Source organism: Hylobates moloch, unplaced genomic scaffold (assembly GCF_009828535.3).
Source record: "Hylobates moloch isolate HMO894 unplaced genomic scaffold, HMol_V3 SCAFFOLD_1, whole genome shotgun sequence".
In the NCBI taxonomy this organism is placed as follows: domain Eukaryota; kingdom Metazoa; phylum Chordata; class Mammalia; order Primates; family Hylobatidae; genus Hylobates; species Hylobates moloch.
The window spans coordinates 22,311,417-22,441,220 of NW_026652276.1; the positions used below are offsets into that span (position 1 = coordinate 22,311,417).

At 56.8% G+C, this 129,804-nt stretch overlaps 7 protein-coding genes across 22 annotated transcripts in view; 2 read left to right on the forward strand and 5 right to left on the reverse strand.

The window, feature by feature from the left end:
• The window catches only part of OBSL1 (obscurin like cytoskeletal adaptor 1), a 23,485-nt gene extending 14,565 nt beyond the window's left edge, over positions 1 to 8,920 (forward strand). The window contains exons 13-21 of one of the 3 annotated variants that reach the window (XM_032754369.2): positions 298 to 567; positions 732 to 1,004; positions 2,292 to 2,558; positions 3,338 to 3,450; positions 4,001 to 4,157; positions 4,328 to 4,489; positions 4,809 to 4,913; positions 5,229 to 5,498; positions 8,084 to 8,920. In XM_032754369.2, the coding sequence (XP_032610260.1) occupies positions 298 to 567; positions 732 to 1,004; positions 2,292 to 2,558; positions 3,338 to 3,450; positions 4,001 to 4,157; positions 4,328 to 4,489; positions 4,809 to 4,913; positions 5,229 to 5,498; positions 8,084 to 8,256 (1,790 nt within the window). In that variant the 3' untranslated portion in view covers positions 8,257 to 8,920. Of the gene's footprint in view, positions 1 to 297; positions 568 to 731; positions 1,005 to 2,291; positions 2,559 to 3,337; positions 3,451 to 4,000; positions 4,158 to 4,327; positions 4,490 to 4,808; positions 4,914 to 5,228; positions 5,499 to 6,185; positions 6,319 to 8,083 lie in introns of those variants that run through there. The other 2 variants (XM_032754372.2, XM_032754373.2) reach the window with 2 other exon arrangements.
• On the reverse strand, positions 6,388 to 13,034 carry TMEM198 (transmembrane protein 198). Of its 2 annotated transcripts, none has more exons than XM_032754381.2 (5): positions 12,657 to 13,034; positions 12,140 to 12,309; positions 8,950 to 9,525; positions 7,682 to 7,884; positions 6,388 to 7,321 (listed from the first exon to the last, which is right to left on the reverse strand). In XM_032754381.2, the coding sequence occupies exons 2-5, from the start codon at positions 12,303 to 12,305 to the stop codon at positions 7,184 to 7,186; spliced, it is 1,083 nt and encodes a 360-aa protein (XP_032610272.1). In that variant the 5' UTR covers positions 12,306 to 12,309; positions 12,657 to 13,034; the 3' UTR covers positions 6,388 to 7,183. The 2 variants fall into 2 exon arrangements, with proteins under 2 accessions (XP_032610272.1, XP_032610271.1); XM_032754380.2 differs by having other exon boundaries at positions 12,140 to 12,344.
• Positions 13,035 to 13,159: 125 nt separating this feature from the next.
• CHPF (chondroitin polymerizing factor) lies at positions 13,160 to 18,088 on the forward strand. The gene is made up of 4 exons (XM_032754377.2): positions 13,160 to 13,810; positions 14,842 to 15,415; positions 15,906 to 16,085; positions 16,400 to 18,088. Exons 1-4 carry the CDS (start codon positions 13,497 to 13,499, stop codon positions 17,657 to 17,659), a joined length of 2,328 nt encoding a protein of 775 aa, XP_032610268.1. The 5' UTR covers positions 13,160 to 13,496; the 3' UTR covers positions 17,660 to 18,088.
• A 181-nt stretch (positions 18,089 to 18,269) lies between these two features.
• Positions 18,270 to 42,414, reverse strand: ASIC4 (acid sensing ion channel subunit family member 4). Its single transcript, XM_032754378.2, has 10 exons — positions 41,451 to 42,414; positions 25,155 to 25,299; positions 24,929 to 25,056; positions 24,580 to 24,742; positions 24,118 to 24,174; positions 21,752 to 21,905; positions 19,919 to 20,010; positions 19,755 to 19,834; positions 19,349 to 19,444; positions 18,270 to 19,107 (listed from the first exon to the last, which is right to left on the reverse strand). The coding sequence occupies exons 1-10, from the start codon at positions 42,411 to 42,413 to the stop codon at positions 18,994 to 18,996; spliced, it is 1,992 nt and encodes a 663-aa protein (XP_032610269.1). The 5' UTR covers position 42,414; the 3' UTR covers positions 18,270 to 18,993.
• A 7,347-nt stretch (positions 42,415 to 49,761) lies between these two features.
• Positions 49,762 to 57,845, reverse strand: GMPPA (GDP-mannose pyrophosphorylase A). Of its 4 annotated transcripts, none has more exons than XM_032754387.2 (13): positions 57,781 to 57,845; positions 56,718 to 56,777; positions 56,518 to 56,615; positions 55,167 to 55,270; positions 54,706 to 54,892; positions 54,301 to 54,360; positions 52,534 to 52,664; positions 51,387 to 51,521; positions 51,194 to 51,291; positions 50,981 to 51,027; positions 50,676 to 50,768; positions 50,326 to 50,494; positions 49,762 to 50,051 (listed from the first exon to the last, which is right to left on the reverse strand). In XM_032754387.2, the coding sequence occupies exons 2-13, from the start codon at positions 56,755 to 56,757 to the stop codon at positions 49,951 to 49,953; spliced, it is 1,263 nt and encodes a 420-aa protein (XP_032610278.1). In that variant the 5' UTR covers positions 56,758 to 56,777; positions 57,781 to 57,845; the 3' UTR covers positions 49,762 to 49,950. The 4 variants fall into 4 exon arrangements, with proteins under 4 accessions (XP_032610278.1, XP_032610279.1, XP_032610283.1 ...); XM_032754388.2 differs by having other exon boundaries at positions 56,718 to 56,772; positions 57,781 to 57,834; XM_032754392.2 differs by having other exon boundaries at positions 56,718 to 56,772; positions 57,466 to 57,828.
• Positions 57,846 to 58,430: 585 nt separating this feature from the next.
• On the reverse strand, positions 58,431 to 60,591 carry SPEGNB (SPEG neighbor). The gene is made up of 5 exons (XM_032754395.2): positions 60,505 to 60,591; positions 60,235 to 60,362; positions 59,602 to 59,909; positions 58,856 to 58,997; positions 58,431 to 58,667 (listed from the first exon to the last, which is right to left on the reverse strand). The coding sequence occupies exons 2-5, from the start codon at positions 60,360 to 60,362 to the stop codon at positions 58,529 to 58,531; spliced, it is 717 nt and encodes a 238-aa protein (XP_032610286.1). The 5' UTR covers positions 60,505 to 60,591; the 3' UTR covers positions 58,431 to 58,528.
• Positions 60,592 to 63,098: 2,507 nt separating this feature from the next.
• SPEG (striated muscle enriched protein kinase) lies at positions 63,099 to 114,554 on the reverse strand. Of its 10 annotated transcripts, none has more exons than XM_032754396.2 (43): positions 114,456 to 114,553; positions 113,411 to 113,453; positions 112,516 to 112,545; positions 111,833 to 111,922; positions 111,414 to 111,750; positions 107,315 to 108,615; positions 105,308 to 105,451; positions 104,784 to 104,966; positions 94,524 to 94,699; positions 94,191 to 94,279; positions 91,990 to 92,165; positions 89,233 to 89,493; positions 87,944 to 88,102; positions 87,632 to 87,821; positions 87,301 to 87,524; positions 84,694 to 84,813; positions 84,350 to 84,454; positions 83,586 to 83,792; positions 83,060 to 83,183; positions 82,784 to 82,959; positions 79,709 to 79,821; positions 79,225 to 79,393; positions 78,885 to 78,981; positions 78,565 to 78,765; positions 77,471 to 77,528; positions 76,806 to 76,883; positions 76,527 to 76,705; positions 75,981 to 76,007; positions 75,223 to 75,375; positions 74,995 to 75,037; positions 73,826 to 73,894; positions 71,612 to 73,586; positions 71,209 to 71,340; positions 68,406 to 68,522; positions 68,052 to 68,219; positions 67,817 to 67,939; positions 67,496 to 67,663; positions 66,778 to 67,381; positions 66,080 to 66,319; positions 65,772 to 65,995; positions 64,859 to 64,934; positions 64,469 to 64,618; positions 63,099 to 64,138 (listed from the first exon to the last, which is right to left on the reverse strand). In XM_032754396.2, the coding sequence occupies exons 1-43, from the start codon at positions 114,486 to 114,488 to the stop codon at positions 63,946 to 63,948; spliced, it is 9,525 nt and encodes a 3,174-aa protein (XP_032610287.1). In that variant the 5' UTR covers positions 114,489 to 114,553; the 3' UTR covers positions 63,099 to 63,945. The 10 variants fall into 10 exon arrangements, 8 of the variants coding, with proteins under 8 accessions (XP_032610287.1, XP_058294119.1, XP_032610289.1 ...); XM_058438136.1 differs by having other exon boundaries at positions 63,406 to 64,138; positions 66,143 to 66,319; positions 114,456 to 114,554; XM_032754398.2 differs by having other exon boundaries at positions 63,406 to 64,138; positions 111,591 to 111,750.
• Between the last annotated feature and the right edge of the window lie 15,250 nt (positions 114,555 to 129,804).

A 129,804-nucleotide genomic window follows, 5' to 3' on the forward strand; every position in this document is an offset into this window, starting at 1 on the left:
CTTTTCTTATAGGCCTGTTGTGACAAGTAAATGCTGTAAATAGGGTCCCTGGTAAATGATATTTATTAGGGTGTCATCGAGGTGGGGTGCTAGGCTAGGATGATGAGGAAATGACTAAAAGGAGTGGCAGGGAGCTGGCTTCTTGTCCTTTGGGCCACCCGTGTGGTCAATACATAGTAGGTCCTCACAGAAGGTTTGTTAAATGACTGGGGATGAGGGCCTGTATTCTGAGGAGGGGATGAAAAGGAGAGAGGAGAAAAGACCCAGCCCAGCTCACTGCCTGACCGTGCCCCTCAGAGCCACTGCCGGTGAAGCTGGTCTCGGAGCTGACACCACTCACTGTCCACGAGGGCGATGATGCTACGTTCCGGTGTGAAGTCTCCCCACCAGATGCCGATGTCACCTGGCTGCACAATGGGGCCGTCATCACTCCAGGGCCCCAGGTGGAGATGGCCCAGAATGGTTCAAGCCACATCTTAACCTTGCGAGGCTGCCAACTGGAGGATGCGGGGACCGTGACTGTGCGGGCAGGGAGCACGGCCACAAGTGCCCGACTCCATGTTCGAGGTTAGGTCCTGATGAGGATGAGATGCTCTGTGTCCCGTGCCTGTACTCCCAACCTGGATCCCAGCAGCCTTGCCTGTCCACCTAGGGACAGACCAGTGGGATGGAGCAAGGGGCCAGCCTCCAACCCCACCAGGCTCCATGGCCTCCTCCTTCTTCCCCACCAGAGACAGAGCTGCTGTTCCTACGGCGGTTGCAGGATGTGCGGGCAGAGGAAGGCCAGGACGTCTGTCTCGAAGTGGAGACAGGCCGAGTGGGTGCAGCAGGGGCCGTGCGCTGGGTGCGAGGTGGGCAGCCCCTGCCCCACGACTCTCGCCTGTCCATGGCCCAGGATAGGCACATCCACCGCCTCTTCATCCATGGTGTCATACTGGCCGACCAGGGCACCTACGGCTGCGAGAGCCACCACGATCGCACCCTGGCCAGGCTCAGCGTGAGGCGTGAGTGCCCTGTCCTCTCATAATGCATTACCCACCCTACAGCACAGCCTTTTCTGGCTGTCCTGGAGTCCCTCAGGCCCCCACCAAAGTGCCCCTCACCGCTGAGAAAAGTCACCCATGGCTGTCCCAGCAGCAGCTTGCCCAAAGCAAAACTTTTCTTTTTCTAATATTTTTTATTTACCTTAGAAGTCCATGTGGATTTTGCATTCCATTGCATATTTCCAAGTTGGCTTTGCTATAAACACAAATATTCTCCAGAAAGACTTGCCATGGGCATCCTTCAGTCATGTATTCTAGGGATACACATACCCACTTAAGTAGCAGGGATGGCTGGCAAACAGCACCCCACACCTCCCACCCAAAGCTGGAGCCCTCTGTTTCCTGTGTGATCTCATGCAAGTTAACCTCTCTGAGCCAAGTCTCCTTAAAAATGGGGCTGAGACCAGGCGCAGTGGCTCACACCTATAATCCTAACACTTTGGGAGGCCAAGGCAGGAGGATCCCTTGAGGCCAGGAGTTCGAGGCCATCCTGGGCAACACAGCAAGAACCCATCTCCACAAAAAACAAACAAACAAACAAAAAACTAGCCAGGCATGGTAGTTACTAGGGAGGCTGAGGCAGAAGGATTGCTTGAACCCAGGAGTTTGAGGCTGTAGTGAGCTATGATCATGTCACGGCATTCCGCCTGGGTGACAGCAAGACCCTGTCTCAAATTTTAAAAATGGGGTTGATCCCCATCTCAAGTGTCTCTGGGAACATTAACTGAGATAACATGAAAATTCTTACACAGAGCTTGGTGAATGGTTGTCATTGGTGACACATCTCTTCTAACTTATTTCATTCAAGAAATCATCACAATAAACCTGTGTCCCAATGTTATTTACCTTGTACAGCTGGAGCAACTGGGGCCCAGAGAGGTCAGGCCATTTGCCAAAGATCACATAGCACACAAACCATGTGGTAGAGCGAGGTTCCATTCCTAGTGTGTCTGACTCCAAATTCTGTGCTCCTTCAAGTGTCACAGCACCCCTCACCCAGACTCCACGACCGCCTAACCACACTTCTCCCCCTTCCTGTGCCCTCATCTCCTAACCCTGATACAGCCCTCCCACCGCCAATCTGTCCACTATGCCCCTTTCTTCCTGAACACTGGTTCTGAACTTTTTTGGTCAGGACCTTAGGTTGGGTGTTGAGGGGTGTAGGCAGGGCCAAGGGATGAGGATCGACTGCAACCCCTGCCCAGAGCTGGAGGCCTCATCCTCCCTCTCTCCATCTCCCCCGGCCAGCGAGGCAGCTGAGGGTGCTGCGGCCTCTGGAGGATGTGACCGTCAGTGAGGGGGGCAGTGCCACCTTCCAGCTGGAGCTGTCCCAGGAAGGTGTGACCGGGGAGTGGGCCCGGGGTGGAGTACGGCTGTATCCAGGACCCAAGTGTCACATCCACTCGGAGGGCCAATGTCACCGACTGGTACTCAACGGCCTGGGCCTGGCCGACTCAGGCTGCGTCTCCTTCACGGCGGATTCCCTGCGCTGCGCAGCCAGACTCGTCGTGAGAGGTGTGGCCTCTAGGACCACAGCCTGCCTGCTGACCTGTGTGGCCCTACTTACCCCAGGCATGAATACTGACCCCCGACTCGTGTGACCCCCACTGACCATGCCTGTCTCAGTGTGGCCCTCATTGACATCCCTGCCAGAGTGTGACCCCCCTGACTCATAGGCCCTGTGTGGCCCCAGAATCCTCTGCCTGAGTGTGGCCCCTGACTGCCCAAGGCTCAGCCAACCACTGACTCTGCTACCGTGAGCATGCCTATGCCATTGTGGTCACTGCTGTCTGCCTGCCTGCACACCACCCCACTGACCACTCTGTGACCCTACTGCCTACACTGCCTGCCATGCCTCCCTCTGCCCACTTAAGTGTGGGCCCTGTGACCACTCCAGTCCCTCGAATCCACTGACTGCCTAAGGGCGACATCACTAGCAACTCTGCTTGAGTGTGCCCCATTTTTACTTCCAGCCCCAGGATGTTCCCACTGACCACTCCACTGGCATCTCTGCTCGTTTCCCCATTGCCCTCTGGCCCCCAGCTTCTCCCCCACTGACCACCTTAAAGTGTGACTCCCAGTTGGCCACTCCTAACCCATTGGCCCTGTGGCCCTCCCCACCTCCCCCCCACCCCCACCACTGACAGATCCTTCTTGGACCACTTGTCCCAGCTCATCCCCCACTCGCTAGTGTCCTCTACTGCCCGCTGTGCCCAAGTGTATGCCCTCCTTGTCCCTGCAAGATGGGTCCCCATCCTGCTCCCCCTGCACTGTCCTCCCTCTCCCACCCCTAGAGGTCCCAGTGACCATCGTGCGGGGGCCACAGGACCTAGAGGTGACCGAGGGCGACACAGCTACGTTCGAGTGCGAGCTTTCCCAAGCTTTGGCTGATGTTACCTGGGAGAAGGTCAGATCCCAGCCCCATCCAAGCCCACTTCAATGTAACACCAACAATAATAATGCCCCAGACAGAAACAACTAATACTCCTTGAGCGGATGTGCCTGGCACTGTTTTAAGATTTGCATTATATTTAATCCCTTACTCCAAGGACAACTCTAGGAGGTAGGTCTTGTCACTGTAATACCTATCAGGAAACTGATGCTCAGTGGGAAAAATTACCTACCCAAGGGCAGACAACAGGTAGAGCCCATATTTGAATCCAGGTTTGCCTAACTCCAGAATCCGTGCCCATGTCCCCTGTGATCGATACCTGGCTCTGGGCTTCCCGAGCACCTTGGCGGCCCTAAGGTCCCCAAAGGGTGACGCTTTTTCAAAGAGGCTCCTGGCACGGCCCCAAAGGCTTGGGGACAGTCCGACCCCAGCCTGGGAACACGAGACACGCATAAACGCGCCTCGAGACCGCTTGGCATCAACAAAGGGTGTCGCCGCCTGCCAGGGCCGGGGTCGCCTGTGCCCAGCCGGGCTCGCCCCGACCCTCTGCAACTTCCGCCCCTAGGACGGGAGCGCGCTCACGTCTAGCCCGAGGCTCCGGCTCCAGGCCCTCGGCACGCGCCGCCTTCTCCAGCTGCGGCGCTGCGGCCTCTCGGACGCCGGGACCTACAGCTGCGCAGTGGGGACGGCCCGCGCCGGACCGGTCCGCCTGACCGTGCGCGGTGGGTATGGGGTGATGCGGTGGCTGGGCACTGCTTTGGGCGCGAGACTTGCGGAGCGGTCTTAACCCGACCCTGCTGACCGCGCGTGCTTCTAGAAAAGGGGCGTGGAGGGGGCGTGACCGGTACCTGCCCTCTGCCCCGCCCCGCTCACGCCCCGGGCTCCGCCCCAGAGCGTACGGTGGCGGTGCTCTCCGAGCTGCGGTCGGTGAGCGCCCGCGAAGGCGACGGCGCCACATTCGAGTGCACCGTGTCGGAGGTCGAGACCACGGGGCGCTGGGAGCTCGGAGGCCGCCCGCTGAGACCCGGAGCCCACGTCCGCATCCGACAGGAAGGTCTGGCCGCCTGGTTACCCTTTCGGGCCCCTCGCTGCCCCGCCCAGGCTCGAACAGATCCCGCGCCACCGGGACAAGCCCCGCCCCTGGCTCGGACGGGCCCCGCCCCACGGCCCTGTGAGCCTCGTCCCCGGTCTTTCCCCCACCCCCAGCCCCGAGTCCCGGACCGCTAGTCTTCCCGCTCCGCATCCCTGTTCCGCCCACCCTAGCATACACTAACGGCGTCCGAACCGACCCAGGGGCCTGCTGCGCCCCCACCTTCGTCCCCAACACTCCTCAGAGGTGGCTCCGGCCTCGCTAGCGACCCCCTCACCCCCAGGGAAGAAACACATTCTGGTGCTTAGCGAGCTGCGCGCCGAGGACGCCGGTGAAGTCCGCTTCCAGGCGGGGCCCGCCCAGTCCTTGGCTCTACTGGAAGTGGAGGGTAAGCACCTGGGGCGGGAGCGACAGAGAGAGTACATCCTGTCTCTCCTGCCATGGGACTGACGGACTTGGGGCTGGCCCCAAGAACGCTGCCGCTCTCTCTTCCCCTCTCCCCGAGGGGCTCTCCTGGGCCAGGTCACAGAGGGCAGCGCGTTTCCCCGGGAAGAGGAGACTTTGGGTCTGAGGTGCAAGGGAACGGACTGGTGGCATAGAGGGCTAAGGCCAGGAGTGGAGGCTTCAGGGAGGGAAGATGCATCTCTTCTCCTGGGGGCCATGCGTGTCCCTATTAACTTAAGCCCCCGCCCCCTACCCCCAGCATTGCCTCTCCAGATGTGCCGCCACCCCCCTCGCGAGAAGACCGTTCTGGTGGGCCGCCGGGCGGTGCTGGAGGTGACTGTGTCCCGCTCGGGGGGCCACGTGTGCTGGCTGCGGGAGGGGGCCGAGCTGTGCCCGGGAGATAAGTATGAGATGCGCAGCCACGGCCCCACCCACAGCCTGGTCATCCATGACGTTCGACCTGAGGACCAAGGCACCTACTGCTGCCAGGCCGGCCAGGACAGCGCCCACACACGGCTGCTGGTAGAGGGTGAGTAAAGCCAACTGGGCAGAGGCAGGATGGTGAGGGCGCCTGGGAGCTGATGGGTTAAGCCACACCTATGGGAGGCTTTCTAGGACTTGGGGTGGCAACGGGTCCTGGGATACGTAGGAGGTGGGGATGGGGGAGGGGAGGGGTAGAGCACACCCCCAGGGCTGGAAAGCCCTGGAACTGCTTGGCTCAGATCAGCTGCTCCTGGTCAGCTGTTCCCACCTTTCTACGCCCCTTCTTGCCAGGCTTCTCCTCTCTCCTGCCACTGGACCATGTTTGTCTCTCTTGAACAGCCCTGTTTCTACCAGTTCCTTTCCTCCCCACTTCACCAACACTGCCTTCCTCCAGCCTGTCCCTCCTCCCTCCTGCCCTCTGCCCAGCTTGCCTCTGTCCATCTCAGCAAGTTCCATGTCAGCCTTGGCAGAAGCCTCTTTCTTTCCTCTTCCACATAGGAGACATGCCACCTTCTATCCCAAATCCCAGCATTCCCTTCAGGTGCTGCGCTGTGCCCCACCCCTAGCTGACCCCCACCTTCCTGCCACCAAGACAGCCCTGACCAAGGCCCAGAAAGGGTAGGGCAGAGCCTGGGGGCCCAGCTCTTCCTGTACTGGTGTCCAGGCTCTGCCAGGGGAGAGGAAGGTGGTACCCACTCTCTCCCCAGCCCCACGTGGAGTCATTCCTCTACAGGTAACTAGGAGGACCTAACCAGGCCAGGCGGGTGCCCTTGGACAGCTTGGAAGGCGTTTGCCCTTACCCTGGGCAGGGGTAGAGAGACAAGGAAACCAGAGGTGTCAGGAAACAATAAAAGTGCTACAGCTCATTTCCTTGCCTCTCTGAGTGATGTGGGAGGGCAGACCTTGCCTGGAGCCCTTGTGCAGTGAACGACACTGGGGACCAAGGGCTGTAGTGCTTGTACCTGGCCTGTGAAAGTGCCAGCCACCAAAGACCACCATTCCTGGCAGAGGCCACGCAGTTTGGCACATTTATAAAAGATGTAAAACAGAGTGGGGTGGGGGAGACAGAAGCATGAGGTGTCCAGGTTGGCATGACAGACACCAGACATGCACCGTGCATTTAAACCCCTCCCCAACTCCCTTCCCAACCCAACCCAGCACCCCCCACCCCCATCTCCTGCCACTGCCCTCAGGCTGGTGGCTTTGCAGAGGCCAGGGGACCAGGGTGAGGGGTGCTACAGTTTGCCCCATAGACAAGGACAAGAACCCTTAGATGAGTCTGGCTGGGAGGCAGGGCGATGGGAAGGAAGGTAGCCCCTCCGCGGAGACATGCAGGAGGTGGCCCATGGGACCCCAGCAGGGGGTGAGGAGGTGGGGCTGAGCCTGGAGAAACCCTACCAGTCAGAAATCTAAGGCAAGGGTCCCAGCGTCCACTCCAAGCCCGCCCACCCCCACACATACACACAGACACACGGGCAACACACTCACAACCCTGAGCACACCCCAGTGGGGTTCACACCCCGAGTTCCTCAGGAGCCTCTTGGGAGCTTGGGAGGGGGCTTTCCTCTCAGGCCAAGACTCGCCTGAGACAATCCTCCCTTCTAGTGACCAGGCCAGCCCTCTCCAGGCTGGGGAGAGGGACAGCCAAAGCCAGGAGGCTGAGTGGCAGCCTAGCAGGCCTCCTCGAGCTGGCAGAGCTGGTGACTGCAGAGTCTAGACAGGCAGATATGGCTATACCCGCACCGGGGGGCCTGAGCAGGCTGTCAGAGGTCCCCGGGACCCATACTCATAGTCCGCATCTGTGGGTGAGGCCATGAAGGAGCTCAGGGAGCTCCCAGTCTGCCGGTCTCGGAAGCTCTGGATATAGCTCTGTGGGGGAGCAAACATAGGTGTGAGTCCCACCGCAGAATCCTGCCCTAAAAGCCACCTCTTCCTGAATTCCCACAAGCCTGACACTTCTCTAGACTGCCATAGACCGAGTCCACAGCCCTGAGACCCCACCACATACCATATCCCACTTAAAACCCATACTCAGGTACCTTCCCCCAATCCCCCCACCAGCTGGACCCGCCAAGCCCCTGGTGCATGGGCTCTGATGCATGGACAAACAGTCCATGGACAAACAGACCTTCTAGATTAGCAACCAGCCAGTGGGGAAAGCCCAGTCCTGTTTGGACAGAGTTTCCACACTTCCTTCTCATTCTGGCAGGATGGGCTCAGGGAGCTCACCGGGGAGAGGACGTCTCCATTGAAGCGTTTGATGGGCACTGGCCTGCGCCGATAAGCAGGGTCTGGTGGCCCAGGCCTGGGAGGAGCCCGGGGACCTCTGGGGGGAGCCCGAGGAGGTCTCTTTTTCCGCCTTTTCTCCTTGCGGTCTTCCTGCTGCCGAATCCGCATCAGTTGCACGCGTCGGCGCTGCCGGCTGATGACCACTGTGGTGGGATGGGTAGAGAAGGAACTCAGAGGACTGTGCGCCTTATTTCCCCTGAGCCCTCCCTCTCTCTTCCCACCTGGGGCTCTAGGCTTCCAGATTCCTCTTGTCCATAACCTCTTACTCCCACCCTGTCACTTCCTTTCCTGGTCTCCTACCTCTCAGAGGGGACTTCCCGCTGTTGTTCTTTTCTTCCATAGGTCTTTATGGAAGATTCCTAGGCTTCCAGGTACTGCCTTCCAGGCTGTCATCCCTCTCCCAGTCACCTAGGCCAGCTGTCATCATCTTTCCACTGGACAATCACAGCTGCTGCTTCACTGGTTTCCCCCACACTTGCTCCCTCCAGTGCTTTCTACACTCGGCAGCAGAATGAGCATCCCAAAAGCTAAATTATATTCTATCCTCCCCTACTTTAAACCCTCCAGTGGTGTCTCACTGCCCTTCTAATAAAATGTGGAGTGCTGCTTATGACCCAGAGGGTCCATGCAATCACTCTGGCTCCCACACCTCACCTCCCATACTCCTGCCCCACTTCCTCAAGCAAGCTGAGCTCATTCCTTCTCAGGGCCCTCGCCCTTGCTGTTCCCTCTTCTCTAGCTCTTTGCATGGCTGGCCCCTTAGCCTTCAAGTGCCTGCTTACATATCACCTCCTTCAAGCAGCCTTCCCTGACCACCCTAACTAATAGCTTCCATAGGTCACTCTTTCACATTATCCTGCACAATGTCTCTGTCGTATCACTCTACACAACTGGAATCATGTTGTTTGTTTGCATCTCTGTTTTCTGTCTCCTGCCTGCCTTGAATGTATACCCGTAAGGACAGGAACCTTGTCTGTGTTATCTCTGCTGTATCCCTGGTACCTGGAATGGGGTGGAGCCCACACTCCATATATTGTTGTGGAATGAATGATGGCACCTGGGTGCTATTCTCCCAGACCCTGAGCAGGTCAGCTGTCTACCGCCATCAAGACCTTCTGCTGCTGTCCCCCACTCCCCAGTCACTTGGCCCCCAACCCATCCCTGACCACCCACTCCTCTCATGTCCACCTTGGCCTGTGCCCGCTTACCTTCCGTGTGGGAGTCTCCCTCAGCTGTCACCCTCCACTGCACCAGAACGCCCATCAGGCTGAGCAGGGGCCAGAGTGCCAGCAGGGCCCAGCTTCGCCAGCAGAGTGGGGGCACAGGAGTGGCCCGGAGTCGCTCCACCACGTAGCGCCCCAGCAGTAGCAGCTCGGCAAAGTAGTCAGCGGCAGTGGCGATGAGTGCAGCACCAGTCACGGCGGTGGCCAGGGTGGTGAGTGGGCGGGGCCAGCGCAGAGTGAGCAGGGCACAGAGCAGGCCGCCCCCCAGCAGCAGCCCCAGTGGACCCCACACAGAGCCTGGCTGGTAGTAGGGTGCGGAGCCCAGCAGGGCAGCAGCTGCGAGCAGCAGGCCGAGCAGCAGCCCCACCAGGAAGAGGCCCACGCTGCGCACTAGCATGGCCACCAGCCCGCAGAGCAGCCCGATGCCCAGAGCGATGCCCGCGCTCGCCCCAGCACTCAGCTGTGTCTCTAGCACCCGCTCTCGGTAGCACAGGAGGAAGATGACCACTGAGCCAAACAGCAACCCAGTGAGGAAGAGCACTGCCTTGAAGCAGCGGTAACCTGGAGGGGAACAGGGGCTAGTGAGGGGCCAAGATGAGGGCACCAGGCTGGAGGGAGCAGGTCTGAGGGGTCAAGGACATGGGATCCCAGGGGAACCAGAGAGAAAGACACTAAGATCAGAGAATTGAGGGTCACTGGGGTCATGAAGGCATCAGTGATGGGGCCATTGAGTTCAGGGGAGGTTAGAGAGATATGGCTGTTGGCGGTCAATGGGAAGGCAAACATAACCATTGAGATCATGAGGGTTGATGTATTTGAGGATCACAGGAGTTAGGATAAATCTTTTGAGTCAAGAGTGAATTCGTGCATTGGTGTCTTTGGGATCATAGGAGTCAGAGAGATAAGTCACTGGGGTCCCAAGGGGATCAGCAAAAGAGTCATTGGGGTCTTTGAGAAGGGATTACTCACAGAGATGAGGTATTTGGAAATCGTAATAAACTCGAGGGCCAGGCGTGGTGGCAGCACTATGGGAGGCCGACGTGGGTGAATCACGAGGTCAGGAGTTTGAGACCAGCCTGACCAACGTGGTGAAACCACGTCTCTACTAAAAATACAAAAAATTAGCTGGGCATGGTGGCGCGCACCTGTAATCCCAGCTACTCAGGAGGCTGCGGCAGGAGAATCGCTTGAACCCAGGAGGCAGAGGTTGCAGTGCACCAAGATCGCACCATTGCATTCCAGCCTGGGTGACAGAGAGAGACTCTGTCTGAAAAAAAAAAAAAAAAAAAAACTTGAGAGGTGAGGGTCACACAGGTTCAGAAAGATGAGTCTTTGGGGGTCACAGGGCTTCAGAGATATGGCACCACTGAAAGGTTACAAAGAGGACAGAGTAGCAGCATTACTGGGGAGTTGTCCCAGAAAATGAGGTATTTGTAGGTTAGGGAGATTGACAGAAATAGAATCATCGAGAGTATAAAACGATTTCCAAGAGAGGAACACCGAGACCAAAACAAGGAATTACTGGGATCACAGTATGGGGAGGGGTGATCAGATGATGAGGTTATAGGAATTAGAAAGGAGTAATCAGGGATCAAAGCTAGGAGTAATAGAGGGGGTCAGAGAGATGGAAGGTAATGACATAACCGGAGGTGAGGGGAGGTGGAGGTCACTAAGGCTTACGTGAGGTCACACGGAATCAAAGAGAAGGAAATAGTGTTTGTGGAGTTTCAGAAATAAGGAGGTTATAGGGCCATTAGGCCCATTAGAGATACCTGAAAGGGTGAGGGAAGTGGAGACTGAATAGTTGGAAAGATGGAAATCAAGAGATGGGGGTCAAGGAGTCAGGGAGAGCCAAAGAGAAAGATAACAGAGGAGAGTCACTTCCAGGAGTCAGGGGGAAGTATGAGAGTCCAGGAGGCTCCATGATCACAGAGAGGAGTAGGGGGTGGACAAGGGCTCAGAGTCCACGAGCCTGGGAGTAGTGACATCCAAGAGGGGTAGGATGTCAGGAAGCCCAGGAGAGGGAATATGAGGCTGCACTGAGCAACATGCAGAGGGAGTGGGTACAGATATGGAGGGGGTGAGGTGATACAGAATCCTCGGAGGCCCAGAACGTGTCCTGAACCCTTGCGGGGGGCACTTCCTCCTGCCTACTCTTCAGTTGTTCAGCCTAGAGTTTGGGGGAGGAATGGGAGGGACCATCTGGCTCCCAACCCTGTCTACCCACCCATTGTAGGGGGAGGCTGCAGAACACAAGTCTTGCACTACCTCTGCCCAACCTGGAACCCCAGCCCCCAAGCCTCATTTGCCCCCACTGGTCCCACTCACCTATAATTCTCCTCCCGGAGGCTTTCCTTGGGCCCCCAGCCTATAGAGCTCACTCTGCTCTCTGAAGTTCTGCAACTCTTGCTCCAGAGCCACTGGTCACTTACTCCCATTACACTGGGCCACTAGCCCATCTGGCACCTTTATGCATATTAGAAAAAGGTGTGCCTTTCTCTAGGCAAAGCAGCTTTGTGCCAAGGCCCAGAGTTTGTCAGGTAGAGCATGAGCTGGACTTTAGCCCCCACTTGCCCACTCAGCTGAGCTCACTTATTTAGTACCCGTCCTGTACAAGTATTCACAGCAGCTCTGATTACCAGAGCCTGCCTTGTAGGCTGGATGGATGTGTGTGACCACCATCCAGCCCACTCTAATATGTATCCCAGGTGTAAATGCTCCAGGGAGTCTCCTCCCTGTCAGACAATACACCCTGTGGTAAGGGACCATGTGTAATAACCCTGCTAAGCGTTTTCAGTGGCTACCTAGCACAGTTACCCAAACACATCCTCACAATAGCTACTATTTATTGAATGCTTACTAATTATAACACTACATGAGACAAATATTGTAATCATTGTTCAGATGAGAAAACTGAGGCTCAGACAGATTAATGTGTCCAAGACATCACAATTAGTAACTGCAAAGCTAAGTAAATTCAAACTCAGGTGTGCTTAATCCAAAAACCTGTGTTTCCTATAATCTAGAGTCTAGACAATCTATAAATGTGTGGGATGAAACAAAAGGAAGAATTATTCATGATGGTAGAGGGATTCAGAGAAGACTTGGGGGGGCCACAAAAAGAACTCGGGGAAACACTGGGGAGCCCAGGTGAGGGATGAGATGGGGATCTCACCGAAGAAGCAGTAGACGACTCCAAACAAACAGCACATGATGCAGACGAGGGCCGGCAGTGCCTGGTACCTGCGCTCCAGGGGCTGTTCACAAGGTGCACCCCAGAAGGCATCATCTGGCTCAGGGGGCAGCAGCTGGAACCGCAGTGTTGCCACAGTCCCCGGCATAGTGCTGGGAATAGAAGGGAGTCACCCTCCCAACTTAACCTGACAGAGGGAAAGTTGGGGTCACGGAGGAGTCCTGGGTCCTCACCAGGATGGGGGTGGGAGAGGGATTGGGAGAACTCAGCAAGGACAGTGGACAAAGGAGTGGTATCCACATTTGTGCAGCTCTGGAAGCATCTCTGGAGTGGGGAGCAAAGACAAAGGGAAACAAAAGTGCCTGGCTAGTGGAGGCTGGGATGAAGTTAAAAGAGGGACGGGAGTCAGGGGGGATGAAGGGAGCGTGCTGCCAGTGAGAAGGAGGCAGCCAAGAGATTCATCTGTGGGCGGCTCAATATGGGATTGTCCAAGATTTACCTGGGCTGGAGGCGACCTGAGCTTCTGAGTGAAAGAGGCTGTGCAGAGGCCCGAGGGGCCGGGGTTGCGGGGCGCCAGAGGCTCCAACTGACTGGGGTCCAGGGAAAGTCCGTCGTGCAAGGAAGGGGGCTGCTGGGCCGGAGAGAATGGTGTCGGCGCGGTGGCGGCGCCGCTCCACCTCCAACACCGGCTGGCACTCCAGTCCCGCTGCGTCCGGGAACTCAGGCTCGGCCTGGGGAAGGAGAAGGCGCAGGAGCCGGGGCTCGGGCCGCCCCAGAACCGCGGCCCCATGCCCTGAGCCCGCCCGCGGCCTTTGGTGCTGATGGACAGCTCCGGCCTCTGCTCCTGACGTCACTCAGGGCGCACCATCCAGGCAGGGGCGGGCTGCTTCTGACGTCACCTGGGACGCACCAACCAAGCCGCGGGAGGCAGGGGACTCCGCCCCCAGCGTCTCCCTCTCCCGCACTGAGGAGGGGGCACTTCCGGGGGCCCTTCCCCTTTAACCTCCCCCTTCTCCTCCCTCTCCGGTAGCGGGAGCCCGAGACCCCACCCCGGGGGCGGGGCCCTTGCAGTGACACGTCGGACAGCTGCGGCCGCGGCTGAGGCTCCAGTGCAGAGCGCAAGAACCCTGCGCAGCCCAGAGCAGCTGCTGGAGGGGAATCGAGGCGCGGCTCCGGGGATTTCGGCTCGGGCCGCTGGCTCTGCTCTGCGGGGAGGGAGCGGGCCCGCCCGCGGGGCCCGAGCCCTCCGGATCCGCCCCCTCCCCGGTCCCGCCCCCTCGGAGCCTCCTCTGGCTGTTCTGGGGCTTCGCCGGGGCCCGGGACCCGCGGTCCGGGCGCCATGCGGGCATCGCTGCTGCTGTCGGTGCTGCGGCCCGCAGGGCCCGTGGCCGTGGGCATCTCCCTGGGCTTCACCCTGAGCCTGCTCAGCGTCACCTGGGTGGAGGAGCCATGCGGCCCAGGCCCGCCCCAACCTGGAGACTCTGAGCTGCCGCCGCGCGGCAACACCAACGCGGCGCGCCGACCCAACTCGGTGCAGCCCGGAGCGGAGCGCGAGAAGCCCGGGGCCGGCGAAGGCGCCGGGGAGAATTGGGAGCCGCGCGTCTTGCCCTACCACCCCGCACAGCCCGGCCAGGCCGCCAAAAAGGCCGTCAGGTAGTGATCGGCTGCGCCCGCTCCACCCCCTGGGCAGCGGCCGGGACGCGCGCGGGGAAGTCGCCCGGGCCCGGGTCGGGCTCCGGAAGGAAGGGGCTGGCGAGCCAGGAAGTCTTTGGGCCCCGATAACTTCCGATGGCCCTGCCTTCCCGAGAGCCGTGGGGCCAGTCCGAGACTTTCTCTGGGCCCTATCCCGGCCTGGGCTGAACTTGCTGGCCTGTGTCCTAAACCGGCTCGACCCGATGGCTCCCCAGAGATCCTACTAGCTCCCTGGCTGAGCTGCTGGTGTTAGAGAAATGACTTGTATATAGGGTGAGTGTATAGAGACAGGGAAAGAGAAAGGCGAGAACTAGGATTTACCTGGATCTCTTGTTCCTGAGTGGGTTACAAGGGCCACCTCAGGGTGAGATGAGGGAGGGAGGAATGTACCCATATCATTAATGTCTCTGCTGATGAGTTGAAATAATTTCTAAGTAACATTGGGATCAAATGCTGGTTCTGCAATTTACCTTCTGCCTTACCAAAGGTAAGTTCCTAGAGCACCTGAGTTCAGTTTGCCCCTCCCCGCAAAAACACTCAGTACACTCCTATGCCAAACGTTCCTTTATATCATTTATGTGCGGCATTTGTGGCATAATGGCATATTTATATAGAAATGAGTAGATACATGGTGTGTCCAGCGTTTGGCTGGGTGCTTTAAACAGATATAATCAGTCCCATTTTACAGATGGCTCAGGTTAAATAACATGCTCAAGGACATAACTACTAAGTAGCGAACCCCGGAGTCAGACCCACAGTATCTCTCTCCAATCTGGGTGGGTATTACCATCTCCCAAATGCAAAGCACTACCTGGGTAAGACCATTTCGTTTAAATCCTCATGACCTCTGGGAGAGAGGGTTTATTCTTAACCTATTCATAGGTGAGAAAACAGATGCAGAGAAGACGCGACGTGCCGAAGTCTGTGCTGACCACCCCCCCACCCCCCGCCCCGTTGTCTTTTTGATAAGCTTGTGCCATCTCCTCCCCTAGGACCCGCTACATCAGCACGGAGCTGGGCATCAGGCAGAGGCTGCTTGTGGCGGTGCTGACCTCTCAGGCCACGCTGCCCACGCTGGGCGTGGCCGTGAACCGCACCCTGGGGCACCGGCTGGAGCGTGTGGTGTTCCTGACGGGCGCACGGGGCCGCCGGGCCCCACCTGGCATGGCGGTGGTGACGCTGGGCGAGGAGCGACCCATCGGGCACCTGCACCTGGCGCTGCGCCACCTGCTGGAGCAGCACGGCGACGACTTTGACTGGTTCTTCCTGGTGCCTGACACCACCTACACCGAGGCGCACGGCCTGGCACGCCTAACTGGCCACCTCAGCCTGGCCTCCGCCGCCCACCTGTACCTGGGCCGGCCCCAGGACTTCATCGGCGGAGAGCCCACCCCCGGCCGCTACTGCCACGGAGGCTTTGGGGTGCTGCTCTCGCGCATGCTGCTGCAGCAACTGCGCCCCCACCTGGAAGGCTGCCGCAACGACATCGTCAGTGCGCGCCCTGACGAGTGGCTGGGTCGCTGCATTCTCGATGCCACTGGGGTGGGCTGCACTGGTGACCACGAGGTGGGATGATAAGCTATCCCACTGATACTTCCTTGTCATGTTCAAATCCCTCTGAGAGGCAAAGGGATGGTGGAGATACAGGTCTGGTTTTCCATGCCAATTCGGACATTTATTTTCTATCCCTGTGACCCCCGGTAAATTACTAAATATCCTGGGCTTCAGTATCTTCCTCTGTGCCAATGGAAATAATTATTGCTCGAGGTTGTTACAGGGATTAGAGAAAATAAGGGAGCCTTGTACATAATAAGCATTTGATGTTAGTTACTCTTTTAGCCCTTGGACAGCTCTGAGACAGGACGCATGCCCATTTCTCAGATGAGCTAGCAGAGGCATGCTGAAGGTCACACAGACTCACAACTGGTCAAGGTAGACTTAAACCCTCAGACTGCAGGTCCACAACAGGTCATAGGCTGAGGAGATGAGACACTCACTATGAGACAATGGAAGACAGTGCCAGCTCATCACAGATCCCTTCCCTTCCTCTCCCCAGGGGGTGCACTATAGCCATCTGGAGCTGAGCCCTGGGGAGCCAGTGCAGGAGGGGGACCCTCGTTTCCGAAGTGCCCTGACAGCCCACCCTGTGCGTGACCCTGTGCACATGTACCAGCTGCACAAGGCTTTCGCCCGAGCTGAACTGGAACGCACGTACCAGGAGATCCAGGAGTTACAGGTATGGTCTAGGTCTGGGGGTGGCAGAGTGAGGGGGACAGGATCTGAGAGGTCACAGAGATCCCAGAGAAATGAGAAGTTATAACTAGAATCACAGAACAAAACTACTTCCCAGCCCTTGCCTGTTTCTACATTCTCTGATGAGCCTCCAGGCTGTCTATGCTGGGGAAATGATAGGCATGGGCCCTGGGTGGGCAGAGGTTGGCAGGGTACGAGGGGCCCATCCTGAGTGGCACCTGCTGCCTACCCAGTCCCCCAGCTGTGTGCTGCTCCCTCTGGTCTGTCCCTTGCTCATGGCCTGTTTCTCGGATCCAGTGGGAGATCCAGAATACCAGCCGTCTGGCCGTTGATGGGGACCGGGCAGCTGCCTGGCCTGTGGGCATTCCAGCACCATCCCGCCCGGCCTCCCGCTTTGAGGTGCTGCGCTGGGACTACTTCACGGAGCAGCATGCTTTCTCCTGCGCTGATGGCTCACCCCGCTGCCCACTGCGTGGGGCTGACCGGGCTGATGTGGCCGATGTTCTGGGGACAGCTCTAGAGGAGCTCAACCGCCGCTACCACCCGGCCTTGCGGCTCCAGAAGCAGCAGCTGGTGAATGGCTACCGACGCTTTGATCCAGCCCGGGGTATGGAATACACGCTGGATTTGCAGCTGGAGGCACTGACCCCCCAGGGAGGCCGCCGGCCCCTCACTCGCCGAGTGCAGCTGCTCCGGCCGCTGAGCCGCGTGGAGATCTTGCCTGTGCCCTATGTCACTGAGGCCTCGCGTCTCACTGTGCTGCTGCCTCTAGCTGCAGCTGAGCGTGACCTGGCCCCTGGCTTCCTGGAGGCCTTTGCCACTGCAGCACTGGAGCCTGGTGATGCTGCGGCAGCCCTGACCCTGCTGCTACTGTATGAGCCGCGCCAGGCCCAGCGCGCAGCCCACGCAGATGTCTTCGCACCTGTCAAGGCCCACGTGGCAGAGCTGGAGCGGCGTTTCCCCAGCGCCCGGGTGCCATGGCTCAGTGTGCAGACAGCCGCACCCTCACCACTGCGCCTCATGGATCTACTCTCCAAGAAGCACCCACTGGACACACTGTTCCTGCTGGCCGGGCCAGACACGGTGCTCACGCCTGACTTCCTGAACCGCTGCCGCATGCATGCCATCTCTGGCTGGCAGGCCTTCTTTCCCATGCACTTCCAAGCCTTCCACCCAGCTGTGGCCCCACCACAAGGGCCTGGGCCCCCAGAGCTGGGCCGTGACACTGGCCGCTTTGATCGCCAGGCAGCCAGCGAGGCCTGCTTCTACAACTCCGATTACGTGGCAGCCCGTGGGCGCCTGGCGGCAGCCTCAGAACAAGAAGAGGAGCTGCTGGAGAGCCTGGACGTTTACGAGCTGTTCCTCCACTTCTCCAGTCTGCATGTGCTGCGGGCGGTGGAGCCGGCGCTGCTGCAGCGCTACCGGGCCCAGACGTGCAGTGCAAGGCTCAGTGAGGACCTGTACCACCGCTGCCGCCAGAGTGTGCTTGAGGGCCTCGGCTCCCGAACCCAGCTGGCCATGCTACTCTTTGAGCAGGAGCAGGGCAACAGCACCTGACCCCACCCTGTCCCCGTGGGCCGTGACATGGCCACACCCCACCCCACTCCTGCCCCAAAACCAGAGCCACCTGCCAGCCTCGCTGGGCAGGGCTGGCCGTAGCCAGACCCCAAGCTGGCCCACTGGTCCCCTCTCTGGCTTTGTGGGTCCCTGGGCTCTGGACAAGCACTGGGGGAGGTACCCCCAGAGCCACCCCCTTCTCGTCCCAAACCCAGTTTCCCTGCCCCCTGACGCTGCTGATTCGGGCTGTGGCCTCCACGTATTTATGCAGTACAGTCTGCCTGACGCCAGCCCTGCCTCTGGGCCCTGGGGGCTGGGCTGTAGATGAGTTGTTGGGGAAGCGGGGAGCTGAGGAGGGGGCATCTCCCAACTTCTCCCTTTTGGACCCTGCCGAAGCTCCCTGCCTTTAATAAACTGGCCAAGTGTGGACTCGTGATTCAGAGGTTTTGAAAGGGTAGGCAGGCGTGGGGGAGGGAGGACTGGCTGAGCACCGCAGGCTCCCCTGCCCCTGCTGGGGCCTGCCTTTCCTTTCACCCGGGACCAAGTCATGCATGTGCCCAGCCTCACCCCAGCCCCCAGTGCGTGCTTGGTCACACATACACACAGAGAATTCTTTATGCCTCTTTATTCCCAATCTCGTCAGCACTTTATAAAATCAGACTGGAGGGAGAGAGGCCTGAGAAGGCTCCCTTCCCACCCTCCAAGCTCAGCCGAAGTCTGGAAGGTCTCCTGCCCCCTCCCTATAGAAGGGACTCAAGGGGTGGGGCTGGTGCAGGGGGAACTGGGAGCTGGGCCAGGCCTGCTGGGCCATCCTCTCCCCCTGCCAAGAGGGGAGCTGGGCCTGGAGAGGGGCAGGAAGTAGGACCAGCCCAGCACTCCTGAGTCCTGGGGCTCTCCCTGTCCTGCTGACATTGGGGCTGGGACCCTGGCTGTCCCTAAATCACCCACCCCTGTAGCCCTACCCACCTTCTACATCTGTATCCCCCCCACCCGGCTTTCCCTAAATATATACAAATGTACAGAGGGCTCCCCCTCACCGGCTGGGATGGGTTCTATCTTCCCCCTCCCTCTCTCCTTCCTTCCCTTCCTCTCCATGAGGGCCTGTGGCCTGGTCTCCAGCCCTCCCGGGGCACCAGCCTGGGGGTAAGGGGTGTGGACAAGAAGGACCTTTGTGCAAAGCAGCTGACATCAGGGCAGGGGAGGATGAGAGCAGGAACTGAGTCCTGGCCCTCGCAGTGAGCACCGCCCCCAGGCCTTTCCCAGGAGCAGGAGAATGTGCTGGGGATCCCAGGAGGGGTCCCAGACTCCTGGGTCCTTTCAGTCACAGCACCATCCTAGCAAGCGAAATCTTCAAAGAGACCTCCTGGGGGACCGTGGGGGTGGTGGTGGTTGGGGAGCAGACTGCTGGGCCCCCCACCCTCGGCTCGACCCCGGCTCGGGCAGGGACTCTGCAGGAGAAAGAGAAGAGAGAGTGGGACAGGGAGAACTTGTGGGGCCAGGGACTCTGCCAGAGAAAGAGAGAGTGGGACAGGGAGCGCTCAAGTGGTGCCCCCAGGGCTCACACCGCCAGCCTTTCCTTGTCACCTCGGGCAGAGGCTCCAGGGCCCCCTCCACAGGCTGGTTCAGAAACCATGGACGTATTCAGTCCTGGGGAGGTGTGGCTGCATGCTCTGTAGAGCTTGTCCTCACCTGTTCCTGAAGCCCCAAAGTGGAGATGCCCCCAGTGGAGGTCCGCAGGGGGGTCTTGGGACGCCTCCATACCCGCTTCAGTCGATCCCAGGACACCTTGGGGTTCAGGGTGGGGGACAGCAGTGGGCTCAGGAAATTTGGATGAGAAGAAGCATGAGCCTTACCATGCCCAGCTGCCCATAGGACTTACTGCCACAGCAAACTCCCAGTAGGACACCCTCCTCCTCCTCACCCATCCCCTTCTCCTGACTCTGAGCCCTCAGGCCTGCCAGCCAGTCAGGGGACCCTGGCAGAGAACCCTGAACCTGACTTTCCAGCCAGGCCAGCTCCACCAGGCACCCCGCACTGCCCCCTTCTGCTTTGCCCACAGCCCCCACTCCCACCCTGCCTTCCCCGGGGCCCTTGCCTCATAGATGTAGTCGAGGATCTCCAGCAATGTGAGGATGCTGGCCCCAATGAACAGGCCCATCTGTCCCCCGAGGTCTCCTGGGAAGCAGGAGAGCAGTGTCAGAGGGAGCAGCTGGGCCGATCCACCCCCACACAAGCTGGGGGCAGGGACACCAGTCTCACCCAGCAGGGCTGACAGGCCATAGGCTGCTCGCTGCTCCATAGCTTCAGACGTCAGGGCCTCAAAGAAGACGTCTAGGACCAGGAAGTTCTCCCTGTGGAGACAGGAAGCAGGGTATCCGTGTGGGCCTCTCTTCCTGAGAAGGCTGACAGGGGCATCCCGGATCCAGCAAATCCTGATCAGAGACCACCACATGGGGAAGTCAGTGACTACCCCCTGGACTCCCCAAGGCTGTGAGGGGAGGCAGTCCCAGATGTGTGTTAGCTTCATCTTTTGAGGGGTAGCAAAGGGCCTGGGAGAGCAAAACACAACTCCTGGACCTGAAGGAAACCCTCATCCCTCCTCTAAAGCAGCCAGTGGTGTTGCCTTTGCCTCCACCTTACGCCTCTGCGGACCCTTCAGTGACCCCTGTTGCCTGTCAGTCCACTCCACAATGCCCCTTCTCGGTGTCCTGGGCAGCTGGTGGCCTGTCCCCGGCACCTTCTTCCCCAGCCACCGTCTTTTCTGCTTCCTCCACACAGCTGCCTATGGCTCAGGCTCCACACCACACCACACCACCGCCCCGTGCCACACCACCCCACCGCCCCACGTCCTCTCACTGGACGCCTCCCTATCGCCTCCTCTCGCAGACCCAAACCCAGGGCCCTCAGAGGCCAGCTCACGCCTCCCCAGCATCCCTCCCCGACTGGGGCCTGAGAATCAGTCCTACGTGATCAAACGTGGGCTCACTGACAAATTGTGGCATGGGTTTTGTGTTGTAATCATCTGTCCCCACGGAACCCAGCACTGAGCCTGGCACCCAGACCATGCTCCACAAGTGTAGACTGGCTGGAGGGGACCAGACCCAAGGCTCAGGGCAGTCCCTCCTGCCTCCCCCTGCAGGGTACTGTGTTCCTCTCCTGTCTCATCCTGTCCCTCTCCCTCAGTGCAGGGAAGAAAGACGCATAAGCAAAGCACTCTGAAATGTGGCATATGTGTAATGATGGAGATCTGTACAGGTGCTGGGAGCTCAGATGAAAGGCGTTTGGACATGGAAGGGCTTCCCTGGAGGTGGAGACACTGAATGTGACTTGAGCAATGAGTGGGGCTGCTTAGAAGAAAAGGGCTGTGGCCAGGCAAGGTGGCTTACACCTGTAACCCCAGCACTTTGGGAGGCCAAGGACAGCAGATCACTTGAGGTCAGGAGTTCAAGACCAGCCTGGCCAACATGGTGAAACCCCATCTCTACTAAAAAGACAAAAATTAGCTCGGTATGGTTGTGGGTGCCTATAATCCCAGCTACTTGGGAGGCTGAGGGAGGAGAATCACTTGAACCTGGGAGGTAGAGGTTGCAGTGAGCCAAGATTGTGCCACTGCACTCTAGCCTGGGCGACAGAGCAAGACTCTGTCTCAAAAAAAAAAAAAAAAAGAAGAAGAAGAATAGAGCTATGAAAAGCATTCGTGGTAGAAGACTCATCACAGAGATGCAGCCCGCTCCCCACCTCCACCATGCCCAGCACCTGCTGAGGGCAGCCTCCACCACACACACACACACACATACAGACCCACACAGACACACACATTCTCTCACACACATACCCATTCACAGATACACACACGCATAAGTGTGCGTGCACACACACATCACACACTCACATACACATACACTCACCCACAAGAAACACATACACACCCCCCACACAGATACCAACATGCGTGCACACACATGTACACACCCACATACACACCCACACCCACAAACACATACACACATACACTCACAAACACGTACACGCACACAGTCACACAGCCACCCCCCCCCCCCCCCACACACACACACACACACACACACATACCGTATGTAGGTCTCGTTGCGGTTGTACTTCCTCGCCAGGTACCGGGCTGAGCCCCTGTTGGGGATCCTGACCATGGAGATCTCTTTCCCGTAGCGCGTCAGGTTGCAGGGGGTGGGGCAGAAGCACGGGCCCTCGGGGCCCCCACCCAGGGAGTCTGCAACACAGAGGTAGCAGCTACAGTGGGAGTTGGAGAAGGGTGGTCCAGTGGCCCACCAACTGCAGAGAGGAGGCCCAGGGGCCGTCCTGAGGCAGGCACACCCACACTGAGGGCCTTTACTGGCCAGCCCCAGTGCTTCCTAGAGGGGACTGGCTGCAGGTCCCCACCTGAACCAGCTTCAGACTGCTCCGGAGAGCAAGTGTAAGCAGAACCCCCCAGCACCCTCCCAACCCCCTGGGACTGGGGAGGTCCTCATGGCCCAGAGGGAGAACAGAGCCCATCCACCAGAGCTAATCAACTATGTGAGGCCTCAGACACACAAGGAGGTGTGGAGAGGATGCTGGGATGCATGCATGGATGGATGGATGGATGGATGGATGGATGGATGGATGGCAGATGGCCAGATCGAAGGATGGGCAAACACAAGAACAAATAGACCGACAAGCTTCCCAGGATCAATGTGCTGGGCTTTCTCTGCCTGGCCCTTCAGATCCACTCTCCACTCTTCCACCTTGTTCTGCACCCTATGAGGCTGATCTCCACCAAATGCATCACCTAAACTCCCTTGTCCTCTGGCTTTGGGTTGGGTTTGGCCAACAGGAGGCCCCAGCAGAAACAGAAGGTGAGAGGGAAGAGATGCCAGGGTATTTCTCCCGCCTGGCTTCCTCACTGCCAGGCCGTAGGTGGCAGAGGCTGTGCTCCTCCAGCCATGCTGCTGTCAGTCAGCCCTCTCGGACAGCCACAGGTCTCTCTCCTCCTGCAGGCCTGGTGGGAATGAAGGCTCCCCATGTTGCTAGTTCTGTGGTCTTCCACTGTGCCTTGCAGGCTCCTTACTCCTGATCACACGTCTGTTCCTTCACTAAACACCTCCAATCACCCCTGTGACAGATGCAGGTGGTGTGGGGGACAGAGAAGGGCTGGATATGTGTGTGGCTGCCCAGTGTCTCAAACCCAGCCCCAAGGCCCCAGGTGTCTGGATTACTGCAGCCAGCTCTGCCAGTCCCTGGCTTTGAGTCTCCTCCCCTCCTATCTCATTGGACTCACCTGGCATTCCTGCCTTGCCAGAGGCCTTTGTTGACTTCCTAGAGCCTCCCTCCTCTTTTTTTTTTTTTTTTTTGAGACAGAGTAACTCTGTAGCTCAGACTAGAGTGCAATGGTGTGATCCCAGCTCACTGCAGCCTCGACCTCCCAGGCTCAAGCCTATCCTCTTGCCTCAGCCTCCCGAATAGGTGGGACTATAGATGTGCACCACCACACCCAGTTCACTTTTTTATTTTTTGCAGAGACAGGGTCTCACCATGTTGCCCAGTCTGGTCTTGAACTACTGGGCTCAAGTGATCCACAGACCCTGGCCTCCCAAAGTGCTGGGTCTACACTTGTGAGCCACTGTGCCTGGCCTCCCTCCTCCACTCTTTCTACTCCCTCCCCTGTTCTCTGCCCTGCAGCCACACAGATCTTTCAGTGCCCTGGACACAGCATGCTCTTTCTGGCCACAGGTCTTTAGTGTATGTGCCCCTTTGCACCTGACTCTTATACACCCATCAAGCCTCAGCTAATGTGTCCCTTCCTCTAGGAATCCTCCCTACCTTCCCAGGCTAGGGCTGCACACCCCTCCTTGGGGCCTTGCCGCACACCCGAGGCTCCCCTCTCCAGGAGTTGACAAGCTGTGTGGGAATGGCTGTCCACAGCCCTGCCGGGGTGTAAGCTCTCCAAGGGCAGGGCTGTCGCCCCCACTCTCACCTCCAGTACCCAGCACAGGCTGTAAAGGTCTGGAGAATGCGCGAATCGATGAATGGATGGATAGATGGATGAACTGCAGATCAGGCAAGATCTGTGGACAGATGGGGTTTGCCTTACCCACACCGATAGCCAGCAATGCATTTTTCCTGAGACCAAGAGAGAAGTCATTTCACTTTCTCAAAGTGGGTGAGCTCATTGGCTGAACCAAGATGCGAAGCCCAGACCTTCACTCCCAGTACTGGCTTCTCTGCAACCCCCCACCCTGCTGCCTCCACTTACCCAAGTGTCTGTACCTGCAGAGGTCTGCAGACCTCTCCCCGACCCCACTGAAGTATGGGCTAAGGCTCAACCCCCAGGAAGAACCCTCCAGGAAGAGATTGAGAGGGGAGGAGCCAAGACAGTGAGGAGAAGAGTGGACAGAGACATGAAGAGGCTGATGGAGAGGTAGGAAAGGGTAGGCAGCACGGACCCAGTGTGTGGTCGGCACACTCGATGTAGATATTTGGTGGGCAGATGGTCTCATTGCCTGAAAGGAGAGAAGATTATTCCTGGAATCCACGATCATTTCCCCTGTCCCCCACACACCCAAATGTAAGCACATACATGCATGCACACACATATGCACACATTTGCATAAATGTGCTTGAACACCACACACACAACCCCCACAAATACACAACCACGGATATAGATGAGCATGCGCGTACGCAAATACATATTAACATGCACACAGGCATCTGCATGCTGGCATTCCCACATGCATATGTGAAACCATGTTTAAAAATCCCAAACACTCACACTCACACGAGTACAGAAACACACACATGTTGTATACATGCACCTGCCTGTGCACATGAGCAATGCCTTGCCCCGGGAGGCTCTGGAGCCTAGCAGGGTGGCATGGAGGGCTGGCTGGGGGTGGGGTGCCCACCTGGCATGTGCACCATCCGGCAGTGGCAGCGCTGAAGCACGGCCTCCTTTTCACAGCGCAGCCGGCAGGCAGACACACTGTAGGCCGAGTAGCCCTGAAGCTCAGGCTCCCTGAGCTCACTCTCTGCGCGGCAGTTGCCCCAGGGCTGGGGCAGGTAGGTCAGCTGCAGAGGTGGGGCATGATGAGGTCATGCTCAGGAATCCCACCCGGTCCTCCAGTGCCCACAGCCCCAGCAAAGTCAACACAGCTGGCAGGCTGTGAGCTTCTAGAGGGCAGGTTTGCTCCGCATACCCTCTGAGCCCAAAGGCGAGCCCTGTGCCCAATCCAGGGCCTGGCAGGAGGTGCTCACCCGCTGTTCCTGACAGGACACAAAGGTCTGGAAGCCTGGGGACACCCCGAACCCCAGCTGGTGGATGTAGGGCGGCTCCTCCTGGCTGTGGATCTGCACCCGAATACCTGCCTCAAACGACGTCTCATCTGCACAGCAGAGATGGGGACCTTTGGAAACCCATCCCAGGCAGAGGGCCCATGCCCCAGTCCCCAAGGTGGCCCTTGTCCCTTTCCGGCCTGCGTACTTGTCTCCCTCCAGATGGGCAGGTACTCCTCCTGCTGGACGTCCAGCATGATCTCCAGGCCACTGCCCATGCCCCCTGCCCGGCTGGGCAGCGAGCTCCGCGGGTCTGCGTTGAAGGTGTAACACTTCCCATAGCGAGTATAGACCTGGGAGGTGGGTGAGAGAGCAGGAGGGGAGATGAAAGGAGTGGCCAAGGCAACTCCGAAGTTCCCTGCTCCCTGCTGAGGGCCACCAGATCTGCTTGGACACTCCAGTCCCATATCCTAGCAAGCAATGTATAGCCCAGCCTCTCCAATGAGCACCGACTTTTCTACTGATGGTCTCCTTTAGATGATTAAAAGGCATCTCCAACCTAACAGCACATCGACACCTTCCCAAACCCTGCCCGCCCCCTACCATTTTCCTCCTCCTTAGTAAACCACCCCACTATATCCACCCAGTTTCTCAAGTCGGAATTTCTGAAATCTCCCCTTCCATCACTCCTGCATCGAAGCCAACAGCTAGTCCTGGGACACTTCTTTTTCTTCTTCTTCTTTTTTTTTTTTTTTTTTTTTGAGATATGATCTTGCTCTGTTGCCCAGGCTGGCATGCAGTGGCACGATCTCAGCTCACAGCAGCCTCAACCTTCTAGGCTCAAGCCATCCTCCTGCTTCAGCAGCTTGACAAGCAGCTGGGATTATAAGCATATGCCACCAAGCCCAGCTAATTTTTTTTTATTTTTTATTTTGTTTTTGTAGAGACAGGGTCTTGCCATGTTGCCCAGGCTGGTCTTGAACTCCTGGGCCCAAGCAATCCTTCTGCTTTGGCTTCCCAAAGTGCTGGGATTACAAGCATGAGCCACCACATCCAACCTCCAGGCCACTTCTGAAATACATTTAGAATCCATCCACTTTCCTTCCTTCTCCAGTAACCCCCATTTTGCCATCTCCTCCTAACTGCTCTCCCACCTTGGTCCACCCTTGCCCCTCCCTACCGGAAGCCATGGTGCCCAGTCCACAGTGCTCAGATCCAGTGAAACCACTCACTGACTTACCCAACAATAGCTTCCCATTTCCCACATAATGAAGTCATGCTCCTTCCCTAACCCAAAAGTGCCCATGTGATGTGGCCCTTGCCTGCCTCTCCCACCACCTCCCCCACATCTCTGTGACAAGTTCAGACACCTGGACTCCTTTTCTCCTCGGGCTTTTGTTGTTGTTGTCCCCTCTCCTGGAATGCCCCTGCACACACACTCTTGGTATGGCTAGCTGCCCATCGCTGAAGCCTCAGCATGTCACACTCCTACATCACACAGCCACATTCAGTGTCACCGTCCACGCAACCACATGTCTGTTGGTTTGCTCAAGGTACTTATCAAGACCTGAGATGATCTTGTTCACCTACTTGTCTCCTGTCCATTGTCCATCTCTCTCAATGAGCATGTATGCTGCACAGGAGCAGTGAGCCTCTCTGGTGTCCCCAGCCTCTGGCCCAGTGCAGGGCACAAGGGACACTTGAATAAGCAGTCTCTGCAGCACAGAAGCCCGGCTCCCTTTTTCTCTGCGGAGAGTTCTCCTGCATGGACAGCAGATGGCGCTGGCGCCCCGGAGATGGAAGCCCAGGCTCCCGCTGGGGATTTAGCTGCCACCGGGAGCTGCGCAGCGGCAGGGGTGGAGAACAGGCTGAGGGAAAGGCGGTTCTAGTTCCCCTCTGCCAGGCTTCCCCAACAGAGCTGAGCCCCTGGGTCAAACCCATCACAGGCAGCACCTTCCCTGCGGGGAAGGGGTCGGCGCACTCAATCACTCTCTCCCGCTCCCGCTCCCCTCTCCTTGGGAACATTTCCCACTGGTAAAAGCTGGAAGAAACGGCAGGAAGCGGTGTGGAAGGAAAAAGAGATCCTGAATGCCTGGCTTCACAGGGGGAGTGCAGAAGGGAGAGAGGCTGGGTGGAGGGCAGCGAACCAACCGAGAGTCCTCCTGAGACCTCCTGGGGGCAGGGTGACGTCCCCATGCCTGAGAACTAGACCACCCTGCTGCAGTGCTCTGGGAGTCGCAGCCCTGATCCTCCCCTCTCCCACCGTTCTTCTACCACCCAGCCACCCTGCTTCCCGTTCCCGAAACAAAAACGTGTGCACCACAAACAAAGCTCCCTGAGTTTACAGAACATAGTGCCGTCTACCGTTGCACACATCCCCTCAGTACCAGCTAGGTGTAGTTATCCCGACTACTCCAGATGAAGACATCACAGCTCAGAGAAGTGAAGTGACGTCCAAAGTCACACGGCTGGGAAGAAGGAGAGGTGCACCTCATCCAGGGGCGAGGCTCCAGCTGCTCCCGCAAACCATTGCTGGCACCCCCCACCCCAAGCCTACCCTACCTCGGGACCCAGCTCCTGCCCCAGCCCCATCCAGGTAGATGAGACAGGAATGGGCCCCAGTCCCGTCCCCTTCTCTTCTCCCATTCCTCCTTCCCTTCTGCATCGTTCCTCTGTACCTTCCTCACCCTTTCTTCTCCATATCGGCTTCCCTTCAATTCCTTGCCTGTCCCCCAAGTCTTCTCCTTCCCTCAACATCCCCCACACACCTTTACCAGCTCCCAGGTTCAAGTCCTTGACCCCACAGGTATCACCCCTGTCTTCCTCCCTGCTATGTATCCATCTGTGGGGCAGGAGGGGGTGTCATGGACAGCTCAGGAGCACTCAGTATGCCCCATGCACTGTGCTAAACGCTTCACATGCTCTATCTGGATGAATCCTCACAACTACCCTGTGAGGTGGGTACTATTATCTCCCCATTCTACAGAGAAAGAAATGGAGGCTCAGAGAATTCAACTGGTTTCCCAAGATTTTCAAGCCCAGGGCTTAAAAGCTATTGTGCACACGAATCAGGGGGATCTTTTTAAAGTGCAGATTCTGGTAGAACAGATGTGGGGAGGGAGTTGGACAAGGCTGAGAGTCCATGGACCACACTGTGAGTAGAAAGGCACTAGGTGAAGGAGGAGAACCCAGCAAGACAGCCCAACTCTAGACCTGTGCTCTTATGGCAAGTCACTGGAGGTGGAGGAACTCTGAAGTGGGCCTGGTGCAAGATTCCTCTGTCCCATCCAGGTGCAGTGGCTCACACCTGTAATCCCAGCACTTTGGGAGACCGAGGAGGGCAGATCACTTGAGGTCAGGAGTTCGAGACCAGCCTGACCAACATAGTGAAACCACATCTCTACTAAAAATACAAAAATTAGCTGGGTGTCGTGGTGGGCACCTGTAATCCCAACTACTCAGGAGGCTGAGGTAGGAGAATCGCTTGAACTCAGGAGGCGGAGGTTGCAGTGAGCTGAGATCACACCACTGCACTCCAGCCTGGGCAACAGAGTGAGACTCCATCTCAAAAAAAAAAAAAAAAGTCCAGACCCCGGGACTCATGCATGTAATCCCAACACTTTGGGAGGCTGAGGCGGGCGGATCACAAGGTCAGGAGTTCGAGACCAGCCCGGCCAATATGGTGAAACCCCCGTCTCTACTAAAAATACGAAAATTAGCTGGGTGTGGTGGTGGGCGCCTGTAGTCCCAGCTACTCAGGGGGCTGAGATAGGAGAATCACTTGAACCCAGGAGGTGGAGGTTGCAGTGAGCTGAGATCACGCCACTGCACTCCAGCCTGGGTGACAGAGCGAGAAAAAAAAAAAAAATTCCTGGGTCCTGGTGGTGTGGGGGAAATGCAGATGGGAGGCATATATTAGTATTTGTAGAAATCTGAAAGTACTCAACCTCTTCCTATTTCAAACCAAGAAGATGCTAGAATCAGCTCTTGCTGACACAGCCAGTTTTGCATATACGCTCCAGTTGAAAGGCTAAAGAAGGCATGGGCGACGTGGCGTACCCACGTTATGAGCTCCTCACTCGTGTCCCTCAGCATTCAGCACCACCTCAGCAGAGCCCTGACTGCCAGGCACCGTTATGGTCTCTCTGAAGCTCAGCCTCACCCATGGGACCATGAACTCCATGTGACCAGGAGTCCTGTTTCCCTCTTGGCATCCCCAGAGCCCAGCAAGATTTGCAGAAGGAGGTATGAGGTGGGAGGAAGGAAAGCAAACACTATCAAACATCCCGACTTTGTACCAAGTCCTGTGATAGGTGCTTTTGATCTATTTTCTCCTTTGAGTCTCCAAGAAACCCATATGAGCTAAGTATTTTTTCCCCCATTTAATGATTAGGTACCTGAAGCTCAGAGAAGGAAAGTGACTTGGCTAAGGGCACACAGCAAATAAATGACAGCCGAGATTCAAACAGAACTGAACCCCAGGTCAAAGCACAGTAGGTGTTTATAGAACACCTGGTGGGTGTTCAGTGAATGAATGGCTTTTGGAGGCTCCTGACTCTCGGAGGGGCTGGAGCAGCATCCCTACCTGGTACCTCCAACAGACACACACAGACACACGCTACATGGGACCGAGCCCACCCCACACAGGGCAGAACGAATGCCCAGCTGGCGAAGGTGGTGGTTCCTTGGCACACAAACCCTCAAGGTGGCTGTGCAGAGTCGGGGTGACAAAGGGAGATGGGTGGAAGTTGTCTGGGTCTCAGGGATACTCTGCAGGGAATGGACCGGCCAGACTGGCAGGAGGAGGCCACCTGCACAGCCCGGGTCAGTCCTGACTGCTGGTCAAAGCACAGCGTTGCCCAGGAGACAGTCCCTGGGCCAGGCAGGCAGGGGCAGGTGGAGCCATCAGCTCCTAAGTGGCAGAACTCTGGTGGCAGCACAGCCCACAGCTTCTTCCATGGAGACGGCACGGCAGCTCTGCCACAGGGTCCCACAGGTTGTCCACTGCTCCCTCCCCATGGACTGGCCCAGGAAGGGGGGGGCGGTATGCAAAGGAGTTGAGAGTCCAGGGTCCAGTCACAGAAAGGGGAAGGTCGTGGGCCAGGGAGTGTCCTGATGGCAGAGGGGCTATCTCCAGATCACCGGCTCTCAGCCTCTGGGACCTGTCCCCATCTCAGACCCCCACCTCCTCCTTTGGTCTGGCCCTCCCTCTTTCTCTGCCTTAGCTCCAGGCCCATGCTCCTGGCCCTAGCTGGGGCATGTGGCCTCCCAAAGCCCCTCCCAGCCTTGGCTGACAGCTCCTAGACAGGACTATGTCTGTGCTGCACACAGACCCTCGGGTCCCCTCCCCCACCTTCCTTCTGGCCAGCGCCTGCCTGTCCTTCTCTGATCACTTCCCCTTCAGTGTTGGCCTGAACCCCGGCCTGGGTCTGTCTGCCTCGCTAGCCTCTGTTTCCTGATCTCAGTCTGTCTCTCAAGTCCTTTCCTATCTGCCAGGCCCGTCTGTCCCTACCCCTGATCAGTTATCCACTTGGACTCTGTTTCTCTGTCCCTGCCCTCTGTTGACCTGTCCATCCCCTTGGCCTCTTTCTCTACCATTGCCCTGGATGCCCCCTGGCCTTTTTGTCCCTTGCCCACTGCATTCTCTATCCTATTTTCTTTCTTCTCTGTCCATCCCTTAGTCTGGCTGTGGAGTCTCAGCCTCTTGTCTTCCTCCTAGACTTTTCCCTGGGCCTGAGGCTCCCCACCCTGACCCAACATGCCAGGAACCCCTCTCCAGGTGCCCTCCACCTCCTTCTCCCTGGCCCCTCTCTCTCAGGGTCTGCCTGAGACAGTGATGAGGGGTTGGGATAGAGTTGTCCAGAGCTTGCTCCTCATGAGAGCGGTGGCTTCTCTCAGCCCTCGGAGCTCCATCTATTCACAGCTTCCATTTCTCCAGAAAGCTCTCCCTGGCTGGCTTGCTTGCATCCTCCCTCCCTCGCAGAGCCCACAGGGTTAACAGGCAATTAGCGGGGCCAGGGCTCAGAGCTGTGGTGGGGAGAGGGCCCTGGGCCTCCAGGAGATAAGCAGCAGCCAGGAGCTTCCGAGGCCAGGCTAATCCCAGAGCTAATCTTCGGCCTGGGCTTTATCTCCACTGCCTTCTGGGCACCCTGCCTCTGGTCCCGACACTTCCCCTGACATTCTTCCATGGTGTCCCTTCCCCCAAATTCTATCAGCTCTCCCCTTGACGGGGTCCACCCCCATGCCTCTCTCTTAGGTACCCCTGGAATGAACTCCTCTGCCCCTAGGTCCAGAGTGGGCCAGTGGAATGGGGTGCATCTTCATCTGCCCTGGACTGTGACCAGCACCCTGGGGTGGAACAGCTCCCAGGGCCTGGCTTTATTCAGGGGTGGCCCAGTATCCAGGTTCAAAGCCTCTTCCTTCCCTATCCTTTCCAGGGGCAGAGGAAGGAAGATGGCACCAACCAAAATGCCTGAGGTGTCTGCGCTGCTCAGAACTTCGAGGTCACTCAGTCCAGTCACTTATTGTACAAAGGCAGAAACAAGCCTAGAGACGGCAAGGTTCAGATCCAAGGGCATGCAGAAAACAGGGGCAGATTCAGAAGTGGACCCCAGGTTCACCGGCCAACATCACCTCCCTGGGAGTCAGCAGGCCCTGGTTTCAGCTCCAGCTCCACCACTGACAGCCTGTGTGACTTAGGTTAGTAAAGTGATTTATCAACTTCTCTGGGCCTCAGTTTCTTCATGTGTCAAGCAGAGACAGAAATCCCTGCTTATTTCACAGATTAGTTGTACATCTCAAAAGAGAGGAAGTATGTGAAAGGCATTTGCAAAGTGCAGTCATATACGTGCACCGGTAATAAAGGTTTTGTAGAGACCAGCATGAACCAAGCTAGGGCAGAGATGGATCACTATGTGGTGCTGGAAATGGATACACAGGAGGCTCATAACATGGGGAAAGGGGCATATATTTTATAGGCTGACAGAACAGGGTTCAAATCCAACCTCTCCCACCAACTTTGGACAAACAACCTCAGATGTGTGATTGAACCTCTCTGAGCCTCGGTTTGCTCATCTGTAAAAGGGGAATGGTAATTCCTCCTCCTAAAGTTACATGAGAGGATTAGAGATCAATTCAGTGATTCCTGGCAGGTGCTCGAGGGAGGGGTGAGGCCCTTTGGGGAATGGAGCTTCCTGCCAGGATGGTGCAGCCATTTTGGTCTTGGATCCCCACTGGGTGCATCCTCACAGGGCATCAAGCACCTTGCAGGCTCTCTGCAATTTGGGAGCGGCTTAGAGGATGGAGCTCTGTCACAGCGAAACCCCCAGGCTCTGAGATATGGCTCTCCTACCAGATGGAAAGCCCAACCTAGTTTACATCCGGGCCTTGCCCTTAGTTAAGTCTGTGGGATTCAGATTCAATCAATTAACCTCTCTGATCCTCCATTTTTCATCTGTAAAATGGGAGTAACAACAGGCGCCCTTCAAAGGTGTTATGAGGAAAGACAGAATGTATGTAAATCATAGCAACCACTAATATTTATTTAGTGCTTACCTCTGTGCCAGGCACATTTCTAAGCACTTTATATAGATTAACCCCTTAACCCTCACAAAAATCCTATATGGCAGTAGTCCTATCGTTTTCATTTTACAGACAGGGTAACGGAGGTACAGAGAGGATAAGGAAGCTGACGGGACCAAGCAGTGTGGCCTTGGAGTCCACCCATAGCCACTGTGTGACATACACCTGGCACACAGTACCTACAAATAGTAGGCACTCAAGAACTGGTGAATGTTCAAACAACACTTACTTTGTCCAACACTATTCACTGAGCCTGTGCTCAACAGTGTCAGGCACTGTGTGCTTGGTGCTGGACATACAACAGAGAACAAAACAGACAGGCTCTGCCCTCAAGGAGTTTGCTGTCTGGCTGCAGAGACATTCATTCATTCAAAGTACTTATGGGCTAGGCACGGTGGCTCACACTTGTAAATCCTGGCACTTTAGGAGGCCAAGGTGGGAGGATCGATTGAGCCCAAGAATTTGAGACCAATCTAGGCAACATAGCGAGACCTCATCTCTACAAATAATAAATTCGCCAGGCATGGTGGCTCACACATGTAGTCCCAGCTACTCAGGAGGCTGAGGTGGGAGGATCTCTTGAGCCCGGGAGGTTGAGGCTGCAGGAAGCCCCCGTGATGGCATCACTGCACTCCAGCCTGGGCAACAGAGCATCACCCTGTCTCAAAAAAAAAAAAAAAAAGTGCTTATGGGGCACTTACAACATAAACACTTTGAACTGCACCAGGCGTGTTCACAAATCCACCAGTCACACAAATGGATAAATTGTTACTAGTTGTGATCCTTGTAGTGATGGGGTGACCTAGCCAAGGCCACTACGGTGGAACAGGAGCTCAATTTGGCTTGCAGGGTCAGGAAAAACTTCTCTAAACAAGCCACCTGGCTCACCCAGGAGGGGCATCAGACCATGCCACACTCAAGAAAGAGGAAGACACAGCGCCCTCAGCAGGCCTAGTTCTACACGTGCATACAGGGACCCCCCACCTCCCCGCCTCCATCGCCACCCATGAGCTTTTCAGGGCCGCTTCCTCCCTACGGTGGATCTAGGAGGCAATGGCTGCGGGTGTTTGTTCAAATGTAAATGTGTGAGCTGTGGTGGAAGGGACAGGGGAGCCCTAGGAGCCAGGGAGGCTTGGGGGCCGTGGAAGAAGGCTGTGGTCCCCGGCGGGCGCCGCGCTTCCACAGGAGAGGAGAACGGGAGCATGAAGGCCTCCGGGACCCAGGTAAACAGTCAAAACCATTCCCCGGGCAGCGACCGCTTAGGCCTTACACCCTAGAAAGTCAATTTTTAATTGGTGAATTGGTAAGTAAGTCCTTCCCTGACATTCCCGCCCCTCGATGCAAAGTTCCTCGTCGAGAGTTTTGCTTACACAGTGGAGCACACACCCACAGCCAGGCGGGAGTTCAGGAGACAAGACAGAAGGAGGCGACGGGGACGGTGGGTGGGTGGGTGTGCGCCCGCCAGGAGCTCTGGCCCCCCGCCCTCTCCCGCACACACAGCCTGGCCGCCCAGGCCTGGCCCACCCGCACCCAGAGGGCCGCACCCACCGGCTCGCGCGCCTCGCCGCCCTCCGCTTCCTCCCGCGGGCCAGGCATCCATCACGGCTCCCGAGCGCCCTCCCTCCCATCTCCTCCGGGCTCCTCCGCTCTCCTCCCTGGGTCTGCCTCATTTGCATTCCCCCGGCTCCCGGCTCCTCGGCAAAGTGACCTCCGCACACAGCAGCGCCAGAGGCTTCCACCGCGGAGGGAGACACCGCCGCCCGCCCCCGCCGCGGCCGGGGAGGGGGCGACAGGGGCGGGGGTCCTGAGGAGATGGATGCGGAGCCGGGCCTGGCTGGCGGGCCTGAAGCTGCCGAAAGGCCGGAGGCCGGGGGTGGGGCGGGCACTGAGGGACTTGGGTGCTCGGGTGGGATTTGAACCCGCGACCTCAGATCCCCAGCCAGGCGGGAGTGAGACATGGAAATCAGCACGAGGCCCAGGAGGCTGGGCGGAACCCATACTGGGAAACCGGGGCTCCCCAATGTCCCGTTTCCTTCCCCCGTGAGCCCCCACTGGGGAGGGGCCGGCCCCACCGGGCAGTCGCCCAGGGGTTCCCAGCCCTCCCGGGGGCCTGCCCAGCCCCCACCCCACCCCCCGGGCCCGCCGAGCTGCCTCCCCTCCCCCCGTTTGGTATTTACACCTTCCACACATTTGTAAGCTATTATCCTGTCCACGCTTAGTCACCGCTGAGCCAAGCGCCACGGATTTAGCTCCTTTAATCTTTCCTCCTAAATCAATCCTCCATTTCCCCTTAATCATCCCGTGGCTCCTCTCTGAACTCTTGCTGCCGCCTCGGCTGCTGCAGCCCGTGCCTATCTCTCTGGAACTGCTCCCCCTCCAACCCAACACCCACGGGTGTCCCAAGGGCATGGTGAGCATTTGAGGGGTGGGTTGGCTTTCCAGCGCTGCTAGCCCCAGCCTAGGAGCCAGGGGAAGAAGTGCAGACCCCTGCCCACCTCTTCCTGGAAAACACACCACTGAACCTTCCCATCTCCACTCTCAGGGTCTCTGCCCCTGTGTCCTCCTCCTGCCTTCCCACCCTCACTCATCCTTCTGAAGACCCTAAGTTTCCCCCATGATTTGCAAAAAAATCAAAAAACAAAAGTGGCAGATCTTCTCCCCTCGGGCCTCCTGCCCCCAGTGCTGGCAGTTCCCACCTCCTCTTCCCAGCTGCTCAAAGGAGGTGGGCTGCAGGGCCACCCTGGAAGGGCAGGGAACACTTATAACTTATAACCTCTGTCCCCTCTTATAACCTCTGTCCCCTCCTCCAGGGTGGCTGTCCATCTCTCCTGGACCACCTCAGGCTCCACCCCCTTCACTCCCTCCCGCCTGCCCATGGGACCCACTGACGACTCGGGGACTGGGTCTTGGCATTCTAATGCTCCCCGTAGTGCACCCTGGGTACCCCTGCCTCTCCATTCCTGATCCTTCCTGCCCCCTGCCTGGACCTAGCAGAGGCAGCCCTGCCGCCAGCCACAAGAGGGAGCAGATTCCTCCCAAGAAGCAGAAGGGCAGGGGTGGGGGTCCAGGAAGGAGTGCAGGCAGGGGAGACAGAGGGAGGATCAGAGGGGGACAGGACGTGGGGCAATTTCTTCAAACGCTAATCAGCATCTTCCGGCAGTGTCTGAGAAGCTGAGCTGATAATGAGCCCAGCTCGGGGCTGATTCCTGATTAATGAAGAGGCCACAGGGCTGCTGAGTGGGGCTGGGTGGGGCATGTCCCTCACGGCCCTCCCACTGCCCTTGAAGACCAGCCCTCTGAGACAGTAACAGTCCCTGCCCTTCCCTGCCGGGCCACACCACTTACATCCCCTCTACCCACTCCACTGCCCAAGCAGGCAGGCTGACAGCACCCCTCCAGGAGGGTCTGAGCCGCAGCTGGTGTGGGGTGGAAGGTGGTGAGGGTGGGTGCACCTGGTTCTGCAATCTGAGGGGTTGGCAGCCCTCAGTATTTTTTAAATCAGTTACTGTTCTATTAAAATAATCACGATTTGGAGCTGCTTTTGACAAACTGGAAGACCCAGCCATGCTGGGCTCCTCACACAGGGCAACAGTTAGCTGGGGCTGAGGAGCACCTGTGTCCTTCAAGACTAAGTGGTCTTCAGTTCTCCTCAGACCCCACCCTTCCCTACTGTATCCCCCCACCCCAACCTGACCTGCCTGGCTCCTGAGGGCAGGATCAGCCCTGAACCAGATGTTGAACTAAATGTGCTTAAGGCTCATGCCTCAGGAGAAGCTGGGACCACGGGGAACAGAGGGCTGGACAGGCAGGGGGAGTCAGAGGGACGCCTGTGTGGTAGATAAGAGGCTTGGACCCACCTCAGTGGGCACCCTCTCCCTTCCACAGCCAATGGGGTAAGGGGCAGCCCTCGGAACCTCCAACCCGGTGGCAAAGGTGTGGAGTTGGGATGGAGTGTGGGAGGAGCCAAGTGTAGCGGGTGGAGGGCAGAGACTGTCAGTATTGGCCTGACCACACACTGGGAAGAGAAGGGGCTAAGGAAGTCGCTGGGACAGAAGGAGTGGGTGCTGAGGAGCCCGAAAACTGGGTCCTGGGACAGCCAGAGAGAGAGAGAGAGAGAGGGCTTGCATGCTTTCTGTGCCTCAGAGCTGTCCTGGCTGGCGGCTGGGTGGGGCAGGGAGAGGAGAGAGGAGGGCAGGGAGGGGGACTGCCCAGCTGGAAGAGGCCTTGTCTAATTGTGCCTGATTAGTAGAGAGGAAGAGAACAGGGCGAGTGATTAATAGTCACGGCAGTCACCAGCGTGTGGGGAAGGAGGGTCGGGAGGGGGAGGGAGACCAGAGAGCCCATAGGGGATGGAGATAGTGAGGTGCCCACAGGGCCCCAGGCTCCTGGCCCCCCGGGGCTGCCTGGACCCTTGAGGACCCTGAGGAGCCGGGCTGGCTCCTACCCATGCCTCCTCAGGGCTTCTTCACCTCCCCCAGCCTCAATTTTCCAGACAGTAGTGTGGAAAAGACCAAAGTCATGTCCTGCACCTGGGAAGAAAGCACCTTTGCTCACGTGGTGTTTCCAGACACCCCACTGCCCCCAGCCCTCAGACACACGCCCTATCCTCAGCTCCACCTGAGATCGCAGCCCACAGAGTAGATGGCCCGACTTCCAATCACAGCCCGCAGCTACACCTCATATCCTGTGGTCCCAGTTGTAATCCCAGCCCTGCCCTACCCAGACAATCTCATTCCTAGGGCCATCCAGAGCTGTGCTGTCCAACATGGCAGCCTATAGCCGCGTGTGGCTATTTGAATTTAAAATTCATTTTCTTTGTCGCACTAGTCGCATTTCAAGTGCTCAACGGCCACATGTGGCTAGTGACTACCATGTTGGACAAGCACAGGTGCAGAGCGTGTCCATCACCACAGAATGTTCTATTGGCCAGCACTGATCTAGACAGAGTGTGCACACTCCTGCACCTATGCACATGTGCATGCATATTTTGGAGGGCTGGATAGAATGGGAATGCTAGTACAGGGCAGAGGAGGGTGTGGGCCAGAGGGTCAAAAGCAGGCGGATGACTAGGTAATGGTGAGTAACGAAGATGCCAGTACATGGGTCGGAAACCAGTAGGTGGTGCTGAGAACAGTCAGGTTAAAGATAGCCAGGAGTTGGGGTGGCGGCATTTATAACAGCTGACGCTTACACAGAGTATACGATGTGTGTGCCAGGTAGTGTGCTAAGCTCTTAGGAGCATCTCTTTACTCCTCACAACCACCCCCAATTTTTAGGTTCTAATATCCTATTTAAAGAATATACAAACTGATGCTCACAGAAGCTTTTTGGCTTCCCTACGGCCACACAGCTTAACGGGTAGAGCCGAGGTTCGAATCCTGGTGGTCCCCAGGTGAGAGGAGATGCTGAATTTTAGAGCCACCCTTGCATTTTACAGCTCAAGAAATGAAGCCTAGGGAGAAAGAGTGATTTCTGCCTTTTAGTAAGAGGGCAGGCTGAGAGCAGGCTGCAGTGGGGAAGGTAGAACTGGGGCTTGGAGGAAGGGGGTGTGGGTAGCAGATGGCGGCAGGAATCAGGCAGGAAGGGAGAGCTGTCTACAAGGCTGGGGGTGGGGGACATACAGGTGGTGGAATGGGTGGGAGTGAGATGGTATGAGACTGAGTGAGGAGGGGAGGGAGAAGAAGAGAGGAGCAGAGGTAAACTAGCTGGAGCTAGCCGCCGTGCACAGCAAACATACGGGGCCCACCTCCCAGGGCCCTCTCCTCTCTCCCCTCTTCCCTCTTCTCTCCAAACTGTGCCCAGCCTGCCTCATCCTCTAGGCCCTCCCAGCTCTCCTCCACCCAGAATGGCCTCTCCCTCTCTGAACTCGGCCTCTTACTATCCATGCACCTCGTCGGGCAATTGATCCCGGCACCTTATGACACCACTTGCATGGCTGATTAACTCTTTCATGGTTGCTTAAACTTCTGAGTGTCCCTGTCCCCACTCTACCATGAGACTATAGGCTGCTTGAGGACAGGGACTGGGGACAGGGCTTCCCGTCTTTGCTGTCCTCCACAGCTCTGAGCAAGGAGCCCAACACATAGTAGGCATGCAGAACTCCATGTTGATTGATTGACTGACTGATTGGGAGTGCATGAAGGGATATTAGGGAGCGTGGGGGGAGAGCGATTGCAGTGGTAACAGAAGCAAGAGCAGCAGCAGAGGGGACTGGGGGAGGGCACATTACCCGGAGTAAAAATAGGCTGGAAAATGTGACATTTATTAACTTGGATTCCAGAGGAAAGGTCACAGCAGAGTGGGGAGTGGGAAGGAGGAAACAGGGAAAGCAACAGAAAACACATAACAGCCCCTTGGTGAAGCCTGTCCCTGTCTCTGACCATCTCACCACCCATACCCCGGCAGGCTCCCCACCAACCAGCTTACATACCCATCTCCCCACCATAGACCCCAAATCCCCATCATTGACTCCAGGTCCTCACCACAGAGCTGATTATGGACCTCATGTCCTTTTTGGAGGCCCCATATCTTCATCTCCATGCCCATTCTCCAGTCTTTCTCCTGTAATACACCCCATCTTCCCCACTGCCATGGATCATGAGCCCCCAGCCCAATCTGTAATTCCAGACCCTGGTGAATCTGCAGCAGACTCAGCCCTTGAATGCCAGACCCAAGACAGTTACTCAGCAGACGGGGGATGCAGTGTGTGCAGAAGGGTAGGAGGCTGGGCTGGAGACAGGGGAAATGGAAATCCCAAAGGGGAATTCCTGTCCCCCAATGCTAGCTATGCCCTCTACTCCTCACTGTCCTGCACCAGGGCCAGAACCTCAGCCCACGGACTTCTACCATCCTCCTTTCTCCAGCCCCAGGGTACCAGAGGGCCTGTGGGAAATCCACCCACACTCCGGGCCATCCCCAGGATTCCGGGGACTCACCAGCCTTGATCAGGGGATCCCCGTTCCTGTATCCTCCAGGCACCGCCTCCTAGCCTGGAGACCAAGCAGAACCCTCTGCCTCCCTCCCCTTACTTCCTCACCCCCTCCAGCTCTTCCTCTCCTTTCCTCCCACTGAGGTCTCATCACCCTTCCCCTTTCCTGCCCACCCCCGACTCCCGCTCCGGGACACAAAGATCCCATTGATTTCTGCCCCAACAGCACCTGCTGAGACTGAGCTCTGCCCAGCCCCCAATACAGAGTGGTGAGGATTGAGGACAGCAGAGCCCTATGGATCCCAAAGGCCACACTCACCCTCCATATCCCACCTCCTCCTCGGGGACTCTACCAACCCTTGCTTTGGGGAGCAGTGCTTTTCCCTAGGAGAGGGAGTGTACAGCCAGACAACAGGCCAATGCCCCCGACTCTTCTCCCTGCACAATGTTCCCGCTCCTGTCCCTCTATTTCTACCTAACTCCCCTGCCCAATGGCAGGAGGCCCCAGACACTGCAGGCATGGTGGGGGCCAGGAACCTCGTTGGCTGGAGCATGTTTCCTGGTGATCCTGAGGCAGCGGGTGAGTGAGAACCTGGCGGGGGTCCCTATCACTTGGGCTGGCTGCTGGAGGCTGGGCCGGAGTGGGTACCATGTTGACGCCAAACATTTGCATATGCACTGGGCAGTGGCACAAGGATGAAACATACACACACACACACACACACAACGCTGGGAGCAAACTGTGGACTGGGGACAAGCATCTCGAGCGCCATGAATACTAGATACCCTGTGACTACGGGTGAATGGAGCCCTGACAGACAGGCGGTGTACAAGACACGCCCACCCCCTCACATACTTGACTGTGGGAGGCGTGCATGGGAGAGCAGCCCAAGCTCATACCCCTCTCCCGGAGAGGGTGCGTGTGTTTGTGCTCACACGTAGGTGAGAGATGGCGCCAGCAGTCTCCAAATGGGGAGCAGCGGTTGGGATAGATGGGGGTGGGGGTGTCATGAGAAGGGATGGCATCCACAGTGGGACCCTGTCCTTGGCAGCTAAGCGAGAACTGGGAGCTAGACATGGAGATGAGTAGCTCTCTGGGTGTGGGTGTGCAGGTGTGCATGTGAGTGTAGTGACAGGGACAGTGAGTGTGTGTGAGAGAGGGAGTGTGCAGGAAACTGTGTCCCCCAGCAGTGCGTGTGTGTGTGTGTGTGTGTGTGTGTGCGTGTGCATGTGCGCATGCACCCCTGCTGGGGCAGCAGTGAGGGTGAGTTATGCACATAAGAGTGAACCAGTGATTCCCAGTGTAAGAGCCAGAGCTGGGCATGGGAGCCGCTAGAACAGGAGACAGAGGGGGACCGGCCCCCGGGAGGGCTGGAGGGCAGAATGAAAGAGCGATGTGTGAGCGAGTCTGTGAGGGGGGCATGTGAGAGACACACAGAGATCCAGAAGAGACACTGGCACCCAGTGTCCTGAAGACCAGCTCTCTCCAGCCTGCCCACCAGGCCAGCTCCCCAGGAGGCCGCCCGGGGTCCTTCCCTAGATGGAGCCCCCCAAACCTCCCCTCCCTATCTCCTTCGTTTGGTGGGAAGAATCCAGTAGCCTCAGAAGAAAAAGGGAGCAAGAGAAAAGTGGGAGTCAGTTGGTCTGGCCTTGGGATGGTGCGTGCCTTCCCTGCAAGCCAGCCAGCTCCAGGACACCTGGGCCCATGCCCAGGAACCCCCACCCCAACTCCCAGACCTGGGCACTGCAGCAGCAGCAAAACCAAGCAGAGGAGGAGCAGCAGGCGCCCCAGGGTAAGCCCCTATGAGCGGCCACTGCTCCATGGCTGGGAAGCCAGAGGGCGACGCCAGGCTTGGAGAAACATGAGGCCAGCTTCTGGTGGCGGAAAGAAGGGAAGCCCTGTTGAGGATGCCCCTATACACCACTGCCACCACTCCTCCCCGCTCCCCAGCCTCCGGCCATCCAAGGCCAGGCAGCCCAGCTGGCAGAACTCACCACAGAGAAGTTGCTGGCGGAGCAGTGATGCCCACTGAAGTTGCAGCTCTTGAGCATGTCGGCGAGCTGGTGGCCAGTGCGGTTGAGGATGTCTACCATGTCAGGCTCTGGGTAGCGCAGGCCAGCGGCACGGTGCCCATCCCGGTCTTTGGGGGGCAGCCCTGTCAGATTGGCCAGGTGGAAGATGTCGGCATCGCTGAGTGCCGAATGCCGGAAGCGGTTGATATTGCAGAGGGTGACAGCCGGGAAGCCCGCCACTGGGGCTGGGGCAGCAGGGTCCATTGCCACCAGGTGAGGCCGGGTCAGGTAGCCCCGGGCCAGGCCAGCCGCCTGGTACAGGAAGGCAGCCAGCGAGGTGAGTAGGGCCAGTGCCCACAGGGTTCTGCGCAGTCCGTGGGGGCCTGGGCCACAGGCCCGGCCCAGTCCATGCAGGGTGCTGGTGCTGGCAAAGGTGGCCAGGTCCCGGGGGCCTGCTGCCCCTGGAGCAGCCCCGAGGAGGCTCTGCTCATCCCCTGCCTCCTTCTCCTTGGGTTTCGCATCCTCCTCAGCAAATTTGATTTTGCACACAATCTCGATCGGCATCTGTCCCCGGCTGCTGGGACTGGCCAGAGCCTCCCTGCCCTGTCCCTCCCTAGCCAGCAGCCCTGGTGCCCTCCCGAGTGGCGGTGGTGGCAGCGGCTGCTCTTCTAAACTCAGGGCAAGCGGGAGGAGGACAGGGACAGGGTGGGGGCCCGAGGTGGGGGAGTCACTCCCACTCCCAGCAGCTCCGCAGCCCTGGTGCTGCCTCTGCCGCTGCTGCCTCTGCTGCCGCTTGTCTCTCTCCTCGATCGTCTCCTTGTGGCTTCCCTTATCAGCACCAGCACAGCTGTCAGCCCCTGCGTGTGTCCCTGCGAGCGAGCGAGTGAGCGAGGGAGCGAGCGCTGCTCCGCCACGCCGCGCAGCCCCAGCCGCTCCACTCAGCATGTGCTCGGGAGCCCACCCCGTGCTTAATAATTCAGGACATGTCAACAGCGTTTCACCGGCAGCACGGGCGTCAGGAGCCAGGCCAGGGGAGGGGGCAGTCCCCAGCCCAGGACAGGGATCCCGAGACTGGGGCTATCCCCCAAACTCCTGCTGCACCCTAGCCGCTCACTGGGTCCCCAGATCTCCCCACTCCCTGGCCACCCAGGGAAGGGTGCCATGCCCAGGGTCCTCAGCTCATTCTTTGCCACTTTCCTGGCCCACACCCCATGAAGGGTCAGCCAACTCTATCCCCCCACCTCCTGGCCTCTGAGATTCCTGACTCCAGCACCCAGCCACCACCTGATCCCACTACCCAACTCACAGCAGCTTCCAGAAACTCCTTGAGAGAGCCACTTGTTTGAATGAGGGAGGGAGGGGGGCAGAGAAGGGCAGGCTAGACAGACCAGGGAACAACTGTGACTCCAAGATTCTCAGCTTCCCTGGAGCTTTGCTCCAGACTTCAACACCCACCATGCCCCTGTCCCCTCTGGGAGGCTGGCTGCCCTCACCCTCATTTTGCCCCCAACCCCAATCTCAGTCATTCATATGTCTGGGACAGAGAGCACCCTGGCCAGCTTGCATATCTGTGGCCACTGTTTCCCCAAATGTTCCCCAAATCCCTTGCCACAACCAGGCTCTGGGGGAGGGGTGTTGGGTAAGCAAGCCAGGGAGCAAAGGGGAGGTGTGCTTTGGGGGTGCTCTATATGTAGGGGGACGGGGCATGCAATGGAGGGAGAGGAAGAGCCCCAGTGGGGGCGTGGAAGGGAGCAGGAAGATGTGCTGGGCATCAATGGGAGCGAATGCTCTCCTAAAGAAACGGGTTTGAGGGGTGCCTGGCAGAGTGGGGCAGGAGAGCTGTAAGGGGTCTGCTGTGTTCTTGTGGAGGGGAACAGGCATGTGGGCCATCATCGTAGGTGGGGATGGGAGCCTCAGTTGACTGGCCAGGAGGGGATGCATCTATGCCCCCAGGGTAGGGGTGGCAAGAATCAGTGCTTGTGCTCTGGGGCCCCATGTGAGAGCATGTGCCTTCACGGGGGAGGAAGCCCTTGTCCCTGGGAGGAAAGTGGGGCTGATTAATCGGGGCGCTAATGAGCAGCAGGGAGAGGAAGCGTGGACGGGCGGGGGGAGGTGGCTCCATCGATCCAAGCCGCGGAACCAGCAGCTGAAAAAAAAGTGAGAAGGGAATCGATCTGAGGGAAACAGCAGCTGCTGGGGATTAGAGCCCGAGGTCCACCCGCGGCCCAACAGCCACCCCGCCCCCTGCGTCAGGCCTGGCCCCGCAGCCTCTGCCTGGCCCCAGGGGAGGGGTCCAGGGATGGCTCCCTTGGCAGCTGGAAGCCACTTTGCCCACCCTGGCTGCAAGGCCAGGTCAGGCCCCATCAGGGTCACCCCAGCATGGAGCCTGCCCACACACCCAGCCCTGGCCATGCGTGGTGCCCTGCTTAGGTTGTCCCTGGCCTTTAGGCAAAGTGGCTTCCCCAGGGACCCCACAGCTGGGCTTCCCTACAAGCCTCCAATGAGTCTGGGTCAGCTGGTTCCCCAAGCTGGGAAGATAAGACCCCTGGGGCAGGGTGATGCATCTGGCTGGGACATAGTGTCCCAGAAGGGAAAGTGGGATTGGCATTGGATAAAGCCACTGAGTTAGCACTGAAAGTGGCCAAGTGACCACAGACAGCCCCCTCTCTCTGTCCTATGCCCAGGCAGCCCCATCCTATGCTCTTCCCTCCCTGGTAGACTTCCAGACCTTTCCAGAACTCCCCCCACTGTTCCTCCCCATCCTTCTCTCCCTTCCCCTTTCTCCTAATATTGATTTTTCTTTACTGTTTTTTTTAAAAGGTGATTTAATTGCTTTTTAAGGTTACTTTAGTCTGGGACTCTGCCAAGAAAGCGGGGAACTGCCCCCCAAACTCTCCGCAGCACTCGTTGCTACCCTGGAGTGCATACATATCTCTAAATTCCCCCACTATCCATTGAGATCTTGGGGTCGCACTTCCCCGACAACATACTGGCCTCCATCATGAGACAAATCACATCCTCTTTCCTCCTGAGGGTAGGCAGGACGACTTCAACCTCTATAAGGAAAGAAATTGGGTGGTAACTGGGTATAAGGGGCATGTGGGGGGTGCTGTGAGGGGAGCTCCAGGCTGCCAGGAAGTGGAGCAGCAATTAGCTGCATGCACACCCCCACCACTGCCCCACAGCCAGCTGTCTCCAATTGTCCCCAAGCCCCCAGCCTCCAGTCTCCCAGATCTCCAGGAATCTGGTGATGTTCTGAGGGAGGGCCCCCATCCTTCCAGCTCATCTCTTGACCTTTCCCTCCACTTCTCACCAGGCCCTCTGGCCCCCTCCCTGTCTCTCTATACCCCCTTCGCCTCTGGCCCCGTCCCCTCTCTCCTCCCTCTCCCCGCTTCCCTGCCTGCCTCCCTCTCTGCCCGGCTGCAGTTGGGTGATAATCTCCCTCATTTAGCCTCCCGGCTGCTTCCCCGGCTCATTGCCCAGCTGGTCCCTGGGGCCCGGCCCAGCTTCTTCCCCACCCCCACCCCAGCCCTGCGCCCAAGCTCCCCCACCCCTCCTTGCTTCCCCCACCCACTCCCGGGGGACCAGCTGCCCCTTGCAGTGAGGCATCAGGGACAAGTGTGGCTGGCCAGGCCCTGAGCTGGGTGTGAGCAAAGGGGGCGGGGCTGTTAGGGACCCTGGACTGGGAGTGCGGGGGAGCTGGGTGTTGCGGGGTCAGAATGTGAAGCCTCATCCCAGGTTCCTCTGCTCTCCGGTTGTCCCCATTCCTCAGATTTATTCCCAGTCCAATTCACCCGCCTCCGCCCTCCAGGGGATGAGCTTCCTGACAGTGAGAATGAGTGCTAGATGGACTGGGACGAGGTTTGGTAACAGGGCGGAGTTGGGGGGCGGGTGCATGCAGAGCAGGAGAGAGACAGGGAGAGCAGTGGGTTTCTGGCTCAAGGTTCCTGGGAGGAGGCACGGAGATTTTGTTTGGGCAAAATGCGCCAAAGACAGACCCAGAGACCTCCCAGGATCCAACCTGGGGGGTTCCAAGGGTGCTTTCTCAAAGCACAGGAACCCCCAAGCTGATGCCCAGATTCCTTGCCTGGCTGGCCCCATTCATAAATGCTGTGACCCCCCGAACTCCTAGACAGCATTCTCCAAAAGGTGCCCAGCCTCCCCCTGCGCCCAGAGGACACCCTCCCCAGCCCAGACACCTGGCCCTGGTGCGGACCAAGTGATGAGCCAGTGTGGGACAGATGTGGGCGGGAAGGGACAAGGATGGGGGGGCTGGGGCCGGAGCTGGGCCAGGCCTGGCTGGTGAGCACACAGCAGTGACAAACGGGCTGTGCGGGGGCCGAGGGGCGGGGGGCGGACGGCGGCTGATTTATCTGGGTTATTTATGCCGCGGACGAGGCAGGAGAAGCGGTTAATGAGAGTCCCAGAGAAGGGGGGTGGGGAGGCCCGAACGTGATCTGAGGCGACTGAAGAGGGTTAGCGTCCCACCGCCAGGCCCTGCCCCCACTGTCCGCCAGTACTCCTTGCACCCCCACCCCATCTTTCTAGGGCCAGCCCAGCCCAGCACCTTCTCCCGAGTCTCATACCAACACTTCCTATCTCCTTTCGGGTACTCCCAAGCCAAGGCAACGGGTCCCTGGGACTATAAGGACACCAGGTCCAAGATGGGATGGGGGCATCAGGAGGAAGTGGGGAAGACACCAGGAAAGGGAGGGCAGGAAGATGAAAAATCCTGGCTGGCCAGAAACTAACAAACTCTGTGGGGCCTGCGGGGGAGGGCTGGGATGGACGCAGCCATCGTGGGAGAGGGTGTGCAGCTGACAACCTCGGAGCTGAGGCTGCAGAGAGGGCAAAGGGCATGGAGTACAGAGGCAGTGTCAGCCAACAGCCACAGTGGGGGCCTGAGTGGCAGAGACGGGCTGGCCGGGAGGGGGTGCTGGTCAGAGAGCGGAGAAAGCCGAGGAAGGAGAGGGAGAAGATCCAGGAAGGAGGGGGAGAGGACTTTGCAGCAGCGAAAGCTGCTGGGAGCAGATAAGGCGGCACAGCAGCAGGAGGGATTAGAGCTCCGAGGGGCATGTGGGGAGCGGTGTGGGAATGGGGGGGAGGGGAGCAGGGAGGAGAAGGTTGAGGGCAAGATACTAGGGCCAAGGATATAAGTGGGAAAAGTGAGGGCTATGAAGACGGCAGAGTTTCATCAGGGGCCAAGAGGTGGTCATCGACGGGGAGAGGAGAGAAGGAATTCCTGATCCTTCTCTCCTCTGTCCTGGGAGAAGGGGACTTTTCTGCCATTGACGGAGTCCCCGCCCCCCACACCCCATGCATGTCAGGGGCAGCAGAGGGATGCACTACTGAGGGTCGAGAACGGGCGGATTTTGGGGTGGGGGCAGTGGCAGGGGCCAACCCTAGCAGCTGAGCTGAAGGCTAGACTGAGAACACACAGCACCCCCTTGAGGTGGCCACTGGAGCACAAGGGTGCCGCAGCGATCAGTGCTGGCACCGAGACCTTGTAGTGCCCAGGCTGTGGCAAAGATCAGTTTCAGAGGGGGCTTCTTCATGGGGAGGGGTGTGGGCTTGGAAGGAGGGCAGATGGCTTCCCAGGGATCACCCCTCGAACTCAGACACTCCTCACCACCCCCTGCCCTCCTGCTCTCTGAGCCTCCCAGGATGTACTTGGGGTGGGTGAGGCCCCCCACTCCCTCCAGACCAGAGACCAGGGCAGTTCAGAGGTGGCCCTGGCGGCAGAGGGGAGCCTCGGGGAAGGAAGGGGAGCAGGAGGGGCTGGGGAAGGGGAGCGGGGGTGGCGGGCGGGGCCGGGTAATTGCATGTTTGCCAGTTCTCCCGTCTCTGCACACAAGGGAGCGTGTGTCGGTGGGTGTAGCTTCGCCTCAAGGAGTATGTGTCTGTTGGCAGAGGTGTCAGTGTGTCTGTCTCAGGGGTCTGGGCTCTCCTTGGCTCCCGCCCACCCCTTTCCACCCCCTTTGTGTTTTGGGGAGTGCAGCTCTAGGCACACCCAGCTGTGCTCCGTGCGGATGCAGCAGATGTGGTGGGGCCCCAGCTGTGCCTGCTTCCCAGAGAGGGGGAGGGGGCTGCAATCTGCTCCCCCGATAATGGCTGCTAAGTGCCAGGGGGAGGGGATTGAGATGGAGGTGGGACTGAGCCCCCTGGCAGCCTGGCCTAGGGGACGGGAGGGAGATGAGGGCTCTGCCCCCACCCCACCCTGTCCTGGCCAGCCTCCCCCCAGTCTGTGTTCTTGGCTCAGCCTTTCCCCCTCGGCTGGCTCCTGAAGCCCATCCAAATTTCTCTCCACACTCAGTCCCTGTCCCCGGCTCTCCTCCCCTGTAGCCCCATCCAGCTTGGTGCCAGGGACCCACCCCCCTCCCCGGCCCCCAGCTTGCTCCCCCTCGCTGATTTTACAGAATAATCTTTTTATGGAAACTGAAAGAAGCACTAATGGCAGGAGCGCACCCCTCCCCCGCATCCCTCCCCCGCTCATCCCCCACTTCCCACCCCAGTTCCCTCGTTTCTCCCTTCCCAGACCCTCCCCGGGCTGGCGCCCTCCTACCTCTACACGGCCAATGATCGTTGGGCACAGGGTCCCAGCAGCGGTGGACAAGGGGGCTCCCTGCACCCCGTCCAGGGGCAGGTGCTCCATTTTGGGTCTCTCAGGGATGGATGGGACTTTAGGTCCCTCCCAGCACAGAAGTGGGCTGGGAAGGAGTGGGGGGGCATGTCCTTCTTAGACTCCCCCAACAACGGTGACTCCTTCAATCTGGGGGGCATGTTACAAAGACCTCAGCTTCGCTAGCGGCACCCCCCTTCAAACACTGACCCTTTCCCCTTCCACTGCCTCTCCCCACCATGTCCCCACCCCCACTGGGTCTAGGAGGGGGATCCCGGGGGCCAGGGCCTGACACAGACTTATTGGATTTCACGGTGTTTTGCTGAGAAAATAATTAAATTATCATATTTATGATGGAGCTGCCATGGCCTCTGCCAACCACTCGGAACAGAAGGGTCAGGACTAGGGGGAGGAGAGGGAAGGGACCTAGCCCCTGGTCCTATGGCCCACCCTTTCCCAGCCCCTTCCTTGGGGTGATGACCCCAGCCCAGAGTGGGGACCTGCAGCCCCTCCCACTCTCATGAAGAGAGATAATGAAGGTCTGGGCTGGAGGCCGGGACAGGAGGAACTGAGGAACTAGGGACAGCTTATAGGTCAGGACTGCTAAACCCCACACCGTGTAGATCGTCCCCTACATGTTGGCACACAGCCCATGGGACCTGAGAGGCCTGGGAGGTCACATCTGGCCCAATCCCCAAGTCACCCTCAGTCCAGCTCCTGAGAAAGTGCAGCTTCCTAACTGCCAGGCTATGAACCTATGAAACCCTGGGTTCTGTCCCAGAGCCTGGTGCTGATAACAAGGCCCCAGCACCCTGCTGCCTGCCACCCCTGCCTGCTGCCAGGACCCCTCCTTTCTCCCACCCACGCCCTGCACCCCCTATTCTCTTCGGGTAATTAGATTCCTCTCAATTAGCAGATTACGATCATTACCAGCTCGTCTGGCAACACAGCTCCGCACCCACAGCTGGGGAAGGGGGGCACCGAGAGGAGCACATGGGGGTCATGGGCAAACATGAGAGATGGCTGGGAGAGGAGGGCTGAAACCTCCCAAAGGGCAGGGCCGGGGGACAGGAGGTGGTGAGGGCCTTCCCAGAACAGGGTACCTCCCACTGTGCTTCCGAAGAGAATGGCACCAGCTCAGGCCCACCCAGCCTGCCAGGGGAGTAGAAGACAGAGACATGAGGCCTCCGGCAGAGGTGAAACCCCCACCCTGCCAAAAGCCAAGCTGGCAGCAGATGGAGCTGGCAAAGCGGAAAACCGGCCAGGGCTGGGCTCGGCGGGAACCAAGCAGAGCGGGCGGTGGGGATCAGCCTCTAGGCCTGTGGCCCCGGTTCCTGTGCCCGCTGCCCAACCGAAATCCTTCACCCTTCCCTTCGGAATCCTTGCACATGGGGGCCTGAGCCAGGCCCAGTGAGGAGGAACAGGGATGCAGGGAGGCAGGAAGGCAGGGGTGAAGGGGGGGGCCAGGCAGGCTGGGGAGCCTTGAGGGCCTTCCTCCCGAGCAGCACGAGGCCGAGGCAGTGGGAGGGGGAGATTTACCAGGGCTCCAGATTCATTATTCATGAGCCCACAGCAACGACTCCAATTTAAATGCTAATGTGGGGGGGCCTGACTCAGCTGCCCCGCTTCCGCCCCCACCCCCAGCCCAGACATAAGTACAGTCCGTGCTGGCTCCAAGGTTCACGGGGTTTATTAGGGAGTCGGGAGGGAGAAAACCCAGGAGTCCCCAGGCCACCCACATTGCTACCCGGCGTGTGACAATCCTGCCTGGCTTTCTCTGGTCCTTTCTGGACAGAGGCTGGCCAAGCAGGCGGCAGCCTCAAGGGGAGTGGATAGGAGCTGGGGGCCTTCTGGCAGCCCCACTCAGAGGATGATCTGGTTGGTGAAGCTTCGGCTCAGTTCCTTGTGTGGCAGAACAATCGAGTTCAGGATGAGCACCTCGGCAGGGATCCGGACTCGGCAGCCTGCAGCATGGATGAGAGCACGAGGGGGGTCATGGGAGGGGAGACAGGGGCAGGGAGCTGGGGGCCACTGCCAGCAGGGAGGGACCCCTCCTGCCCATCTGTGCCCCTGGTCTCATGCCCCTGGTGACTCACACAGGGCCTGGCACACAGCAGGCCCTTGGTAACTATTTGCTAAAAGAAGAAACACGTGTGCACACGGAGGAACGAATGCTCCCCGGGGCCACTGGCCATCAGCTGTGGGGTTCCCCCAGCCCTGGCCCCCGGGAAGCCATACCCAGGATGGTGATGGCAGGCAGCAGCTTCCCGTCCTTGAAGAGGCTCTCACTGTCCATGCGGGCTCGGGGATCATTGGGGTTGGGGTCATTGGGGGTACCCTCCACGCGGGCCCAGCGTCCCACGGTGCTCCCCCAGCCCACGATGCTATGCAGAACACACGTGTGCTCCTGCCAAAGAGGATGGTGAAAGGTAAGGGGAAGGGGCAGGAGGCAGCAGGAACCAGAGAGTGTGAGGTGCGTCCAGATGCAGAGCCCATGGCGTTCACCCTTCTCTGTTCTTGGGGGGATGCCTGGGCCCTCCCCGCAGCCTCTTGGGGTGTCACATGCTGCTGTGTATGCTCGTACCTACCTGCAACGTGGCTCCATGGAGGACAATGCTCTCCCGGAGCCGCACACCCTCACCCACGGTCACCCCCTTCCCGATGGAGACATTGGGGCCCAGCTGTGGAGAGAAGCACACACCATAAGCCCTGGAGGGACTTGGAGGATCCCCAAATCCAACTCCCTTCTAGAACAGATAAGGCAGAAGTGACCTGCTCGAGGACACACAATAGGCTGTGACAAAGTGAAGAAACTGGCACCCAGAACTCAGGTAGCATCCTCCATCCATCCGACCACCACCCTTCCCTCCCTGGGGCTGGGACCAGCGCTCACCACAGCCGAGGGGGCCACCTTGGCGGTCGGGTGGATGTACACATTCCCTAGAAGCAGAAGAGAGGCCCTGGGGGCAAATATCCCAAACCAAATTTGATCAGAAGGGGCAGGGATTGAGGCTTTAACTCTGGACTTGAGGTCAAGAATCCTGGTTCAGAGGGCAGAGAGACTAGGGTGGAAGCCAAAGGTTAGGAATTGGGGCAGGCTGGGTACCTCGGATCCATGGGCCCCCTGGGGTGTGCTTGGCCAGCCGTTCTGGGTGAGTGTCCTGGTATCGGCTCAGGTACAGGCGGGAGGCGTAGAGGGCTGAACTGGGGGCCACAAGGGGGGAAGGGGCTCAGGGGTCAGCAGGGCCTGTGCCCACCACCCCAAAGTTTCAATCCCCAGGGGACCCAGCCTTCCATACCCTGCGGACTTGATCTGGCTCCAGATACCATCAGTGAGATGCACGTATATCTGGCCCTGCCCTGCCAGGGCTGAAAACACATCCTGCTCTAGGCGGATGGTACCTGCTCCTGGCCACAAGCCTGGTGAGTCCTCCCTGGCAAAGAGGAAGAATGCTGACATCAGTCCCCCAGCTGAGCCCCGACTGTGGGGCTAACACAGTCTCTCAGGGACAGGAGTGGGAGGATTCCCACCACCTCTCTAAGCCCCTCTCTCCAGGTCTGGTCCGGTCCTCTCCAAAGGGCTGCTCACATCCCAGGAACCTCTCCCACCCAGCCCCCGCTTGGGTGGGTGCTGTCACAAAGGAGCCCCAGGCAGAGGCCTGCTTCCCATCCCTGCCCCATTTCCAGAAGGAGTTCCCCCCATTTTCACATTCTCATCCCCATTCAGCCCTTCACCCCTTCCAAGTTACCCTCCCCCTCATTGGATGGAATGAAACACAGACAGACTCACCCCAGAGCAAGGCAGCTGGTGAGGGCAGAGACAGTCACAGAAAGAGAGGGGGAGAGAGATGGTAGAGATGCCAGCTCAGCAGAGACAGAGACAGACAGGCCAGGAGAGATGGAGAGGGAAGCAGAGACATGGGTGGGAGTGAGAAATGGCTATGAGCAGAGGAGGCCTTAGATGGGGCGATGTGGGGGTAAGGCAAGGATCCCTAGAAGGGAACAGCTTCTAGCCCTAGGAGGGAAGACCCTGGGACTGGCGAGCAGGGCTCTAGGTGCTATGTTCCAAGGGGAGCCTCAGCCTGAGAGTGTGCATGTCTGTCTGTGTGTGCACGTGCACACGTCTGCACCCGAGCGTGTGTGCACCCAACTGTGTGTTGCCGTCTGTTCTGAAAGACGTCTCTGGGACACTCAGGGCTTAGGAGAAATGAACCAGAAGGGGAGTGGGCAGGCAGTGACAGAGGAGGAACTGGGATGGATAAGGAAGAGGGACAGAATGAGGTTAGAAGGGGAGGGACTCAGGAGGCTCTGCTGGAGATGGCAAGTGGAGAAGGGAGAGGGAAGGAGGAAGGTGAGCAAGTTGAGATGGAGCCTGCAGAGACTAGTATGTGTTGGGGTCCGCGACTGGGGGTACTTGGGGTCACAGGGCTATGGGGCCTGCCTCACAATTGCCCATCCTGCTGATTACGCTGGAAGACATCCCGAAGAGGCTTCAGGGCTTCAGGAGAAAAGAGGTAGATGCCGCAGTTGATGATGTCACTGATAAATGTGCTGGGTTTCTCCACATAGTGCAATACCTGAGGACAGAGCAGGCTGGGTTCAGTAGAAGAAGGGACTACCGCCACAGTCCCCTAAGACCTGATTTCCAGACCCTTCCTGCTTCTCCCCGCTGCCAGGGTGGCCTGGCTAAAATGCAGTGCGCGTCCGCATCCTCCTGCTGCCTGGCTTTAAACCCTGAGATGACTGCCCTTCACTTGATTCACCTTCAGATAAATCCAAAGTCCATGGCTTTCCCTGCCTGATCCTCCCCACCGCCTACCTCTCAGATGCATTTCCACCCGACTGCATGCCTGTGCCTGGAATGGCCTTTCTCATCTCTTCATCTGGAAAGCCCACCTTTCCAAACCCAGTTGACACTGTCACTCTTTCTGTGCGTCCTCTCTTGCTGGCCCCAGAGTTAGCTATTCATGCCTGGGCACTCCTGAACTCTGGCCACGCCTCACCCATGGCATTGTGTGATTTGCAAAGGTTGTCTTTTGATTCTGTCACTCCTATTAGACTGACAGTGCCCAAGAGGCAGGGACTGCACCCATTTGGCTCTGTTTCTCTCACACCTACCTGGTGCTGAGCACAAAACTATATGTGTGTAGGTGTGTACATGCATGTGTGTGTGTGTGTTTATATGTATGTTTTATATTAAAGCACAAACAAAAGGGGTATGTGATGCCAGGTATGGTGGTGGCTCATGCCTATAATCCTAGCACTTTGGAAGGCTGAAGTAGGTGGATCACTTGAGCTCAGGAGTTCGAGACCAGCCTGGGCAATATGACGAAAGCCTGTCTCTACTAAAAATACAAAAATTAGCCTGGCACATGACTGTAATTCCAGCTACTCAGGAGGCTAAGGCAGGAGAACGGCTTGAACCCAGGAGGCAGAGGCTGCAGTGAGCCGAGATGGCACCACTGCACTCCAGCCTGGGCAACAGAGTGAGACTCTGTCTCAAAAAAAAAAAAAAAAAAAAAAAATTAGCTGGGCGTGGTGGCTCACGCCTATAGTCCCAGCTACTTGGGGGGCTGAAGTGGGAGGATGGCTTAAACCTGGGAGGTCGAGGATGCAGTGACCCAAGATCGTGCCACTGCACTCCAGCCTGGAAGACAAAGTGAGACCTTGTCTCAAAATAAATAAATAAATAAATAAATAAATAAATAAATAAATAAATAAATGTGAAAGTCGAGGGGCTTAGGAGAAGGGAGTTTCACAAACTAAGACAGAGCCCTGCTGCCTTGCCTATCATGCTCCTGCCTCCGGTATGTTATTTCCTGCTTCCAGGCCTTTACACCTGCCATTCTCTCTGCCTGTAGTACCTTCCTGTCTCCTCTGTCATCTAGACAAATGGGACTCTGCTCAGACCTTGCTTCCTCCAGGAAGCCCTCCCTACTCCCACCCCAGTAAGGCTGGGTTGGGACCCCCTTGGTGTTCCCATCATGCACTGTGCATACATTTATTACAGCACCACTCCCAGGGAAATTATCTATTTCCCCCTCCCCCTGGTCAATCTCTCTTAAAGGGATATAAGATGATTAATCGGGAGTGTCTCACCTGTCTGACAAGACTAGGGCCCACCCCATACTGTGCCAGCATTCTCTAGAGGCCTGAGGTAGAGGGGATGATGACACAGAGTAAGCACCCACCCAGCCCCCTCTCTGCTCTCACCTCGTGTGTCTGTGGATTCTCAACGATGCAGCCGTAGTTGAGGGATTGCGTCCTGTTAGCCTGAAAGACAGACACACCCGAGACAGTGACCTGCCTGCTCCAGGGCAGCCACGTCTGTTTTTTCTTTCTTTCCCTCCCCTACAGCACCTGGCATGCAGCTCTGCCACTGACAGGCCTTCAGCAAGGGTGGAAACTGACAGCTGCCCTCCCCCTCCCTACTTCTGAACAGCCAGAGGGCTCGGGGTCTCCACTAACACCTCCATGCCTGCCAGAGCAGCGCATCTCCCTCCTGACGCCAGCTCCCACACCAACTCCCGGAGCGCCCCTGCCTCCCCAACACCCTGAATTCCGGGAAGCTCTTGGGATCACCTCCTCTACACCCTCCAGCCCTCCTGACCCCCTCACCGTAGTGCCAAGGAGTAAGAAAGGGTGACGCTGGCGTCGGTGGGCTTCCAACATAGCACTCAAGGGGAAGTCGGAGCAGACATCAGCATTGAGCACGAAGAATGCCTCGGGGCTCCCAGCCAGGATCTGGTCTCGAAAATGGTAGAGACCACCCCCTGTGCCTAGGGGGGCAAATTCCTGTAGGTACCTGTCCCCAGGGACCCGAGAGCCAGCTCAGTGGATCTTAGGAAATAGATACCATAAGCCAGGGCACTTGACCCCCACTGCTTGCTCCCAGGAGTACTCCTGCCCAACGCCCACAGAGAAACTCTATATATTCAGGGATTCAGCGATGTCCAAATAAGAATCCTTCTAGTAGGTGAGGATGAACTCTGGCAAATGCTGACTCAACCCACTCCCAAGAACTCAGAGGCCTAGGGCCTCCCCACCGCCCCCCCATATAAAATTGTGTGCACAAACACCTGACTGGAAGGTTAAACTCCTGCTGGGCGGCTTCTAGGAACTGGGTGAGGGGCTCATCAGGTTGGTAGAAGCCAATGAGCAGAATCTCCTGCATCCCAGGGACCTGAGGACAAGGGAAGAGGCTGGGAGGAAGAATATCTAATAGGAGGGGATGTTGGGGAAATCCTTGGTGCTGGTCCAAAGTCCAGAAACCAGTTTCAGTCTCAGCTGTGGGGCCCCAGGGCACTCACCACTCTGGGCTATTTTCTCCTCTGGACAATGAGCAATCTGGAGGAAGTCAGAGGCCTGATCTTTTTTCGTTTTGTTTTATTTTTGTGAAAAAGGGTCTCGCTCTGTTGCCCAGGCTGGAGTGCAATGGCATGATTTTGGCTCACTGCAGCCTCCACCTCCTGGGCTCAAGCGATCCTCCCACCTCAGCCTCCTGAGTATTGAGGACTACAGCCATGTCACCACCTGCGTCAGCCTCTAGAGCAGCTAGGACTACAGCCAGGCCATCACATCTAGCTAGTTTTTAAGCTTTTTGTAGAGAAGGGGTCTCTTGATGTTGCCAAAGCTAGGCTAGAACTTCTGGCCTCAAGCAATCCTCCCAACTTGGCCTCAAAAAGCACTGGGATTACAGACATGAGCTACCATGCCAGGCCTGATCTTTCAATCAATTATTATTACCCCCACCAACCTGAACTGGGACTCATTCTAAGAAAGACTTTGCCTACCAAGCTGCATTAATCCATTCCCCCCACCCCCATTTTTATTATCTATCAGCCTAAGCTTGAGATCAGCATGAAGTAAGGGTACCATTTTCAAGGGTCTGTGTTGTACTAGCCATTTTACAAATATCATTTCTAAGCTTCACCACCCAACAAGGTAGGTCTAATCACCCCCATTTGACACATAAGGAAACTGAGTGTCAGAAAGGGTGTGTTATTTGTTGCAGGCCTCACAGCAGGCAGAGACTGAATTCAAACCAAAACCTTGCCTGGCTCAATACGAAAAGCAATAAAGAAATGAGCATCACAGTGATCAAGGATATGAATTTGTGCTTGGTTATCATTAAGAGTCTCCATGCTACGGCTTTACATTGTCTCCAAGATCCTTGCCTGATCTCACATTCCATATTTTAAAAATAGGAGTGAAATCTGAGCAGGAAGAGGCCAGATGAGAAACTAGATTAGGGGAAGACAGCAGGGCAGCTGCACAGCATAACTTGAGGGGGTGCCATTCACATTGTCATCTGTGAATGATGGTCCTTGGAGTTATGCCTGGTGGGAAGAGATCATGGTTGGGAAAGGGGGAAACACAGCATGAAGATGAACAGGAAGTGAGGTGAGAGAGGGGAGCCCCTGAGGTTACCTGGGCACAGGCTTCAATATGGTGTTGGATCATAGGGACCCCTGCCACAGGAAACAGTGGTTTGGGCACCTCAAAAGACAAAGGTCTGAAGCGAGTTCCTGGGAGAAGAGAGAGAACATTTCGGCCTCCTGCCTTCCTCTGCCCCCATCCCGCCTACCACTCCAGCCCAACATCCTCCCCCCATTCCCCTGGCACCTCACCCTTTTGAGGGCCTCCAATCAGGATCACCGCTTTGAGCATAATGGTGACTGCTACCTAAACTTCAAATTCCAACAGAGAAATCAAGCTCAGATCTCCTACCCCAACCAAGCCCCAAAACCCAAATAGCAACACTTAGCCCTCTCCCAAGATGTAAACCCAAAGCTCAATATAGTCTCTGCCTGGACCCAACACCTCACAAATCCCACACATCTCAAATCCCAGCAGAGAAATCAAGCTCAGATCTCACACCCCAACCAAACCCCAAACCCCAAATAGCAGCACTTAGCCCTCCCCCAAGATGTAAACCCAAAGCTCAATATAGTCCCTGCCTGGACAGAACCTCACAAATCCCACACATCCCAAATCCCAACCCAGATTCCAGTTGGCCTTCAAACCTCACGGTGATTCCCCCCACAATTTGATCTCTAAAAGACTTCCCTCTGGCCATGAACAAATTCTGCAAATTCAGAAACCTGGCAGAGACTCCCTTCTCAGACCCAAACCTCAAAATACCGAAGCCTCAAACCCACTGATTCCCAAAGTCTTGCGTCTTCATTCTAGATATTAAGCCCTGAATCCGAATAGTGAACCCTGAATATTTAACAGCAAACCCCAAGTGAGCCTCAGATATTTAACTTAAATCCTGAACGTAACTCCCAAGTACTGAACTAACACTGATCCGAATTTGATGAGCCCCTAATCCCAGCAAAAATCCTCTATATGCTGAACATGAATCCTAAAACTAACCTCTGTACGTTGAACCCCAAATCAAAAGACAGGTTCCCTTGGCATCTCAAACACTGAACCTACTGACCCCCCTCCAGTCCTAATACGGACGACTGGGTCTAAATCTCTGGATTCGGAGGATTGATTGATTGCTGACCCTCTGAACCCACAACTGACTCTGTCCAATAAACCCTGGCCTCTCATTGCCAGGGATTGTGGGACCAACACAGGCGCGGGCGCACCGAGGGCCAGCCAGGACCTCGGAGCCCGCTCTCCGTCTAGAGGCCGTCCCCTGCCCCTTACCCCTGCCGCCACCCCTCCACCAGCTCCCTTTACCACTAGCTCCCTTTACTCCAGCTCTGCCGCCCGCTACTGCAAGCTCCTTCCGCGCACGTGTCTTCTCGCAAGTCGCGAGAACTCATACGCAGGGTCTGCCGGGAATTGTAGTCTGAACCTTTTCCCGCTTTCTAACTTTATGGGAGAGGAGAGAGGTGCTGAAGTCCGGGGACGTGACCAAGGGATCGCGGGGCGGGGTTAAATGCGAAGAAGGGTGGGGCCTGAGAAGCACAACCTGGAACTTAAGACTGGGACCCCAGCTGTTGGGGAATGGGTCTCGGGGCGGCAGCCGAAGTGAGGAACTGGGTCCCAGAGGAAAACGGGACTAAGGACAGCAGGGGGTTGTGGCCAGCCCTGGAAGGGGCGGAGCCAGGGGCAAACAGCCACGAGGGGCTGGGGCTGGAGGCGCGCAAAAGAGGAGAAGGCGGAGTCCCGGGCCCAGCCGCCGGTACCCCTGGGAAGTCAGGGCGCCTTGGACGGCGAGGGCAACTCTATCAGTTTGACTGTCTGAAATGCAGCACGGCGCTAGGCGCTCTCCGGAACTCCCTGTGACTCCAACAGGCTGTGACCTTGGCGTGGGGGTCTGGAATACGTGTGGGCGCGGGTGCGGGGGAGAGGGAATGGCGACGCGGAAGAGCAGGACAGACGCGGAGGGTCAGAGAGCAGCTTTATTAAGCAAGCTGGAGGAGGGCTGTGGGTCCCACCACCCCCGGGCTCGGCGCCAGGGCGGAAGGTCCGGGGGTGCCGTTCAGGCCACGTCCACGCGAGCGAAGCTCTGGTCCATGCCCAGGCTGTTCTCCACGTACACCTCGTACTTGCCGCTGTCCTGGGGCGTGGCCCGGCGAATGGTCAGCGTCGTGGTGGTGCTGCCGATCTCGAAGAACACCCTGCGGAGGGGCGGCGGGGAGGAGGGCGGAGCCGTGGTCAGTACACGGGCGCACTGGACCGGGCTCCTTAGCCAGCTCTGTTCCTCGCCGCCCAGTCCCCGCCCCGTCACTCCAGCCAGATTTCTGGGCTCAGTCCTAGCCAGGTTCCAACCCCATGCCCTGCCCGTGCCACAGGTCCCGGCCCTCGCCTGTCATCCTCCTCGATGTCCTCCCCGTCCTTGGTCCAGCCCACGTCGGGCGCAGGCTCTCCTAGGATCTCCGCAGTCAGCGTCACGGTGGTGCCTTTGCGCGCCTTAGTGTTGTCGGGTCCCTTTTGAATCTTCGCCGGGACTAGCGGAAGGAAAGGGGAGCGAAACTCCGTGAAGGACCGGGAGATGAGGCAGGGCATCACCTCACCAGCTAATACCCGGCACTAAATACAGATGCGTTTAAACTCGCAGTGTGACGTTGAGCAAATCATTAGCCTCTCTGGTTTCATCTCCTTAGCTGTTAAAGGGACTTATCCCTGCCTCTCCTGCTTCTCGGGGTCGAATAGAGGATCAAGAGAGATAAGGCGGGCGAAAGCCCCTGAATGTTCACACATCTCGCGGTGCCTCAGAGACCGCTCCGGGTAGTGGAAATTGCCCAGAGTTGGGAGCCAGAAGACCCGGGTCCAACCCTGGCTCTGCCTCTGGCTTGCTGTGTGACCTTGGGGACTCGGAGCCGCGTGATGGAAGCCTACAGCTGACTGCTCAGCCCGGGTGGAGCTGGATCCCAAGGTAGGGAAGGACGCACTTGGCTGGCGCGGCGATGCGCCCCAGGCCGTGCCCAGAGCTGGGCTGGCGGGGACCCTGTAGCTAGGCCCAGAGGTAAACACGCGCAGCTGGACAGGGCTGCGGGCTCTGGCTGAGTGGTGCTGGTCTGCGCCCTGGCGCTGAGCCCGGGGCACGCGTACCTTCCACGAGGATGCGGGCCGAGTCAGAGCACTGGCCGAAGGGGTTGGTGACGTTGATGCTGTACTGGCCCAGGTCTGCCAGCTCGCCGTCGCGTACCACCAGTGCCACCACGTCAGGGTCCTCGAAGACATAGCGGTACTTGGGCCCGTCACGTAGCTCCTTGCCGTCCTTACTCCAGCGGATGAATGGGTCCGGGAAAGCCGAAATGCGGCAAGTGAGCTTGGCCGCGCTGCCCTCGATCAGCACCACGTCCTTCAGCGGCTCCAGCACCCGCGGCGGCCCCTTCTCCCGCAGCTCCTTCCGGGACCTACCCGCGGGCCAAGTCAGGGCCCAGAGCTCCCAAGACAGGCCCAGCCACAGCCCTTAGCGAGCGCACCATCTCCTACCTGCCCCCTGGGCCCGCCAGACCCCTAAACGTGTGGCTTGGTAGGGAAGAGGACTGCTCCTTAACTGCTGCCCTGATAGGATGATGCATTCCTGCCGGCCACTCCTCCATACCTCATTAACGACCCTTCCCCTAAGACCACTCATTCTAAAGGCTCCTGACGCTGCTCAGCCCTTACCCAAACCCCATTCAAGAATGCGCTCTCTGCAGCTCCCTTCCTCCACAGGGCTCCGGGGTTCCCTCTCACCTGTGGCCCCGGTAAGAGGCCTGGATGCGAATGGCGGCACTCTGGACCTGTGGGTCATTGATGTCCAGGGTACATCCAGGAGGTGGGGCCGCAGCCACTGGCTTTTTGGCAGGAGCTGCTTTAGACATCTGGGGAGTGGGTGACAAATATGGGGGTCCAGGCTGAGACAGAGGCTCCCACCTTCAGCTCCCACCTTTTCCTCCCTGGTCAGAACATTCAGGGGGGTAGAGGAATGGGGGTGTCTGCGGCTTCTCTGAGGATCGGACTCACCGTGGAGGGGTTGACCTAGGGACTTGAGTCGACTGGCTGGATTGCAGGCAGCACAGAGCCCTTCTGGATGGCACAGCAGGGGTGCAGGCAGGTGCTCAGCCCTGGGCCTGGTTTTATACATCGCTCCCCTCCTTGCCTTGTTTGGCGTGGTTGCCCCAAGCCCCCCGGGACCCCATCCACCTCCCTCTGACTCAGGCAGTTTCTTTATTTAGCCTGCGGATGCCTGGGATGCTGGCTCAGCCGCTGGGCTAGGCCCGTGGGGGGAAACCCGAGCGGCTCTGAGGTGCACCTCCCGTCAGCACCTGGACAGCTGGACAGCTGGATGCTGCCCTGTCCCCTCTCAGGGCAGAGGGTATCCATCCAACTCCCAGGAGGACCAGATTCAGCCCCTAGCTGACAAGAGATCCAGCTTCCTGCTGGGGCAGCTTTTCACTCAGGTTGGGCTCTGGATAGTGAGACAACACACCCTGTTGGTTAAGGGGTTTGAGTGTTTTGGGGGTGTCCCTGAATAAAGCCAGAGTAGCATCGGGCTTGGGCCTCAGGGCCCCTACAGCTAATGGCAACAGGGCCACGTGGCTGTCAAGACCAATCCAGAAGCTCCTTACTCTTCCCTTACCCCCAACCCCAGGAGTCCAGGGTTGTCACTTCCACACTGTGCCCCCTGGCGGTAAACTGAGATAAACCGGGCGGGGATGGGAAAAATTTTTGAGAATAGCAGCCCCTCCATGCCTTCCCCATCCCCACTCACTCCCCTCGATGTCACATGGTAGGGGCTGTTTAGACTGCATTGTCCTTGGAGATTAGCACCACTACTGGCCCCAACCCTAGGTCTGCCCAATGCCTTTTTGGGGGCATAAATTGGTGCATAGGGGCATCAGACCACCTGGGGTGAAGGGGTTCAGTTAACCCCTCTGGGGATTGCCTGGAGGCCAGTCTGCCCAGGCCGGGCACCGGGAAGAAGCATTGCTTCCATTCATTGGAACTACCCGCCCTAGTATGGGGGCACTGTCACCTTTTGATCAGAGCAATTTTGACATAGCTCGGCTGACATAAATTACCTTTGCTCCTCTGGGTTTGGAACAAGCAGTTCACATGCCATTTCCAATGGAGATGGGAAGGGAGCTCAAGATCAGAGGGGGGACGGGAGAGGAATTTTACCATTTATCAAGATATGAGTTCAGGCACCTCATTTTTATACAAAACACTTGCAGTGTGTAGGGGATTGGAGATTCTCACAGGCAAACTGTATATCTTCATCGCTAAAATGACAGGTAGGCAAGGTGTCGTTCTGGTCCCTTCCAGCTGGCTTTAACATCCTGTTATTTTATGATGATGGGGCTTGCCTCTTCCCTGGGGTTCTGAGAAGCTAGAGAAGCTGGGCTGGGCTGGGCAAAAGGGTTGTCTGAGCTGGAGCCAAGGGGCCCTCAACCTCCATCAGAAACACAGCAGTGTCAACTCTCTCTCCCCTGGTCAGAGGCTTTGTTCCTTTTACTTTGCCAAGAACAGAATTTTGAAGGTGGGGATGAGGGGAACATTTCCTCTGGAGGCAAGGAGATCTGGGTCCCTGCCAACCCCCCAACCCCTCGTCCCCAACCTCAGGGCAGGGCAGCTCAGTCCTAGGTCCCAGTGACCATTCTATGGCACTGCAGGGGTGTGGCTAGAATTGAGGTGCTTTAGCACCCAGCAGACCTCCTAACTTGCCATGTGGACAAGAAGGTCCAGGCTGGTGTGTCCCCTCAGCCCTAGGAAAATGTTGGACACAGCAGACCAGAGCACTCCCAGCTGGTGCTCTCCATGTGCTCTGATTTGTGCTGTGACGTGGAGGGCGAGGGGTGTGGGCCTGTCCTAGTGTTTCTTTTTGAGATGGAGTCTCGCTCTGTCACCCAGGCTGGAGTGCAGTGGTGCAATCTTGGCTCATTGCAACCTCCACCTCCCAGGTTTAAGCGATTCTCCTGCCTCAGCCTCCTGAATAGCTGAGATTACAGGTGTGCACCACCACGCCTGGCTAATTTTTGTATTTTTAGTAGAGACAGGGTTTCATCATGTTGGCCAGGCTGGTCTTGAACTCCTGACCTCAGGTGATCCAGCCACCTTAGCCTCCCTGTCCTGGTTTCTTCTGCAGCTCCTCACACTACCTACTCTCGCCAACCATTAGGATGAAACCCACTCTGCTCCAGGGGTCAGGACCAGAGCTCCTGCCTGTCTTCTGGGCAGAGTGAATGAGGCTGAGCCAGGATTGGGGTGAGGGCTGGCCTATTTCAGAGCCCAGCATCCCCTACATTGTGATGAGGGAACATGTGACAAGAGGTGGGGGCTACCAGAGCCTGGTTGCGGGGGTTCAGTGGATCTGCCAGCATTCCGGAAACTGCAAGGGGAGAAGCAGACCACAGTCTCCCCTCCCTCCAGGAATAAGGAGAGGCAAGGGGCCAGGAGGGTCAGGGGAGGGGGTTGGAAGGACCCAAAGTGCTAGCTGGTATATTCCTGAATGTATGTGTTGGGGAATGCCCAGAGAGGGCTAAATGCCCCTGTCCTGGACTCACCCCTCACCAGCCATCTTCCCCTCCAGCCATCCCTCCCAATAGACACAGAGGTTATGCTGCTTGCCATTTTTATTTCTTTGTGACAGACAGACAGACAGCTGGATGGCTGGGAGGGATGGTCAGGACAACATGGGCAGTAGGGATCGGATGGAAGGGGAAACTTCATAAAAGTCAATAAATAAATAAATACGAATGGGAAGAAGGCCAAAGGCCATGGAGGGGCAGTGGGGACATCTTTGGGCCAGCAGAGAGCGCCTGGGGCTGTATCCACTGGACAGGAGGAGAGAGCGAGTGTGAGTGACCGCTGGCCTCCAGCTCTCCACGTTTCTCCTCTGAGGGATGCTCACAGCTGACCCACCCCACCTCCAGCTGAGTCCTCTCTTCTCCCTCCGCCGCCTCACTGCCTTCTCTCACGTCCCGGCCCTGGGCCCCTGCCACTGTATCTGTGTCCTGCCCCCGCTTTGCCACACTGACTCCCAGCCCACTGCCCTGACACCCGGGACTCCTTCCTTTTCCTCCTTTCCAGCCATGCCCACCTTCCTTGGTTCTCCCTGAGATGCACTGACCCCCAGCCCAGAACCTTCCTAGAGCCTCCCCCTTCCTGTACCTCGACTTCTTTTCCTCTCCACTTCCCCATTCCCCTCTTGTCCCTCTGCCTGTTCCCACCCTGCCCAGCCTGGCCAATGGGTCTCCCACTCTGGCTTTGGCCTGGGGTGGCATCAGGTCGAGGCCCTGGGGTCTCTGTCCTTGAAGGTCTATGAGGTAAGAGCCCGGCCAGATGTTGCTGCTGGTGGTAACCAAAGCCCCAGGCCCGCCTGGCTCAGCGTGGGCCCTGGAATGTCCCGTGGCATTGGTGGGAACCCCAGTTGAAGCCCGAGGCCTGGCTGTGGTCCGTGTGCCTCTAGGGGCCGCCAGGGTAGGAGCGCAGCAGCACCTTGTGGCGGGTGGCAGCCTCAGCCCGGCGCCGCCGCTGCTCGCCCAGGAACTCCTTGAGCCGGTTGGTGGTGAAGGTGAGCGTCTGGCGGCGCAGCTTCATCAGGTAGGCGTCCTGCAACCATGGGTGGGCCAGGCAGTCCTGCAGGGAGGGCCGGCTCCTGCCAGGCAGAGCCAGGGATGATGAGCCTGGAAGGAAGCTCTGGGAGCTGCCGGGGCTCTGTCCTCCCGCAGACCCATGTCCCAATCCTGGATCCACCCCTATGTGTGTATCTTGGGCAGCTCAAGAGCTCAATTCCCCAATCTCTGGAATGGGGACAGTGATTCTGCCTTGCACGGGGCTGCCTCGGGCTTTAAATGGTAGTAGTATGACCATTTAGTAGAAGCAGCAGACTTCTTCCTAGGAGCAGGGGAGGAGCTGGGAGACCTCTGGCACAGGCCGGGCCAGGGGCAGGTAACACTGGGGGATGGCAGGTGTGGGGCTCACTCACCAGGGATGTACTGAGAGGACCTTTCGCAAGAAGAGGGTGGCACTCTGGGATGTGTTGGGGTATAGCTGGAAGGCATCAAAGCGGCCACCCACAATCCGAGCCTCCGTTTCCTGGGGGTCTGGCTCATAGAACGGGGAGCGCCCACTGAGCCTGTTGGGGAAGATAGCTTGATTGACATATGCAGACTGGAGGCCAACACCCAGACCCAGAAGGACATTAGTGTTGGGTGCACAGTGCTCAGGGCCGTGCTACTGTGCACCTGAGTGTGAGTGTGCAGTGTGGATATGTGTACAGGGGAGGTGGGGCACGGGGGAGAGGGCGTCAGCAGAAGGTGAGTCCGGAGCTCACTGTGTGGGCAGAGAGGGCTGCGGCGGGGTAGGGGACACTCACATAATGTAAGTGAGCACACCCGCTCCCCAGATGTCCGTGGCAGAGCCGATGGGTTCTCCCTTCACCATCTCTGGAGCTGACAGGAGACAGAGGCCAAGATGACCCAGCTTCCTGGTGGCAGGGAAGTGGGGGCGGGGGAGGTCCCTAGGTGCTTGAGCAGCAGGACAATGTCCAGGTCACCAGACCATGGGAATGACCAGAGTGGCAGGCCCTGAAGGCCAGTAGGCAAGATAGAGGTGGTGACATACCCCAAGAGACATATGGGACACCTGAGGAATTAACCCTGGCACAAAGTGGCAGGGTCCCCAGAACTCCAGAGGGGCTGAGAAGCAGGGTGACAAGCTCCCTTGGATCAGCTCCAAGGTATGGCTCCCATTCACAAAGAGTGTGGCTGACACCAAGATTAAAAGCCTTCAGAATCAGCCTGGCTGGCTCTAATCCCGGACCTGCCCCTTCTAGCTATGGGACCCTGGGCGATTTATTAAACCTGCCTGGCTCTCCATAGCCTCATTCATAAAGTGTGGCCTGTAGAACCACACTAAGGAAGAGAGATCATGAATGTCAAGCATTTAGCAGGTTGCTCGATGGTAGCTGGTTCTCCTTATTTAAATAAAATAATAATTGATTCTCCTGTCTTTTTGGCTGTAGCGAATCCTGCCGCTAGCATTTATAATTGTCTGATTGCACAAATCCTTAACATCAGTACACCTCAGTTTCCTCATCTGTAAAAGGGGGCTAATATTATGCCACACTCCAGGGTTATTGTAAAGATCAATCCACATACTTTGTTCATTGCTTGCATACAGTAATCACTCAATAAGTGGCACATATGTAAGTGAAGTGGGGTGAGCCCTGGCTGCTGCCTCTCTGGCAGTGCCCTGTCCCCACCCTGGCTGGCAGCTGGTCCCCTCACCCATGAACTCCAGCGTGCCCGTGCGGTGGCCAAGGGGCCTAAGGGCCTGGGGGTTGTAGGGCTGGGCACTGCCAAAGTCCACGATCTTGAGGGCGTTGTCAGGGGCCAGCAGCAGGTTGTCTGGCTTGATGTCTAGGTGGAGCACGTGGCGGCCGTGGAGGTAGTCCAGGCCTTGTAGCAGCTGCACCACGTAAGTGGCCACGTCGTCCTCGGAATACCGGAACCTGGGAGGGCAGGGGTGGAGCAGATGATACCCGGCCCAGCCTCCCCTACCTCTTCCTCCCTACTCCCCCAGAACGCCCAGCTACCTGTCACTGAGCCCACAGAGGAGTTCCCGGTTCCCGCAGCTCTCAGCAATGAGCACGAGGTACCGAGGGGTGATGTAGGCCTCATGCAGGGACATGATCCTCTCGTGGTGCAGGGTCCGCAGCACCTCGTACTCCTGCAGGACCCGCCGCTTGCCCTCGGCAGCATAGGGCACAATCTTGGCCACGAACGTTCGCCCCGTGGCGTTCTCCCGGCACGCTCGCACAACACCAAAGCGGCCCCTGTTTGTCGGGGGGAGGGACACCACAGGCTCAGAGGAGAGGAGGGGGACACTTCCATAGTGAGGACTAATGGAGGAGAGCAGGGACCCCTAGGGACAAGAATGCAGTGGTTCCAGTGTGGGCTCCAGAGTTCAATCCTAGAAACCAGGGTTGGAGTCCCAGCTTCGCCACTCACTGGCTCTGTACCTTAGGTAAATCCCATAGCTTCTCTAACCACCTGTGAAATGGGTGATGCTAATAGCGCAGTGTCTCTCAGAGTTGTGAAGATTTGATGAGATCATATGGCTAAAGCACGCAGTGCAGTGTCTGGCATATTTAAACTCAATCATTCTAATAACCCAGGTCTCAGCACCTCCCCCCACCCCAGCCAGGACAGTCTGGTCTTCTCTCCGAAGCCATGTGCTACAGACATTTGGCCCACTCCCCTCTGTCCTCTCCCCTTCCCCAGCCCTGCTTGCCTGGCTTTCTCCTCCAGGAAGGTGTAGGGTTTCTGAGGGGGGCCCTGTCGAAGAGTGGTACCCTCAGGCCTGGGAGAGCTTCGGGGACTGCTCCCAGGGGAACTGACCACCTCCTTGGCTGGGCTGAGGCCCCGCACAGTCACCTTGGTAGGCTCAGGAGGGGGCTCAGGGGCTGGGGGCTCAGGGGCTGGTGGTGCAGACACAAAGGAAGTCACCACATACACAGGAGTAGAGGAAGACACTGGTTTAACCCCTTGAGGAGTGGAGGCTGGGGTCGGGGTCCCAGTATCAAGGACGAAAGACTTGGGCTCACTTGGGGTGACGTGGGTACTGGGTAGGGTGGGCTCTGTTGGCCGGGCAGCCTGCAGGCCCCTGTGTCTTCGTGGAGGGGTTTGGGGTGGTGGACCCACAGCCTTGAGTGAGGACAAGGCCTGGCTGGGGGATGTGGGGGGAGATGAGGGGCTGACAGTGACTGACGGGGGTGGGGGGGCAGCAGGAGCTAGGGGTGGGGCCAGTGAGGTAGGAGAGTCAGGAGGCGGGGCCCTGGCTGGCCCTGAGGTGACAGGGGCTTCTTGGTTGGTAGCAGATGGCACAGCTGAAGAATCTAAGAGAGAGAGAAAATCATTACCGTGGTGCCTTGGGGCAAGGCCATGGTGCTCCACAAGAACCCTAGGCTCAGGGCCCCCTTCCTCCTCCCACCCCACACTATTGCACTGACCTTGAGTACCCCTGACAAAGACCTTCTCAGAAGGGTTGCTGAAGGGCCCCTGCCCAGCACGGTTGGCACAGGCCACACGGAACCTCACAGTCACGCCAACTGGCAGGTGGGTCACGTTGTAGTAACAGTCGGGGATGCCTGAGCTCACAGGGTGCCACACAGACTCCCCTATAGGCAGTATGAGGGAGGGGCTGAGGTCACAGAAGGGGTAGCCCCAGCTCCCACAGTGCTATCTGTGGAGCCTGGGAGGGCACTGGCCTTACCAGACTCCTCTCCCCTCCCCCTGCTGCTCCCTGCACCCTCCAGCTGCCCCATCCTCACCATCCACTCGCCGCTCCAGCGTATACGTGCAAGGTGCCCGGCTGTCTCCTGGCTTCCACAGCACCAGCGCCGTGTCCTGGTAGGTCTGGGGTACCTCTGGAGGAGCTAGCTTTCCTGGGACTCCTGGCAAGAGAAAGAAGAGTCCCAGTGAGCCCCTACTCCCTAGCTAAGAGCCCCTCAAGCCCTGTCCCGCCATCCCCATCACTACCCCCCTGAGGCCCTGCCCCAGGCTCACGGGCCACAGCCACGGTACAGGAGCTGGTGATGCTGCCCAGGACGTTGGTGGCCGAGCACTCATAGAGCCCGGCATGCCACTTGCCCGCCCGGGGGATGCTGAGCAGCTGCCGCCCATCTTTGCAGGACACGATGATCACCGAGGGCTCTGACCTCAAGGACTTCTTGTCTGGGGACAGGGAGGAGCAGGAGGAGCTGCTGAGTGAGGTAGCACATATCCAGGCCCCCTCACTCACTCCCCATTCCAGCATCCCCCCAACTGTGCTCAGTCCCCACCCCGGCCTAGCCCCTCCCATCCCCTGGGCTCGGGGCCACTTGCTGGCCTCCCTCTCTGTGGGAGGCAGAGTCTCCTTACCTTTCATCCAGGAGATGTGCGGTGCAGGGCAGGCCACTGGCAGGCAGAGCAGGGTGGCTGCCTCCCCCTCCAGCAGCACCTGGTCCTTGAGTTTGATGTGGAAGACTGGGGGGAAGTCTGGAGGAAAAGCAGAGACGGCCATCTGTCTGTAGGGACCCTGGCCCACTTACTGCTGAGGGAGGAGTGGAGAAGGCCTGCAAACAGCCATCAGGAAGCAGCGTGAAACTTTGTCTCTTCCCAGGCGGATGTGGAAAGTGGAACCCCACGCCGTGCCTTCGATAGTTTTCTTTGGGGCAAGCATCACTTTCCCCAGGCCCTCACTGTGTGCAGAGAACTGCCTTTTCCTTGCACTGACTATTGACGATGCTACTTATGTCATGGGTTTGTAAATCACTTAGAGCAGGGCCTGGCACTAAGTAGGTGGTCTATAAGCATTTGTTAAATAAAATAAAAGCAAACAAATACTGAAAAACTATAATGGCTAAGATCCTACAAGACCCACCCTCTCTGGGGCACCATAGGGCAAGTGAGAAGATAATTGAGATGAGTTAGTGACCCGAGCTGAGATGGGACCAAATGAAGAACGTTCTATCAGAATGTGCAGTCTCAAAAGAGCTGCAGTCTAGGAAAACTGTGGGCAGACCCTGGAAGCGTGTCGGCCTCCTGGCCCCTCTTCCCACCTGCCATCCGGGGACAGGGTCGTAGGTCTTCTGTATACTACTTCAGGTCAATTAAGTGGTGAGAGCTTTTGAAGAGGCAAGAGACAGTATCTGCCTGACCTTGTGCAAGTCATTTACTCTCTCAGAAGCTCCATTTCTAATCTGTAAATCAAGGAAAATAATACCGCGCCCACAGGATTCTTGCTGTGACAATTACGAGGCATGTAAAGTGTCTGCCATAGAGTAACTGATCATAAATACTAACTTTTCTTGTTGTTATCATTATCTCTATAATATGGCCAGCAGAGAAGCTTGGAGCAGACCCCCAGAGAAAGGCTGTTTCAGCAAAGCAGAGAAGCTGCCTTCACAGCTAGCTGGTGGCTGTGCACACGCAGGGCTAGGGATGCGACCAGTTTTCCTTCCTCCAATGTAGCCAGCCTGTGCCTCCTTAGTGCCCTGAGGATTTGAGTGCATGATCCCTGGGAATGTCCCTTTAGAAGAATCCCAGTTCGGCCATGGGGGTGGTGGGTGAAGGGTGGGGATAGGGGAGGACTTGGAGGTGGATTTTATTCACCTGGGCAGAGAAAGCTGAGGAGACTTGGGAGCCCCAGCTGCTGCCTGTCTGAAGAATTGTGGGGGACTGGGAGTGGGGATGAGCCAGGCAGGAAAGGAGTACTCAGCAGGTGTGGTGATCAGGATGGCAGTGTGCCCCCTTCCCGCTGTACCCCAATGCTCCCCAAGGAGGGGTCCCACACTGAGGCTCCAACAAGGCAATGTGAACACAGTTTCTCAATGGCTGCCTCCAGGCCAAGTGAGGGTACTGGGTAGCAGGGAGAGAGAGAGAGAGGCCACCTCTCTCAGAGGTGAAAGTGATCCGGGCCCAGCCCTGCCAGCCCCGCCAGCCCCACCCCCATTCCTAGGGGCCAGCCCTGGTTGTTAAAGTGGACTGGGACAGCCTTGTTTCTGCAGGCAACAGGGAGAAGATGAGGTAAGGGGACACTGCCTAGGCAGGAAATCAGCTGTATAAGCAAAACTGGGCCGGGAGGGAGGCCCCAGGTGGAAAGGGATCAGCTGTCCCCAGGCCTCTCTGCTGGCTGATCGCTTCCTTTCCCCCTCATTCTCCACCCTCCCTTCCCCACCAGCAGCCCTTCCCTCCTTCCTTTTCTCTCAGTGCAGCCCCCTTTGCCCTGGCCAAGGCTGGACACAATCCCTATAAGCCCAGCTGAGGCAAGACTCCACAGCCACTCTATTCTGAGTTTTACCAGGAAATGGGGGAAGAACAGGACTGGTGGCCTGGCTTCATGGACTCGCTCCTTTCCTGCATGCTGGCCTGGAAACCCCAACCTCCCGAAGCCTTTGCTTGTCATCCTTGAGTAATGCCCCTTTATCGGGGGGATGGGGTAACTCCACGTGGGGAATGCCTCCCTATCTGGAGCTCCAGGACACTCGGGCAGAGAAACAGAAGAGGGCAAAGAGCTAGCAAAGAGCGCGGAAGGCTGCTTTTCTGTGCAGAAGGGTCAGGGAGGAGCAGTCAGGTGTTCGGAGCTGCAGAGCAATGGAGACTTAGGGGGCACAATCCAGGTCGTGTTCCTCTAGGCTGGAGAGAAATTGAGTGTCTTTGGGTACACACCCAAGCACACACACATCTAAAGGGGGACTGTGGGAGCAGGAGGGCCCTATATCTTGAGCTCCTTGAAAAGTACAGCCAGTTACAGAAACATTCTAGGGTCTCCCAGGAGAGAGGAGGCCAGCCCCAGACAGACATAAGTATGGTGTCCTGAAGCTGTTTCAGGGACCTGGCTGCAGAAGGTCACACAGTCCAACTTCAGCTGCTCCACTTACTAGCCCTGCGACTTGGACTGATCCTTAGCATCACTAAGCCCGTTTCCTCACCTGTACAATAGAGACAATGATACTAACATTTCCCAAACAATGCTGCAGGATTGAATGAGGCAGTGCTTGTAAAGTGTTTAATAGAACAGTCAGCTTATCTAATGAATGGCAGCTACTGCTATTGTTATAGTTGTCTGAGCAGACCCCTTCCACTAGGCTTGTCAAGGTGGCCCACCTCTCACCAGCCATGACTGCTTCCTGATGGGGGTACGGGAGTGCAGGAGGGTCCTCACCCAGCAGGCCTCTATTACCTGACTCACTGCGCACGTACTGGTGACCCAACGCCTCCTGGACGCTGGCAGAGAGGTTTGGTGGCGATAACCCCTTGTCCTTCCGCGGCCGAGAGAAACCCCAGCGGAGCCGGCTTCGGCTTTCCCCTGGGGCTGTGAAGACCCAGGCCCGTGAGTATTTGCTGTCAGTACCAGCAAGTTCCCACCTTTCTGCAGCCCTCAGCCCAGAGAACCAGAAGGATCACCTAGCCCACCCAGCCCTGCTGCCATTCCTGCTTTCCTCCCCTCCAGCCCTGTTGATTCCACCCTCGGGGCCTCAGCCTGCCCCTGGTGGGTGTCCCCAGCCCTCTGCTCCTCCCACAGCCTCTCTCCAGCGCACTCCACCCTCCTGGGCACCTGCTGCCCTACTCCTGCCCCTCCTCACCTGAGGAACCCGACGTGGCGCTGGCCTCGGAGCCCAGGGACTCGGCGGAAGGCGTTGTGGCGCCGGCCTGGGCGGCCAACTGGTTGTGCGGAAGGCCAAGGCGCCGCAGACTCTCGCCCTCGGACGTGGCCCTGAGAAGCCGTCCGAACAGCGGCGTGCTGCGGCCCGACGCGCCCCCCGAGTCCTCGCTGCTGCCGCTGCGCTGCAATCGGCTCGACAGCCGCTCCAGGGTGGAGCTCAGCCGCCTGCGCATCGCCAACACCGGGGAGCCCCGCGCCGAGCTCCCGCCCTCCGAGCTCTCTCCGTCCCCGCCGCGGGCCTCCCAGGCCGGGTGGCGCTGCGCGGGAGGGGTCCGCCGCAGCCGCTGGGACAGTGACAGCGAGAGGCGGCGGACGAGGCCCGGCTCCCCGACCGCCCTGAGGTCCTGCACGGAACGCGAGCGCTCAGGCCGTCGCACCAGCTCCAGCGGGGTCCCCGCCGGGCTGGGCCGGTATATGCCATCCTCCTCCTCGGCTCCGCGAAAGGGGCCGCGCTCCTCCGAGCGCGAGCGGCTCAGCAGCCGCAGCCCCAGCGACAGGGGCGACTCGCGGCTGCGCTTGAACTTGGCCTCGAACACGGCCTCCGACTCCAGGTTTTCGATGCTGCTGCTGAGACTGCTGCCTGGCCTGGGGGGCACCGTGGGAACTCGGGCTTTCTCGGCTAGCACCGGAGGACCCCCGGCTGAGGGAACACGCTTCTCGGGGGCTCCCGGAGGTGGGGAGGCCACCCTGGCAAAGACAGCAGCGTGGGGCTTGGGCTCTGAAGGCGGCGCGGCAGGGCCCTGCGGGGGGCCCTGGGCGTGGCCTGACAGCTGGAGGGACTGAATGATCTGGGCATAGGGTGTGAGGGGCAGCGCTAAGGTTTTTAGGGCCTCGGCGGGGGGTGCAGGCTTGGAGGCTTGGACTGGTTCTGGCCTGGGCTCTGAGGCCTTGTCTTGGGCAGGCTGGGGTGCGGGTGGCTGCGGAGCATCACTGGGTGTGGTGGCAGAAGGTTCTGCAGACTTAGGGGCACTGGGTTTGGGGCCGCTGGGCCGTGCAGGGCTGGATGGCTGGGCCTCGCTGAGGGCAGACAGGGAAGGAGACTCCTGTAGCCTACGGGCCCCAAGCCTGGCCACGGGGATCTCGAGGGGCGCCCCCGCTCGGCGGTGCCGGCCCCGGGGCTCCGCCTCACCCTGGGAGAAGCTGCTGCTCTTTTGCAGGCCCCGGTTCTCGAGTGGGGGCTGGTGGTGGGGCGCTGCCTCGCTGGAGGCAGCTCGTGCCATCCGGGGGTCCCGAGCACGGCCCCCCAGGCTCTCCAGCAGGGGACCCCTGAGGCCGCTGACCTTTCCCTCCTCGGGGCCTGCCCGCAGCAGCCGCTGGCGCAGGGCCTGCAGCCTCTGGGCATACTCGCCCTCACCCAGGCCTCCCCGGGCCAGGCGGGTGGCTCCCGGGCTGGGGCTCCGGCGCTGCGGCAGCTCCACAGACGCCGCCTTGTGCAGGCCCCGGCCCGGCTCCCGCGGCCCGGCCCGGGGCAGGGCGCTCTCAGCCGAGCTGCCCCTGCGGAGCTCTCCCCGCCTGGGGCTAGCCCCAGCTGCGGGCTCCTGGCCTGGAGAGGGGAGGGCCTCTGGGCTGGGAGCCTCCTGGTCCTGAGAGGGAGCCCTTCCCTGCTCCTGCCAGTCCATGGGAGTGGCAGCCCCAGTCTCTGGGGTCCCCAGGGCCTCATCCTCAGTGGGAATGTCCGTGAGGGACACCCGCGAGCCGGAGAACTCGGGCTGCAGTGGGCGGGGCACTGAGGGCAGCTCTTCCAGCTCTTCCTCTTCAGAATCCGAGGAGGATGAGAGCCCCCCACTGGGGGGTGGCCTTCTGGGCATGGTCACCCACACCCGCTCTGGGGGGGCCCGCAGCAGCTCGGGGATGGGGCGCAGCACCAGGTGGCATTTGTAGCTGATCTGGGAGCGCTGGAGACAGGGTACTGGAGTCAGACCTGAGGGACCCCTGGGGCAGGATTGTCCCCACCAGGCCCAGCTCAGCCCTGGGGGAGAGGCCTGAGCATGCACAGGGTCAGGGAACAGGCAGGAAGCTGGGCATGGAGCCAGTGAAAGCGAGAAGACAGGAGCAGGAGATGAAGGCCCACAGGAGGGGGAAGGCAGTGCTAGAGAGAAGCTGGAAAGCACAGAGGCTGGCCTGCCACACTCACCTGCCACCTCCGCCGGGAGAGGAATAGCTTCAGGTGATCTGTGCTCACCTCTGCGCCCTTTGCCTGAGTCTGCAAACCCAGGAAAGAGGGCTTGAGGAAAAGCTGTCAACCTAGACCCTCCAGGTTTGGCAACAGAGAGACAAAGTCCATGGGGCAGGGTGGCAGGAGAGAGTGGATCGAGCAGCACTGAGTCTGGGCTCCTGGGGGTCCCCTTCCCCTTGGGTCTGTCAGGACAATGCCTACAGCCAAGGTGCACACCTAAGGACAAATCCCCTGAACCCCCCAGGGGAGAGGCAGGAAGCTGGTGGCTCCCAGAGGGAGGCTTCTGAGCTTCCACGAAGGCTCATGGCCCTGTCCTGGTAAACCAGCTGCCCTGGGAGGCCTGTGCTCTTAGGCCCCTTACCTGGGCCCCGGCTCCCCAGCTCCCCTCTGTCTCCATGTAGGGCCAACACCCCAGACATCTGGAGCCTTGGTGGTCCAGACCAAAACGGATGCTTCCCTCAGCTACCCACCCAGGCTCTCTCTTCTGGAGCTCATTTCCGGTCTGAGAAAGAAGGCTCTTAATTCAACTCCTGATACCAGAATGACCTCAGCCTTCAAGTGACCTGGCACAACCCTCCATGAACAGTTTATTCAGGCGCTCTTTCCAGACTCATTTGCTGAACCCCCCCCGCCAAATCCCCAAGACCCCATCAATGCCTGGCACTGTGCCCTGAGGCACTGGGGTTTGAAGATGAATGAGTGAGAACCGAGAACCTGCCCACATGAAGCTCATAACCAAGGGGCTGAGCTTGCCTGGTCACCTCCAACGCTACTGTATGGGACCAGTGCAGGACAGACATGGACAGACAGAAGTCAGGAAGACCAGCGTCTGGTCTCAAGCATGGGGGAGAACTCCACTGAGGACGCCCAGGATGGAGACGTCCAGATGTATGCCCTGGAGTCCAGTATATATACCCCCAACTCCATCACTGATTTGAGCCTGTTTCCTTGTCAACAAAATGGGACTAATGCCTTCCTTTGCAAAGCTATTGTGAGGCTAATAGGTCATATGTACATACAATGCCTAACGTGGTTACTGCACACAGTAGGTACTCAATAAATAGAGCTGTTAGTAACATTCTCTCTCCCTCCACCTTTTATGCCACCACTTTGCAGACTAGACTCACTTTGAACCAAGGATGTTCTAGGGTCTCCTCTGCGGTAGGTCTCCTGTGAATGAATGAGGATTAAGAAGGGATTTATCATACAGCCATCAGTGAGTCAATAACTGTTTGAGCAAACAAGGCTCCTAAGGAGTTGGGGGCTTGCATGTCGAGGGGCAGGAGTTGGGGAGTAGCAGGCAGGTGGTATGAGGGTGACCCTGCAGGTTGGGGCTCCCAGGGCCTTGTACTCACAGCTGGTCTTGCACCAACACTTTGATGAGGAAGCCCCGGGCCTCCCTGCTCAGGCTCAGGAATGTGGTCTCCTCGAAGGCCACGTTGTAGTTTCGGATGTTCATCAATGTTGTCCGGTCATTTTCCCCAACAAACGGGGAGATTCCTGTTAGACTGCAGGGGTGAAGAGGGCTGTCATGAGGGGCAGGCAGGGACAAAGAGGAATGCCAGTGGGGGCACAGGGCTGGAGACAGATGGAGGCTCTGGGGTTGTGAGGATGACAAAGGCTGGGCAAATCTGGGTAAGAGGTGAGGCTGCAGACTCTCTCCTGCCCTGTCCCCTCCCCAGCCCCCTGATGGGCAGGGAGGTGGTGCTGCCTTGGGGCCTAGTGGCCTGTGCTTTAGAGGACCTGTTCCATCCCTCCTCCAGTGTGGACTCTCCATGAGTGAAGAGTCGGTGCCAAGGGGATGTGCCCACCCTGAGCTCCACTCCCTTCTAGTCCAAGCTTTGGACACTCAGAGCCAAGGAGTTCCCTGCCTCCGTGGCCCTAAGCCTGCGCTGGGCTCTCTCCATCTAGGGTGCTCACCTCTTACGGAGGGGTGTGGGGACAAGCAGAGTGTGGGCATGCAGACAGGGGTGTCCACCTTCATGCACATGAGGCTTCTTGCGGTGCAAGAAGGAGTGGGGGGTGCGGAAGAGAAGTGGGTGGGCTGCAGCCCTGCAAAGGTTAGGGGTGGACCTGCCAGGAGACTGCTGGGACACTGCAGAGGGGTCCTTACCAGAGGAAGGCAACAACACCCACGGGCCTGTAGGGAAAGGACAGTGATGGGTAAGAGGACCACCCCCCCTCCCCGACTGGAAGGGAGCAGTTCTTTGCTACTGCTGACCTGAATGAGCTGTTACCTCCCTGGGAACACTGCCATGGACAACGGGCACAGGAGTGGCTTCTTCAGGGAGGACCCTGAACCCAGGTCCAGATATGCCTGGAGAAGTCCAGGGTCATGGCAGGACTGGCCCAGGAAGCCCAGGGAACCAATGGGACCATGTCTGCCTCACTGGAGGAGGCATGCTGGCTGCTGAGGGGAAGGCCCAGCTTCCAGGGCAGACAAGGAGTCAAGGACTAACAAGGCTGAGGCCTTGAGAGAATGGGGCAGCCCTGACTCACAAGGGGCAAGGAGTAACATGGGCAGGAGACCCTGCAAATGCCTCCAGCCCACCGTCAGAAGGAATCCAGGCTCGGTAAATCTCCCTGCCAGTGAGCGCGTCCCCAGCACAGCCCCAAGGGCAGCTGCCCTGGTCCACCCAGCCTAGCATGCCAGCCTTACCAGATGTCAGTGACTCCAGACACGGGGCTCTGATTGACAATCTCGGGTGCTACAAACTCAGGTGTGCCATACTGGCAGTACTGGGGCTCTCCTGGAGTCAGCTCCTGGGCATTCCCAAAGTCACAGATCCGCACCTGCTCTTCGCCCGCGGCACCATCCCACACCAGCAGGTTCTCAGGCTGGAAGACACAAGGCGAGGTGTGCGGGCCGAATGAACAAGGAAGGACGCTCCACTCCTGGCTCCCACAGGGGTTGTCTGCTCTCCAGTCCCCACCTCACCTTGACATCGAGGTGCAGAACGTGGCTTTGGTGCAAGTAGTGTATTCCCTCTAGCACCTGCCGCATATAGCCCCGGATCTGTGGAAACAGGGGGCCCAGAGTCTGTGGGGGTAGGGTGGTGTATGTCTGAACACCTCCAGGGCGGCAAGCAGTCAGGCTGTGCCTGTGGGGTAGCCTTCAGATGGTTCATGGAAGGGGCTGAAACACAGGTTTGGGGTTGCAAAGATCCAAGGCTACCATATGCACCGGAGGGTACAGCACAATTATAGGGAGGAGCCATTGCATGGTAATAAGTAAAATTGTGCAGTGCACAACATGTACAGCCTGACGTGGCCGGGCTGCAGTGAGATCAATAAAATCTAGGTGGGGCTCCTTCCAGGAGAAATGTTTGGCAGATATTTATGTGATGAAGAGTGGGAAACAACAGTTAGGAGCTGGGGTGGGTTTGCTGAGATTTAGAGAGAACAGCGCAAGCAAGTCCCAGATAGACGGGGGTCTGGTATCATTGGGTGGGGACTCTGCTGCCTGCCTAACAGTGCTCTCCACCTCCACCCCTGGCTTCCTGTGGGCACAGATGGCACACTCAGGACCCATTTGTTGGTTCTCAAAGCTCAGGTGGGTGAAGGCTGGTGCCCAACCTGGCCCCTGCCACCCACTGCCCTCACCTCAGACTCACACACGGTGGGTTTCCTGGCCATTCGCTCCAGCAGCTCCTCTGTGCAGCTACGTCCCAGATCAAGGAGAACAGTGCCCAGTGCCAACTGCCCGGCCCAGCCCAGAGCTCAGGGCAGGTCCCAGTTCAGCGTGGGGTCCTCCTTCCCCTTACAGAAGACTTGATACTAGTCAGAGACTGTCTCTCCCCTCCTCCACGTGTACCCCCTCCCCACCTCTTGTCCTCTGAGGGCACAGGTGGGTCATCCCTGCTTGAACTCCCACTTTCTATGGGATCTCATACAAGTCACTTCACCTCTCCGAGCCTAGGTTCTCCCAGGAGTAACATAGGAATAACATTTCCTCTCCTGCCCACCCTGTAAAGCATTTCTAGGGATCAAATTACAGCAGAATTTTGTTGACTTTGGATGGCACCTCTTGACTCTATTTGAGAATGACCTAGAAGGTCCATGACATGGAATAATTTGTCATTTTGCTGAGGTTTGAATTCAAACAGTGCAGGCAGGAGGCTCATGTGCAGGTTACAGTCACCCTGCTACTGGGGTGATGAGCCAATCACCCAGCATCCTTACCTCAACGTGCCTTTGCTTAACCACAGCCTTCATGAAAGGGTAAAATCTGTTCCTTATGAAAACAGCCTCCAAATAAAGCCAAGTATTGATCTGAAATGGGGTCACTACAAATATGCAGATGCACTGTACTGCATTTCATGATGAAAAGCATAGGCCATGTGCTGGCTCTGTGACCTCAGGCAAGTTATTTAACCTCTCCATGCTTGTCTCTTCATCTGTAAAATGGGGATAATACAAGTTAATAATAAAATTCAAGGACATAGGAATATATGAGGATTAAATAGGTTAATATTTGTAAAACTCTTAGAACACTGCCAGGCACACATTAAGTGCTATGTAAATTTAAGCTAACAATGGGCTTAAAACTATTGATTTTCATAGAAGTCTCCAGATGTATCCCTCCCAATTGTCAATGGGACTACTTTGTAAACTGTAAAACATGTTGCCTATTGGATGTTACAAGGACCAGTCATTTAGGAATGGATCCCCCTAGCCCTTAGCCTGTCTCAGGATACAGCTCGGTGACAATGACCAGTCCCCGGCGCCTCTCGAAGGCCTCATGGAAGTAGAGGACACAGTCATGCTGGAGCCTGGCCAGCAGCCGAGCCTCCCGACGCGCTGATGCCTTTGGCTTGGCCTGGCTGGGGATGAACTTGGCCGCAAACTCCAGGCCGGAGCTACGCTCCACTACGCGCCGCAAGTAGGAGAAAGCACCCCTGGTTGACACAGGGAGGGGGTCAGAGATCAGCCATCACTGTGGCCCTCTCCACCCCTCCCAGCCCTCAGACTCAGCAGCCTCTCCCGGCCCCCACTGGCTTCCCTCCTAGCCCCACACCTGCCGATCTCCTGGTGGATGTCATAAAAGTCGCTGAGTCTCCTTCCTCGATGGTCCTCATCCTCCCCGATCCCCTCGACTTCCATAGCTGTCTGAGCTGGGGCAGAGATGTCATGGTGTTAGGCGGGAGGGGAAGAAAGCCAGCAGGCCAGAGACTGGGACAGGTGGACAGAGGAAGGAGAGAGAAGAGGTGCAAGAATGTGGGGGGCTCAAGGCGGGGTGCTGGGCTGGGGGTGTGGTGGCTCGAGTCCAGGGCTGGCTGCTTCCTGGGCAGAGCATGAGGGGTCACATCAGATTCCAGGGGGTGGGCGCTTTACCTTTCTCCGGAACTCCTGCCCACCTGAATGCACAGCCAACTCTGCTTTGCAGGAGACCTCGCCCGCCAGGTTCCGGGCGGTGCAGGTGTAGACACCTCCATCCTGGGCCCCCGTGCTGAGCACCACCAGGGAGCACTCATTCTCCTCGTACACGAAGCTCACATGGCTGCTCTCGGTCAGCAGCACCTCGTCCTGCAGAGTTGGGTCTCACCTTCAGCCTGGGCCTGGCCTCACCTCTACCTTGGGGCCAGGAGCCGCTGTACCAGGCCCCGCCCTTATCTCCTACTCTGGGCAGCGCATCTCTCGCCAGGAGCCAGAATCAGCTCCTCCCTTATCCCCCACAGAAAGCCCTGCATCCCTCAGCTAGTCAGTCTCCTGCATCCCCTTTCCTCCTCCTAACCACGCCTCTGCCCGGGCTCCGCCCTCCTAAGGCCTCCCAGGACCCTCCCATGCCCCCAGGGAGCCCCCTCCTCCCTCCCCCAGGCTCAGCCAGCAGCACACTCTGACCTTGTACCACATGATGTCCGGCAGTGGTTTTCCCTCGACCACCACGGCAAAGCGAGCAGTTTCCCCAGCCCCCACCTCCACGTCCTCCATGATGGACTCAAACCGAGGGGCCTCTGAAACACATGGGGATAGGGATGGGAAGAGAGGGGCAAAGGGTTGGCTTTACCCTGCCTCCTCAGCCCCTCCCCAGATCCCCCATCAGCGACTGGCTCAATCAGAACGCTAGACCCCCGCCTCCCTGCAAGCCACCACCCCCCATCCCCCACCAACTGGGACAACAGAGTTCCCCGCCTGGACCAAGCTCCGCCCCGCCCGGTAAATCCGAACGTGATGTTCTCCAAATCTCAGGAAACCTGGCACAAGGTGCAGGCTTGCTTTGTTTGACCTTCTGTATTCATTTGGCAGCTTTGAAATTAGGAGATTTTCAAAAGAAATCTGGATTTCCTGCCTCTTGAAAAATCAGGACTGGCCATCCTGAGTCGCTCCCCTCGCTGCATGAATCAGCGGGCGAGGAGCAGCTCAATGCTGCCCCCTGTGGGTGGCCGCCCTTCTTCACAGGGCCACCCGCTGGCTTCTGACTACCTGACTTGGCCCCTGCAGGTGGCTCAGCCTGTGACCCTGAATTAAGCTCATGGATGGCATTGCCTCTATCTTGAAGTTTTTTCACTGAATCTTTGAAAAATGTTTAGAGGGGCTTCTATTAGTAGCATCTGGGAGATGGCAAGATGAACAAACAAGTAACCCCCAAATACTAACCAAACCATCTAGAAATGGAATCTCAGTATCTCCCACATGTGGTTGTGATTTCATTCTCCATACATATCACGTGGTCATATGATTTCCTGGTAAAGCAGCTTCTAATTCTCATGATGGAATTAAATACATATTGCAATGTGCTTTGCAAAGGAGCCTGTGACTTCCAGGTGTCCCCCGCCAGCCCCCACCCCCCACCCCAGCGTGTTTGAGCATCTCAGCTTGAGGAGAAGTAGGATGAGTCAGGCACTTGGGAAGGCAGGGCGGCCGGGTGTGGACCCCCACCCTTCACAGGCACACAGACAACGGGGGAGGCCATCCTGGGGGTGGGGAAGACACTGCAGTGAGGTTGACGTGGAGGAAGGGGGGCCACCACTCCACTTGCCCTGTCTGGGTGTGGTGGGGTGGGGTCTAGTGGAATAGGAGTGTCAGTGCAAGCCCCAGCCCCATCTGAGCCCTGGCTGGCTGGGCTCAAATGGGGCTCCATCGGTCACTGTTCCAGCTAGGCTGTGCTGCAGGGCTCTCAGGGCCAGGGGCTCCCCAAACTTCAGGGCTCCACCTATATCTGGGAAGAAAGGTGAGTCCTGAAGATGAACTGTCAAGAAGTAAAGTGGTGACTGAGTGGAGAGTGCTAGGGACAGGGCAGGCAAGGAAGGAGACACTTAAAAGAGTGCCCAGCACCCCCACCATCTTCAACAGCACGGCCAGAAGAGTTCCCTGTCTCTTTGTTACACACCCTATTGCCACTTATCTTCCACTTCACAGATGCCTCCCCTCCCCTCTAGGAATCCTGTCCCCCATGGGCTGGGAGGTGGTGGGGGCAGTCTGTGAAGGTCAAAGCACCGGAAAGTTTCAAGTGAGCTTCAATGGTTTTTTGAAAGCACCAGAAAATGTCCATTTACCTATGATAAGATTGCCTGTGCTAAGTAAAATGTCACTTTCTTTGCTTTTGGTTGGCATTGTATTTACTCAGCAGGTAACCCTGTTTAGCCCATGTTGATCAGGAGTCCTGAGTGGCGATTACATATGTCTAGAGTTAATTAACAAATTAGAAAACCAAACAGTTACTACCTAATGCATTAGGTAGTAACTAGTTTGAGAGACTACATCTTTAAAGGAGAAATTATAAAAAGAATCCTAAGGCCCGGCGCGGTGGCTCAAACCTATAATCTCAGCCCTTTGGGAAGCCGAGGTGGATGGATTACTTGAGGCCAGGAGTTCCAGACCAGCCTCGCCAACATAGCAAAACCCCATCTCTAATAAAAATACAAAAAATTAGCTGGGCGTGGTTGTGCACACCTGTAGCCCCAGCTACTTGGCAGCCTGAGGCACAAGAATCACTCGAACCTGGGAGGTGGAGGTTGCAGTGAGCCGAGATGGTGTGGGTGACAGAGTGAGACGACTGTCTCAAAAAAAAAAAAAAAAAGAATCCTTGCTGCAAACATTGGGAGGCTCTGTCAAACAGGCTTGTGCCAAAGGGCGGCCAGGATTCTCAGGGCTGGCAGTCCAGTGATAAGATGTGCTCATGAGTTTCTTTAAAAACCAACTTGGTCTTCCCATGTTTGTTATATCTGAGATACTGTTTCCTATTATGTTTAACACAGGACCTAGGAGTCAGGCAGCCACACTTGAACCCAAATCCTGTACTTATTAGGTTCTGTGAACTTGGGCCAGTTCCTCTTAGCCTCAGCCTCAGTTTCCTCATCTGTAAAATGGGGATAATAACCAACCCCATCTCACAAGGCTGATGTAAACATTAAATAAGGCAATACACGTAAAGTGCTTAGTGCTTAGTACTGAGACTGGCACACACTAGGCTCAATACATCTTTTTTTTTTTTTTTTTTGAGACAGAGTTTTGCTCTTGTTGCCCAGGCTGGAGTGCAATGGAGCGATCTCGGCTCACTGCAACCTCTGCTTCCCAGGTTCAAGTGATTCTCCTGCCTCAGCCTCCCAAGTAGCTGGGACTACAGGTGCCTGCCACCATGCCCAGCTAATTTTTGTATTTTTAGTAGAGACGGGGTTTCACCATGTTGGCGAGGCTGGTCACGAACTGCTGACCTCAGGTAATCCACCCGTGTTGGCCTCCCAAAGTGCTGAGATTACAGGTGTGAGCCACCGCGTCTGGCCAATAAATCTCATTAGTATGATTGTTGTCATTATTACTAGTATGGTATTTGTATAGCCATGACATGGACAGGCCTGACCAGAGGACATGGGTTTGGATCTGCAGCAGTGTCAGGTGGGTTGTGTACCTGGCGGGTGTGAAGAGAGAGCTTTGGGCCTTGGAGGGAGGCTAAGAAGAAGGCCCGCTGTCACCCACCTGCCAGCTCCAATGTGACTGAGCAGGTCTGCGTGCCGTGACGGTTTCGCGCGGTGCAGGTGAGGGCCCCCATGTCCCGGCGGCTCACCCGGCAGATCCGAAGACAATACTGGTCATCATCTGGCTGGCTCAGCTCGTACACACCTGCCCGTGCCTCTAGGAGGGCCCCTCGGCAGCTAGGGGACACATGACAGGGAGGTCACCCAGATCTTGCCCCAGGGCATTCTGGCCAGGCTGGGCCAGACCTGGGCTGCCACATGTGGGAAAGGGGCCCACCTCCTCCAGACGACCTGGGCCTCCACATGGTTGAATGTGACGGTGACGCTGGCAGGCTGTCCCTCCACCACATACACGATGTCCGGTTTGTCCAGCACGGCAGGGGCCTCCTCCAGGGGTGGGCCTGGGAGGACAGCGCAGGCTCTGTGCTGGGCTTGACGCCAGGTCCTCAGCACCTGCCACTCCTTTAACACCCCTCATCAACACTTGAGTTCCATTTTTACAGATGGGGAAGCTGAAGCTCAGAGAGGTTTAGCGATTTGTCCAGGGAACACAGCCAGGGAGTGGCAAAGCTGGGCTTGTGGGGTTGGACCCCAGCAGGCCGATCCCAAAGCCTGAGCTTCAGCCACCGTGCCCTGCTGCTTTCAGGAGGGAGAAGGAAGTGTACAGATGGGCCAAGGTCCCACCCAGCCAGGCTGCTCCTGCCAGTTACCATGTCCAGGCCAGCCCTTGAGCCTCCACCACAGGGTCCCATTCCCCATCCCAGCAGCTCCCACCCCCACCCGACAGGAGCACCCAGGCTCACCGTGCTCCAGCAGCTGCACAGGCTCAGAAGGGGGCGAGGGCTTGCTGCTGCTCTTGACAGTGGTGCTGAGGACCCGGAAGATGTGCTGGACCCCCTTACGCAGCCCCGTGGCCGCCCACCCTGGCTCCCGTAGGCCTGTGACCAGTGCCGTCCACTGGTCCGAGCCCAGCACCTGGTGCTGCACTGTGTACGTCAGGGAGTCCGGGTCTGGCGGGAGAGGAGCTACTAGAGCCTGCTGTTGCAGGTGCAGCAACCCCTCCCCATCCAGCTGGCCCATGACCCTGGAACTCATCATTAGTCTGCTCTGAGGACGTTCCTCAGTCTCTGCTGTTGCTTCCTGCCTGTCCCCCCATCTGCTCTTGCCCAGCCACTTCCCTGGGAGGTTTAGAGCCAACAAGGTACCAGTACAGGCACAGATGGGGCAGGAATTGAACTTGATTCCTTGATACCTGAGGTTGGGAAACTGAGGCGGAGTGGGAGGAGGTCCTGGACAAGAGGAGGAGAGGGCATTTGCAAGTCCCGACCCAGGCACCCACTCTGAGGATGGGAAGGGAATGTGGCGGTGCCCTGTGCCTCCTCTCCTGACCCAGAGCAAGAGCCCCATGCAACGTGGAGAGAAGACGGGCAAAGCTGTTCCCGCCAGCATTCCATCAGCTCCTGCCCCTGCCCATCTGCTTCCGGGGCCTGGCCCCCAGGGTGACCTGCCTGAGCCTGCCCTGTCCACACCCTTTCCCCACCCACCACCCTGTGCAGCGCTGACCCACCGATGGCCATGTCCAGACTCCTGGGGGGGTTCCATGTGAGTGTGACCATCCTCCCCGTCACAGCCACCACCTGCGGGGCACCATCTGGAGGGCCTGGGACCACATCTGAAAGCCACAGGTCAAATGTCTGCTGGGTCCAAGGGCCCAACAGCCCCACAAGATCACTGAGCCTCAGGGCAGGAGGCTAGGGCCTGGGGGCTCAGCCACAGGGGCAGGGGCAAGGCAGGAGGGTCCCCAGGGGATGGAGGGGAAGGGAGCTGGGTGAAGGCCCCTTTCCCTGAGCCCCCATGTAGTGCCAGAGGCCAGGTTGTGCGTGCAGCTGACCACGAGGGTGCCTGCCTCACCTGTGACATACAGGTGGGCATAGCAGGCAGCTTTGCCCAGCTTGTTGGCAATGACGCTCTTGTAGACACCGGCGTGCTGAGGCCCCACGGCAGGGAACACCAAGCGATGGACATCCCTGTCTGGTGGGGGAGGGACAGTGACACTGGGCCTGAGCCCGGAGGATACCTTGAGGGGTAGGCCCATGCCATCCCAGGCCTGTTCCCTCACCCCCATCCACTGCAGGGAGGAGGCGAGTGGGGAAGGATGGGGCAAGGATGGGGCAGGCAGCAGGAAGTGCATCCACAGTGCAGCAAACTCTGGGTCCGGGCCCGGGCTGGCTTCCAAGTCTACATCTGCCCTGGCCCCTCTGGTCTGTCCCTCCAGTGTGTCAGGCCAGGCAACTTATCATCTTCTCTTCCTCCTACACTGGGCCACCCTCTGGGGTCCCTGCCTCTGTTGACCGGCCCCTCGTCTTCCCACCTCTGCATGGTCACAACCTCTATGTCAAAACTCGAACAAAGCTTTGTTCCCAAGGCCCCTCCCCTAAGCCCTCTTCTCCATCCCCAAGGCCACTGCCATTCTGTCTCCAGCACAGCTTCAGGGAAGCCCTCCAGGAGGACAGCAAAGCCCTCAACCCAAACTCCCTGCCAGCCACGTCTCTGCTGCTCCTCTGCATCTTGATGCTGGCAAACTATCAGGCCCCTGAACGAGCCACTGAGTTCCATCTCCAGGTCATTGCTCACAACATTCCTCCCTTGTGGAATGCTCTCCTCTTACCTAAGGCTTCCTTGTCCTTCAAGACATAGTTTAAGTGGGTACAGCCCATGAAGCCCCCCTGCCCCTGGCCTACTCTCTACCCCTCATCCTCTGACTCCTCCCAGGACCCCAACCCTCTCGCCAGCACATCGATGGGCACTGGCCCACCCTGCCTTTCATGGGCAGGGGCTCTTCCTCTTGCATCAGTCATAGCTCCTGACCTGGCCTGCAAGCTCCTTAAAGAGAGGGCTGACGTTGTCAGATCTGCTTGTCCCACCAGACCCAGAACCTCACACACAGTAAGTGCCAAATACATTCTATGATATATTACAAGAGTTGCCTGCTCTGTGCCCAGCCTATACCAGGTACCTGACATGCTTTCCCCCCTGCGAATCCTCGCAACAACCCTAAAAAATTATCCCCATTTTACCAATGACGTCAGAGATATTGACTTGTTCAAGGTCACACGGCTAATAAATGATAGCTTGACCTTGGTACCATGTGATTCCAAAGCTCTTTCCCTACTCCCTGCTCCCTGGATGATAAGGAGGCTGTCTCTGGCGAGGACACAGAGAAGAGGCCTGCACTGTCCTCCTTCATGTCAGGGCTGTCCCCAGACACCCCTCCCTTCTCTTTGCAGTTATCTCTGCATAGAACAGTCACCCATTCATTTATCTCTGCTGACACTATTTATAAGAGAAGAGAAGCCAAGGGCTGCCAGTGACCCCAGATACAGGCAGAAGCGGAGACGCCAGTTTAGATCCTGAGACAGACACTCACCCAGGGCCTCAGAGCAGACTGGGAGACAGGGAGGCCTGCTGCTGAGAATGACAGCCATGGGAGGCTGTGGGCAGGGGTCGGAGCCAGGGTGGCATCACTGGAGATGGGCAGGCGGGCAGGCAGGGAGAATGTAGCATGGGTGACAGGGACATCCTGGTTAAGAGCTGGGCACCAGTGTCAGACAGTCCTTTCTTGCCTCTGGGCAGCTTCCTGTATCTCTCTAAGCCTCAGTTTCCCCATCTGTAAATGGGGCTAATAGTACCCACCTTACAGGCCTGTGGCAAGGTAAGATGGTCCTTGTCACACCTTTAGCTCTCAGGGCCTGGCACTTAGAAAGCACTTAATGAAGGTGATCTTTGTCATATTGCAGCCGTAAGAGGAAACCATCGTGGGTCAAAGAGTGGGCACTGTCTTATGGGAGGTGGGCAGACCTTCTCACACAAGACTCAGATTCCTCCAAGGATGGAACTGAGATGCTCCCATAAGAAAGTATCCCAGGCTAAGAGGACACCAACCCAAATACATTCCTCTGTGTCTCCCCTGGCCCCTTCTTCTTTATTTGCTATTTGTTAGCAACCCTGGACACAGCATCCCTTCCATGCTAGACACTGCCCACACCTGCTTTTTCACTGCAATGTCTCCAGGAAGTACCACCGCTGATGATAATGGCTACTAAAACAAGAATAGTGAGACTTTACACCTCCCAACTGCTTGCTAGGTGCCAGGCCCTGCTCTAGGGCTTATATGCATTAACTGATTTAGTCTCGTAACAACCCAATTACAGATGAGAAACTGAGGCACAGAAGGCTTCTGTAACTTGCTCATGGGCCCGATGCGGGTTAGTAGCAGGCTGTACTGCCTGCCCAGTCAGTGCTAACGGGCACTGAGGGGTGACTCAGCAGATGAGTGCTGTGTGGGCTTGCAGGGGAGGCAATGACCTCACTGTCCCTCCGGGTTCCCTTCCCCCAGGCACCCCGTCTATGGTCAGGCTACAAAGGAAAGGCCTGGGGAAAGTTGGGGAGAGGGGCAGGGCATTGCAAGCCAAGAGGGTGCTGCAGGGGACACTCCCGGGGTCCTACCCAGACACGTACACTGTGTCATGCGCCGGTCGTCGCTGCTCTGGATGCGGTGGCCATTGTGGAACCAGCTGATGGTGGGGTAGGGCAGGCCGGTCACCTGGCACTCTAGCATGGCCTCCTTGGCCAGTCCCACCTCCAGGTCCTGCAGTGGCCGCAAGAAGTCGGGAATGGACAGCCGCTCCAGCTCACCCTGCTCTGGCTCCTCGGGAATGGACGGCATCTTCTCCAGCTTCGAGCTGCAAGATCACATGGCTGCCCAGAGGCCCAGGGCCATGCCTCCCACCCCAGGGCTGGGCTGGCCCCTCACAGGCAGCCCCAGCATCGTTTGGGGCCCCGGTGGTACCTGGGGCCTGAGGCGGCTGTCCGGGGCTCTTCTACATACAGCTGGGCTGAGCAGTGGGCCTGGCCATGGGTGTTAACAGCACTGACCGCATAGAGCCCCTCGTCCTCGCTGCCCACATGGGCAATGTGCAGTGAGTGCAGACCCCCATCCTGCCGCAGCCGCAAGTTCTCACTCTCCTCCATGGGGCGGCCTGCAGAAGGGAGGGGTGGGAATGCAGAGCAGGCACAGTGAGGGGGCCCTGCCCTCTGGGTGCACCCCATCCCCACCTGGACCCTTGTGGGGCCCTCAACACCTGCAGCACAGGGGCCGTACCAAAATGAGTCCAGGTAACAAGAGGGGGCGGGGTGCCGCTGATCTTGCAGTCGAAGCGGGCAGCTCGGCCCTCCAACACCTCCACATCTTCCAGCAGCCGTGTGAACAGGGGTGCCAACGAGGGCCGCACGGTCAGCCGGGCACTGCAGGTCAGCTCATCTGCGGGGCAGGGGGCAGCTCAGAGATAGGGAAGGCCAAGGAGGCCCAGGCATCCCAACCCACCACTCCTGACCTAAGGCTGAGCAGGAAGCTGGAGCCTGGACAGAGCCCAGCAAAGGCTCTGGGTACTCAGGGGAGGAAGTGGGTACAGATCCAGAGACTAGAACTCGAGAGGGTGGAGGTCAGCATGGGTGGGTGCAGACTGCCATGGTGGGCTGGGGACTCCATAGGAGCCCAGAGCCTGGCCCCAGCTCCCCCCTCCTCCTCTCACCCTGCCCACCCTGGATGAAGCACAGCCGAGCTCTGAGAGGGTCCTAGAAGCCAAGCCCACCCCTCCTCCATCTCCTTCTCAGAATTCTCCTCTGTGCTGGGGTCATGCCCATGCTCCTAGCCAACTGCCCCAGACCCAGAGCAGATGCCCCTTGGCCCCACTCTACCAACCCCCAAAGAAGCTTCTGGAGGAGATGAGGGTCCCTTATGCTGACCCGATGCACCCTCCTGCTTCTAAAGCCCCTCCAGCTTCCACTTAGGTCTTCATCACCCACAAATAGCGAGGCAGGTGCCATAATCTCTGCCCTTCCATGAGGGCAGGCCCAGGTCAGAGATAGCATCAGTGGTAACAATGGCTGGCACTTATTAGGCAGGTGTGCCATTTGAAACCCATTTCTGGAATGGTCAGTGCCCTACCCTCTCCTGGAAAGGCCCTGTGACAGGCCCTGTGCTTTGTTCTTCACATACACTATCTCATTAATCCTACCAATCCCTCTACAGAGGAGGAATGATCACCATCCCTGTTCTACAGATGAACAGGCTAAAGCTCAGAGAGATGAAGTGACTTGTTCAAAGTTATGTGGCTGGTGACTTGCAGGGCAGGCGTGGGAACCCACGTTCACCTCAGCAGACACACTCCCTCCTAGGAACAGTTAACCCTGTTTCGGCCTTTCCTTTGTGCTACGCACTATTCTAAGTGCACATTTTACTGAGGCCAGGGCAATGTACTAGCTCCCACCCTACCCCCCTTCCCCTAGGGGTTGGAGCTCTGTTTCCCGGGTATCTTACTGTGCACCTCCAGTCCCCTCCCTCCAGCTCTTGGGCACCCATGGCAGCCCAAGGCCTGAGTGGGGAGTTACCTTTGGCCGTGCTGAGCTTGCAGGTGTAGACGCCACTGTCGTCCTCATGTACAGATGTAAGCAGCAGCTTGCATTTGCGGCCATCAAAATGCATCTTGCATTTGAGCAGTGCAGGCTGCAGCAGGCGGCCACGGCACAGCCAATCCACCTCCACGTCAGTGGGCCCCGCCACCAGGCACTCAAACAGCGCCATCTCCCCGGCCCCCACGTCCACGTCCTGCAGGGGGGCCAGCACGGCCAGGGACCGGCTTTCAGGGTGTGCTGAGGGGAAAGCAGCCACGGGGGCCACACACAGAGCAGAGACACACAGGGTGAGGGAGACACACATATGCACGCAGAGAGAGACAGACAGACACAGAGAGAGAGATGCATTTTGTTCTCTGGAGATGGGGAAAGCCCACCCACCTGGCCAGGACAGCAAGGCATGCCCAGACCTGGCTTCGAGATGGCAATCCAAGCGGGGCCAGGGAGGGTGACTCATGGAGGCAAGAGGGAACTGAGGGAGGGGAAACCGAGAGGGCCACGCGGTGGCAGAGACAGCGGCGGGGAAAAAAAAACAACACAACACACCAGCTGGGTACAAACTGGACTTTATTTGAGTTAAGAAATAGGTGTTTCCAAATCTCTCCACGCTCACTACAGTGGCCCCCTGCCCCTGCTCCTGCACCAAACCTGGTTAACTCCCTCATTCCCAGACAGAGCACCCCAGCCCTGACAGGGAAGGAGGGGGCCCCAAAGGGGTCCTAAACCCGCCAGGGCTAGGGCTCAGCCAGGCTGTTCATCAGCACAGAGCCTGGGGCCTCTGGCTTTTGGTCTTTTGTGGAATAGAAAGTGTTATGCCATTCGAAACCCATTTCTAGAATGGTCAGTGTTCTAACCCTTCCTGGTAAGGTCCTTATCAACAGCCCCTGCTCCTTGGGCCCCTCCATGCCATGCCCTAATCTCTCCCACTCTTTCTCACCCCACCTCAGCTCCGAGGCATCCTTCCCTGACTGTCACAGACACACAGACAGACAAACAGATAGACAGGCCTGTAGCAGCAGTAGCACATGCACTCGCCCGGTGCTCCCCTTCAGGGAGAGACTCGGGGGGTTGATACCCCTCGCAGCCGCCCCTTCCCAGCACTCAGTCCATCTGTGGGCCTCCTGGCCTGCACAGCCATGTGTCCACTTGGGGAGGGAGGGTCCACAGGGGCCCATGGGCTATCCCCCTGGGGGCTGCATGGGGTGGGGAGGGGAGGCTGGGACGGGTCCGGGCCGGCGGGCCTGGGTCTGTGGGCAGGAGGCAGTGAAACACAGCGAGGTCCGAGAGGTGCCTGAGACAGGGGCGCGGCTCGGAGGGTAGCGGGGGGAGCGCAGGTGGCCCCCTGAGCTCACTCGCCTGTGTACAGACAAAAACCTCAGTCAGCAAGCGGCAGGTTAGTGCAGCATACACGCACGCGCACACACACACATGCACGCACACATGCACACACACGCACACACGCACGCACACGCACACACATGCATGCACACACATGCATATGCACACATGCACACACACGCACGCACACGCACACATGCACGCACAGGCACGCAGACCTGGCTAGGGCCCTTCTGCATAGAGGGCTGCCTCTCACACTGCCAGGGCAGCACTGCCACTCGGCTCCCCCAAGGTCAGCTCTGGGCTACGAGGGCTGGCAGCTAGCCAGAGACTGGTTCCTTGGGGTTCCTGGGCAGGCAGAGACCCCGGGCAACCAGGCATTCATGGGATCAGGAGCACGCCAAAGCCTCAGGGTGTCCGAAGGAATCCCCAAGAGAAAGAAGCACCGAAGACATGGGTTAATACAGAGAAGCGAGGCAGAGCCAGGCCCTGGAGAGAAAGCAGGCCAGGGAGGAGGGCTGAAGAATCTGGAGACCAAGGAAGTGGCAACTACAGGAACGGCAGGCACAGAGGAGGGGAACTGAGGCAGGGGGGCCAGCAGAGGGACCACGACTGTCAGGGTCTGAGCTCTGAGCCTTGGGGAGGGTCAGGGGCTGGGGGCCGAGTGAGAAGCGAGGAGAGGAAGTGAGGAGCCATTGAGGCGAAGGGTGAGGTGGAAGGCAGGATAAACATTTTTGGCCTTCGGTGAGGAAAACCCACGGCTCTCGAGGGCCCCCTAGCCAGGGCCTGGCATTCCTGCTGCCTGAGAAGGCCCCTGCAAATATGCCCCAGGCTCTGGGAGCCCAGGCCTCTTCACACGTCACAGCTGTGCTCACCCTGGCACCCTAGGGTCCATGTGATGCTCCAAGCCTAAGCCACCCCAAGGGCCCCTCCGAACGGGTCCAGCCACCAGACTCTCCCCACCGCTACCTCACAGTAGCTTCTGCACAGCAATGGGATGGGAGGGTGGGCAAAGGGGCGAGAGGAGATGGGGAGGGAGATGAGGGAGGGTCTCGGGCAGAGCAGGGTGACAAAGGCTCAGAAGAGTGTAGAGACAGCTTGGCCAGTGGCAGATGCAGGGTCTCTGGCTGCCGCCAGGGCTCCATGATGGAGCAACAGGGAAGGTGGTGTTGTGTAGTAAGCTCAGCACGGAACAATGTGCTGTGCAGCTTTGGGCAGGTCACTTCCTGTCTCTGGGCTTTGGTTCACGCAACAATAATATAAGCAGCTGGACTAGGGGTCCCTTAAGGCCCTTTCAGTGGTGGCATCCTCTAACTGAGGCTGTGTGAGAGCAGACAGTGGGGGAAGGAAGGGGCCAGGGCCAGGTGGGCATCCATGGAGAAATCAGGTACTCACCTCGGACCTCCAAGCGGGCCTCGCACTGCCGAGCGCCATACTCATTGACTGCTTTGCAAGTGTAGAAACCAGCATCGCCACGCTCCGCAGCCAGGATCCGCAGCCGGCACAGCCCACCCTCAGCCTCCTCTGCAAAGCGCCGCTGGTCTGGGCGCACGGGCTGGCGGTTTCTCAGCCTGTCAGAGGGGCAAAAACTCAGTCCCAGAGCCCAGGGTCCTGATGTGCGTGCACAGGAACTGGGGCTGCAGCACTGTGCAGGCCTCTCCTTGCCTGTGCAGTTTGCCCAGTCAGTCCCCAGATCTGTCCCACTGACCGTGGGCATCCCTGGTTTCCAGGGCTAGGTTTTTACCCCCACTCTGCCATCCCACCCACCTCTAGGAGCTTCCAGATCACTTCTAACTGCCTGGAGCTCTCCCTTCTCGGAACCCTGCTGCATTCAGAGTGGAGCCATGCTATTTAGCTCTTTTTTCTTTTCTTTCTTTTTTTTTTTAACAGGGTTTCCCTCTGTCACCGAGGCTGGAGTGCAGTGGCACGATCACAGCTCACTGCAACTTCTATCTCCCCAGGCTCAAGCGATCCCCCCACCTCAGCCTCCTGAGTAGCTGGGACTACAGGCACACGCCACTATGCCCAGCTAATTTTTGTATTTTTTGTAGATACAGGGTTTCACCATGTTGTCCACGCTGGTCTTGAACTTCTGGGCTCAAATGATCCTCCTCTCTTGGCTTCCCAAAGTGCTGGGATTACAGACATTGAGTCCTCATGCCTGACCCTATTTAGCTCTTAATAATTCTTAAACTTCCCCATGTCTTATTTTTGTTTATTTATAATGGACAGATAGCTTTCCCACTTCCCAAAAGGGATATGAAAAAACTTACAATGTTAAAAAAAAATCACAGTGGGGGCTGGGCACAGTGGCTCATGCCTGTAATCCCAGCACTTTGGGAGGCCGAGGTGGGTGGATCACCTGAGGTCAGGAGTTCGAGATCAGCCTGACCAGAAATCCTGCCTCTACAAAAAATACAAAATTAGCTGGGTGTGGTGGCACATGCCTGTAATCCCAGCTACTCAGGAGGCTGAGGCAGGACAATCCCTTAAACCCAGGAGGCGGAGGTTGCAGTGAGCCCAGATCGCACCACTGCACTCCAGTCTGGGTGACAAAGAGTGAAACTCCATCTAAAAAAAAAAAATCACAGTGGGGACCAGACAATCAATTAAAAATTAAAAACAGAATTCAAACCAATAAAAAATTAGCAAGCTGAGTAATCCATGTTCCAGGCACCCGGGATGAGCGAGGCCCCTCTGCTTAGACCCACATTTAACTCTGGGCTGCTGGCAGCTCAGAAACAAATTGTTATGCATTTGTTTTTTTTTTTTCAGCAACAGGGTCTCGCTATATTGTCCAGGCTGGAGTGCAGTGGCGTGATCATAGCTCACTGCAACCTGAAACTCCTGGGCTCCAGTGATGCTCCTCCTCACCCTCATAGGTAGGTGGGCCTACAGGCATGTACTACCACGTCCAGCTAATTAAAAAAAATTTTTTTGTAGAGACAGAGTCTCACTATGTTGCCCAGGCTGGTCTTGAACTCCTTGGCTCAAGCAATCCTCCTTCCTTGGCCTCTGAAATGTCTTGCTCCTTGCTAATTTTGGGAGGGGGGTGATTTTGTTTTTGAGACAGGGTCTCACTCTGTCAGCCAGGCTGGAGTGCAATGGTGTGATCTCAGCTCACTACAGCTTCCACCTCCCAGGGTCAAGTGATCCTCTTGCCTCAGCTTCCCAAGTAGCTGGGATTACAGGCTTACACCACCACATCCGGCTAATTTTTTGTATTTTTAGTAGAGACAGGGCTTCGCCATGCTGGCCAGGCTGGTCTCGAACTCCTGGCCTCCAGTGATCCACTCGCCTCACCTCTCAAAATGCTGGGATTACAGGCGTGAGCCACCGCACCCAGCCATTTATCCCAAATGGACAGACATGAGACCCAAACCCCTCCCCAGAAAAGGAAGCCCTAAATAAGCCTGGAACATGGGGCAAGGGACGGGGTGCCGGGGGGAGTACACTGCTGTCCCTGAGATGAGGCCCCTGAGGCAGATCATGGGGAAGCCCACCAAGTTTCCATTTCCTTCCACCCAAAGCCAGACCTCCCAGAGCCAAGCCTGGCATAGAGTCGCTGGTGGGTGGTGGGAAGTGTGGCTACTCACCAGGAGACCACAGGCTTGGGCTCCCCCTGCACGCGGATGCTCATGATGACATCTTGGCCTTCTCTTACTGACTGGTCCATAAGTGAGACCTGAAGGGGGTACCCCAAAGTGTCAGGGGAAGACAGTCGGGGCAGAGCCTTGGGTCCTGAGGGCTGTGGAATCTGAGATGGAGGACTCTTCCACAGCCAGACTGAGACTAGCTCTGGGTAAGAGGGTTTGAATGGGAGCAAAGTTCCAGGTCTTGCTGGTGCCTAAGCATGGCCCCAAGAACAAGGGGGCACCCAAAGGAACAGGGGCACACAGGAGGCTGGGCCCCAGCCTCAGGGGTCTGACCTTGAAGGTGGGGGGTGCCTTGGAGCCAGTGTCAGAAGAACGGCGGTTCTGGCTGGGACTGGGCTTCATGGTGGGGGTTCGGGGCCAGGTCTCCCCAGGCTCTGGGAACTCCTCTGGGGGGCTCAGGTACTCCTCGTCGGAGGTGATGGGGCTGCTAAAAGGGGATGTAGACCCACCTGGAGAGAGACAGAGATAGCTGCCAGGGAGGAAGGCGAGCAGAGAGCCTGGGAGAGCTGGCTGGAATGTCGCCCAGAGCCCAGGAGTTAGGGCAGCTCCCCGAAGGCTGGCCCTGCCCTGACTTCACCCCCAGGCTCCTGCGACCTCGCCCAGCTGCTTCCTCTCCCTGAGCCCCCGGAACCTCCTCTGCCACTGGCTCTGCCAACACTGACCCTGCTGATCCTCCCAGGAGGGGACACCGTTAGGGAAAGGCCTGGGGCAAAGGGTTCTGGCAGCAGAGGGGCCACTCCTGGGCCTGGTGGGAGAATTCCACTGGAGCAGGGAACCCACATTCCTGACATGGACTAGGGACCTAAACTACCAACTGCAGGCTCCAAAAGCAGCGGGAGCAGGTCTATGGAACCCTGGACCAGCATGGCTAGGATGCCCATTTCTTGGGCGAGCTGGGCCTGGTGCAGAGGAACACACACCGCAGACAAGTCACATCCCGACCTCGGTCCAGGGCCAATGAGGCGGCACCATCTAGCCTGCCCCTCCCCCTTTCCCTTCTCAGCTTCCTGCCGTGCAAACCCCAGGGGCACCTGTTGGCCACGGCCCTACATCCTGCACCCCCAAACGCTCCAGGGATACGAAAGCAGAGCTGGAGTCATCCACAGAAAAGGGCAGCTCAGCCTGGGGAAGAGGAGGGGGGCACCAGAGTCAGCCTTGGGGGAGGGGTGTCCCCAGGGCCCTGACGCCCTCCCCTGCAACTGGCCAGGGTCCCAGTCTCGCTGAGCTGGCTCCTATCCGACTGCCAAATACAGACATGAAACTGCCACAGCCCCCTGGCATCTCCCCGGGGTCCCCCCACCCCAAGCCCTCAGCAGGGCTGTACCCCAACTCACCCCAAGGCTCTGCACAGACCCCAGCCTGTGCCTGTCCTGAAGGCTCTGCCCTGGCACCAGGCCCTCCTGCTGCCTGCCCACTGCCCACCCCAGCGTGGCTCCCCAGGGAGCAGGAGCCCGGCCTGTCCAGCCCGCCCAGCCCCACTCACTCGGCTGACCCAGCTGAGGCCCTGCACGGAGAAGGCCCTGGGGGAGGGGAAGGCGCCTGAGGAGGGGAAGGAGGAGGTTGGATGGCAGGCCGGCAGGCAGCTGGCTAGGAAGGTGGTGCCTGCTGAGACCACAGGCAGCCTGGGCCCTGGTGTGGAGGGGGAGGAGAGGGGAGAGGGGAGGGAGGGCGGAGTGCAGCCGTCTGGATTTAGCCACTCTGCTCACTCCCAAGCCGCGCGACCTGCCTTTCTTCTCCTTACGGCTTCAGACCCTGACAAGAGCAAAGCCCTCTCTGCGGCGCCTTGACTCAAGGTGTGGGGCCTCCGTCCCCAAGAAAGACAGGGGAGGGGTGGCACTGCGCTGTGCCAATCGAGACGCTTGCTCTGACCCATTTGTTCTGACATGTCCACCAAAGGAGGTGCCCGTGGGAAATGTTCCCTGTGTTGCCCCTTGCTCTGACGGAACCACCAAGATCCCTGACCTGGGAATGTGCTAACGAGCCTCAAATACTACAGAGCCAGGGCATACCTGTTTTCTTTGGCCCTGAAAATCAGAGAACTGTCAAGATCTTTGCCCTCCTTCACAGAGATGGGGGAAGAATCTGAGGGGGCCCAGAATCCCACCTCTGCCCCCTCATCCCTGCCATGGAAGGTCTGGCCAGCAGCCACCACAGGGCCTAAGGCCACATCCAGCCTTCCGACCCATACCGCCGGGGCACCTGTTGGCAACTTGCCCGCCACCCATTGGCCCCACTAGGGAGGACAGCGGGGGCTGCCTCCCCCAAGTGGCCCCTTATCATGAGAACCCATTTGTATCTGGGATGGGGAAGGGGTTTGGACACAGAGCCTGAGAGAAGGAGGCTGTTGAGCAGGGGTCACATGTCCTTCTCCCTCTTCCTATCACCTCACCCCCCAACCCGGGGCCACATTCCCAAGCCATGATCTGTGTTTCCCAGCATGGCCAGTAAGGAAGGAGGGCTGGGGGCCAGGCAGAGGAGGGACCCACGGTTCAGGCTGGCTGTCTTGAGGTAGGGTTGGGGAGAAGAGTCGGAATGGCATTTGGTGCTTAAGGCAGCTGATGCTGAGATCACAGGCACAGCCCCGCAGGCGGGCGGTCCTACCCCTCTGTGGAGCCTGGAGTCCTGCCCCAGGGTCACCTCCAGGCTGGACAGTACTGAGGCGGCTCACGGGCCCAGGGACTGGGAGCAGAAGCAGAGCTGAAGGCCAGATGGTCAAGGTTTGCAGGGAGCCTCAGAGACCCCTGGTGGTGTCCAGGGGAACAGCATGCTGGAGGGCACCCAGCCAGCAAGCGAGCCCCCATCCTCAAGCCCCTTGGAGAGAGAGACTGTCAGAGCAGCCCACGCCTCTTCCAGACAAGGCAGTAGCCTCTGCCCCTCCATACCTCCAAAAGTGAGTGACCAAGGAAGCTGATCGAGGATTCCTGAGGCTCCATACCAGAATCCGGTGCCACCTAGTTTTTTCCCTGGCCCCATAGCAAAAACCATCTTTGGAACCAGTCCCTGACATCCCAGCCCTGCTCCACCCACAAGCCCAACTCTCACTGTGGCAAACACAGTTACATCAGCCAGGAAGGAGGGGGCAGGTGCCCCCCTAAACCTAAGAGGCACATACACTCAATGGCCCTGAACAACCCACCACGGAAGTACCGCCCCTTCACACTGGCTCCCAAGCCCCCACGCTGACCCCATGCTCATGTCTGCCCTTTCAACATCACTCTCAGGTCAAACTCATTTGATGAAAATACTGGCGTTAGGAAAGCACACAGGGAACTCCCTCTCCTCAGACCAGCACATCCACCGGCCCCAACTGTTTCAGTGTCCCCTGATGTGTTCTCACAATAGACAGAGTTGCAGCCACCACTGCGAATATCTAGTACATAAAAGGTATCACACACAGCCCTTTGCTTCAGGGCTTCTCAGAATGTTACTTGACCTACTCCCATCAGGACCACCTCGGGCTTATTTAAAATATAGATTCCTCAACCTTACTCCAGCCTGCAGAATTAGATTTTCTGAAATGAGATGTCAGGAAACTGCATTTTAAAAAGCATCCCAGATGACTCTTAGGCACATGAAAGCTTAGGGACCACTGCTGATCTTTATGGGAGGAGGACAGCCCTAAGAGGTGGTATCACTAAGCCCCTCTTCACTGGTCCAGTCAACCTCAGAGCAGGGCTTTGAACCTAGGAGGTCTGGCTGCACAGCCCGTGTGCTTCCCATGGCATGACCTAGTCTCCCATCTTGGGCACAATCTCTAACTCTAAGGCAGTGGTTCTCAAGGTTTTCTGTGCATCAGAATCACCTGGAGGGCTCCTTAGACCATAGAGTGCTGGGCTCCACCCACGGAATTTCCGATTCAGTAGGTCGGGGCTGGGGCCAATAATCTGCATTTCTTAAGAGTGCAAAACGCTTATTGGAAAAAAAAAAAAAAAGAAACTGCATTTCTAACACATACTCAGGTGATGCTGATGCTGCTGGTCTGGGGGCCCCACTCTGAGGACCACCGCTCCATGGTCTCTTTCCCAAGCTCCCCTCATAGGCAGAGCCTCATGACCCTTGTGGCTGGGTGTCATGCCTAGCCTCACTTGTGTGTGTCACTCATGTTGTTCAAGGTCTTGAAAAGTCATGGGGGTCTCTGCCTACTCACTGCCACCTCACATACAGCTCTGCAGTCCACACAGCCCCTAACCATCCAGGAGGGCCCCCAGGCACAGCTGCCAGTGCTAAGGAGTGGCAAAGACATGGTCATGTCCTCAGGAGCCTTCTGGGTGGTGGGGAAGACAAGCCAGATACACAAGTGACTATAAGAGCAAGCAGGAAGTATGAGGTAGCAAGAGAGCAGCAGGTAAGGGGCGTGGGAGTACAGAAGGTGGGAGATGACTTTTGGCCCAGGGAAAAAGAGAGAACTGAAGGAAGAGGCAGTATTGGAATTGCAGTTTGCAGGAAAAAGGGAAAAGTATTCCCGGCAGAGGAAAGTGCATGCAGAAAAGTTGGAAGCAAAAGGCATGTGTGCAGAGGACTATAGCTCAACTGTCTGTCTATAAACTGGGTAAAGAAGTAAGGAGTGGAGCATCCACTGTTCAAGCAGGTGCCTCCCACTGCCACCCGAGGGCCAGCCTCAGGCCTCTGGCTCCTTTTGCCCTATGGGTGCAGATGGTAGAGGCCACCCGAAGGTGTGCAGCCTTTACTCTGTAGGCAAGATGGACTCTTTACAATTCTTTTTGTTTTTGTTTTTGTTTTGACACAGTCTCAGTCTGTCGTCCAGGCTGGAGTGCACTGGTGTAATCTCAGCTCACTGCAACCTCCACCTCCAAAGTTCAAGCGATTCTCCTGCCTCGGCCTCCCTCAGTAGTTGGGATTACAGGGTCCCACCATCACACCTGGCTAATTTTTGTATTCTTAGTAGAGACGAGGTTTCATTATGTTGGCCAGACTGGTCTCAAACTCCTGGCCTCAAGTGATCCACCTGCCTTGGCCTCCCAAAGTGCTAGGATTACAGGTGTGAGCCACGGCACCCAGTCCATAAACGGTTTTTTCTCCTTATGATTCTTGAGGAAGGGAGTGATAGGCTGCAAGTTAGCCAGCATTTGCCTGTGGCTTGGCCCTTCCCAGCTGGCCCTCCACATATGCTGTTTCAATAGGTCCTCCCCAGGCAGTTCTTGAAATGTCTGCTGTGGTAACCCCACTGTGAAAAAGTCAGGGAAAGGGAGGACACGGCTGGCCAGGAGGTGGGCATTTCCACAGGGTGCTGACATGAATGCTTCCCCTTGGACTGAGAATGTTTCAGGCTTAGTTCAAAATGTACAAGCCGTCAGATCATTTCACATGGTCAGCCTGACCTAGCCCCAGAAGTGATTAATTTTTCTTTTTTCTTTTCTTTTCTTTTCTTTTCTCTTTTTTTTTTTTTTTTGAGACAGAGTCTCGCACTGTCGCCCAGTCTGGAGTGCAATGGTGTGATCTCGGCTCACTGCGACCTCTGCCTCCCAGATTCAAGTGATTCTCCTGTCTCAGCCTCCCAAGTAGCTGGAATTAGAGATGCCCATCACCACACCCAGCTAATTTTTTGTATTTTTAGTAGAGACAGGGTTTCACTATGTTGGTCAGGCTGGTCTCGTACTCCTGACCTCATGATCCGCCTGCTTGGCCTCCCAAAGTGCTGGGATTACAGGCGTGAGCCACTGCGCCTGGTCATGATTAATTTCTTACATATGATTATGTTAGTTTGCTCCAGGTGAGGAAAAGTGGCTGCAACAACAGTAAATGAGCTCTCAATTCTTCTGACAGGCTGTGAGTGATGGCCCCCATTCTAGGTACCAGCCTCGGGGAGGCCACCTGTCAGGCAGGCTTGTTTCTGGCAGACAGGAGGGTAGAGGAAGGGCTGAGTTTGGGCAAGGGGACCATGCCACACTGCTTTGTCAGGTGTTGCCCAAACCCCCATCGAGGACTGATGATGGGGGCCATGTGGCATCCTCCCCATCGGCAGCCACTGCCATCACAAAGGAGAATCTGCAACTACGCCACAGGTGGCCAGAGACCAGGGGCAAGAGAAGACAGGGACTGACATGGATGCTAAGGTTTTCTTCCTTGTTTTTGTTTTCATGGCCCCCAATAAACAACCTATTTTCTGCTGTGGTCATGTTGATTCTATGAGTGGGACCAGAATGTGCTTCGATGAGCTATATCCTCTGTCCCAAGTGTCCTAAGCCAACTCGCCCTCCTCACAGACCCTCAGGAATCTCACCGAGTAGGTAGCCTGTCTGGTATGAAGATCCTCACTTTACAGCCAAGAAAACCATGACCAGCTAAGGTACAATGAAGAGGCCAAGGTCTTGGCTGGAAAATGCAAGAATCTTGGGCTCAAATATAGGAGACGTGTAGTTGAGGGAAGGACTGGAGGTGGGCAGCATGAGGCCCAGGCCCATGGGGCCTCCCATATTCCCACTTCCTCCTGCCCAGCACCCAGAGGGCCTCCTCTCGGGGCACACAGTGGGGAAGCTGGGTGTGCTCACATCAGGCATGCAAGGAAACAAAAGGACCACAGCTGTGCTGGAGGTGGGGAGTCAACAGAGGAAGGAGAGAAAGCCCCTAGTCCGACCCATCCACAGAGGGCATCACCAGTGCCCTCCCAGTGAGCTCATGAGCTCAGTTCCATCTCAACCTCAAACTTCTTCAGAGCAACAGGAAAGGGGGGTGGGACAGTGTCATGGTTAGGAGTGTAGGCTTGAGAGACCGAGATAGGGCTTCAAATCATAGCTCCAGCCTCCAGCTGGCCCTAAGCTCCTAGAGCTGACCATCCCAAGAAGGCAGCCACTAGCCACCTGAGACTATCTAAACGCAGTTATTAAAATGAAATTAAATTGAAAATGCAGTTCCTCAGTCACCACAGCTGCATTTCAAGGGCTCACTAACCACATGTGGCTAGGGCTACCATACTGGACCACACACATATAGAGCATCTCCATCATCACAGAAATGTCTATTGATCAGTGCTGCTCCAGACAAAACTGCTGGGATTACAGGTGTCAGCCACTGTGTCCAGAGAGCAATTTGCTAAAGTTTTCCAAGTCTCAGTTTCCTCATCCGTAACATAGGCATAATAATAGAACCTAGCTCATAAGGCTGGATTAAACAAAATAATCAGATCAACACAGGGCCTGGTATATATGAAGCACTCAATAAGTGCTAACTGGTCATGTATTATTTATTTATTTATTATTTTTTTGAGACAGAGTCTCACTTTATCACCCAGGCTGGAGTGCAGTGGCATGATCTCGGCTTATTGCAACCTCCACTTCCTGGGTTCAAGTGATTCTCCTGTTTCAGCCCCCAGAGTAGCTGGGATTGTAGGCGTATGCCACCACGCCTGGCTAATTTTTGTATTTCTATTAGAGACAAGGTTTCGCCATGTTGGCCAGGCTGGTCTCGAACTCCTGACTTCAGGTGATCCACCCGCCTCAGCCTCCAAAAGTGCTGGGATTACAAGTGTGATCCACCGCGCCCGGCCTGGTCATGTACTTTTATTTGCACCCCACACTAAGTTTATTTGCTTCATGGGCAGTTATTTCCATCACCCTAAATCACTTGTTGCTGATAACATCTCTAGGCAGATTGCAAGTGCTAAATAAAGGCTGCTGGCCTGGTGCTAGCTCTACTTCACTTTTCTATCCATATTTTTGTCTTCTCATCTGTAAAATGAGAATGTCCCCACCTGCCACACGTCCCTCCAAGGGATATGTATGGCACAATGTTATCGCCAGGAAAGAGATGTGAAAGGGCTTGGGAAAGTCTATGACACCCTCCAAACAGAAGAAACTGTTTAGAGAGCTGTAGCACTTGGCACCTGGTTGGCACTCAATAAATACTTGTGCGATGGATGTGGGCAGCGGTGGGGAATGCTTTGCTTTGGTTAAGCACACTTCTCACACTCCCAAGCCACCCGCCCCCATCCACACATCCGCTTTGGGAGAACGGCTGTGGTCTCAACAGAATGATTCAGTGGGGTGGAAAGGGTGGGAGGGACCAGGGGAACTGGTGAGGACCAGCTCCTGCCCGCACAGACCCTGCCCCTAAACCGTGGTCCATGGGGCCGCATTCTCTAGTTATCCATTCCCTGGTTACCATGGCTCCCAACCAGGAATTGAGATCTGTGGGCCCTCAAAAGCAGGCCCTGTTGGGGTGGACCCCAACAGGGGACTGGGCAACCAGCCCTGGTTACCATAGCACTGGGCAGGGGGAGGGTGAAGAGCAAGACGGGGAGGGGGAGGAGAAAGAGAGGGCGGTGGCTGCATGCAGGCCTCTTCCCACAATACACTGCCCACAATACACTGCCCACTGCCTCCCTCTACCTGCTCCCCACCAGGCCCACGGGCAAACTGCTGGACTGCCTCCCCTGGCCCCACCCCTCACTGCCTGCAGACTCAAGGCCTGGGACCACCCCTTGCCAGATGTCTGTGCCATCCCCAGGTTCCACCCACTTTTGCTGCTCTCAAGTCCACTGGCCCCCATCCAGCCACTCTGGACTAAACAGTGCCTTGTAGGGTAAGAAAGTCAGCTTGCTCCACAACAGCCAGAGCCAAGTCTGGACCCACATGCCTGCCCCCCAGGCCCTGGGGCCCCCGAGCCAGCCTGACTTAAGGAGGTGGCTGTCTTGCTGCAATGCCTGATGCAACAGACTAATGCGATGAAGGCTTTTTGGCTCCCCAGGGCAGAGGTGCAGAGATGCTGTGATGAGCTGAGGACACAGGGGCTGAAAAATATGGAGGGTCTGCAGGATATGGGCCTTCCAAGGGGAGAGGTGGAGTCCCCAAGGCACAGATGGGCTGAAGAAAGGGACAGAGAAGGATCAGGCACTTACTTCCCAGATCCTTGTAGAAACCTGAGCTCTTGTACACAACATCACCCGTTAATAACGCTAACAACTAACATTTGTCTATAGCTTTACAGTTCATAAACCTCGTTCACACATTCGCTTTCATCCATGAGGACGGTGTCATTATCTCCGATTTACAAATGAGGAAACTGAAGCTCAGGAGGTTCTATGCCGCAAATACAGAACTCTCAGTCAAGGGCTGACAACTGCCTCGCCCCAAGCTGCCTTTCCAACCGTAAAAGGCTCCCAAATGGCCCTGAGTCAGTATCGGGGCACCCCCCATCCCAACCCTCGCCAAATTTCAGCCCAAGCCAGGTATTGACTGGAGTCCTGGAGCCAGGCCTGGGCCCCCTCAGGGGAGCTGGGAGCTGAGTCAGAAGCCAGATCCCGGAGGTGATGGAAGGACAGAAGCATGTGGTGGAGGGATGGGCATGATTCAGCGGGGTAGGAGGGGTAGGAGGAGGAGAAAGCCTGGAAAATGGGCCCCTGGGAGGGATATGCAGCTAAGGAGGATGAAGACCTGCAGTGGCACAAGCCAGACTGTGCAACCAAAGGCTCTACTGGAGCACAAGACTGTGATCAGATGCATCAAGAACTCCCTCGCTGCTCAGGTGCTGAGGCCCTGGGACAGGCACACAGGCTCTGCCATCTTGTCTCCTGCATCACTTCATGGAAGAAAGGGACAGAACACCATGTGCTGTTCCCCCTCTTGGCATGTCCCGCCTTCCCCGTGCCGGTCTAAATCCCAGCCTCCTTCAGGGCGCCAACGTCTCTCAGCGCAGGCATCCCAGAACACTAAGCAACTGCTCGGATGTCCTCGGCACTAGATTCATCTGCTCCGCACTGTCCCCCAACCTAGGTCCTCTGATCCAGGTCTGGTCACCCAATGGGAACCCCCTTGAGGGTTGAGTGTGTTTTCCTTCTGTAATGCCCCCTGACCATCCTCACCTCCCCGAACCCCAGGCCCGGGGTCAGTGCATTGTCAGGCCCAGCAAGCTGAATGAGCTGAACTGGCCATGTGCACCGACACTGATCCAGCTGAGCCAGAAAGAAACTGGGCTGAATCCCAAAGAAAGTAGTCTGACACCAAGTAAGGGCTTTCACAAAAATAGAAAACAAGGCGGCCTCGGCACTGCCAGCCCCTGAGAAGTGCTCTTGGCTGTACCCTTTTTACGACTTTGGGTTCAAGAAAAGTAGGGGGAAAGTGGCTTGTGGCACTCGAAAGCATCCCTTTTTACTGGGAGGGGGGACTGTCTTACAGGGGAAATGACTTCAGAAGGCTTGTGGTGGCTCTTAAGCCCTGTGAGCGGAGAGATTCTTTTTCTTGGAAACTCAAGGACAATTTGCTTTCCCCATAGGACCCTGTTCAGGGAAATGCCATGGGAGGATGGCATTTAGAGGATGGCTAAACACAAATTTCACTGACTTCATGAATTGGCCAGCCTTGTGTGCGCCTTGGGGATTTGGCCTCTGCCCTGAGGCCAGGGCCATTTAAAATGCTTTCACCAGAGCTGCCGACACCCAGAAGGGATTGCATGGCCTGCGTACGCTGGCGGGGTGCCCAAGCTTAAGGCTGAGAGTGGGAAGGGAGGGGGATTGGGGTCTGGGCCAGGGAAGAGTCACGGCTTGCCCCCACCCAGCCCCAGGGTTGATGGGCTCCCTACCGGGTCTCACGGTCAGTGAGGCGGCACAGGTGGCCTGGCCCAGCTCGTTGGTGGCGGTGGCCATATAGCTCCCGGCGTCCACTGCCCTGGCCTCCCTGAGCAGCAGGGTGTGCCGCTCACCCTCGGCCCGGAGGAGGAGGCGGCCCTCGCTGCGCAGCGCTGACCCATCCTTGTGCCAGGACACTGTGGGGAGGCACAGGGACCCGGCTCACCACGGCCCACAGGCACCCACTGAGAATCTCTCACTCTTACCCCACACACCACACAGGAGCCCAAACCTCTCAGCACCCCAGGGAATCCAGAAGAGTCCGCCCTCATTTTGGGAAGCTCAGGTTGCCCTCCCCTCTCTCGGGGGTCCTGAGAAATGTCCCCGAACACACACACAAGTCAGGGCAGCCCCCATGGAGGGGATAATTCCCCTCCTTCCCACCCCTCCCTTGGAGGAGTCCGAGGGAACCTCCCCTTCCCTTCTCACACACCCCCTCCCAACCTCAACCTCACCTTGGCCCAGTGCTGGAGCTCACCTTGGGGCAGGGGGTTGGCAGTGACGATACACTTGAGCAGCACGTCTGCCCCTGGTGCCACCACCACATTCTGCAGGGGGATCTCAAACACGGGGGCCTCTAGGGGCTCTTCTCCAGCAGACACGTAGGAGTCATCCGAAGACTCTGCCGGACACAGGAATAACGGGGTAAGGGGCCATGATCCCTGCAGGGATGACAGCGGGAGAGAGAGTCCTGGTGGCCTGCATCCTAGAAAGCCAAACTCAGACAGAGGGGCTTCTAGAAAGCAGGGACTTGGGGAGAAGAGGGTCTGCCTCCTGAATGTCCTTAGGGAACAAAGGAAGTCAGAAGGCGCATTCTCAAAACAGGTCAGGGCAGCCTTGACTCCATGTTAGTGTGGCTGTTCCTCACCTTCATCCACAACTAGAGCGTTGGCTTCTGGAGAAAGACAGGACCACACTGTGTATGTCTTTAATATATCAGCCATCGTGTACGGCATACCAGGCCCTATGCAAGGCACTTGGAGGGGCACAAGCTTTCAAACAGACAAAGGACAAGCTAAAAGCAACCCAAGACTTAAGCAATAACAGCGGTGTCACAGGGCAACACGAGGTGAATTGTCAAATGTGTGAAGCCATCGGATTCAAAAGAGTGAATGGTAGGTGGTCTGAGAGGCCTACGAAGATCAGATTTGATTTCATCCATTCACCAAATAGTGACCCTGTACTCCCAGCATACTGAGTACTGTATGGGTACCAAGAACGCTAGAGGAAGGATCAGTGGTCCCTGCTTACAGGAAGCTCATACATACAGAGAGATGACAAACTCCACTGTCACGGCTCTCTCTGGGCATTCTCCAACTCTGACATTCCGTAAGCTAGATAAAGGACAATGTACGTAGCCAAAAAAGCAGTGAAAATCCCAATTCTGCTGTTTCCTAGCTACAAAACCTTGGGCAAATTAGCCTCTCTGAGGCTCAGTTTTGTTATCTGTAAGATGGAGGGGAAAAGACCCTCTGAAACTGACATATAGGCTGAAATGAAATAACATCTGTAAGGGCCTAGTTAACACAATGCTGGCACATAGTTGTGTGTTTGCAATAATGGTGGCCAGGAGAATGATGGACAGGGGCCTAGTTATCTCTAAAGATTCTAAGGTGGTAATACTTAAATGCAAAATAATTTTGACGAAGAAAAATACAGTGTAGTAAGTGCAATGAAAGAGATCCTGCCAGGATCTCCCAGGAGCAGCAGGTAGAGGCATCTATTCTGGAGAAGCAGTGGAAGTGGGTCAAGGACACCTTCCTCTGCCTCTCCAGGAGTGGGCCTCAAGTTGATGTGCAGGATGAGGGGTGGGTGCAGAGCCATTCTCTTGTTGGTGATGTTGTCATCACCCATGGGAAGGTTGGGAGACAACACACAGGCAGGCATTGTGTAGGGACCACAGTCAGCTCAGCCATGTAGGGTGTAAGCCTGGGGTGAGGAGGCTAGAAGGGGAGGCTGGGTGGCCACACATGGGTCAGGGGATGGTGCCCAGATGGGAGAGGCAGAGTAAAGAGTTATCTGGCACAAAGCGTGTCTGTAACAGGGATTTGCAAATTATTTCAGACCATCTACCATCTCTCCCCAACAGAGGGATTGGGGGTATGGAGGGGGGGGTCCTTAGTTTCCCACCAGTGCATCCCCCCAGTAGTGGTTCTTGATCCAACAGCCTAGCAGGCCACTGGACCCAGGGGAGCTATGGCAGGCATCTGGGCACCAGTCTTAGCTCACATCTCAGCCTCACCTAGCCTCCATCACAACACTCACGCTCCGCCTCACCAGTGGCACTCCTAGCACAAGGACTTTCACAGTCCTTTACTCAAAGTTGTGCCTGTGTCTGTGACTTCTCTGGCAAACCCACCCTTGCAGCCGGCTAGCAGCCCCAGGAGAAATCCCCGACCCCTCGCTCCTGCTGAGCAGTCTGGCTCTCCACAAACGCCCCCCGACCGGGGTTCAGGCACCTTGTCAGCCCTCCCTGAGGCCTTACCGAGCTCAGGGGAGGTGGGCCGGGCCCGACGACCTTTGCCCTGGCTGCGGGCCCCTCGGCGGTCCCAGGGCCCCCAGGGACCGTCCTCCTCCGGCCCTCTGCGCAGCCTCTTCTCTGCCTCGGGCCCCGCCCTGTTCTTCTCCAAGGTCTGGGGTACAGCAGTGCCCTCCAGGCCCGGAGTGGCCCAGGGCAGGAAGCGCACGGCCTGCGCCGGGGGCTCCCGCTTCCGACCAGGGGGTGCTTTCGTCCTGGCCTCTGGGGGATCGGCGGCGGGCGGCGGCACAGGGCTCCTGCACTCCTGGATGGCTCTGCTCCGGGTCAGCGGGAATTGGTCCCGACGCCTAACCTCCTGCTGCGGGCCTTCCCCCGGCTCTGTCCTGCCCGCCGGCCCGCGGCCCCTGGGCCTCCCAGGCTCGTCCCCCGGCTTCCCCGCGCTGCTCGGAGAGGGCGGCTGGGCGGCGGCGGCGGGGCTCACGGCCCGCGATGTCTTGGGGGTGGAGGGCCGAGAGAAGAGCGGGGGCTCGCCGGGCTCTCGAGGGGATGGGGCGCGCTGCAGCGTGGCGCGCAGGGACTCGTGCGAGCGCACCAGCTCCTCCCGCGACGTGGAGCGGCGGATGCGGCCCAGCTCCTGGGCGAAGCGCAGCTCGAGGTCGGAGGCCGGGCTGCGCTGACGCGTGCGCTCGTCCAGCGAGGCCGCTTTCTGCTGGAACAGGCGGCGCCGCTCGGCCACGCTGCCTGGCGCCCGCAGTTCTTCCTGCGAGGCCCCGGGGGTGCCCCACGGTGCGCCGCGCTCCGACTTGGGCTGCTCCAGAGAGCGGGCCTTGCGCAGGGGCACCCAGGGCCGCAGGGGCGCCGGCGGCGAGTCGCTGCGCTCCAGGCTGCGCCGTCGCTCCTCGAAGAACTGCAGCTTGTCCAGGATGCGGGAGCCCGCGCGCACCAGCCTAGGCGAGCGGCCCAACGCCGACAGTCGGCCTGAGGCCTCGCTCAGTGGCGTCTGGGGTCGGGATTCCGCGGTGCCCGCCAGGGAGGGCCCGGACGACTTGGACTTTTTCCCTCGTTTCTCTTCGGTGGTGGTGTCCTCGGGCAGCACAGGCTCCTGAGTGCGGCGGTGGGGCGACGTGGGGGTGGCCACGGGCTGGGCCGGGGGTCCCGGCGGGGACCGCTTCCCGACCCGAGGGGACGGTGGGGGGAGCAGCGCGGATTTGGAGGGAGGCGGCTGGGCAGGGCGGCGTGGGGCTTCGCTGGCCAGCTGAGGCTGAAGGTCGGGCTCCTCCCTGCGCAACCCGCTCTGAGGGACGCTGCTGCAGAACCAAGATGGAGAAGGGTAGAAGATTCAGGGGGCCTCCTCTCCTAGACCCTTAGCTTGTGACACGAATTGGGTGGTGGGCATGCTGGGCAGGCTGGGGGTGACATGGGCCAGATCCTCCTGCCCCCCACCCCCCACCCCACGAGGAGCGCACAGCCAGAGCAGGTGCTGGGGAGAGGCCGGCGGCTCTGGAACCACAAGATTGGGCTAATGGCTGGGTCTTGGTACAGACTCAGCCCCAGGACTCCGGCCAGCCTCCTCCCCCCAGCCCTGGAAGCCGAGAAACAGCGGAAACAGAACTGAGCATGAGGGAGAGAAAAGAATGAGGCTTAGGACCCAAAGGATGAAGTGGGGAGGGAAGACAAGAGGGGGGGTGGGGAGGGGCGCTCTCAGGAATGCAGCCACCCACTCATTCCAGCCCCCAGCTGGCCCCCACACCCCTGCCCATCATCAGCAGGGCACACCCCTTCCTAGTGGTCCCTGGAAGCCAAGCAACAGCCTTCTGGACCAGGCACAAGCCTTTGGGGGGCAGTGCCCCATCCCTAGGATTCCCTAGCTGCTGTGTAGACCTGAGCCTATACCTGCTGCCACCACGAGCACTGATGGGACACAGCAGGTGGCAACGGGATGCCCAGGCTCCTACTCCCCTTGCTCAGTCTGCCCCCCATAGGCCTTTGACTTGCCCTTCCCCTGGGAAAGCTATCTTGAGTCCTTGGAAATCCCCCGAGAAGCACAGAAGGCCCCCCACAGGGGTATGCTCTGAAATAACTCAGCTCAGAAATAGCTACTAAGTGGGCCTGAATAGGGAGTGTGGGAGAAAAGGAGGAGGGAAGGAGCCGGTCACCCCAGAGTATCCCTTTCACTTAACAGAGCTTTGGTGCCCAAGAGCTGGGTCTCAGTTTTCCCCATCTGGACCCTTGTGGGGACGGGGGGGGGGGAGCGGGTGAGGGGGCACATCACAAATAAAGATTAGCAAAAAAAAAAGGAATTAGATGTATTACCATACCTGACACATCAGAGAGAGCTTAATAAAAATCTGTAGCTCATTGAATATTTCCTGAGTGTCAGGCTTGTACCAAGTGCTTAAAATGCATTGAGTCATTTAATACTCACAACAGCCCTGTGAGGTAAGAACTGTGATCGCCCCCATTTACAGATGAAGAAACTGAGGCATAAAAAAGGTTAAGTGCCTTACCAAGGTGACACAGCTGGGAAATGATTGTTGCTAGGATTGAAACCCAGGCAGTCAGAATCCTGAGCCCTTATTCCCTCCAAACTGTCTGGGTTTCCAGGGGTACAGAAGGGAGGACAAGGAGTAGGGTGCCAGCCACGAGCAGTTCTAGGGGTCCCGAGTTAAGGATGTTTTAGCCTACCTGAGTCAGCCACCCACATGACAGACCCGCCTCTGACTGGGGCTAAAAGGGGCGGTGGCAATGCAGAGTGGCCTGAGAGACAGAAACCCCAGCCAGCCACCTGCAGGGAGGAAGTGTCTTCTCTGGGGGAAGGGCCGCAGAGTCCCCAGGGAAGGGCCTCTGGGAAGTGGGTGAGGCCTGGAGAGAAATTGAGGACAGCAGAGGAGGCCTCTTGCCGGCAGCTCTGAGCTCCAGGCCAGTCTCTGTACCATAGACATCACTAAGGAAATGGGTTCCTCCGAAGTTGCCATAGCAACTCCAGGCTCCGGCTGGGGCCTGGTAAAGAAAGGCAGGGAGGGAAAGGCAAGTCCAGGGCACAGGAACACCGGGTAAGGCCAAGAAGATAAGCCAAGGGAGCCTCCCCCTGGCCGTGGCCCAGCCCTGGCCCTCTCCCCTGCCCACCACTAGCCCTACTCTAACCACCCTCAAAGCAGCCTCCCCCACCAGGCCCCTTCTTTCTCCTGCACGGTGGTAGCTGCCCCCACACCCATACCCATCACAAACCAGGCCCCCCTCAGCTCCCCAAATGCCCCAGTACCTCTATCCTCAGCCACTCCCCTCTTCCACTATAGCACTCCTTCCTGTATCTGCGAGCCCCAAATCTCCAAAAATGGCTCCAGTGCCTCCAACACTTCCGCTCCTCACACCCCCTCCCGGGACAACCTTGAACCCCACCCTCGGGGACTTAGGGGTTTCCCATGAGAGAAATCATTGCAAGCCCCCTGCCACCATCACTCCCGCCCTCTCCCTCTGGCCTGGCCCCATTTCCAGCCCCTCCCTTTCCCAGCCCCCTGCCGCCCCCAGCCCATGGCCTCCTGCTTTCACAGGCCCCTTGCCCCATCTGCCCCTGGCCACCTCACTCTCTTCTCTCTCCTGCTTGCTGGCTTGTTCCCCTGCTCTCTCCTGCTCTCCCGGGAGCTGCCGTGTGGAAAGGTTCTGTTCCTCCCAGAAAAAGGCCCACATGGGAACAGGAATGTGCAGAGAGATGAAAAGGCAGCAGCTGCTGAGACAGCAGGCACGGAGGGGGCCCCCGGGTGGGGGGAGGGATCCTGGGGACAACTGGAGCCTGAATGGGTGAGGCAGAAGAGGGCCCCTGAGAAACTGGAGATATTGGAGGAGACAAGGAAGGGACAGCAGGGTCCAGGAGACCATGGAGATGGCATGGTGAGCCAGGACAGGTGGGAGCAGGGGGATGTGGGCGGTGATGGCTCAGGAGGAGGAGGGAGCAGTGTGGGAAGATGGAGTGGCAGCAGGGGGTGAAGAAGTGCACAGAGAGATGGATGGGGCAGGGTGATGGGTGGAGGCTGACTGAGCAGTGAGGGCAGCGCAGGACAGCGTGGTGAGATGGGGCAGTTCGGGCCCAGGTAAGGCCGTTACTTACACGTGGATAGAGAGCGCCCGTCCTCTGTACAGGCTGAATGCGCTGCCGTACAGGTCACTGGCCACGGAAAGGCTATCCTCTGACCCCCAGCTTGCGCCCACCAGATTAGCTCGAGATGCCCGCACCAGCGGCTCCACCCCCAGGTGCCGTGGCCCGGCCCCGGTTGCCTGTGCTTGCCTTGGGCTGCCCGGGAGGCGGCGGGTGCCACCCCCACTGCCCGCTTCCTGCTCCAGGACCGTCTGCCCGCTGCCCCACCAGCTCACTTGCTCCTCCGAGGTGCCTGTCACGGAGGTCGGGGGTGTGTCCAGGGAGGTGCCCACCAGGGTGTCAGAGCCCCCTAGAGAAAGGAGCACCGTGAGACTGAGGCACCCCTTGTGGGAAACCCGCCTGCCTGCTCTTTGTACACCCCAGGAGCTCACCCGTGGGGGTGCTGAAGGCCCCGTCATCCCGAAGCTCCAGGCGCTGGGTCCCCTGCACGTCGCTGATGTCATCCTCAGCAGTCTCTGAGTCTGGAGAAGAAGGGGTCTGTGTGGGCAGGGCCCTCCTCCCTCTGCCTCCAACTCTTCTCTATTGCCTTCTGCCTCCCTGCCAACAGCAGGCTCCATCTTATCACTGGCAGGGCTGCCAGCACCTCCTCTCTTTTGCTCCCTACATCCCCTGCCCAGCCTGGGCTGCTCAGGATAACCCCTCCCATGCCAGTGCCCTGGCTCCATCTCTGGGCCCCTGGTTACTCACGTTTACCTCTGTAGGGCCCTCCAAACTGCCACCCCCTCCCCGCCTGCCAATATCTTAATGGATTATCAGGGCCTCCTCCCTTCTCCCTCCTCCCCTTGTCAGTGAAAGCTTAAGCCCCTGTGCAGCCCCAAAATCATCAGGTCCTAGGTTCCACGGCTCTAAAGTCTGGGTTCCAGTACCCCAGGAACAAAGAGGAGTCACCTCAGAGTCGTACTGCCAGGGCACTCGACCAACCGCAGGGCCAGCCTGCCCTCTACCCCAAACCAGCTGGAAGGCATCGGGTACAGCTGAGGCAGGGTGAGGAGAGGCCGGGGCCGTGTGGGAAAGGGGGGGACATGGGGGGCTAGAGCAGGAGCCAGTTTCCTACCGTAACTTTGCTTTCTGCAGGAGCGGAAAACTTCGCTTCCATAGGAGCAGCAGGAGAGAGACAGGGACAGACTGTTATCAGAGCGTTTGTGGGGCAGGGCATGGAGGGCAGTCAGGACAGAAGGGGCGTGAGGTACCCAGTCCCCAGAGGTGCCCTGTGGCAATGGGTGGGGAGGGAGATACCTGGGACGTGCCCAGCACTGGGGACCCCCATACTTGGGCTTGTTATTCCAGCTGCCCCAGTGGTTCTGGTATCCTTGGCACTTACTGGTGCTGCCACTGGCCACATACACACACACACACCTGCTTGTGTCCAGTCCAGCCGCAGACCTGGGCCTCCCATTAGGAGTCAGGCCCACCCTCTATTACAATATTTGCATTGTGCTTTGACCCCTCCTTGCAAACCAACCCCTTATCTGTCTGCATCATGATGTGACAGGCACCTTCCTCAAGGTCCCTCTCTTCTACTGTTGAATCGTCCTCAAAAATGCCCAGTGGTTAGGTTAGGAGCAAAGGTTCCTGGGAGTATTTTCAACTTTCCCAGATTCTAGCGGGTTCTGTGCCTCAGTTTCCCTCTGGCTGCCATGACAAGCAGGAGCCATGTACTGGTTGCCAAAGCATGGCAATGAACTCCTTCCCATTAGGCCTCACATGGAGAACAGGGCACCCAGTCCATGCAGAGGTATGCTAGTGAGCCGCCCTCCCTGCTGCTGGGTCCTCTCTCAGCTGTAGGGCACAGGGGGCCTGGTCAGGGGGGTGGTAGATAAGTGTGGGGGTGTGTGGGAGGGTCCCACATCTCATGGGCTGTCTTCAAGGCCTCAATGCCTCACAGAGGGACAGGGACCAAGAGGAGGAGTAGGCATGGGCTACAGCAAGGACGCCCACGGTCCACGCACCATGGGTGAGTCGGCCAAAGGCCCGGCGGGAATGGCCGGTTTTCTGAAAGAGAAAAGCCAGAATGAGTAGTTGAGGGGGAGGCTTGTTCCTAAGGTCCCTGTGCCTCCCATCCAGACCTGCAACATCAAGCAGAAACTCATTCCCTGGCCAGTGTGTGTGTGAGAGGGGAGGTGGGCAGAGACCCAGAGTGACCAGCTTCCCCTATAGGGAATGGCTCCCCTGCCTTCTTCCAGGGTACACAGCTGGGCTCTTGGGAGGAGCAGGGGAGGAAGGAGAGAACGGCAGGCTGCAGGTGGAAGCTGGAACATCCCACCGGACAGAGGCTCACAGCCCGGGACCAGGGCAACAGCCCGAGAGAAAGAGGATAGAAGACGAGGTAGTCAGGCTCAGTGAGAAGGAGAAGATGGGGATGCGGGGGGCGGGGTGCTTGAGTGACTGGGAGATGGAGGAACGAGGGCACAGATTCCTGCTGGGGGGAGGACAGATACCTGGGTAGGTGTCAAGGGAGTGGGGGAGGGATGATGGGGGCAGAGGGCCAGAGCCTCGCGAATGCAGGAGGCCCAGGTGCGCGGAGGACAGGGCAGGGCTTGGGTAATATATTGAGCTCAGCGCGGATCCGTGCGCATTGCTTTCAGGAGCTCCGGAAGATGGAAAGCTCCAGAGTGGGGGGCTGGGGCAGACCGGGCAGGGGGCCGGGGCCCGGGGCTGAGGTTGGACAGAGGAGAGAGAAGATGTGGCAAAGAAGCAAGTGGGCGCTCCACGCCGAACGCTGCAGCGGGGGCCTTCCCCGGTGGTCGCGGGGATTGCGGGCGATCGGGGAGCGGGGGGTCTGCCCTTCAGCGCGGGGAGGGGCCTGCGCGCTCAGGACACAGACCCGGGCGCCCCTAGATCGCGCCCGGCCCGCCGCCCTCGGCGGGGCTCGGGTGGGGCAGGCGCCGATCCAGCACCCCCTCCACCGGGCCCAGCTGCGGTGACCCGCCCTCCCTCCGGGGCGCCCAGGCCTCCCTGCCCCCTCCCGGCGCCGCCCGCCCCCGGAGCCCTCACCTGGAAACGCTTCTTCACCCACAGCTTCTTCATGGCGGGGGAGGGGGCCGGGCCGGCGGCCGGGCGAGGAGGGGACGGGCGGGGGCGGGGCGGAGTCGGAGGCGGGGCCGGGGGCGAGCTGGGGAGCGGGCGGGAGCCGGCGCGGGTGGCGGAAGGAGCCTGGGGCCTCGGGAGCCGGGTGGGGGTAAGGCGGCGACGGCGGCGGCAGCGGCGGCGGCGGCGCTGGAGTCCGCCCCTCCCTCGCCAGCCTGCACCCCACCTGGGGCCCCTTCCTTGTCCTGTCCCCCTACTTCCCCCGGGGAGGCCCTCACCTGCTTCCCTACACAACCACCGGTCACCTCCTGACGCCGAGAGCCACGGACCCCCACCCTGCATCTGCCTCCTGAGCCCTAGACACATGAGGAAACTGAGGCACAGAAAGGGGTGCAATGGCCTCTAGCTCAGGCCACTTTCTGGCAGCCCAGCGCAGCCTCCTCCCACCCTCACCTCCTCCCGCGGGGCCTCTCTGGAAGGTCAGCAGCATCTCGACTTGCTCATTCCACAAACATGCGCGCACACACACTGTGCCAGGCAGAACCGAACTCGCCGAAGGGCAAAGCGCCGGGTGGGGGCGCCTAGGTCAAACGCAGGGCAAGGGTCCTGGCGGGTGTGGACTGCGTGTTAACATGGACTCAGACTGTGAAAACCCTAAGGCTTCTCAAGAAAGCCAGAGAAGGTTTTATCTTGCCTTACCTCTTGATTGTCCCATGCGCGGCCCCCTACCCCCATGCATTCACACACACAACCAAAGGTGCACAGAGGTACCCCCATTATTCACAAAGTTGGCCAGTGTTCTCAATCACAGGGAAGCACACTCACCAAATTTTTTGTGTGTTCCACCCGACCCCTGCCCTATTCAGCACTATGCACACTTTGCATACACAAAATTCTATCCTCCCCATGACCATTATAGCTATGTTTCTTTAGCAGTTACTAAATGCCAAGCACTTTACAGATGTTACGTCATTTACAATAATCCCATGAGCTTGAAACAGTTATGAATAATCCTATACCCATTTAACTGACAAGTGACTGAGTCTCAGAGAAGTCCTATCACTTAGTCGAAGCCATACAGGTTCTGGAACTCCATGTGTCCTGGAGATGGGAATTATCATCCCAGTGAGCACAGGTAGTGCCAATCCTGGTTTCTGAGCTGTGACTACTAAGTAACTATTAACATTTATTGCATGTTTGGTATGTGCCAGGCATTGTGCTAAGCACTCTATGTGAATGAGCTCATTTAATCCTCATGACAAGAGGGAGACTAAGACACAGAGAGGTTACTTGCCCAAGGTCACACAGCCAATAAATTGAGGGAGCCGGAATTCCAACTTAGGCAGATACATGAGAATCACTTATGCCCAGGAGGCGAGGTTGTAGTGAGCAGAGATCGCACCACTGCACTCCAACCTGGGTGACAGAGCAAGACTCTGCTTCAAATAAATAAATAAATAAATAAATAAATAAATAATAAAATAAAATAAATACAGGGACAGACTGATGAGTTTTGTTCAGCCTGCACAATGTTTGGGCTGGAGCAATCATGCCTGAGCTCAGCGCACCTCCCTCATTTTCAGTTTCTACTTGACCCCTGCAGTTATTTGAGTCTGTGGCCCCTTTATTTTATTTTAGATTTCTTTATTGTTTTAGAGACTAGGTCTCACTCTGTTGTCCAGGCTAGAGTGCAGCAGTGCCATCATGGCTCACTGCAACCTTGACCTCTTGGGCTTAAGAGATCCCCCACCTCAGCCCCCCAAGTACCTGAGACTACAGGTGCATGCCATCATGCCCAGCTAATTTTTTCAAAAATATTAAGTAGAGATGAAGTCTCATTATCTTACACAAGCTGGTCTCGAACTCCTGGGCTCAAGCTATTCTCCTGCTTCCGCCTTCCAAAATGCTGGGATGATAGGCATGAGCCACCGCACCTGGCTGCTCTTTTATTCTAAAGTTTAGGTCATGTCTTGTACATTCTGGGTGCATACAGGTGTTCTTGTTTCCTAGATCATCAGAGCAAATTACAAGTACAGACACATGCACAGGGACGTGTGCTGAGAGGGCACATATGTGTGTCCACACTCGTTCCAGCCAGAGGAACCTGGACACCCATGGGCACTTTCCCTATACACCCCTAAACACACCCACTCACAGATGGGGAGCTGAGTGATGAGAGGGGGTAACTTGAGCCCCTGTTCCCCAGGAGAATCCGAGGGGCTGGCACATTCCGTAGCAAAAATAACCAATGGGCAGCGGGCGTGAGTGACGGGACAGCTGGGCCCAGGAGGGGCCAGCAGGATTCTATGTTCCTGCTCTGGGTCGGCACTGCTCACTCCTGAAGGGCTGGCCTGGAACATGCTCTCCTGGTGGGCCTCCCCAGCTGGCCCCAGATTGCCCCATTTTTCTCCCATAGCTGGGCAGCTGTGTCTCCCTGCCACTCCCCCAAACCCAGACTTCCAATTTCTGCACTGCCAGCATTTCCCTCTAACCAGAGAAAATCCAAATCTCCATCCTATGCCACAAGCTCCCACCCCACCTCCCGTTTATCTCCTCTTTCCTGCCTCAGTTCAGTTTCTCCCTTCCCTCATTTACCACCCTGCTCTGTATTTCTGACATACTATGTAATTTCCGTATTTACTATGTTTATTGTGCATTGTCTGTCTCCCCTCACTAGAAAGTTATCCCCTGGAGGACATAAATTTTGGTCTCCCTCAACCCCCTGACTTGTGTATCGAAAGCACATAGTAGGCACTCAATAAATATGGAAGGGGGTGGCAGAGCTGCAGGTGGAGAGGGTAAGCAGTGATGGGAATGGGACACTAAATCTTCCTGCAACCGCTTCCATTCATCCAGCCTTCCCCCTTCTCTGTCCTAACCCATATTCTGTCCCCAGAGGTCTTTAGCCAGAAAAGTGACCATCTCTCATTCCACTCAGGATTCCCCTGGAGAGGGTCCCAGAGCTTCTCTCTGCTCCCACTCTGGCCTCTCCTCCGCTCACTGGTCAGCACTTGGCATGCATGCATGTTGACACTCCCCATACCCATTCCCAGCTCCATACTACTTTCCACCTGGCTTTTCTAGCCAGACATTCTAAATTCCAGGTGAAAAAGAATAACTGCAGAATATTCCTCAACACAGGTTCTGGTACATTCCTCAACCCTTTCCTTGCCTAAATTGGCCCTCTCTCCCTATCTCTAAGCTCTCCCCTCCAAGCCTTCAAGTCCCCAGGATGGTTCATTACCATGTATTGATCTTTGGCCCTTCTGATTAACACCAGAATCTTCCAGACCCTAGCTATGAAGCTCCAACTAACACACCATGTGAGCATCATAAGCTCACCTCTTCTCTCGGCTGTGCCTTCTCCTGCTTCCCCTCTGCCCTTTAGTGCAGGTCTGCCCTTCAGCCACACACGCACACCCACAGCTTTGAGGGTAGCACTTGCTGTGGTCACTGGATTTGCATGTGGCTCCTCAGCCTGTGCAGGTGGGAGCCTGATATTTTGAAAAAGAAGAATGCCTGCCTATCTTGGAAACTGGGCCAGAGATGGATTTGGAGATATTGACCGAGAAAGATGGTGATGATGATAAATCCTTCACAGTCTTCCCACACTTCTCTTTCTGTGGACAGGCAGTATGGACCCAGACTTAGATACCTGGTTTTCAGACCTGGCTCTGGCACCTCACTAGCCATGGGAACTTCGGTAAATTTCCTCTTTGAACCCCAGTTCTTCTATATGAATAATGGTCATAAAAGTAACCTAGGGTTTGGAAGATTAAATAATGAAATGAGACAGGGTACTTACGCATGTTAAGGATTCTACAAGTATCCTGCATTTCTGCAATCTTCACCCCCTTTGTTTCCTATTCTTTCCTCATTTCTACATCCCCCAAATCTCAACACCACCACCCCTAGTTTCCCATCCTCTAAACTTTCCAGGCTGTAGCCCATTCGCCTTCTCATGACCCCAACTTCCCAGAGCCATGCCCAAATCCTTCCATCCTTGAGCTAACATATCCGGCTTCAGGAGTGCCAGGAACCTAGCATCACTTTGTCTTATTGAGCCAGCAATCCCAGCCAGGAAAGCATGTCCTTCCCTCTGCAGCCAGGTCCTTGCTTGGCTTCCTCGAGTACCCTGAAGTCCTCCTGCTGTTGTTTCCAACCAAGAAAGTTTTCCATGAGTAAGTCTGAGCAATGCCAAGCTGCTTGCCCGGCTGCCCTGGAGCAGGAGCTATCACTGGGCAGGGGCTGGTGGGGGTGGGCAACAGAAGGGATAGGAAGCCAGATTCACCCAGTCAGTCCCTCAGCATCACCAAAGCAAAGCCCCTCCCTCCTCCAAAGCATGTGGGATAGGTGTAATAGTTACACACAGGGTTCTTTGCAGTGGGACAGACTGCGGCCTCCACCTATTCTGCTACCTTCTATCTGCACAATCAGGACATGTTCTCAAAGGTTATTTGCTGCAGCCCAATCCTCTTCCTATTCTCATATGAATGTCAAAGGGCCCCTGATCCAGCCCCACAGCACCCAGGACCCTTTTCTCACCCCAAGCCTCTCAAGCCTGCTGTTCCACCAGAGCAGCCCAGCCTGCACACTGTCAGCCTGGCCTCTGTCTAGGTATGCCCAGCCAGGCTCAGCGCTGCTGACCACACCACCAAGACTGCAGAGGGGCTGAGCAAACAGCCCTGCTGGGGGCTCTCACACCTCATCACCGCTTCCCACTTTGACGGACCAAGGCAGGCCAGGAGGCACCCATCTTGAGAAATGCCAGGCCTGGGCCAATCATGTGACAGCTAATTTCCCAGCACTCTCCCTCCCTCTCTCGCTCTCTCCTCTCTCTCCAGAACTTCTTGAGGAGTACAAGGCCCCCAGAGCCAAAACCAGGAGCACTGAGTTCTTAGTTCTGGGATGGCCATAACTAGCTATGTCTCTAACTAGACTAGTACATCTTAGTCAGAGCTCCCGATCTTTGGCCCACAGTGTCCTTGCCTGTGAAAGGATGTGTTTGGAGCTGCAGTTCTCTGTGAGCCTTTCCAACCTTATATTATGACTGTTACTCTCCTTCTCAGCTCTTTTGTTCCCTTCCCTAATCTCTCCCCCAGTCACATTCTCATCAACTCATCTATCTTACCCTTTGATCTATGTTCTATTTTCAGCCCTCTTTGCCCCTGGGGGGACCAGAGCTGAGATCCCCAAAGAGTCCACACCTTCCCCAGCTCCGAAGTCTGCTAGAATGCACCCCATCCCCTGACCCCAGGCTGGGGAAGCCTGTACCTATCCAGGTGCTAGGCCAACCAGGAGACGCCAGCCTTGGCCCTCTCTGGCCCAGGCCTGGCCACAGAGACTCCAGGAAGGTGGGCAGAGCAGGGCTGGGGGAGAGGAGATGCCGATGGAGGGAGGCCAGCCCGGCTCCCTCTCCTGACTCGGCTGTGTCTTAAAGCCTTCTTGCCCACCTGCTGCTGAGGGCTTTCCTCCCTGTGCCTCCTCCCCAGCCTCCAAGGATTTACCCCTGCACAGCAGCACCCAGGGGAGTGACATGTCCCTCTTAAAAATGTCCAGGGGAGTGAACCTCCCGCTCCTTGCCATCTCTCCCAGCTGTAGCCTACTTCCTCAGAATTCTGTTTCTCAAGGCGCAACCTGCCCAAGGCTCTGCCTTTGGCTAGAGAAGAACCACTTGGCATACTCAAGGGCTGAGGAAATCAAAAAGGAAGCCCCCAAATGGACCCAAGGCTAACAGCCCTGGCCTGGCCTCCATGGCAGCCCCAGCTGGACCATGAGCACTGGGCCCAGCCTCCTGCCCTCCCCTTCTGCCTCAGACCCTCAGCCTTTTCTTCACACTGCACCTGGAAATCTATGGGCGGGGGACAAGCACTGGTCCAGAGCATCCCTCTTCCATGCTCTGGAAACATCCACTCTGGAAGCTCAGGTAGACATGGTCCACGAGCTTCCCATTCCAGCTCCACGTGCCCATACCTCAACTGTTTGCACCACCACACAGAATCCAGAGCCCTCCACAGCACCCATGCAGGCACACGCCTGCATGTGGATTCTCAAGCACTCACCTCCATTCATGTCCATGGGGCCCTGGCCCTGGCTCCACCTCCTCCTACCCTGGACCCTGTTCACACGTGGCCACCCATAGGCCTCTTCCACACCCTGCCTAGAGCTGACCACATCAACCCTGCCACGGCAGTGGCCTGCAGGGAGCTCTGAGCCATCCCTTCAACAGTGCAGCCTGGACCAGAGGAGCTGGCCCCCTCCTTCAGACATGCACTTCCCTGTTAAGGGGCTGATCAGAGTGTCAATCTCACATTTAAATTATGGAACTGAAGGACACCCTTTCCCCCAGGAGACTTGTCTCTACAGGAGGATAAGAACTTCCACCCCAGAATTCCCTGAGAGGCGGGAGTGGGTCTCATGCTTGGCTTATCAACTGCTTGCTGCCCCTTGACCTCTGACCTTCCTGTGGGGAGCCTCTCTACCTTGACACCCCATTCCCTGCACTTGGCTGTTCATCTCACTTCTGGGGCCGGGCAGCCGAGAAGCCAGGGCACCTGGGAAGAAGGCGGAGGAACCAGTATCCAGTACCTTACCCACGTGGCCTGGGCAGCCCTTCTCTACCTCTGAGCATCCCGCCCCTGCTGGGCGCGGCCCCCACCTGCCCTTTACCTCCGACCTCCAGCACTGTGAGCACCGCCTCGCAGGAGGCCCGGCCCCGCTCGTTCTGGGCCGTGCAGCTGTACACACCGGCGTCCTGCGCCCCGCAGCGCCGCAGCCACAGGCAGCTGGGCTCGGGGGCCGGCGCGGGCAGGAGCTGCCCATCCCGGAACCAGCGGAGGCTGGGCTGGGGCGTCCCGCTCACCACCACCCGCAGCCGCACGTCGCTGCCCGCGCACACCGCCGCGTTCTTCAGGGGCCTCAGGAAGACCGGCGCCCCGGCCACGGCCACAGGAGCCCCGCCGCCGGCCCCCACCTTGGCCCTCTTCGGGGGCACCCCGGGGCTGGGGGGTGCCCTCGTATCCGCGTCCTCGCCTCGCGTGCCCCGGGCTTTCTGCATGGCCACTGAGAGCTGGGCTGAGGGGACGCTGGAACTGGGCGGCCACGGGAGCACCCTAGGAGACAAGTCTGGGGGGCCGGCGGCCTGCCTTCCTGCTGCCCGCCCGCCTTCGGCCTGTGCTACCCAGAAGGTCACCGGGGCGGCCGGCGATTGCGCCTGGGGGCTATTTTTAGGCCCCCCGGCTCGGGTTGCGAGGGAGCCGTGGAGGGAGGGGGCAGCAGAGGAGGGACTTGACTCCACTCGGCTCCTTCTCTCCCTCCAGGAGCCCCCATCGCCGGCCCAGCTTAAGGGAGTCCCTCGGTATTTGTTCCAGGCTCTCTCCTCCGTAGTGTGCCTGGCCCCCACACGACCCACTGCAGGGAGTCAGGTTACCCCTGGGCTCAATCCCGTTTCCCTTCCTCCCTCCTCTCAGACCCCTCATTCCTGCCCGGCTCGTCTGGGAGGGGAGGAAGAGGAACCGTCCTGGTGAGACGCCTGAGAGGTGGATGGGGAGGTAGGCCCAAGTGGAGGTGAGCAGACAGCTCCGAAGAGGGACCATGGCCTCCCCCAGCGCCTCCATTACAGCTGACGAACAGTAAGACCGAGAGCCTGGGAGTCAGGTGGATTGGGGCCTCCAGTGCGCCCTGCCCTTACTTGCTGGGTGACACCAAACCTCTCTCAACCTCCAAGTCCTCATCTGTAAGAATGGGTGATGGAATAGGGTTGCAATAGGCAGAAAAGAGTGGGCAGGACATTCCAGGCAGAGGGAACGGCATGAACAAAATGAGCCTGATGAAAACAAAGGCGTTCTGGGAATTAGAGAAGTTTGGAGGGATTGAACTGTAGTGGGTGGGGTGAGTGGAAGAAGGGAGGTGCGGCCTGGAGAAGGCTTTCTTTGCTAAGGCTTTGGTTTCTCTACCCTGAAAGCAGGGGGCGCCACTACACAGCTTTAAGCTGCAGAAAAAACACAGTGAGAGCTGTGACTTAGGAGGATCCTCTTGGCGGCCAAAAAGGGGAGGATGGATAGAAATGAGGGCCAGTTCAAGTAAAGGCCAGATTCCCAGCCTTCTTGCCCCACACTGGTTCAGTAGCTGAGCTGGGAGGAATCTGCACTTTTAACAAATGACTCAACTGATTCTGATGTGTCTAAGTGTTGCACGTTGAGAAACATCAAGAATCCAGATGAGACCTTTGTGATAGAACAGTTCTGTATCTTGGCTGGGCACGGTGGCTCACACCTGTAATTCCAGCACTTTGGGAGGCCGAGGTGGGTGGATCACTTGAACTCAGGAGTTCAAGACCAGCCTGGCTAACATGGTGAAACCTGTCTCTACTAAAAATACAAAAAATTAGCCAGGTGTAGTGGCTCATGCCTGTAGTCCCAGCTACTCAGGAGGCTGAGGCAGGAGAATCGCTTGAACCTGGGAGGTGGAGGTTGCAGTGAGCCTAGATGGCACCACTGCACTGCAGCCTGGGCAACAGAGTGAGCCTGTCTCAAAAAAAAAGCAAAAAAAAGCTATCTCGACAGCGGTAGTGGTGGTGGTCATGTGGATCTACACAAGTGATAAAGTTGCATAGAACTAAATGTGCATTTGCACTTGTACACAACACTAACAGTACATGTAACACTGGTAAAACTTGCAGAAGGTAGGTGGATTATACCAACGCCCCTTTCCTGGTTGTGATACTGTACTATAGTCATACAAGATGTTACCCTAGGAGGAAACCAAGTGAAGGTAATTCAGGATCTCTCTGTATTATTTCTTATAATTGCATGTGCATCTACAGTTATCATAAAGTAAAAAATCTTTTAAGAAGTCCAAGTAGGAGACCCAGGCCTGACCTCGAGCCCTGAGAGATGAAGTCCAGGAAGGGCTGAGAGGAGCCATTAGTATTCAGAGGCAGAGAATGTTACTCTTACCCTTGCCTCCTCTTCCCCATCCTCATTCTGGGATACTGAAGTCAAAGAGAAAGAGAGAGAGTGTGAGAGAGAGTGTGTAAAAGGTATAGGAGGGGAGGGTGGAGCCAAGATGGCCGAATAGGAACAGCTCCGGTCTCCAGCTCCCAGGCCCAGCGACACAGAAGACGGATGATTTCCACATTTCTGCTTGAGGTACCGGTTTCATCTCACTAGGGAGTGCCTAACAGTGGGTGCAGGACAGTCGGTGAAGCGCACTGTGCGCGAGCCGAAGCAGGGCGAGGCATTACCTCACTCGGGAAGCGCAAGGGGTCAGGGAGTTACCTTTCCTAGTCAAAGAAAGGGGAAACAGACGGCACCTGGAATATCGGGTCAGTCCCACCCCAATACTGCGCTTTTCCAACGGGCCTGGAAAACGGCACACTAGGAGATTGTGTCCCGCACCTGGCTCGGAGGGTCCTGTGCCCACGGAGTCTGAGATCAAGCTGCAAGGCGGCAGCGAGGCTGGGGGAGGGGCGCCCGCCATTGCCCAGGCTTGCTTAGGTAAACAAAGGAGCCAGGAAGCTCGAACTGGGTGGAGCCCACCACAGCTCAAGGAGGCCTGCCTGCCTCTATAGGCTCCACCTCTGGGGGCAGGGCACAGACAAACAAAAACTCAGCAAGAACCTCCACAGACTTAAAGGTCCCTGTCTGACTGACAGCTTTGAAGAGAGTGGTGGTTCTCCCAGCACGCAGCTGGAGATCTGAGAACGGACAGACTGCCTCCTAAAGTGGGTCCCTCACCCCTGAGCAGCCTAACTGGGAGGCACCCCCCCAGTAGGGACAGACTGACACCTCATTCAACCGGGTACTCCTCTGAGACAAAACTTTCAGATGAACTATCAGACAGCTGAATTTGTGGTCTCACGAAAATCCGCTGTTCTGCAGCCACTGCTGCTGACACCCAGCCAAACAGGGTCTGGAGTGTACCTCTAGTAAACTCCAACAGACCTGCAGCTGAGGGTCCTGTCTGGTAGAAGGAAAACTAACAAACAGAAAGGACATCCACACCAAAAACCCATCTGTACATCTCCATCATCAAAGACCAAAAGTAGATAAAACCACAAAGATGGGGAAAAAACAGAACAAAAAAACTGGAAACTCTAAAAAACAGAGCACCTCTCCTCCTCCAAAGGAACGCAGTTCCTCACCAGCAACGGAACAAAGCTGGATGGAGAATGACTTTGATGAGTTGAGAGAAGAAGGCTTCAGACGATCAAACTACTCTGAGCTACGAGAGGAAATTCAAAACAATAGCAAAGAAGTTAAAAACTTTGAAAAAATATTAGAAGAATGGATAACTAGAATAACCAATGGAGAGAAGGGCTTAAAGGAGCTGATGGAGCTGAAAGCCAAGTTTCGAGAACTACGCGAAGATTGCAGAAGCCTCAGTAGCAGATGCGATCAACTGGAAGAAAGGGTATCGCTGATGGAAGATGAAATGAATGAAATGAAGAGAGAAGGGAAGTTTAGAGAAAAAAGAATAAAAAGAAATGAACAAAGCCTCCAAGAAATTTGGGACTATGTGAAAAGACCAAACCTACGTCTGATTGGTGTACCCGAAAATGATGGGGAGAATGGAACCAAGTTGGAAAACACTCTGCAAGATATTATCCAGGAGAACTTCCCCAATCTAGCAAGGCAGGCCAGCATTCAGATTCAGGAAATACAGAGAACGCCACAAAGATACTCCTCGAGAAGGGCAACTCCAAGACACATAATTGTCAGATTCACCAAAGTTGAAATGAAGGAAAAAATGTTAAGGGCAGCCAGAGAGAAAGGTCGGGTTACCCACAAAGGGAAGCCCATCAGACTAACAGCTGATCTCTCAGCAGAAACTCTACAAGCCAGAAGAGAGTGGGGGCCGATATTCAACATTCTTAAAGAAAAGAATTTTCAACCCAGAATTTGCTATCCCGCCAAACTAAGCTTCGTAAGTGAAGGAGAAATAAAATACTTTACAGACAAGCAAACGCTGAGTGATTTTGCCACCACCAGGCCTGCCCTAAAAGAGCTCCTGAAGGAAGCACTAAACATGGAAAGGAACAACCGGTACCAGCCACTGCAAAAACATGCCAAATTGTAAAGACCATCGAGGCTAGGAAGAAACAATAGCAACTAACGAGCAAAATAACCAACTAACATCATAATGACAGGATCAGATTCACACATAACAATATTAACGTTAAATGTAAATGGGCTAAATGCTCCAATCAAAAGACACAGACTGGCAAACTGGATAAGGAGTCAGGACCCATCAGTGTGCTGTATTCAGGAAACCCATCTCACGTGCAGAGACACACATAGACTCAAAATAAAGGGATGGAGGAAGATCTATCAAGCAACTGGAAAACAAAAAAAGGCAGGGGTTGCAATCCTAGTCTCTGATAAAATAGACTTTAAACCAACAAAGATCAAAAGAGACAAAGAAGGCCATTACATAATGGTAAAGGGATCAATTCAACAAGAAGAGCTAACTATCCTAAATATATATGCACCCAACACAGGAGCACCCAGATTCATAAAGCAAGTCCTCAGTGACCTACAAAGGGACTTAAACTCCCACACAATAATAATGGGAGATTTTAACACCCCACTGTCAACATTAGACAGATCAACGAGACAGAAAGTTAACAAGGATATCCAGGAATTGAGCTCAGCTCTACATAAAGTGGACCTAATAGACATCTACAGAACTCTCCACCCCAAGTCAACAGAATATACATTTTTTTCAGCACCACACCACACCTATTCCAAAATTGACCACATAGTTGGAAGTAAAGCTCTCCTCAGCAAATGTAAAAGAACAGAAATTATAACAAACTGTCTCTCAGACCACAGTGCAATCAAACTAGAACTCAGGATTAAGAAATTCACTCAAAACCGCTCAACTACATGGAAACTGAACAACCTGCTCCTGAATGACTATTGGGTACATAATGAAATGAAGGCAGAAATAAAGATGTTCTTTGAAACCAACGAGAACAAAGATACAACATACCAGAATCTCTGGGACACATTCAAAGCAGTGTGTAGAGGGAAATTTATAGCACTAAATGCCCACAAGAGAAAGCAGGAAAGATCCAAAATTGACACCCTAACATCACAATTAAAAGAACTAGAAAAGCAAGAGCAAACACATTCAAAAGCTAGCAGAAGGCTAGAAATAACTAAAATCAGAGCAGAACTGAAGGAAATAGAGACACAAAAAACCCTTCAAAAAATTAATGAATCCAGGAGCTGGTTTTTTGAAAAGATCAACAAAATTGATGGACCGCTAGCAAGACTAATAAAGAAGAAAAGAGAGAAGAATCAAATAGATGCAATAAAAAACGAAAAAGGGGATATCACCACCGATCCCACAGAAATACAATCTACCATCAGAGAATACTACAAACACCTCTATGCAAATAAACTAGAAAATCTAGAAGAAATGGATAAATTCCTTGACAAATACACCCTCCCAAGACTAAACCAGGAAGAAGTTGAATCTCTGAATAGACCAATAACAGGTTCTGAAATTGTGGCAATAATCAATAGCTTACCAACCAAAAAGAGTCCAGGACCTGACGGATTCACAGCTGAATTCTACCAGAGGTACAAGGAGGAACTGGTACCATTCCTTCTGAAACTATTCCAATCGATAGAAAAAGAGGGAATCCTCCCTAACACATTTTATGAAGCCAGCATCGTCCTGATACCAAAACCTGGCAGAGACATAACCAAAAAAGAGAATTTCAGACCAATATCCTTGATGAACATTGATGCAAAAATCCTCAATAAAATACTGGCAAACCGAATCCAGCAGCACATCAAAAAGCTTATCCACCATGATCAAGTGGGCTTCATCCCTGGGATGCAAGGCTGGCTCAACATACGCAAATCAATAAATGTAATCCAGCATATAAACAGAACCAAAGACAAAAACCACATGATTATCTCAATAGATGCAGAAAAGGCCTTTGACAAAATTCAACAACCCTTCATGCTAAAAACTCTCAATAAGTTAGGTATTGATGGGACGTATCTCAAGATAATAAGAGCTATCTATGACAAACCCACAGCCAATATCATACTGAATGGGCAAAAACTGGAAGCATTCCCTCTGAAAACTGGCACAAGACAGGGATGCCCTCTCTCACCGCTCCTATTCAACATAGTGCTGGAAGTTCTGGCCAGAGCAATCAGGCAGGAGAAGGAAATAAAGGGTATTCAACTAGGAAAAGAGGAAGTCAAATTGTCCCTGTTTGCAGATGACATGATTGTATATCTAGAAAACCCCATTGTCTCAGCCCAAAATCTCCTTAAGCTGATTAGCAACTTCAGCAAAGTCTCAGGATACAAAATTAATGTACAAAAATCACAAGCATTCTTGTACACCAATAACAGACAAACAGAGAGCCAAATCATGAGTGAACTCCCATTCACAATTGCTTCAAAGAGAATAAAATACCTAGGAATCCAACTTACAAGGGATGTGAAGGACCTCTTCAAGGAGAACTACAAACCACTGCTCAATGAAATCAAAGAGGATACAAACAAATGGAAGAACATTCCATGCTCATGGGTTGGAAGAATCAATATCGTGAAAATGGCCATACTGCCCAAGGTCATTTATAGATTCAATGCCATCCCCATCAAGCTACCAATGACTTTCTTCACAGAATTGGAAAAAACTACTTTAAAGTTCATATGGAACCAAAAAAGAGCCCGCATCGCCAAGTCAATCCTAAGCCAAAAGAACAAAGCTGGAGGCATCACGCTACCTGACTTTAAACTATACTACAAGGCTACAGTAACCAAAACAGCATGGTACTGCTACCACAACAGAGACATAGATCAATGGAACAGAACAGAGCCCTCAGAAATGACGCCGCATAGCTACAACTATCTGATCTTTGACAAACCTGACAAAAACAAGAAATGGGGAAAGGATTCCCTATTTAATAAATGGTGCTGGGAAAACTGGCTAGCCATATGTAGAAAGCTGAAACTGGATCCCTTCCTTACACCTTATACAAAAATTAATTCAAGATGGATTAAAGACTTATATGTTAGACCTAAAACCATTAAAATCCTACAAGAAAACCTAGGCAATACCATTCAGGACATAGGCGTGGGCAAGGACTTCATGTCTAAAACACCAAAAGCAATGGCAACAAAAGCCAAAATTGACAAATGGGATCTAATTAAACTAAAGAGCTTCTGCACAGCAAAAGAAACTACCATCAGAGTGAACAGGCAACCTACAGAATGGGAGAAAATTTTTGCAACCTACTCATCTGACAAAGGGCTAATATCCAGAATCTACAATGAACTCAAACAAATTTACAAGAAAAAAACAAACAACCCCATCAAAAAGTGGGCAAAGGACATGAACAGACACTTCTCAAAAGAAGACATTTATGCAGCCAAAAAACACATGAAGAAATGCTCATCATCACTGGCCATCAGAGAAATGCAAATCAAAACCACAGTGAGATACCATCTCACACCGGTTAGAATGGCCATCATTAAAAAATCAGGAAACAATAGGTGCTGGAGAGGATGTGGAGAAATAGGAACACTTTTACACTGTTGGTGGGACTGTAAACTAGTTCAACCATTGTGGAAGTCAGTGTGGCGATTCCTCAGGGATCTCGAACTAGAAATACCATTTGACCCAGCCATCCCATTACTGGGTATATACCCAAAGGACTATAAATCATGCTGCTATAAAGACACATGCACACGTATGTTTATTGCAGCACTATTCACAATAGCAAAGAGTTGGAACCAACCCAAATGTCCAACAACGATAGACTGGATTAAGAAAATGTGGCACATATACACCATGGAATACTATGCAGCCATAAAAAATGATGAGTTCGTGTCCTTTGTAGGGACATGGATGAAACTGGAAAACATCGTTCTCAGTAAACTATCACAAGGACAAAAAACCAAACACCGCATGTTCTCACTCATAGGTGGGAATTGAACAATGAGAACTCATGGACACAGGAAGGGGAACATCACACTCCGGGGACTGTTGTGGGGTGGGGGGAGGGGGGAGGGACAGCATTAGGAGATACACCTAATGCTAAATGACGAGTTAATGGGTGCAGGAAATCAACATGGCACATGGATACATATGTAACAAACCTGCACATTCTGCACATGTACCCTAAAACCCTAAAGTATAATAAAAAAAAAAAAAAAGGTATAGGAGGAACCATTTAAACACTGAATTACATCCATAGAGGTTAAGAACCTTGAGGAATAATTTTTTTATAGTTTGCATACATTAAAGCTTCTTTTTTTTTTTTTTTTTTTTTTTTTTTTGA

Coding starts and splice junctions, on each gene's coding strand:
- SPEG (XM_032754396.2), bottom strand. CDS start 114,488: ATGAAGAAGCTGTGGGTGAAGAAGCGTTTCCAG. Junction 111,923..112,515: donor CTGCAGAAAGCAAAGTTACG/GTAGGAAACTGG, acceptor CTTCTTCTCCAG/ACTCAGAGACTGCTGAGGAT. Junction 67,382..67,495: donor CTTTGTCAGGGGTACTCAAG/GTCAGTGCAATA, acceptor TCTCTCTCTTAG/ATTCTTCAGCTGTGCCATCT.
- GMPPA (XM_032754387.2), bottom strand. CDS start 56,757: ATGCTCAAAGCGGTGATCCTGATTGGAGGCCCTCAAAAGG. Junction 56,616..56,717: donor GATTGGAGGCCCTCAAAAGG/GTGAGGTGCCAG, acceptor CTCTTCTCCCAG/GAACTCGCTTCAGACCTTTG. Junction 51,292..51,386: donor AGCCAGATCAAGTCCGCAGG/GTATGGAAGGCT, acceptor TGTGGCCCCCAG/TTCAGCCCTCTACGCCTCCC.
- SPEGNB (XM_032754395.2), bottom strand. CDS start 60,362: ATGTCTAAAGCAGCTCCTGCCAAAAAGCCAGTGGCTGCGGCCCCACCT. Junction 58,998..59,601: donor GGCCCGCATCCTCGTGGAAG/GTACGCGTGCCC, acceptor TCCTTCCGCTAG/TCCCGGCGAAGATTCAAAAG. Junction 58,668..58,855: donor GACATCGAGGAGGATGACAG/GCGAGGGCCGGG, acceptor GCCCCTCCGCAG/GGTGTTCTTCGAGATCGGCA.
- CHPF (XM_032754377.2), top strand. CDS start 13,497: ATGCGGGCATCGCTGCTGCTGTCGGTGCTGCGGCCCGCAGGGCCCGTG. Junction 13,811..14,841: donor GCCGCCAAAAAGGCCGTCAG/GTAGTGATCGGC, acceptor CTCCTCCCCTAG/GACCCGCTACATCAGCACGG. Junction 15,416..15,905: donor GCTGCACTGGTGACCACGAG/GTGGGATGATAA, acceptor TCCTCTCCCCAG/GGGGTGCACTATAGCCATCT.
- TMEM198 (XM_032754381.2), bottom strand. CDS start 12,305: ATGCCGGGGACTGTGGCAACACTGCGGTTCCAGCTGCTGCCCCCTGAG. Junction 9,526..12,139: donor AGTCGTCTACTGCTTCTTCG/GTGAGATCCCCA, acceptor GTTCCCCTCCAG/GTTACCGCTGCTTCAAGGCA. Junction 7,885..8,949: donor GGGAGACTCCCACACGGAAG/GTAAGCGGGCAC, acceptor ATCCCACCACAG/TGGTCATCAGCCGGCAGCGC.
- ASIC4 (XM_032754378.2), bottom strand. CDS start 42,413: ATGCTGAGTGGAGCGGCTGGGGCTGCGCGGCGTGGCGGAGCAGCGCTC. Junction 20,011..21,751: donor CGCAACGAGACCTACATACG/GTATGTGTGTGT, acceptor CTGTCTCCACAG/GGAGAACTTCCTGGTCCTAG. Junction 19,835..19,918: donor TGGCCTGTCAGCCCTGCTGG/GTGAGACTGGTG, acceptor CCTGCTTCCCAG/GAGACCTCGGGGGACAGATG.